Source organism: Gossypium raimondii, chromosome 12 (genome assembly GCF_025698545.1).
Source record: "Gossypium raimondii isolate GPD5lz chromosome 12, ASM2569854v1, whole genome shotgun sequence".
Classification (NCBI taxonomy): domain Eukaryota; kingdom Viridiplantae; phylum Streptophyta; class Magnoliopsida; order Malvales; family Malvaceae; genus Gossypium; species Gossypium raimondii.
The window spans coordinates 40,265,562-40,388,347 of record NC_068576.1 but is presented as its reverse complement, the minus strand read 5'-3'; the positions used below and the strand labels follow the sequence as shown (position 1 = coordinate 40,388,347).

At 32.3% G+C, this 122,786-nt stretch overlaps 11 protein-coding genes, 1 long non-coding RNA gene and 2 other non-coding genes across 16 annotated transcripts; 9 read left to right on the top strand and 5 right to left on the bottom strand.

Moving 5' to 3' along the window:
• Window positions 1-21,806: 21,806 nt before the first annotated feature.
• LOC105764120 (ABC transporter C family member 4) lies at window positions 21,807-27,978 on the top strand. Its single transcript, XM_012582591.2, has 11 exons — window positions 21,807-22,083; window positions 22,210-24,379; window positions 24,463-24,783; window positions 24,920-25,006; window positions 25,104-25,736; window positions 25,870-26,034; window positions 26,130-26,424; window positions 26,538-27,058; window positions 27,136-27,199; window positions 27,274-27,513; window positions 27,620-27,978. The coding sequence occupies exons 2-11, from the start codon at window positions 22,283-22,285 to the stop codon at window positions 27,718-27,720; spliced, it is 4,524 nt and encodes a 1,507-aa protein (XP_012438045.1). The 5' UTR covers window positions 21,807-22,083; window positions 22,210-22,282; the 3' UTR covers window positions 27,721-27,978.
• On the bottom strand, window positions 27,852-29,781 carry LOC105764121 (E3 ubiquitin-protein ligase BAH1). The gene is made up of 5 exons (XM_012582592.2): window positions 29,267-29,781; window positions 28,563-29,062; window positions 28,325-28,462; window positions 28,178-28,236; window positions 27,852-28,084 (listed from the first exon to the last, which is right to left on the bottom strand). Exons 1-5 carry the CDS (start codon window positions 29,436-29,438, stop codon window positions 27,979-27,981), a joined length of 975 nt encoding a protein of 324 aa, XP_012438046.1. The 5' UTR covers window positions 29,439-29,781; the 3' UTR covers window positions 27,852-27,978.
• A 10,440-nt stretch (window positions 29,782-40,221) lies between these two features.
• LOC105764119 (phytochrome A-associated F-box protein) lies at window positions 40,222-41,712 on the bottom strand. The gene has a single exon (XM_012582590.2). The coding sequence runs from the start codon at window positions 41,492-41,494 to the stop codon at window positions 40,511-40,513; it is 984 nt and encodes a 327-aa protein (XP_012438044.1). The 5' UTR covers window positions 41,495-41,712; the 3' UTR covers window positions 40,222-40,510.
• Window positions 41,713-45,551: 3,839 nt separating this feature from the next.
• Window positions 45,552-48,608, bottom strand: LOC105764118 (NADH dehydrogenase [ubiquinone] iron-sulfur protein 5-B). Its single transcript, XM_012582589.2, has 2 exons — window positions 48,373-48,608; window positions 45,552-45,887 (listed from the first exon to the last, which is right to left on the bottom strand). Exons 1-2 carry the CDS (start codon window positions 48,520-48,522, stop codon window positions 45,786-45,788), a joined length of 252 nt encoding a protein of 83 aa, XP_012438043.1. The 5' UTR covers window positions 48,523-48,608; the 3' UTR covers window positions 45,552-45,785.
• A 24,536-nt stretch (window positions 48,609-73,144) lies between these two features.
• Window positions 73,145-80,053, top strand: LOC105764116 (DExH-box ATP-dependent RNA helicase DExH8). Of its 2 annotated transcripts, none has more exons than XM_012582586.2 (14): window positions 73,145-73,478; window positions 74,310-74,487; window positions 74,985-75,158; window positions 75,309-75,456; window positions 75,857-76,171; window positions 76,506-76,652; window positions 76,725-76,905; window positions 77,232-77,512; window positions 77,598-77,720; window positions 77,807-77,951; window positions 78,057-78,325; window positions 78,403-78,597; window positions 78,978-79,505; window positions 79,673-80,053. In XM_012582586.2, the coding sequence occupies exons 1-14, from the start codon at window positions 73,331-73,333 to the stop codon at window positions 79,892-79,894; spliced, it is 3,054 nt and encodes a 1,017-aa protein (XP_012438040.1). In that variant the 5' UTR covers window positions 73,145-73,330; the 3' UTR covers window positions 79,895-80,053. The 2 variants fall into 2 exon arrangements, with proteins under 2 accessions (XP_012438040.1, XP_012438041.1); XM_012582587.2 differs by having other exon boundaries at window positions 73,330-73,478; window positions 74,315-74,487.
• A 104-nt stretch (window positions 80,054-80,157) lies between these two features.
• On the top strand, window positions 80,158-81,673 carry LOC105764117 (pectinesterase inhibitor 6). The gene has a single exon (XM_012582588.2). It carries the CDS (start codon window positions 80,976-80,978, stop codon window positions 81,564-81,566), a length of 591 nt encoding a protein of 196 aa, XP_012438042.1. The 5' UTR covers window positions 80,158-80,975; the 3' UTR covers window positions 81,567-81,673.
• A 4,536-nt stretch (window positions 81,674-86,209) lies between these two features.
• LOC105765968 (uncharacterized) lies at window positions 86,210-88,380 on the top strand. Its single transcript, XR_008192163.1, has 3 exons — window positions 86,210-86,289; window positions 86,762-86,847; window positions 88,132-88,380. It is a non-coding gene; the product is annotated as an uncharacterized LOC105765968 (long non-coding RNA).
• An 11,206-nt stretch (window positions 88,381-99,586) lies between these two features.
• LOC105764114 (UDP-glucuronic acid decarboxylase 2) lies at window positions 99,587-103,040 on the top strand. 2 transcript variants are annotated; one of them, XM_052625073.1, is made up of 7 exons: window positions 99,587-100,326; window positions 100,413-100,555; window positions 101,422-101,501; window positions 101,584-101,667; window positions 101,752-101,826; window positions 102,361-102,453; window positions 102,542-103,040. In XM_052625073.1, the coding sequence occupies exons 1-7, from the start codon at window positions 99,725-99,727 to the stop codon at window positions 102,764-102,766; spliced, it is 1,302 nt and encodes a 433-aa protein (XP_052481033.1). In that variant the 5' UTR covers window positions 99,587-99,724; the 3' UTR covers window positions 102,767-103,040. The 2 variants fall into 2 exon arrangements, with proteins under 2 accessions (XP_052481033.1, XP_052481032.1); XM_052625072.1 differs by having other exon boundaries at window positions 99,588-100,322; window positions 100,409-100,555.
• LOC105764115 (outer envelope pore protein 16-4, chloroplastic) lies at window positions 102,483-104,415 on the bottom strand. The gene is made up of 6 exons (XM_012582583.2): window positions 104,250-104,415; window positions 104,108-104,159; window positions 103,956-103,987; window positions 103,788-103,821; window positions 103,560-103,627; window positions 102,483-103,246 (listed from the first exon to the last, which is right to left on the bottom strand). Exons 1-6 carry the CDS (start codon window positions 104,319-104,321, stop codon window positions 103,109-103,111), a joined length of 396 nt encoding a protein of 131 aa, XP_012438037.1. The 5' UTR covers window positions 104,322-104,415; the 3' UTR covers window positions 102,483-103,108.
• A 2,893-nt stretch (window positions 104,416-107,308) lies between these two features.
• Window positions 107,309-108,781, top strand: LOC105764113 (60S ribosomal protein L22-2). The gene is made up of 3 exons (XM_012582581.2): window positions 107,309-107,476; window positions 107,560-107,804; window positions 108,456-108,781. Exons 2-3 carry the CDS (start codon window positions 107,575-107,577, stop codon window positions 108,598-108,600), a joined length of 375 nt encoding a protein of 124 aa, XP_012438035.1. The 5' UTR covers window positions 107,309-107,476; window positions 107,560-107,574; the 3' UTR covers window positions 108,601-108,781.
• Window positions 107,919-108,042, top strand: LOC128035697 (small nucleolar RNA SNORD14). The gene has a single exon (XR_008192248.1). It is a non-coding gene; the product is annotated as a small nucleolar RNA SNORD14 (small nucleolar RNA).
• Window positions 108,231-108,354, top strand: LOC128035708 (small nucleolar RNA SNORD14). Its single transcript, XR_008192259.1, has one exon. It is a non-coding gene; the product is annotated as a small nucleolar RNA SNORD14 (small nucleolar RNA).
• Window positions 108,782-109,830: 1,049 nt separating the features above from the next.
• Window positions 109,831-111,740, top strand: LOC105764112 (hypothetical protein). The gene is made up of 7 exons (XM_012582580.2): window positions 109,831-110,140; window positions 110,240-110,391; window positions 110,494-110,614; window positions 110,773-110,897; window positions 110,979-111,107; window positions 111,202-111,366; window positions 111,489-111,740. Exons 1-7 carry the CDS (start codon window positions 109,933-109,935, stop codon window positions 111,558-111,560), a joined length of 972 nt encoding a protein of 323 aa, XP_012438034.1. The 5' UTR covers window positions 109,831-109,932; the 3' UTR covers window positions 111,561-111,740.
• Window positions 111,741-112,538: 798 nt separating this feature from the next.
• On the bottom strand, window positions 112,539-118,615 carry LOC105764111 (U3 small nucleolar RNA-associated protein 14). Its single transcript, XM_012582579.2, has 12 exons — window positions 118,463-118,615; window positions 117,560-118,047; window positions 117,090-117,264; window positions 116,147-116,625; window positions 115,051-115,272; window positions 114,608-114,922; window positions 114,167-114,514; window positions 113,998-114,075; window positions 113,833-113,916; window positions 113,373-113,741; window positions 113,161-113,292; window positions 112,539-112,986 (listed from the first exon to the last, which is right to left on the bottom strand). The coding sequence occupies exons 2-12, from the start codon at window positions 117,890-117,892 to the stop codon at window positions 112,834-112,836; spliced, it is 2,688 nt and encodes an 895-aa protein (XP_012438033.1). The 5' UTR covers window positions 117,893-118,047; window positions 118,463-118,615; the 3' UTR covers window positions 112,539-112,833.
• Window positions 118,616-122,786: the final 4,171 nt, after the last annotated feature.

The following is a 122,786-nucleotide window of genomic DNA, read 5'->3' as shown; positions in this document are numbered from 1 at the left end:
GTACTGAGCGGAGCATAGTAAGGATATCAATTTCTATAACTAATTTCTACAATAATTTTTTATAACATAATCTAGGAATATAAAAGATGGTGTGAGATCAGAAAGAAACTTTTTTTCTATGTTTTTGGGTTGTCATGCAAATGAAACTTCACTCATATTTATAAGAGGCCTTATACATCTTCATAGGAATATAACTACCCAAATGTATAGTCATATATTTAGAATAAACATAATTATTCAATAGATATCTACTTGAATAATTATGACTATTTGTTATTAATTAAGTGACATAACTTTTGGTAACTTATAACTTTTAATTTGTAACTATTGGGACACTATATATATTTTAAAAATGTTCCAACAATCTCCTTCTATTTTCAAAATATTCTCAAATTTGATAATTTTGAAAATCAATTGCATAAATGAAGGTTTCTTACGATTGAACCTTCTCTTAGTGAAAACATGTTAAAATTAATCGAAATTGCATGGAAGACTATGCTTTGAACCAGCTATTCCATTTGATTAATCGAACAGATCTCACACAATGATTTCAACACCAGTCAATGCACAACATCCAAGGACACTGTTATAGCCATGTGCTTGTAACCTCTTTTCATGAGTGCTGTCAGAGTAAAGCCCTTGAGCTACTAGAAGTGATCATAGTTTTACTCACATAAGTAGATCCCATCAAGAGTGTTCCTGTAATTATAACATTCTAACATGTTTATGTTATGTATCTATTAAGAGTAGAATATTCATCATTCCCCTTATCATGACGAGTACCTAAGACTTTTTACCTAGGGATGATAAATTATTTTATAATGTTAACGGTCACATATTGATGATATGATTTGTCTCATTGAACTCAAAACTTGACTTTATATCAAGCGTTGAGTTGAGTTTCCATCATGGGTGACTCAAATATTATAGGCTTGTACCTCATCCCTCAATTTCTAAAATTTCAACATGGCTATGTTAATTATCCATACTACATGGTGAAACTTTATATTTATTTGTGCCTTGAAAATTCGCAAGATCAACATTCGCACCATGTTCAATTACTCATTCTTTCGCAAACGAATGCTATCAAGGATATTCTTTCTATTATGGTCAAATTACATTGATCACTTTATCTTTTCTTATCACGACGATTTCATTTTTGGCTACTTTATTTATTTCTTAATATCCAAGAAATTAATTTCACAATCACCAAATATATGAAACTATACATCATGTCTTTTTCACTAAATAAGTTGTTGTAAAGAGGCCTCGAATCCCTTGGTGAACTAGACAATATATTTGTTGTTTGTCATAACTTCTTTTCAAAGTTAGTACATGACTTTAAAACATTTCTTTTTTTTACATTCATGGCCAAATAATAATGTTTTTTTCTTAACACACCATATATTGTGCGCCAACTTAACATAACTTATACTAATCCATTTTCATGCTAGCCATGTACCCAGAATACAGAATCAGAAGCATATCTTTCAGACTTGTTCACATTCATTCACCCATTAACTCCTCATATCAGTTTCATTCAGAACACTATGTTTTATCCTGATCTGCCAACCCGGTTTGCAATATATCTGTCCTACTGAAGGCTACACAAACATATCTCCATTTCTCCTTCATCACATATCATATCGTATCAGTTCATACGTATCAAAAGCATATGGTAGTGGCTTAAGCATGAAAATTGGTGCTTACTTCATATCTCAATCAGACTACACTCATACTAAAAAATTTAGACAATCATTACTCATACAAATATTGTCACATCCCAAAAATCGAGTTAGTAGAAATTGGGTTAGTGAATCGAGAGTAGTCACGCCCAAATTTTTTTAGATGATCTTTTACTCATTTGATAATAAATAAGTATCAAGTATAATGATTGAGTAGTGGTGGAGCTGTCATTAATGATTTGTATTCGAATCCTCTCCCTCGCATTATTTTTTATATGGTGCAATTTTGCTTCAAACCTTAGCAAATGTCACACCATGTTTTTAAAATAAATGTTGTAGTTCATGATTAAATAAGTAAGTTGGCTTAGTGGTTAAGAGCTTAAATAGTTTCTCAAGGGTTTTAGGTTCAAGTCTCCACACTCTTTATATTTATTTAATTTTTTTGGCAACTTTTGTTTGGAAAAAAGCTTCCATAACCGTCCATCCCTAGTTACCATGCAAAGGAAGATTCTTTCATCTTTTAACTAGTCAACTTTCCCTTTTAAACCCCCCTTTCACTCCCACGATGCCCTTTTTGCTCCTTTGTCCCCTTAACATGCCTATTTTCTTCAACCTTACCTTGTGTGACATACATTAAACCTGGACAAGGTGAATTACACCTTTTGATGTTCATTTTTTTTCCTTCCTCTCCATTTTTGCCACCCCTCTTTTGCTCCTCCTTTCTCCTCTTTTTCCTCTTCATTTTTCTTCCATTTCACCTCCTCAACAAAGCCTTTTTCCTTAATTATTCCACATCTCTTCCATTTCTAGCCAATCGCACCACCACCTCACCACCACATCTCCACCGCCGGACCTTCACTGTCACCATCGTCACCACACCGCCGCAGTACCACTGCCATCGACCACCACTATTTTTCACCATTTTCTTCTTTTCTCCTCCTCTCTTTCGTAATCAACCTTTTATTATTCAACTTCATATCTCAATTTTATTGAAAGGTTTTATTGTTAATCTTTTCTAATCTATCATTTTTATCATTTTATTTTATTCGTTAGTTAAGAATCATCCTCTTTAATCGAATCACCACAAGGATTATTGAGTCCCCTTACTCTTGAGATTACATAAGTATTGGTAAATCCCCCGATTAGATTATTTCTTTATTTATTCTCATTTATGAAATATTCTAAAAAGGGTATTTCTTGTTCGTGCATGAAGCGTTTATTTGAAACCTCGGATCCATACTCCATCCTTTAGAGGTGTTTGTCATTGGGACCATTGATTAAGTAAGTGATTCAACTCAATCATTTATTCGAAAATATTATTAAAAATGTCAATATATTGACATGGTATTAAAATTTAACTAAGGATTCAAGGGTTGATCTCCTCTCTTAGCGTTGGGAAATGAAATTGTTATTATCGAGTCATACGAATTCAGGTGTGGGTCTAAACCGATACAAGTTGCGTATATATAACGTTAATAATGCCTAAACAAAATATTATTATTTTATTTGTGATTTATGTGAATACTTTAAGTATTCTAAAATGAGAGACTAAATCCGCCTAAACAAAATATTATTATTTGATTTGTGATTTATGTGAATACTTTAAGTATTCTAAAACGAGAGACTAAATCCGTCGAAATGGATTATACAAGTAAGTGAGTTCAAACCAATTAATTTTGTGAAAAGTATGTTGTGTGGTTATGATTTTCACTATTTGAAAAGTATGTTATTCTCATTCTCATGTTATGTGATATTATGACATAATTGATTTTTGCATGACAAATAAATGGTGATATTTTGATATCTTGAATAATACATGAAACGCATGTTAAAACATACCCTGCATGATATTATATGCTTCGATTTGCATGTTTCAACATACCCAATGTGATAAATGATATTTTAAAATGAAAAATATATATATATGTTCATTGTGGTCATATCACATGCATGGGGTGGGATATTGTCGGGAGGAAGAACTGGTGGCTTCATCCACAACCTACATGGCAGTTTGTCTGCGAATATTGGTTGCTTCGTCCACAACCTACATGCATGGTGATTTATCCACAACCTACATGGCAGCTTGTTTGGGAATATTGGTGGCTTCGTCCACATATTGGAGTGTTTGGATGGATTAGTTCCGGGGAACTCTTTTTGGAGTGCAGCAGTGATTAGTAGGATGTTTTATAAAAATTTGCATAATTGCTTTCCAAAAATTGCACTACCATGATCATATGCATAATATTGATTATGTTGTACGATATGTATGTGCTTATTGTTATTTAACTTGTTATAAGACTCACATTGAGCTTTATAGCTCACCGACCTTTAGTTTGTTTTTTTTTTTACAATTAACCTCGAGGTTAGGATGCGATGATGACATTTGGAGGAGTTTCTCTGAATTATTTTTAAATTAAAGTAATTAAATATTATTTTGATATTTTGATATTTTGGGTTTGTAATAAGTTTGATTATGGGATGTAGCATAGGACCTTACTTTGAGGATTTTTCATTTGGATTTGCATGAATTACTTGCATGACATTAAGTTTTAAAAACTGCATAAATAAGTATTTGATTTATATTTTGAATGAAACTTGGTTTTATTAAAACTTGACAAAATCACTCTTTTTCACTACAACAATGAAAACGAGTTTTAGACAAATATATGTCTTTTTTTTTGAGGTTTTAAATTCACTGTTGATGTTTTATCGAATGTACATGAAATATTGATTTTAGCAAAATATGGTTTTAGCAAAATGGTTTGTTGCGATTTTCGTAAAAATGCATCAATATTACATTTTTCCACTACAAATTTGAGAAATAAGTTCTTAATAAAATTAGACTTAATTTCAAAATTTATAGTGTTTACAAATGAGATTTCTAAAGATATTTAATTTTATGAATTTAACATGTTTTTTTAAATAGTTATGAATATTCAAGTTCTTTAGTTTTGAATAAATGATTTTGAAATGTGATTGAAATTACGAAAGTTTTGAACAACGATCAAACTTTTACAAATAAAATATTGAAGTCATCGATTTCTAAAATTTCTCAATTTCACTAGTTTGAAATTATTTATGCAAATGGTTTAACAAAGTACGTTCAAAAACTACGAAAGATTTTCTGGGCCATTTCGGTATAGCTTTCCGAATTTGGCCATAGCATCTAGGTCGGGTTTTGGGTGTTACAAATATTTTCCATCCATTACTCACTTACACACCTTTCATCCTTTACAAAGGAAGAATATTTATCTTACAGGAAATATAAAATAAAGAAACTACAATAAATGGAAGTAAGAAGGAACTCACCAGAAACTCTAACACAAATCTATAAAGCAGGTCCCTTGCCCTTATCACTTGGACCTCCGTTATCTTCTTAAGCTAAAATATAGATAATTAAACATAAATGACATCTATCAAATTTAATCATGCATGCAAAAATCACAACACTTATACCAGAATTAGAAAGTTTCCTTCCTCACACACCATTCTAACATTTATGCGTGCAAAACGAAGAACACGTAAATGACATAAACAAAAACCTAGAGTTCATCAATAATTACCAATAATTTGGTACTAACGTATAAGTTACCTGAATGTTGCAAACTGTACTTCAAAGAGATTTTTTGAACTTAAGTTTTCAAAGAGTTGCAGAGAAAAATCGAAAAAGAAGAAGAAAACGTAAAGGTGTTCAGTGAAACCATCGCTAACCTTATATACTTAAGCTCGGAGACAAGGATTAATGGAGAAATTAGATAATTCCACTAACTCTCTTGATTCACCTGATTAAGTGCTCTTATTTAATTTAGGTCTTATCATCTACAATAGTTCAATTCCATTCTAACTAAATCTCAATTCAACTAACTAAAGTATCATACTTAAATAATAAGCAAATCTAAACAGTTGTGAACTTATTGAGTTCACCAAAAACATCTGAGTTGGGCGGATACTAAACAAAAGAGTTTGTCAAACTACTTTTACACGCCAAAACAAAGAGTTCGCCAAACAATGCATACACACATAATCCTATACTTAGTCAAAACATGTTACTCACATCTATCCTTATTTTACCAAAAACATATCACACAGTAACCAGATACAGAGATTTCGCTGGGTAGGCTGTTACATCTAATCATATAATAAGAGTAAAATAATAAATTTGACATAAATTTTCTTGCAAGAAATATTTTTCTAAATTAAAATTTGACAAGATCATTGACCTTCATGCAACCACATTTGTTGATATTCACCCTCATAGTACCATGCTCGTAGTGGCTTGTGAATGAGTGGTGAACAGACAAGCCTTCTCTAATTTCTCATAAATTGCAAAAATAGAACCTTAAAATTGTTAGTGCAAAAACTTTGGTGAGGAAAAATCTCAAACACACGAACGAAACACAAATAACAACTCGAACAGAAAACAAGGAAACAGGACAAGACTCCAAGGCTTGTATCAATGTCACTTTCTTTAAGGTTTATTTGCCCTCACTTGTATTATGGTGTGTAAAAGAATTACTGTCAAATGAACCTCGAGGATACAATGAAGCCCAATGACTGTCTATGTTTTGCACTAATGGAAACAGTTCACTGAGCACTAAGCGGAGCATAGCAAGGATATCAATTTCTATAACTAATTTCTGCAGTAATACTTTATAGAACAATCTAGAAATATAGAAGATGGTGGGAGATCAGAAAGAAATTTTTTTTATGTTTTTGGGTTGTCATGCAAATGAAACTTCACTTCTATTTACAGGAGGTCATGTGTCTCTCCATAGGGATAGCTTATATTTAGCAATAAACATAATTATTCAATAGATACCTACTTGAATAATTATGAATAATTAACATAACTTTTGATAACTTATAACTTTCAATTTACAAATTGCAACTATTTAAACATTACACATATTTTAAAAATGTTCCAACACCATCAAGAGTTGTATTCCGACTCAGGATGTGCCTCGTATATAACCACGCTATTCCTCTTCTTCTGGCCCAAAACAAAACAAATTTGAGATCAAACACATCAAGTGAATAATAAATAGCATAAAGGTAAATACCCAATTCCTGCATCAATAGTTCCCAAAACTTTTTTCTTTCGGACTAACTCACTCACTTTTTCAATCAAAATACCTTGTTTCAATACAATACCAAAATAAAACTCAAATTGGTAAAACGCCTACTGTTTTTTCGATTTCCTGGTAGCTTCATGGCTAATGTACTTGTACTTGAGATCCAGGACGGATTGATGCCCGGTGAATAATCACCCTTCCAACAGCATAACCGACCATCCGAAAAGGCCTTGACTTTGAGCGGTTCCAATTTGCATGCTAGGCATAGGCAATATGCTCCAAACTACAATTTAATCGTCAAGTGATTTACTCGGCTGATAAGGTTTCAAATAGATATACCTTTTCATATTTTTACAAATCAAATTAATTTAAGTGGATTAAATGAACTCTATTTCATTAACTAATTTTTATGCATTAGCTACAAACTTTAATTCGTAATCCGTGATACAAAAAATATAATAAACAAACAAATACCGGTAATTTATCTCACTTCAATTCGAATAAAATCATATTTTAATAGAAAATAAATAAATAGACTCAAACAATATTTAATTGTAATGTTACGGTCATAAAAAGTAATTAAATAAAAAGTCAGAGTCAAACACTATCTATGCAAGAAAACTAGAAAACCGTGGTTAATAAAAAAAAAAAAGAAGTGTTGATTGTATCAATAAATAAAATTAAATAAAGATGCCACTACTCATTATTTGATGTTTAATGTTTTGCATCATCCAATATTCTTTCTGGAATTTATTAAATATTTTGGATATCATTTAATACCTATTTTTAAGTTAAAATTAGGAAATTTAGTTTTATATCTAAAAATTCACTTTAAGTTTTTTATTAATTTTTTTAATTTTATCATTAATATTATTAATAACTTTCGTCAAAACATGTTGATTAGAATGCACAATAATAATGATTGGATTAAAATTTTAAATCGTTTAATCTTTAACTTTTAAGACATAATTCTAGATACATATAATAACTAATATCACATTTTAACTTCCATTTTATGACAAATTTTGTAAAAGATGCGGAAAGATAGACCTCCAGGGAGTTTCTTTTGTAATATAAATGAAATTTTAGAATTAGATAAAGTGTCAAATCAAAATGTTGATAGACATTGATAGTGTTTTTGAGTAAAATTCTCATAAAAGCTTTTGTATTATTAGAAAATATTTTATTTATATGTATTATTAAATTTTGTGTGGTTGACGTAATAATTATATAATAATATGTGGCGTGTCACGTGTACTTTATGCTAACGTAAATGTATTGATTTTTAATAGTAAAATAGATGAAATTATTAACGAAATGATCAATTTGTTCTTTGATCTAATATGTAAGAACTAATTTGTTCATTTTTTAAATAAAGAGGATAAAATGCAATTCGACTATTAGTACAGAAACCTTCGTAATATTTTTACCATGAGTTTGGTTTTAAAAGCCCCATCTTTTATCAATCAATCAATAAACTTCACCACATGTAATTTAATTATATTTAGATAAACTTTACCTAATAATTAGATTTTGGTGTAATTGCTTGTAGTTACACAATGATAGCATGTTTAAGTAATCATTGTAATTGGTGGGTCTCATTAAATTGGGTGTAATTAGGAGAACCCAATTACAGTTTTCAATTTTAAGGAAGTGTGAGAATTTGGGTAATTACGAATGTAATTACACCTAAAACTATTTTTTCTAAAAATTATTTTTATACAAGTTATGAAAATTATATCATAAACATGAATACATATGAGTATTTGGGATGGTTATGGAAAAATTTTCTTATATTATAAATCCTAAAAAATTACATTATAATTTTATTTTATTTTATAAAGTTATAACAAAAAGTTATATTATTTAAATCCTAAAATTTCTAAAATTATGGAAAAAATATTTATTAAAGATTAATTTATATTTTATAAAAGTGGTATAATATCTTTATTTATAAAAATTTATGGTGAAAAAATATGGACATAAATTATTTATAAAATGATAAAGAAATATATTATTTATAAAAAAATGTTACAAAAGTTATTGGACATATAAAACCTTATTTATAAAGGTTATTGACTGTGCCCCGACGTGCGTGCACTGAGGCTATGAATCAATACTATTATACTACAACAAAAACAAAAGAAAGAAAAGAAGAGCAGAAAAAAAATGAAAACCTAAACTAAGAAATATGAAAAGTAAAGAACAAAATGATCAGCCAAAAATATATGTCTTCAAAAGCTTATACAGTAGTATTTATAGTCTACTAACATTTAATCCAACATTGACCATTCTGCCATTAAATGAAAAAAATACTTAAGCTTGTTTGGACACAAAATTTCCCATGTGGTTTTTCACCCGTCAGGCAGCGGTGTTGTGACACCCAGGCTCTGGTGTCGCAACACCCAAAACAGTGGCAAACTTATATATCTTGGGGGCCTCGGTGTCGCAACACCGAAGAGTAGGTGTCGCGACATCACTGGATTTGACCTCAATTTCTTCACTTCAACACCTTCAGGGGTATCACGACTTTGGAAGCTCGATGTTGCAACATCTATCCCTCAGTACTGTGACTCCCATGACAATAAGCTTCCATGTTGGTTTTTTTGTTGAATTTTTTTATCCTCAAGGTGAAAATTCTGGGTGTTGCGACTTCCTTAGCATCAGTGTCGCGACACCCACTCTGAATGATGTTTTCCTCGAGGTTGGGCCATTATCATCTCCCGACACAAACTCAATCACATAGTTAAGTTCCCCATGGTACCATTTGGCCAATTTGGGTCTCAAAAGGGACAAAACTAAGCAAAAACATTTATTAAGGTTTGAAACTAAAAATTGGTAAAAACATATAAAAAGACAATTAAATTGCTAGAGAATAAGCTCCTCAAGTGTAATGGAAAGTCTAATTTGATGTGTCAAATTACGACAGATCAATTATATATTAAAAATTTTATATTATTTTGTACTTAATTTACGTATTATAAAAAAAGATATAACTTAGAATAAGTTTTCTCCAAATTAAGTTTATATAAGTTTTTATAATTAAAGTTAGAGACTATTTGGATTATGAACCCAAATATTATAAGGTCAATGCTAATTATGCAAATATAAAAGGTTTTCTTACACTATATCATGGGGCATGATATTATTTAAGAGAATAGTGCCAAACACAAGCATCATAGGAGCCTGTGAGCTCTTTAATTTGAGACATTCAAGGCTTCAATGTAACGACCCGGTTTCTAGTTGTACCGAAAATTTTAATTTTGAAACCCTATTTCCGTAAACCGAGTCTGTAAATATTAAATAAATAATATTTACAAAGTTATTATATAAGTGAATTAAATTTTGGATGGTCAATTTGACTAAAATTATGGTTAATTAGGGCCTAAGGACTAAATTGTAAAGTTCAATCACTATAGATTTTTAATTAGAAAATGTCTTAGGGACTTAAATTGTAATTAACCAAAGGTCCAAAATAAAAATTAGACCATGCCAAAGTAAGTGTTAGTGGACAATATTATCATATGGTTATTAACTTAATTAATTAAGTATTATTTAACTAAATTAAGGTTAATTAACTAAACAAACAAATTAATTTCACTATATAAGTGAAATTTTTGTGCGGGAGAGAGAGAAAACTCATTTTTCCCAATCAAATTAAAAGAAAAGAAGAAGCATTGACACCATTGTTAAGGGTTGGAAGCTTTTAGCTTCAATTACAAGTCCCTAGCCATTTTTCTTTGATTTGTATAGATTTTTTATCTTGGAAGCTTGATTAGGATAACCTACGGATCAATTTGATCAATTAGTGAAGTTTTGATGAGATTCCATTGTTGAGAATTGAAAGTTTTAGGTGTTAAATTGATAGAAATTAAGCTTAGTTTAAGAAAAATGACTAAATTATAATGTTTAATTGATATTTTTGCACATTAGGGACTAAGTTGAAAAAATGTATAATTGACATGAAATTTTAGTAGGAATAAGAAATAGGAAGTCCTTACTAAGTAATTGTGAAATCGGATTTCATTCCGAAGCTTTGGATTAAAAGTTATGTTTGTCTCTAGTTTAGGGATTAAATTGCAAAATATGCTTGATTTTGTGATTGATTCTAATTTGAATGTAATTTGATAATGCAATATGTTTTATGATTTTATTTAGCTAACGTTGATACGAAATCGTTGAGCGGGAAAGAAAAATCGAAAGTCGATGACAAATAGCTCAGAATTTCGGTTTGTATTTCTATGACTCAAGACCTATTTAACCATTGCATATTTATGTTATTTTACATCATATATTATAGAGATGAGTCATTATTGGATTATTGAATCAAATTGCTACGGTTTAGATTGAATATCGAGACAATGACTAAATTAAATAGAATAGAAAGTTGTATGAATTGATTGATATGTGATAATTGGTATGAAATTGAGTTGTTATATATTGTATACACGATGAATTGATTTCGGGTTGAATTTGATATGAATGTATGCATATGTTTAATTTATTTATATTGTCTTGAATCATGGAACCATTGAGTGTATTTGCTCAGCATACAGTTTGTTTTCTTCGTGCGCAAGTATAGCAAATTCCGAACAGTTCAAACGGTTGATTCAACATCCAATAATGGATCCCTAACTCAGCAAAGTTTGTACAATTTCTAATTTTTTTCTAAGTTTGGCATGTACCTAGGTTGAGTCAAATTTGGTACCTAACTATGTATATATGCATTTTAGTTTAAAAGGGTTAATGTAGGATCTTGGTTAATTGAATATGAATTGTAAATGGATTTAAAATTTGCTTGAAATGGTGTGATTTGCTATAATGTTGATGACCTTGATTGAAATTGGTATGAATGTTAATGATTTGAATGAATTGCAATAAGTAGTTAGCTTATAGATATGTCACACCCAAAAGTATTAAAAGTTGTGTGCGGTCACTTTTGAAAAGAGGTTGCGGATTAAATAAATAAATTTCAGAATCTAATCCAACGAAAATCTTGGGTATCTAATTAGAAAAATTTTAGCTTCACCGGGCTTTAGTGTGATTATGTAGGTCTTGTGGACTGATTTGGGAGATAGTTGAATTTCAATTTTAGTTTTGTTGCATTAGAACTAAACATTACTGAGTGGGAAACATTATGATTATAAAAATTAAATGTTATGCTGACTGAATTGTCTTTAGTAATTATAAATGGGAGAGTTATATAAGGGAGAACTGACATTCTCTTTTGGGATCCTTTCATTCTAGCATTCATTTCTCTTATTCCATTTTCTTCTTTAATTCTTGGGTTCATCTTTCTTCTTCCATCTTTTTTGAACCGTTCAATGAGCGAGAAAAGAATGAGATAGAAAAAAGTAAGGAGCGATCTGTATGTGGGGAGGAATTAACATATTAGTTTGAGTAGTTGAGAATTTAGTAACCTGGTAATCTTTCTAACTATTCTGCACATTTTGATTCAAGAATAAGGAAGGAAAAACTTGTGGATTTTGGTATAATTCATTAATTTTAGACTATGATGATTTAAGTCACAATTAACCTTTAAAACTTCTCTGCACGTTAATGAATTATGGTTGTCTTACATTTAAATATCTTTGTTTTGATTTTTAATTAGTTGCTATGTTTAGCTAACCAAGAAGGAGAAGGCCCAAGCGATAAAGGAAAAGCTAAGCAGGTGTGAGTAATATTGTAACGACCCATTTTTAGTGAAATTGGAATAGTGGTTTCGGGACCACAAATCTGAGTCTAGAAAAAATTTATTTTAATATTATTTTATGATTTACATTATGACAGAAATATCGTATGAAAATTTTGATAAGAAATTTTACCGATTACATGTCTAATTTAATAAAGGACCAAATTGCATAAAATGAAAAGGTTGAGTTCTAGTAGCTATAAGTATCAAACAGCTATGAAATTCAAAATTTAAGGTCCTTATATGGTAATTAAACCATTAAAATGAGTTAGTAAATAATTATGATGATTCCTTGGAAAATTGATTAAAGAAAAGGACTAAATTGGAAAATGGAAATAATAAAGGATGATAAATAATTAAATAAAAAATATCATCTTTTCATCATCTTTCCCCAAATTATTTTCATGGAAACCCTAGCTAAGAGAAAAGAAGTCAAGTAAGCTTAATTGGGTAAGTAATCTTGTCTCGTTTTTAATAATTTTTATATTCTGAGATTGTAACAACCTAATCTAGCTATTTTAGGGATTACTTTGCAAATTTTTCAAAGTATTAAAGTTTTACCATGGATGAATATGCATGAATCATGAAGTTTTATGGTAGAAATGGAAAGGTTGTTGATAGATAAACAACTTTTGTAAAGGAAATTTCTATGAAATTGTGATTTAGGGACTAAATTGAAAAGATATAAAATTTATGGAAAATTTTGATTTTTTGAAATACATGGATTGTTATTGTTATATGTAAAAATCAGTTAGGCTTGGAATAATGTTTAAATTGCATGAATTTCATTTTTCGAGCCTAGGGACAAAATCGAAATTAATTAAAAGTATAGGGGTAAAATGGTACTTTTTCCTAAGATGTGAATTGGATTGAATTGAATATGAATTTGTATTAAATTGAGTTAAATTACTCATATAGATCCAAATAGACCTAGTATGAAATTGGATCGAGGAAAACAAAAAGTATCAGATTAGCAGCCTACGAACACGAACAAGTGTTGAGGTAAGTTCGTGTAACTAAATTGAGAATTTATATGTGTTAATTGAATTGTATGTATGTTTTTGTAATATTGTCATGTATATGAAATTGACTACATATCTGACAAAGCCCGATAAATGTCAAGTCCCGTTTGAATAAATGAAAATTTGATGGATACAGGATTTCCTGTATTGGTTGTGGTCTTGCATATGTTGCAAACACACCACAGCTTGAAAGAGCGTTCCGTTATTAGCCCTCTCGAGCTTCCTGTTATATGGTTCTTGCGAGCTTCTCAATAATAGCTCTTCGGAGCATCCAGATTGGTTGTGATTTTGCATGTGTTGTAGACACACCACAGCTCTTATGAACGTCCCAATATATGGCTCTTCGTGAGCTTCTCGATTAAAGGCTCTTTGTGAGCTTTCTGATTAATGGCTCTCCGAAGCTTCTGATATTGGCTCATTTGAATTTCCCAATATATGGCTATCCGAAACTCCCCGATTAATGGCTCTTTAGAGCTACCCGTTATTGGCTCACATGAGCTTCTCAATTATGGCTCTTATGAGCTTCTGTTATATATCCCGGATAAGTTTCCCTTATATGGCTCACATGAGCTTCCCATTATATGACTCGAGAGAAAGCTCCCCGATTATGTGCTTTAACGAGCACCCTAGAATATGAATTGACGGATTATAGATTTGTACACTTCGTGTGTACTACCCATGTATCCATCGATATTTTAAAAGATTCAACGGGTGAAACTTTGATATAAGTTAGGATAAATTTTGAATGAATTGTTACTCGTATTTAAATGGAAACATGATATTTGATGAGCTCATCCTTGCGCTTATTATTCATATGAAATACATGACTAACATGACTAGTGAAGTTGTGTATTTTAGGCTTTTAGCCAAATTGCTTGGATGTTATTTATATGTTTATTTTAAAGAAAATGAACGGTAAGTTAATTTCTCGTTATACGAACTTACTAAGCATTATATGCTTACTTTATTTTATTTCCTCTGTATCATAGTACTCGAAATCTCATAAAGGTCAGAAGCTGGTCAGAGCATCATCACACTATCCCTCGGCTCATTTTGGTATAACTAGAAAACTAATTTAAGTTATAATGGCATGTATAGGTTATTTAGCCAATGTTGGCATAATAATGTTTTGGTTGTAACTAGCCATTGGAATGGCTAGTGTTAAACATATTTTGTTGTAATTATATAAGGCCTTATCATGCTTGATGCGTGTTGAAATGGTTGAACGTGGAAGTTACATAAATATGTTAAGGGTTGCATGAATTGGTAAAATATACTTATATATCTATATGGCCAATTAGGTAAGATTGAATACTTGGAAATATGAGATGTTATGGCATGTATTGAGCATTAATCGGCTTGAATTGAAGGTCTTATTGTGACTTGTAATAGTGCAAAATTGGTTGGTTAGGTTGATGCCAAGCTGGGTGAGAAATGTGGCCTTAGAAATGGCTTATTTTTGTCTACACCGGCAGAGACACAGGCGTGTGTCTCAGCCATGTGTGACACACGGTCATGCACACGGGCGTGTGGTTTGGCCGTGTGTCCCTTACATCTTTTAAATTGAGAAACAAAATGCCCAGGTATTTTCACATGGGCAAAGACACGGGTGTGTGTCTCAGCCGTGTGACCGCTGTACCTCTAATTAATGTAAATTAAATTGTTCACACGGCCTAACACACGGGCGTGTGGCTTGGCCGTGTAACCCAAGTCAGTAAGCAACCTAAATTGGACACAGGCTGGGACACGATCGTGTGCCCCTATTTTGAATGTCCACACGACCTATGACACGGACGTGTCTCTTAGCCGTGTGAGCCACACGGCCTGGCCACACGGGCGTGTGTTCCCTGCACCTAGGAAAAATTTTGAAATTTTGCAAAAAATTCTCTGAGTTCCCGGTTTAGTCCTGACTTGTTTGAAATGCATTTTGAGGCCCATTTAAGGGACAATATGATTGATTTCGGATATGAATAGTATTTGATCTGTAAACTCTAGTAATACTCTGTAACCCTGACCCGGCGATGGATATGGGTTAGGGGTGTTACAAATATCAACTTCTAAGTATTTTGTTGGTGAGTTCCTACACTCATACTCATAGATGTCATTCATTATGTTACCTTGTTGTGTGGGCTGTTGTGGAACTTAATTGTGTTAAGATAATATGCGGGTGAGTACCTTGGTGAGAATATTTAGTTAGCAAATTGTATAGTTGTAAACATACACGTGTATGATGAATGTCGTCATGTTTAATGTGTCCTAGCAAGTAGAATAAATGGGTTGAATTATTGACGTTAATGTGATATATGTGAAGTAAGGAGGTATGTAGTGTAGAGAATGAAAGTTGAAGTAATGTATGCTATATCGCTTTACGGGGGTTCAGATTGATTGTACAAAGATATATGTGCACAAGTATATGATAACAAGTATACGATAACCCTACGAGGGTCCTTCTCAAGTTTAAGACTCTGTAGAGTCTAAGGCTTTAAGCCTCATGTATGTCAAGTCCCATGGCCATGAGCATATATACAAGTTAGGATAGTCCACTGAACTTGTCTTCAAGTTTTCATGTTAAAGCTTTACGTAGGACTCTGCCATATGAAAGTCCGCGGGGTAACTCATGTCTATGAATCCATATCTATAAATCCGCGTGAATGAATTAATGTCTATGAATCTGCATCTACACTAAGCCAGAGTCTTCAAGCCTAATGTGAGCCTGATACCTTTTCTTGTAACATGTATAGATATCAGGGCGCCTATTGGATTTAAAACCTTATATTGCACTTTGAGAAGAACTTTTATAATCTTAGTTCAATTGTTATTTTGAATGTATGAGGTTAAATCGCCTAGTTATATGTAAAGTCTTTGGTTTACTAGAAGGTTGTTGTGTGAGTTCATTCGATTTTTTTTTTTTTGGAATTTTGGATTTAAAATTTTTGCATGTACCTGATCCATTAATTGTGTAACTCCCTATAGCTTGGGTCCGACAACTGGACCGGGTGATGGGTGTTGCAAATAAGATGGCATTGGCACACCATTGTTCAATGTGTTTTGATTATGTTTGAGGCATAAAGATTGTATGCTTTAACTGGAATATTGCATATATTAGCTAGTCTTTAGGTGTGAGTATGTATTGTGTATGCTTGGAAAATCTATAGGTAATGTTCAATAGAAATTGCAGATTCAGTATGTGACGTCGCGACTTCAAACGAGTCTCGTCGCGACGAGATCGGTGACTCTAATTCACGATGCAACATCAATGAGGAACCCTTTGACGTCGCAACGTCAACTTGAAGTTTTGCCAACATTACAGTTTAGTCCTAATTCGATCTCAGGTTAACTTTAGAGCTTTTGTAAGCTCGTATAAGACCCCAAAATGATTATATGTCGTTTTATATACTTATATTGCTTGTATTTTTATGTTAATTAGCATTAATTGAATATAATTCGATCGTGGTTGCTTTGGCCATGAATGTGGCACCTTATAGCTCAGACTCGGCGATCGAGTCGAGTATGGGGTGTTACATTCAAAATGTGGTTGAGAAGACATTTGTTGTTCTAAATTTTTTTCCTATATTAACATCACCTTAGTATATCATAAAAAAAGATTGGATCGTACTAACATATTGCATATTTCATAACTTTAATCATAGGTGAAATTGAGATAATTCATACTTCGAAAAGTACGTGGAAGAAGGAGATTTTGTTAATCTTAATGATGCAGATTCAGATTTAGATAATGATGAACTCGATCAAGGACCAACATATGATGATAATGATCATATGTTAAATATTAAAAAGGGAATAACCCAACAAATATGTACTGGAGCAATTAGATAAAATTGCATATCATGTTTATTTTTCTTGTTAGTTTTATTAGTAATCATATTATCAACAACTTTTTTAGACTAATATAATACATATGATGATTTGATTTGAATTCTTTGTAATTATAAGGGAGTATAATTACTAGGTGACTAACCCCCTTGCCGCGGATGCTCTCTAAAGAAGTAAGCGACTTGCTATGAAATGTACTCTATTCCTATGGGCGAAGATCAAACCCTCGATCTCATTAGGAGATGAGGTGAGTAAGCACCACACCACACCTCATGGTTAAAAAGTAAAAATGATTAAAAATTTACTTTTACATTTACCTTTTCCTCCTCCTCCACCTCCTCTCCCGCCACTACCACCTTTGGATTTTTTTTATAAAAATAATATTTAAAAAATTAATTAATTATGAAAATGGAGTGTTTGGTACAGTAATTTTAGGTGCTGCTTGACACATTGAAAGCACCGGTGAACTTTTAAAAAAAAAGTCTAACAGGGAAAAAAAGCTGAAAAAGTGAAAAAAAAAAATTTGGTATCGCCAGACACATTAGTGGTACTGATGAATTTTAAAAAAAAAGAGTCTTGATAGGAAAAAGAAAGGCTGAAAAAGTGAAAAAAAAAAGTTTTTTGTGGTTTTAACACCAGACAAATAGCCTTTTCCATGCATTCAATCCATGAAACCAACTTTTTTATTTAATCAAGAGGGTGCCGCCTGAGATATTGGCGACACCAATTAAAATTTTCTTTTTCAGTTTTTTAGTGTTTTTTCCTATTAGATTTTTTTTAATAGTTCACCAGTGCCGTCAATGTGTCAGGCGACACCTAAAGTTACTGTAGCAAACACACAATTTTTGTAATTAATTTGTTCCCAACCTCATTTTTGTAATTAATTAAATTTTTAATATTGTTTTTATATAATAATAAAAAAGCCACCACCCTTGCCTCCACTCCAACCCCTACCTCCTCTTCCACCATTCCCACCACTTCCTACAAATTTCTTGAGAAATTCACCACCAAAACATGGCCAATTACATTTCTTTTTGGAATCCATCTATAGTAGTATCTCCCCTAGCTAATCATATTGTTAGGCGTTTTGGGTTTTTCCCCTAATTTCCAACAACAATTTTCGATTGAAGACCAAATTAGGTATATTAATTTCCCGCTTTTATTCAAGTAGTGTGTTAATCAAAACCTAGAAGGCCTAATATTATGATCAGTTAGGGGAGATACTACTACAGATGAATTCCAAAAAGAAATGTAATTGGTCATGTTTTGGTGGTAAATTTCTTAAGAATTTTATAAGAAGTGGTGAGAATGATCAACACCATCAATGACGCGGGAAAAAAAGGGACGCATAGTACGTTCTCATTGCTTGGATGTGCCAATTTTTTTGTACATCATTATTATTTTTTTGTCAAGAATTATTGTGGAGTAACATTCAAGCACAAAAAAAAAAGATATAGTTAAAAGAGTCAATTCAAAATATTAGCCAAGGAAAAATTATGAATAAACTCCCTCGTTAGTTACTCTAAATATGGGTTGTTCTTATTTTGGTCACAAGTTTTTTTTATTAATTTGGTCACCCAAAATAAAAATTAATTAAATTGGCCACCCCATCGTTAGTCACCCTAAAATTAAGGTAAATTACCCATCAATCACTCTAAATATGGATTGTTTCTATTTTGGTCATTCAAATTTTTTTTCATACAAGTGCAACGTTAATCTTTCATTACCATTTAATTGTGGAATGCTGAATTTATTTTTAAAATGATCAAATTAATAAAATAAAAATAGAATGATGAAAATAAAAACGAAAAATATTTTAATACGGAGGCTGAACTGTTTTTGGTGCATGGATTTCTGAATCAAATGGAAATTTCCCTTTTAAGTTGACATTGACAGCCCAATGATCCAACGGAAGATGTTCACATGTGAATGACCACAAAATGCGAGGTAAAATGTATTAATTTCACTACTTTATATACTCAAACTTTGAATTAATGCAATTTATTACCTATTTTGTACAAAAATACAAATCAAATTTGTTTTTCACTTTTTACTCAATTTTAAGTTATATATACACACGAGTCTTAACTCAATTGATATGAATATTGTTATCAATGTAAAAAATGTGAGTTCGAGTAGACATTTGAAACACATTATTTTCTTATTTATAAATTGAGGATGGGTTATGAGTAGTTCTAGATATTATGTAAAAAAAAAGATATAATCACACTATTGGTGTAATACCAATATGAATGAACAAAGTATATTTATTAAAAATAACACATTAAAACTTTTATTTAAATGATAAAATTCAAAATTTGATTATAAAATTATTATAAAATATAAAAATATTAGAATTAGAATTTTTAAAAGAAAAATCAAATTATCTAGTTTTCTAGTGTTATATTTTCCTTATTTGGTATGCTAAGTCATTACAGGATCTGATCATTTTTTTTACACAATGCTTAGAACTATTCATAACCCTTTTCAACCCATAGATATGAGGATAATGCGTTTTAACATATTAGCACATACGTCCACCTGCATTAGTAACAACATTCATTGAAATTGAACTAAGAGCCCTTTTGGATGAGCGGTACATAATGATAATAATAATAAAATTAAATATTATAGTGATACTATAACATAAAAAAAATTAAATATACCATACTTAAAATAAACACTCATCACAATTGGCGATAAGGTTTGATTTCTCTATTTTGGTAAAATAGATTAATATAGAAATGTGGCATTAATGATAGCACGTGGTAATTGTTGTTATATTCATAAATGGAGGACGGGTCTCCCTACATTTTGGCTGTACAAAAATCATATTGTTGTCAGACTAAGAAATTCTGTACTTTCAAGATTATTTTGATTATTTCTTTTTAGGAGCGACCCTAGAGGAGTAAGACACCGGAAGTAGTGAAGTTAGAAAATTTTTTTATAGATCAAAATTAAATTATAATTTTTATGATAGTTAAAATATAATTTTATGATTTAAATAATTTATATTTTAGAGAATTAAATTAAATTTTTATTATTTTTAAGAAATCAATATGCAATTCCATTTTTATTAATCTAAAATTTTAAAAAATTTAAATAAAAAATTTTCATTTTAATATGTCGGAGGGCCCTTCTAGTCCCCTCTTAGTTAAGCCCCTTGGTCTTGGTGACCCTAAAATGAAAAAAATACATCATCCTTCAAAGATAAAGAGATATAAGAGATCCATCGTATAACCCTCATTTCACTCAAATATATCACCTACGGTACAAAGCACTAATATTGTCAAATATCACTTCTTTTTAATATTTTAAAAGAATAATTAATTGCTAACATGACAATTTATATGTATGTCACGTTTCTATCTATTTTGAGAAAAATTTGATAAACAAAGTAAGTTTAAGGGCTAAAAGATGTAAAATTTTAAATAAATGGCTAAAATGATTTTTTTGTAAATTTGGAGGTCAAATAAATCATTATGCCTATTATATATTAGTATAATGAAAACTCACATTTTAGCTACTAAAAATTTATTTTTATTTTTAACCCAAAAAATCCCAAGCAAATGTACTTGAGAGGTCTTCTATTATAGGAATTGGGTCTGTCTTTACTATTAAATAAGGCTAAGTTAAAATAGAGTTAATATTTATTATTTAAAAATATCATAATATCTAATGAGTTAATATTTTTAAAGTTTATATAGTTACGTAAATGAATTTTTTGTCAAATCACACCAAAATGAATAGAAAAGTTAATGATAGTTGACTTTGTGGACAAAATATTTTAAAAAATAAAAATGATTAAATTATAAAAAATATAAAAATATAAACTTTTAAAATTTTAAAAAATAATTAATTGTTGATGTGGTATCCACGTGTATGTCATATTAGCAATGTTAACAAACCTTAATTTTTTCACCTAGTTTAGGATGATTTGACAAATAATGTAAGTATAAGGGTTTAAAAAGGTGAAAAATTAAATAGAAGGCTAAAATAACTTTGATAAAGTTGGAGGGCCAAATAAGTCATAATGCATTAATGAAATTGTGAACTTTCAACCAATGTTGTTTGACCCAGACTGTCCAATAGACTGATTGGATTAGGAATCCACAAGGGTATTAATTCGGAGAGTGATTTTGATCTGATTAGATCAGGAACATGTACGGATTAATTCAACAAGTTCAACTAGATTTTTAAAATTTTTAAAAATAATTTATTACTTTTTTTTAATTGGTAGGAATGGTTTTGGTTTTTGTCTTGGGTACTAAACAAGTTACATGACGTCTCTTGATCTCTCAGTACTGTTAAACTTTGGCCTTTTCTTCTTTCTTAAACCTCAATTACATTCCTGGTTCATTTCCACCATTGTTTTGCATGGTTCGTCTTTAGTGCATATATATATTTTGCGTGATTTTGGTTGCTTTATTCCTTTTTTTCATGAAAGTTACATCTCTTTTCTCCATTTCCAATGGGGTTTACCAACTATTTTTATTTTATATTAATTAATTTCTTTGGTTTTTTCCCCTAGCTTCTTCTTTGACAAATATATATATTGTTTTCCAACACGATTCTTTCTTTTACCAAGTTGGAAAAGCACCATTTTTGAACTCATCAGTCTATTTTTTAGTATTTAATGCTGTCATCAATGGTGGGACGTATTCACATTCATCATCATGTTTGTGGAAGATCCGGTGACACTTTCAGTCATTTTACACTAACTTCATGAGAGCCATCACATTGAAGACGATGACAGTTTGAAGCTTGCGCTTTATGAGGTACTTGACAATCTTCATAAAACCCCAAAAAAATCCTAGTTGACTTTGATGTTTTATATTTATGGATTATATAGATTCCGCCACTAACATAGTGATATGTTGGTTTTCTGTTTGTTTTTATTACAGGGCATGTATTGATTGGAACCAGCATCTGAAAAGGGTGATTTTTTGTGTTGTTTAACGCTTTTTTTGAGTGAATATGTCTTCAGCTACTTGGATTACTTCCCATTCATGTTCAAGCTCTGTGATTTTATCTTCCAAGGAGACATCGATTCCTGTCATGATCCAATGGTTGAGATTCATTTTCCTATCTCCATGTCCTCAGAGAGCTTTGTTTTTAGCCGTTGATCTACTGTTCTTGTTGACTCTCTTATGCTTTGCGTTTCATAAGCTCTACTCTAGATTATCAGGCAACATCCATGGCAGCTCAGACATCAACAAGCCACTCATAAGATGCAATAAAGCCCTTACCAGGACCACTATATGGTTCAAACTATCCTTGATTGTAACGCTTGTACTGGCATTTTCTTACACTATTATATGCATTATGGCATTTCGTAGTAATAACCAGGATCCAAGGAAACTGTTTGATGGGATGTTTTGGTTAGTTCAAGCTGGAACTCATGTGGTGATTGCTATATTAATCATCCATGAAAAGAGATTTGAGGTTATTAATCACCCTTTTTCGCTCCGAGCTTATTGGATTGCTAATTTTATCATCATTTCCTTGTTTACAGCTTCTGGGATCATTCGTATCGAAACAAATCAGGGTCAGTATTTGAGGTTGGATGATATAGTTTCCCTTGGTTCTTTTCCTTTATCAGTTCTTCTTCTTGTTGTTGCTATTAGAGGCTCAACAGGTATAGCAGTGAGCGGCGAACTCGGACCGGCAATGGAAGAAGAAGAAACCAAGTTGTATGAACCTCTTTTGAGCAAATCCAACATTACTGGCTTTGCTTCAGCTTCTATAGTATCAAAGGCCTTTTGGCTTTGGTTGAATCCTCTGTTGAAAAAAGGCTATGAGTCCCCTCTCAAAATGGATGATGTTCCAACTCTTTCACCCGAACATAGGGCTGAGAAGATGTTGAAGCTTTTCGAAGTAAATTGGCCTAAACCGGAGGAAAAATTAAAGCACCCTGTTCGAACTACGTTGCTACGGTGCTTTTGGAAGGAACTTGCTTTCACTGCATTCCTTGCAATCGTGCGGCTTTGCGTCACGTACGTCGGTCCACTTCTGATCCAAAGTTTTGTTGATTACACTGCGGGGAAAAGAAGTTCTCCTTATGAAGGATATTACCTTATATTGATTCTCCTTGCTGCTAAGTTTGTTGAAGTGTTGAGCAGTCACCAATTTAATTTCAACTCTCAGAAACTCGGGATGCTCATTCGCTGCACTCTTATCACTTCGTTATACAAGAAAGGTTTACGGTTAACCTGCTCTGCTCGTCAAGCTCATGGTGTCGGACAGATTGTGAATTACATGGCTGTTGATGCTCAACAGCTATCAGATATGATGCTACAGCTTCATTCTATTTGGTTGACTCCTTTGCAGGTTTCTGTTGCCTTGGTGCTCTTGTACATGTACCTCGGTGCCGCTGTGGTGACATCCTTGCTTGGACTTCTTGGTGCTTTTATATTTGCGATAATGGAAAGTAGGAGGAACAATCGTTTTCAATTCAATGTGATGAAGAATCGTGACTTGCGAATGAAGGCAACTAACCAGATGCTTAATTACATGCGGGTTATCAAGTTCCAATCATGGGAAGAACACTTCAATAAAAGAATCCAATCTTTCCGTGAAACCGAGTTTGGCTGGTTAAGCAATTTCCTGTATTCTATCGCTGGCCATGTGATAATAATGTGGTCAACGCCGTTACTGGTATCGACCCTAACATTCGGGACTGCACTTTTATTGGGAGTAAGACTTGATGCAGGGCTAGTGTTCACAGCAACAACTATCTTTAAGATCTTGCAAGAGCCCATCAGGTCATTCCCGCAGTCCATGATCTCACTTTCACAAGCTGTGATATCATTAGAGAGGTTAGATAGTTTCATGATGAGCAAGGAATTGGGCGATTCATCGGTGGAGAGACAGGAGGGTTGCGATGATAGAGTTGCGGTGGAAATTAAAAACGGGGCATTTAGCTGGGATGATGAAAAGGGAGAACAGGTTTTGAACAATATAAATTTAGAGATCAAGAAAGGGGAACTCACCGCCATCGTTGGGACTGTTGGATCCGGGAAGTCTTCTCTCCTGGCTTCGGTTCTTGGTGAGATGCACAAAATATCAGGAAAGGTAACACATTATTGATTAAAATGCTTGCATTCCATGCTAGTTGGTTGTTCGGCATAATGATGCAATAATGGATTGAATGACAGGTTAAGCTTTGTGGGACGACCGCATACGTAGCTCAGTCATCTTGGATTCAGAATGGGACGATTGAAGACAATATCCTATTCGGTTTGCCGATGAACCGGGAGAAATATAGGGAAGTTATAAGGGCTTGTTGTTTAGAGAAAGACTTGGAAATGATGGAGTTTGGTGATCAGACAGAAATCGGAGAACGCGGAATTAACCTCAGCGGTGGCCAGAAGCAACGGGTACAACTAGCCAGAGCTGTTTACCAAGATTGTGACATATATCTTCTAGATGACATCTTTAGCGCTGTTGATGCTCATACAGGATCAGACATATTTAAGGTGACATTGATGTCTGCTTATTGCAAGTTCTGTTATTGTTTGAAAAGAAATGATCCATCCTTTTGGTCTTAAAAGGAGAGAAAACGATAGATCAACATGCTGAATCTCAAGTTTATTGCTTCTGTTCTATATGCAGGAATGTGTGAGAGGAGTTCTCAAAGAGAAGACTATTTTGCTTGTAACCCATCAAGTGGACTTCTTGCATAATGTTGATCATATCTTGGTAAGTAGGCTTGTATGATCCGTTTCGTGGAAATAGACATGAGCACGTATGTGCATGAAATTCATGTTTCTAAAAGAATTCTTTGTGTAAATTGTAGGTGATGCGAGACGGGATGATAGTACAATCAGGAAAGTATAATGATTTACTAGACTCGCACATGGATTTTGGAGCTCTTGTAGCTGCACATGAATCGTCCATGGAACTTGTAGAAGAAGCAGGCAACACCATGCCTGGTGAGAATGCCCCCAGAACATCAAAATCAGCTCAGGATGCTTCTAACATCAGGGAAGTAAATGGTGAACGTAAGTCCCAAGACCCCCTGAAATCTGATAAGGGAGATTCTAGGCTAATCAAAGACGAGGAAAGGGAAACCGGTAAAGTCAGCTTGCATGTGTATAAAATGTACTGCACTGAAGCTTTTGGTTGGTGGGGTGTAGCAGCTGCGTTATTATTATCTCTGTTATGGCAAGCTTCTCTTATGGCCAGTGATTATTGGCTGTCATATGAAACTTCAGCTGAACGTGCTCTTCCGTTCGACCCTTTGCTATTCTTTTCTGTTTATGCTATCATAGCAGCCGTATCGGTGGTGTTGGTAACGTTTAGAGCCTATTTCGTTACGCTTATGGGGCTCAAAACAGCCCAAATATTTTTCAGGCAAATTCTTCAAAGCATCTTGCACGCCCCTATGTCCTTTTTCGATACCACACCTTCCGGAAGAATTTTAAGTCGGGTAATGAACCATGCTACTTTCTCATCACAGCTAATTCTTGCCCAAAAATGGGAGTCTTGTTTTCCAAGAAACAAATTATCAAAGTGGCTTGGTATCTTAAGACTGACAGATTCCTTCTATTTTTTATCCACAGGCGTCGACTGATCAGACCAACGTCGATATCTTCATTCCATTCATTATGGGGGTTACAATTGCTATGTACATTACACTACTAAGTATCTTCATAATCACATGTCAATATGCTTGGCCAACAATATTCTTGATAATTCCACTTGCTTGGCTGAATTTCTGGTATCGGGTATGGTTCTTGTTTCAATTCACTTTTGGCATTCGCTATTTCGTTTCCGTGTACGATATAGATCAAGCAGGAAGTCCATTTGATTTGAATTGCAGGGATACTACCTGGCATCATCACGCGAATTAACCCGCCTCGACTCAATCACTAAAGCTCCCGTCATCCATCACTTCTCGGAAAGCATCTCCGGGGTTATGACAATTCGCGCATTCGGAAAGGAGGACAGGTTTTGTCAGGAAAACGCTAACCGAGTTAATTCCAGTTTATGCATGGATTTCCACAACAACGGATCCAACGAGTGGTTGGGATTCCGTTTGGAATTTATTGGTAGTGTAGTTCTTTGCTTATCTACCATGTTTATGATCCTTTTACCTAGCAGCATTGTCAGGCCAGGTAAACTGTATGCCGCAATCTCAGTTCCACAAACCATTCTTTATGATTTTCATGTATAAACACAAATGGTCGTACTGGTATCAGATAAACAATACTTATTTTGCCTAATGCAGAAAATGTGGGGTTATCTCTCTCATATGGATTGTCCCTCAATGGTGTGTTGTTCATGTCCATATATTTCAGTTGTTACGTGGAAAATAGGATGGTTTCAGTTGAAAGAATAAAGCAATTTTCGAGTATTCAACCTGAAGCAGCATGGCATAACAAAAACCATCTTCCACCTCCAAATTGGCCTGCCCATGGCAATGTTGAGCTCAAAGACCTTCAGGTTCGATACCGCCCAAGCACGCCTCTTGTACTTAAAGGCATTACTCTGAGCATCAACGGTGGTGAAAAGATCGGTGTTGTTGGTCGGACCGGGAGTGGGAAGTCGACTTTAATCCAAGTTTTCTTCAGACTGGTTGAGCCAACTGCTGGGAAAATAATCATTGATGATATAGATATCTGCATGCTAGGACTACATGATCTCCGACCACGGTTCGGGATCATCCCTCAGGAACCTGTCCTTTTCGAAGGATCTGTGAGAAGCAACATTGATCCTGCAGGACAGTTTTCTGATGAAGAGATATGGAAGGTAACCATGTTATTATCCCATAATGAGAACATGTTCTCATTGTTTTCACTCGCTGTAAATTTCTGATTTTTTTGCAGAGTCTTGAGCGCTGCCAACTTAAAGATGTGGTGGCTTCAAAACCCGATAAACTTGATTCTTTAGGTAAGTGACTTTAACATGTTCCGGCATCTGAAATAGTGGCTGAGCATTACCTATAAATCCTTCAAATTTTTCAGTGGTTGATAATGGCGACAATTGGAGCATGGGGCAGAGACAACTTCTGTGTTTGGGGAGAGTTATGCTTAAACGAAGCAGGCTTTTGCTCATGGACGAAGCAACAGCATCTGTCGATTCACAAACAGATTCCATAATCCAAAAGATCATCAGAGAAGACTTTGCAGCCTGCACTATTATCAGCATTGCTCACAGAATACCCACAGTCATGGACTGTGATCGAGTTTTAGTCGTCGATGCAGGTGCATGCTTCTTTCTTACGTTACTCAAACTCGGCATATCATATACGGATAGATGTCCTACATGATTTTTCATATATTTAAAGAATCATACTCTCATTGATAACAGGAAAGGCAAAAGAATTTGACAAACCATCACAGTTGCTCGAGACGCCGACACTCTTTGCAGCACTGGTTCAAGAATATGCCAACCGCTCTTCCGGACTATGAAACCGTATCTTCTTTCGGGTGGATTTCCATCCACTGTCAAGATTGCAAAAAAGTTCAAAAAGAAATGCATGTGCTGAATTTAACAGGATTTGAATCCATCTGAAAATAATACTGAATTCTTGAACTTAGAATTGTTCAGAAGGGTTATGCTTTCGGTTTTTCCCAGTTTTATTCAGAAATGAACATTGTAGCAAGATTCATTTACAAATGAACTGTAATAAAAAAGGGTTTAATCTAGATTTACAGAACTTGGTATAATCAGACCCCGACAAACGCCTGACACTGGGATTCCCAGTGTTCCTTTGCCTGTCGAACTCGCTCGGCTCTTTCCATTTGAAGTCGCTGCTCCCAGTATTCACTACAACTGTTCCAAAAACAAATGTATGATACCAGTAAGAACATATCAGTATACATTCATTCATTCAAATGAAAAGAGGAAAACCTATTAGGATCATACCTTCTCCTTAACAAAATACTAAGCTCATCCAAATGTACAAAACCTTCATAAACTCCTGCCTGTAATTCCGAAAATACCAACACAAAACAAAGAATATTATGCTTACTTTCATAAGAGTAGAAGTTATTATCCGACCTAGACACTCACCTCTCGACATAAGGGACACTTTTCTTTTGGCTCAGCTGCTTTCAGTCCATTAACAATGCTAACCGATGCAGCCGAGCAAGCACACATGTAGCAGAATATATGCCCACAAGTGAGGGATACTGGATCAAATACTGTGTCCTGTTGCATTAGAAAATACGAAGCCTATATCAGTCAAGAACCCCTAGTAGCAGCTGAACTAATGGATAGCACTATCAGACCTGAAAAACTTGCAACTCACCAAGCATATAGAACAAGTCAAGTCAATATCAAGCTTGACAGAATCAAAGAGTTCACAAGAAAGGAATGGTTTCCCATCATTAAATGTGAGGTAACATCCTTCAAACGATGCAGGGGTCATCCCTGATTTCACCTTGGTTTCCCTCAAATTAATATGGAAAGCCATAAGCTCGCATAGCCACGGAGATTGAAGGATTTCGATGTGCATACTTTGTGCTTGTGACTTGAAAGCTTGCCCTTGTTTGGAGAAATGAACCTTATCGTATTTTTTCAGTATTTTACGAATCGCCACAGCATTAATCAATGCATAGTTAACCAGGTCCTTCCCTTCTTGAATCAAAGTAACATGGCTGCCTTGTAGCTTACCTTTGAACCAAATGAAGTATTTTCTAAAACCAGAAGCCAAATGTAGTTCAAGCAATTTCTGTGCACGCTCATTGAAGCAGCCTACTATATCAGACATTTCCTTTAAAAGGGAAGGGAAGAAGGTCCCATCGCAAACTGGACATTAATTTCCATCAAAAGTATAAGCAAATCATAATTTTATACACATTAGAACAAAGGTCTAAGATAAACCCAGAATCAGATTATAAATACATCAGATAAACCAAGAACTTATAGCTTTTCTTCAGGCCTAAAAGCCCTTTCTTTTTCTCAAGAAACCCAATTCATATAATCAATTTATATACATATATATGTATGTACCTGGACAATGCTGAGGACAAGTTTGGTTATGAAGAACACCATGGACGTCATTCTTGGACTGAAATTCTCTTCTACAGTTCTTCAAAATCTTCTTAAGCTTCTTGAAACCAACACCAGGTAGTTTCTTCTCTTGTCCCTGCATGTATTCTTGATATTTCTTGCAGAACTTCATCTCTTCTTAACAATAAATTATTATTATTAAAAAAATCCAAACCACACACGATATCAATACTTTGTTCCCGTTGGGTTGTTTCAATCAACCTACACAAACACACAATCGAAGAACAAAGGAAGAAACAGAGCAAGAGCAATTCAAGAAGACATGGAAACTGACGGTGGTGGTGTGTGGTTTTAGATTTGGTGTGATGACAGCAGGGATTGACGATGGAATGTTGATGGTGAATGAGGAAGATTGCGAGGGGAAAATGGCCAATTTTTCGGATTATCTTCTCTCTCTTGCCGATTGCTTCAAACTCACTCTTTTTATCTGTGTTACCGCTAATGGAAATTATATCTACACCTCGCCAAGACATATTATTTGGTTAACATAAAGGAATATTAAGATAAAGGGGTCAAACTACCTTCTTAGTCCCTGTATTCCGTGTAAGTTGTAAATTTAGTATATGTATTTTAATTCGAATTTTTGAATTTTAATCCAGAACAAAACGATAGTAGTTAAAACTATTTGGTTAAATTTTGCTACTAGTCTTGTATTCTTTAATTTAATCATTCTTAATCCTTATACTTTTCAGACACGAAATTTTAATCTTGATGTAAACGAGAGTAATATGTAAAAATAACAAACCGATATAGCATTGCACATGTGGTAATTTGTTTGTCACATCATATTTTAAAATAACATAAATTGGCTTAATGAAATTAACAACTATCATTTAGTCAAGACAAATTTTAACCTAAAAAGTCATAATTATGTATCCTTTAATTATATTTTAAAAATCAAGACATTTAAATAAAAAATTAAAACACATAACAGCATTATAATTTTTTTATGAATTTTGATCTGATATTATGTTATACACTAATTTTAATTTTTACTCAAGCTAATAATATTATCGAATTAACATCATTTTACGTTGATATATTACATAGACAAATAATTATATTAATCTAATATGAAAATGAATATATGTATTCGCTTTTTAAAAATATACAATTGAATCATAATTAAAATTTTACATATACATATAAATAATTACGCATAAAATTAAAAATTCATGTACTAAATTATACATTATATCAAAATTTACTTATAAATTTAATATTTAACTCATTTTATAATTAAAAAACCCACATAGAAACAAAATGGAAAAATATAATGTGAAATGATTTAATACTATTAGATACCGGCTGCTTTCATTTCATGTCAGTTCGGGAGAGTGGGGCCCAAATCAGACCTGTAATGTGTCTATCAATCTTTTAAAAAGGAGTACAAAGTAAAATGTTAAATTTTTAAATACAACAGTTTACATGATAATTTATGTGTACTCTGTACTAATTTTTTAAATTTTTTATAAATTGTTTTTTATTTTTATTTTAAATTCTAATTATTATTATTAATTTTTAAATTATTTATTAGCATAATATATAAAACAAATAATATTATGTTAATGCATGATTCCCAGGCTGTTGAAAACTATCACTTTAGTCATTGTTTGCTTGAGTTAGACTTCCTCGCCTAAAAGAAAGTAAAGAAGAGGCGGCACTTGTAGACCTTGATGCAATGAGTCTCTGGGTAATCCTTGCCTCTTGCAGTGGATGCATCTCTGACATGAAACAACATATGCAATAAAATATTAGTTAAAATTGAGTTGTCACGAAAACTAAATGGATTAAAAGTCATTTTTTAAATTATAAAATTTTAATCCTGAAATAAACAACAACTCTTAAATTCATTAACCAACTTTTTATAAGTATGCTGTTTATCGTGTATGATTTTAAAATAATGAAATTTAATAAATTTAATAATTACTATTTAATTAAGATCAAATTTTAAAATAAAAAATAAAATTAAAAATATCAAAATTAAAGTATAATGATGAAACCCATATTTTAGGCACAGTAGAAAGATAAGTAGCAATCATTCATTTTACTTAAACCGTGATAAGATAAAATATTTGAAAGAGACATTATATTAAATATAAGGATAATTGACTAAATTAGTAGTATTAAAGTATATATAAATATGTTATGAAAATTAATGTAAAAATTACTTTTTAAAATTTAAAACTATTTCATCTTAAAAATAACAAAAGCAAAGTTTTGAATAAGAAAAATATCTACACTACATGAAGGCCCTCGTGCTTTTTTGTTTGAATAGATTCGACTCGACTCGATCAAATACTCATTCTTAGTCCTAAGTGAATCTGTCATCATACATGTCCTTTTTTGTTTCTCTTTTTTTTTTTTTTTGCCCTGTAAGATAATGGTAAAATTTTAGTATTGAACCCTCTACTTTGCTAAAATTTAGGATTTAGTCTATATTTTGATTTGACATAATTTGATCATCCACTTTATTAATGACATTAGTTGGTCTAAATAATTAACATCCTTAATTATTTTGATTAAAATGTTGTCATGAATTTTTCTTAAAACACTTTTCTAAAACATACCAAAAAATCTATTTCGGTATAATAAGTACACCTTTCTAACACACAAAAAAATCTATTTCGATATGAAAAGTTTGGAATGGGTATTTTTAGGAGAAATTTCTGCCTAAACATTTTAATCAAAATAATAAACTATTTAGACTAACTAAAATAGAAGAACCAAATTATGTCAAATTATTTATATACTAAATTTAACGTGGTAGAGGGGCCATAATCATAAATTGATCTAGGACAATCATTTGTAATTTGATTCAATATAAAATTAAATTTTATAAAAATATGTTTAATTAAAATAAAAGAATTATAATAATATTTAAATTTATATATATTTCAAATTTAATAAGCATTTAATAAATAATATTATAATTATAATTATAATTAAAAATTGAATAGTTTTATTTAACAATAAGATTGAATAAGTAATGCATATTTGGGTTTTGATACTTAAACCATTTCATTTTACCTCTATTCTTTATTAAGGAAAAAAAATTACAATTAGTTACTCAATTATGCGTAAGTTTTGTTTTTGTCACCTAACTTTAAAAAATTACAATTAGGTCACTAAATTATTTGGAATTGTATTTTTTCTTTTCACCCAACCGTTAATGAAAAGATGAAATGATTGCTTTCTAAGGGTCAGTTTATCATTGCTTTTGAAAAGTACTTTTGAAAAGTATTGTGGAAAAGTGCTTTTGAAAAGTTTGGTTTAAAATTTGAGTGTTTAGCATTGCTGTCAAAAAATACTTTTGAGAAATAAAATATCCATTTTAGACATGTTATTATCAAGTAACAAATATGCATTTAAATAATATTTAAATTAGTTAATATTATTATATTTTAGTAATAATATAAAAAATTATTATAACTTGTTGTTAATATTTTAATATATAAAATATAAATTGTAAATATTTTAAGCATTAAATGTTAATTATTTATAAAATTTAATTAGAATATATAAACTATATTTTAAATATTTAAATATAACCATTAAATATTTGTAATTAGTATTTTAAAAATATTTTTATTTTTAATTAATGATTTTAATACAATTGTAATTAAACACCAAGAAAAAAAGAAAAATATTATGTTATTGGAGGGTAAAAGTAATTAAGCAAAAGTCTTTTGGGAGAGGAAAAGCTAAAATTTTAGTTTCATTTTCATTTTTTTTTCAAGTCTTTTCTTAAAAAGCTAAAATTTCAATAAAAGTTTTGTCTTCATAACTTTTCTTTTAAAAGTACTTTTGGAGTCAGAAGTACTTTTTTTAAGCAATGAAGAATTGGCCCTAAGTGGCATAAACCAAACTTTAGTCATCAACGTTTACGAATTATATCAATTTACTTTTAATTTCAAAAATTAAAATTTTAACTTTCACATATTATATCAATTTAATCTTGATTTTAAAATTCTCAAACCTTAAATTTTTAAAAAAATCATAAAAAATTTTAAAACTATAAAAGTTATTTTAAATATCGAATAATAACTCCACTAACTCAGATATTTTAAAAAAAAAATCAAACTTTTTGGACTGTCAAAAACAATATGATAAGCAAGCATTGGACAGCAGGACAATGTGTGTAATGCTCATCCCATTGTTTGCCACATTCAATGAGCGATGTAAACTCCTTTAAGGTGAAAGTCTCTTTTTGTAAGACACGGTGGGTGGTTGGGAGCTCCACTCACCAAGCACAAGGGGCCCACCGCCCACAGCTATAAAACTAAACCATCGAACGCCGCCGACGTAACAGGTGCAAGTAATTGTCAAATAAAAAACTGTATGAGCCCTTTAATTTGCTTAAAACAATTATTATTATTATTATTATTATTATTATTGTTATTATTAGGAATAGGATTAGCCTATTTGCCTTTTGACTTTACAGACATCACAGCAAAACTGCAGCCCCACGCCTTCGAATTTTCTTCCCATGTTTTTTTTGAGGTTATCTGTTTAACCGGGTTTTTTACAAAAATAATATAAAAAAATTACTAAAATGTTATAACTTTTTTTTATCAAAATATATAATTTTTTTATTTACCAAAATATATCAAAAAAACAAAAAAAAACAAAAAATAGAAAAGAAAAAAATCTGAACTGATTTGACAACTCCTTGGGTGGAGGGAAGTGGGTTGGCGGCACCAAATAAGAGAAGCAGGTTGGCGGCACCAGTGGAGGGAACCAGGTTGGCGGCACCAGTCCTGCCAACCAGATTGGCGGCACTACTCGTGTTATAAACACTAACTCATCCAAATTGAAACAAGAAAAATCAAGAAAAAAAAAAAGAAAGAAGAGGTGTCATGGAAAAAAGAGAAAAGAGATAAAGAGAAGAGAAAATAAGGTATTTTTTAAAATAATTGATTATATTATTGTTATTGTTTTGTATAATTTGTATTTTTTGTTTTAGTTTAGTTATTAAGATTAAAATCAATAAAACTCAAATTGATAGTTTTAGTTAGGGTTTTATTATCAAAATATTACAAAAAATAAAAATTTTATAGTATTATTATTATTATTATTATTATTATTATTATTATTATTATTATTGTTAGTAAAAACTAGTATTATTTTTATAGTTAGTTATTAATAATTTTAGTTAGTATTATTTTGTATATAAAAGTATTAATATTATTATTGTGTTAGTTATTAGGATTAGTGGTTAAATGGCTTTCATGTATAAAATTGAATATTGAAACATTAATTTTTTTATTTAAGTTATTTATTATCCGTACGAGATGTTTTACGAGATTTGTTTATTTTTTGACAGATTAAATATTGAAGATGGATGCTAAGTTTTTTGTATGCGTTTATTTCGACGGAGTCATCTTGACAACAAGTGTTGGATGTGTATTTGAATGTCAGCAACAAATAACAATGAGATTTAATAGAAATGTCTCGTTTGATGAAATGAAGGCAAGGATTAATGCAAAAATTTTAAGACGTTATGGGAGAAAGATAGTAAAAATTTTCTACAAGTTTCCAGTTTCGACAAATCCAGTCAAATTCGTCGAAATGGACCTTGTCGTTGCTTGCAATCAGGCATGATTTCTCCCCCTATGATATGCATAATGTACGCTCGAGCAGCGCACATCAACTCGCCTTCAGTGGGTGTCGTTGATAATTGTCCATACTTGGCTTTCAGCCATGTAAATTGTAAGCCCGAAAAATATGACTCACCGTCCCATGGTGAGTCTCCTAGAAGCTGATAGCAAAGTGCATCCGGATCGGTAAATGCAGATAATCCCGTTACTGGGACTCCCGTCAATTGAGAGCCCAAGCTGCAACGCTACATCCTCCAAGGTCACCGTGCACTCCCCGCACAGAAAATGAAAAGTGTGGGTCTCCGGGCGCCACCGCTCCACTAGCGCAAATAATAAATCAAAGCGCAAGACGGTGTACCGGATTTGTGCTATGGACCCAAATCCGGCTAGCTCTAAGTACGGCATCAACCGTGCATCCGGAGTATTCTTCAAAACACTCACACGGCCCCTTAAAACTCGGTACGAGTCCTGATAGTGTTAAATTACAGAAAAAATTTTACGATAACATTATTTCTTTGTAGTCTATCCTTTTTAAATAAATAGAACCCGTGATTAATAAATAATAAATCATACCGCGTTATTAACCGCATCAGATATGTGGCTTTTGGTGCTAATCAATGAAGCCATTGCGATGCCTGCAAGTTGAAAAAAAGTTAGTAAAAAACTCTTACTTCGGCCATTTGTTCGTATTTTTTTCTCCGCATTTTATTATTTTAAAAAATATCTTCATTTCTAATTTTATAATTTTACATAATGTTTTAAATTTATTAATTTAGTGTGTTTTTAAAATTAATTTAGTGTAAAAAACCATTATCCCTGCCATTTACTCGTATTATTTAGTGTATTTAGTGTAAAATTAATTTATTAATTTAGTGTGTTTTTTTTCTGTTTTTTTTTTTTTTTGTTTTTTACTTTTTTTGATATATTTTGGTAAATAAAAAATTATATATTTTTGGTAAATAAAAAGTTATAATATTTTGGTAATTTTTATTTTTTATATTATTTTTTATAAAACCCATAATAAAACATTACAAAAATAATAAAATATTAAAAAATACCAAAATATTATATATATTTTTATTTACCAAAATAAAAAATACTAAAACGGGTTTTTATTTGGTGTAAGAAAAAATCATTATCCCCGCCATTTGTTTGGTATTTTTCCGATTTTATTACTTTCAATAAAAAATTTTATTTTTTATTTTATTACTTTATATTATTTCATTACATTTTTTAAAATATTTGTATTAACTATTTCTCAATTTTTAAAAGTTAATAATACAATATTATTTTGGCCATTTGTTCGTATTTTCTCTCCCCATTTTATTATTTTAAAAATATCATCATTTTAAATTTTATAATTTTATACTTTTTCAGTGCATTATGTTTAAAATTTATTAAAGATATAATTTTTTCGCATTTTCTTATTTTTGGTGAATATATAATTTTCGCTTTTTTCTTTTCGTATTTTATGTTTTCTTAAATATATTTCTTTATCATTTTACTTTTAATGTTATTTTCTAACAAAATTAATTTCAACATCCTAAGTCAATTTCATAAAAAATTCTAATCAACATATAATGTACATACCATTAATTTTACATGCTAAATATATCTCAAAATTATATATCCTAAATAAATTAATAAAATACGAAATGTACTTAACATTACTTTTTAACACACAAATATTACAAAAATCTTAAATTAATAATAAAAATTACCTTATTTTCTTTTTTTTCCTTCCTTCCCTCTTCTTCTTCTTTCTTTTTTTTTTTCTCTTCTCATTTCCTTTTCTTTCCTTATTTTTCTTTCTTTCCTCCCCTTTCCTTTTCTTTCCTTCTTTTTCTTTCTTTCCTCTCCTTTCCTTTTCCTTCTTTTTCTTTCTTCCTTTCTTCTTCTTCTTCCCCTCTCCTTCTTCCCCCTACCAACCGACCACCCTTAAATTCAAGGGTGGTGCCGCCAACAGGGTTGCCTCAACTGGTGCCGCCAACCTGCTTCCCTTGTTTGGTGCCGCCAACCTGCTTCCCTCCACCTGTGAGTTGTCAAATCCGCCTCAGTTTTTTTTTTTTTTTTTTTTTCTGTTTTTGTTTTTTTATATATTTTGGTAAATAAAAAAATTATATATTTTTGGTAAATAAAAAGTTATAACATTTTGGTAATTTTTATTTTTTATATTATTTTGTAAAAACCCTGTTTAACCCTAATCTTCTCCATATGATGTATTTTTTAAAAAATTCTATTAATTTTTGTGCAGATTTAGTTTTATTTGGTATTTTTGGTTTTAATATTTATTTTAATTTTAAAATTTTAATCTTCAGTTATTAAATTATATTTGTCTCAGGTTACATTTTAGTCACTTATATTTGAAATGTTACGTCTTAGTACTTACGTTATCGTGTTGTAATATTTTAGTCACTGAGTCGTTGATTATCGTTAATGATGTAACGGTAAGCTGACGTGACACGTTTAAATCATAATTTCAAATGAAAATTTTAGATTAAATTCTACAATTGGTCCCTATATTTTTTCTTTTTGAGCTATTTAATTTTTTTTCTTTTATGTTCTTTTAACTTTCTTTTTTTCTTTATTTTCATTTTTCTACTTCTCCTCTGTTTTCCTTCTTTACTTCTTTTAACGTAGGTTTTCTATGTTTTCATTTATTTTTAAAATTTCAATTATCGGTTAATTCGATTTAAAATTGAGTAATTAACTGAATTAAATAATATATATTATATATAATATAATTTTCATATTATCAATGTATTTTTGAACTATTATATTTTATATTGATTGAAATAAATAATATACATTATATATAATATTTTTAAACTATTAAAAAGAAAATCATTAACAAATTATTAATCGACCTCCAACCGAGATAAATTCAACCACAAACTGATTTGATCAATTACTTCGATTTTAACCAAATTATGAACATCGTAAATATCAGATTATTTTAAGTTTTAAGTTAAAAAATAAATTATTCATATTTACTTTTAAGATTCAACGTACGAGATTTAAATTTGTACGAACTTCGCACCACTAAAATTCGCATCAGCAGCCAATTTTACTTATTTTAGTGTACAACTTCTCATATTCATTGAGGAAAAAAACATTTTCTCCCTAATAAGAAATGCAAACCTACAACATATTACGCATCTGTTATAGAAATCAACAATCTGGATTTGTAATTACAGTAAAACTTCTATAAAATAATATTTTGGGACCTGAAAAATTTATTATTTTACCGAAGTTATTAATTTATTGATGAATGAATACTTTATTAATTTATTGATAAATTTATTAATTTAGTGAATATTTTATACTTCATGCATGAGTTTTTTTTTATCAAAATTCAAAATGCATGTAAGTACAATGAATCAAAGTTAATTAGTTCATGTAACCAAAAAACAAATTAATTAATTGATTCATGTAACCAAAAAGAAAGAGCTAATGGTTTCAAAATCCAATACGTATATATTAATTGGATAGTTCAAAAATTTTATTATAAATAAACACATGTACATATCAAAATGTTGTAATTCATATAATCTTTTCCTCGATGGTTTCTCATTTGAAATGTGTAAAAAAGTCTATATTGACAAATGAGATAAGAAAAGCAATATGTGAGTACAAAAATAAGCATCCCTCTTCAAGTCAACAAGATTTGCAACAGTGGGTTCAACAAACATTTGATCTCTCGGTTAGCCAATCAACAATATCAAATACTCTTACAAGGTCATCTAAATATTTGTCAAAAGAGATAAGAGTATCAAAGTTAAAATACACAAATCAGCCAAATATCCTGAATTAGAGAATGCATTGTAAGAGTGGTTTCTCCAATATCAAGAGAAAGTAAACATGATTTGAGAAATAATTCAAACTAAAGCAAAAAAGTTTCTACAAAAATGTATGGTGATGCAAATTTTGAATTTAACTTCTTAATTGGTTGGCTAGAACAGCTCAAGGCAAGACATTGATGAAAGTGGTTCAGTTGTTATGGAGAATATTGAACATGTTTTACCTCAAATAAGAGCTAAATTGGAAAATTTTTATTGGAAGGATATCTATAATATGGATGAAACAGACTTGTTTTATCGATTGCAAGTAGATCATTCACTGGCTACAAAGCAATTAGAAGGACGAAAAAAGGACAAGGAAAGACTTACTATTGTGGTTTGTTGCAATGGGGATGGTTCAGATAAAGTGTCACTTTGGGTTATTGGTAAGTTTACCAATCCTAGATGCTTTAAACATGTGAATATTGATAATCTTAACTGCCATTATCAAGCCAAGAAAAAAGCATGGAATAAAAGCGAAGTTTTACTGGATGTTGCCTTCAGTGAAGCAGTTTATATCACCCATGCATAAAGGCTAGATTCCTCCATCGACATTCAGACTCATCACTTTTGTCTTCTACCCAATTTAGTTATAGCTACAGAACTTTTTAAGATGGTCCCTCCCAATATTTTTTAACAAATGATCAAATTGTAATACTTATGCTTTGCGAATTTTAAGATTTTAGTCGTGACCAACTAATAGCAATTAAATTTGTTTGATTAAATTATACTACTATCAGTTTTGTATTATGTGTGAAAATTGTAAATTTAATCCATGTTCAATTTAACCATTCTCAGCCCCCATACTTTCAAATTTGAAATTTTGGTCTTGACACAAATGATAATTGTGAAACCCATTAATTGACTTTCTTCTAATAATATATAAAAATAATAAGCTAACATGACATTGCAGATATGATAATATGTTTGTTAACAGAACTTAACCCAATGAATATAATAGTTACCATTCGGTCAAGACTGAAATTTCAATTTCAAATTCAAAAAGTACACTCACTTGAGGGACAAAATTCATAACTTAAGCATACTACAAAAATTAATAGCAGAATTTAACCATGATAACCGGTAAAGATTGCATGCATGCATAAACATGAAAACAGAAAACTCAACTATGACCAAGGCAAATGGTTGAGTGACTCTCAGTTGTAGTCAGCTGGATTGACAAGAAACAACCCCAAAAATGCATCAAAAATAATTATATAGTTGGTTGCAGTAACCTCTGCTGCCTGAATTTTTGGCAGAATGAAAAAAGCAAGCAACATAGATAGCAAACAACCAATAATGTAGTCTAAACACACAATGCTCTGATTTCAAGATTTCAACAAGCACTACAAAGCCCTTGTTTCAAGTTCATTTTAAAACCACAAATTTCATAGTGGAAAACAAACTGGAAAGTACCCTTTTAGTAGCAGAACAAACAAGGATTAAATCCAAAGAATTAATAGTTCAAAGATTGAAATTCAACTTCACTTGATAAACTAATAATCCAATGCCAAAAATCGCACTAGATAATCTAACAATCCAATGCTGGTATACAATGTAATAGACATAACCATAATGATAATCACTAGTCTCATCTTCTGAGAAAGCCAACAAAGAACATCATTTCTATCAATAAATCAAACCCAATACTAAATGCTGCTTACTAATCATCATCAAGTTGTAAATTCCACTTACTTTAACTGGAAACAACTTACTAGTAATGTTGATGTGATATGCTGTTTCCCTTAAGTGTACAAAGGCAAATCAGTCCAAGCACCAGAAACATGTCCGTTCTCACAAACATAAGCTCGAACAACTGGCTCCCCATCATCGTGGTACCCGAAAACCCGCCTCAAACAGAAAGCAGAATGCAAATCCCATGTTTGTTTACAAGAGCAAAAGGCGCAACTCAGATCGATCTTGCGCCTGTTCCCATCATTTATCGTCCTCCACACTCGGGATTTCTTGAAGTCGTTGAAAACCCCTCTGAAAAGCATGTAATTCCGCTTCTCCTCCATGTGAATGCATCCCGGCCAATCGCAAATGTATAAACAATCGCCTCGGAACCGGCTCGCTAACAACTTGTTGCCCTGTTCTCGGCTTAAGTTCCAAACGCCGTCTGCTAGATGGGATCTAAGCGGTCTAGATAGTTTCCTCCTTTTACAAACGAGAAATTCACGCCCGGTTTTTATGTCTCTGTTGTCAATTCTTTCTACTTTATAACCGTCTATCGACTCGGACGGGTTTGAAACGGTGTCGTAACATAGATCATCGAAAAGCGACCATGAACAATCGGACCCGGGAGCGTTATTTTCCGGATCCGGATTCGGATTCCCTTCCACTTTGCTGGACCAAGGCTCGGTGGGCGGCGGGGAGAATTGGGAATTAGCTAGCTTGGGATATTTCACCTCGGGGCCAATCTCACGTGCGAAGCCAAAATCGGAGTGGTCGAGAAGGACGCCAGCGTGATGGAGGCCAGGACAGCAGACGGAGAGCTTATGGAGGGAGGACCAACCGCCGGGAGGGACGGAGGAAGAGGAGAGGAGACCGGCGCAAACGGCGGGGATGGTTTTGAAGCATTTTTGTTTGAAGCAGGTGTTGTGAATGAGAGAAGAGAATTTGGTGCAGACACAAGCGAGACAAGCCCAGCTCTTGGGGTGATGTTCGAGCTTGGAGAAGATGTTAAGAACGACGTCGTCGGAGAGTTTTGAGAACGGCGTCTCCGTCATTTTGAATGTGGGGGGGGGGGGGGCTGGTGAACCTTGTAGTTTCTCAGGTAAAGACTATATATTAAAAGGAAAGGGGGAAAAAAAGTGGGTTTTTGAGCTAAAAATGATTGAATTCTGGGATTTCAGAGATGGGAAAAAATATATAAAAATTTTCCATTTTGCTTTTAAAATGATTTGGGGGGAAGATGAGGAAAGTGGTGGGCGGGTGCTGCATTTGCCAAAGAATCTGGTGGCGGTGAGACTGTGAGCTCAGCATATTGGACCACTTAGTTATGGGTAAATTTTCGTCAAAGGTCCCTTTATTAAATTAATCCTCATACTATTAAATGAATCAATTGAGTCATTATACTATTAAAAAGAATCAAATACGACCAATTTCAATAGAATTAACATTTATTGTTTAAAAATAATGTCAGATACTATTTAACAGAGTTAATATTTCAAAAGTTGTATAGATTTTGCAAATGAAAAGCTAATAAGTTTTATGTCATTTCTTAAACAGTTTATGTTAACTCTAATAGAATTTGGTCTTGTTTGATTTTTTTAATAGTACAAATACTAAATTGATTTATTTAATAATAGAAGGACTAATTTGATCGATCTCTATTATAGAGGGAGTTGGCAAGTAATTTCACCCTTAGTTCCCCTCCCCCTAAAGAAAATATAAAGGACCCATAGTAGTAGTATTTTATCATCCATCGAGATTTACAGGATCCCAATCGTTTGTTTCTTTCTTGTTTTATATATATATATATATATATATATATATATATATATATATATATATAAAATTTAGGCAATATATCAAGATTAGCCCTTAACATTAACATTATTTGTCAATTTGGTCCTTATTTTTGGGTTCAATTTGACCCACATAACAGTCCATGAGAATTTTATATTGATACGGTACTACTTGTCTTATATATCACGTTAACAAATAATTTAAAATTATAAAATATTTTAAAAATAAAAAATCACAAAATTTAGAAAAAAAATAAAGTACATAGGGCTTGCCATGTAAACTACCCGTGTTTAAAAAGGTTTTAGTCAACATTTAAGTTAAAAATAACAACTAGATTCCTTTTAAAAGATTGATGGTCAAATTCTACTCATTTTAAAAAGTTGAAGGTTTAATTTAGTTGAAAAATTATAAGAGCTAAATTGACAAATGATGTAAATGTCGAGGGTTAAATTTGACATTATACCTTCAATTATTAAATTTAGAGATAATGTCACATTTGGTACCTATACTTTCATAAAATATCCAATGTGGTATATGTACCTTAAAATGTCTAATGCCGTACTTGAACCATCAATTTGTATATTATTTGGTACTGTACTTTCATTACATGTCTAATGTGGTACTTGTACTTTGAAAATGTCTAATGTGGTACTTAAACTATCACTTTGTGTATTATTTAAGGTTTGTACTTTCATGAAATGTCCAACATGATACTTATACTTTGAAAATATTCAAGGTGGTACTTGAACTATCAATATGTGTATTATTATGGTATTTGGAGTTAACACCCTTAGTAAATGCTAAACCAACCAATGAAAATCTAACATGTGGATTTTTCCGAATCATTAATTCCACATGGATAATAAAGTATTATGTGAAAAGATAAATACAAAAAAATTTGAAATGATAATCGAAATCAAGTTATTCAACCTCCCATTCAAGCTCAATAAGTCAAGTAAGAGATATAAATTTGGGGAAATTTTGGAAATTTTAGGGTTTTTAAGAATTTGAATAAATTTATTTTTTATGTTAAATTCATGTTGTTTAGGTTTTAAAGTTAAATTTTAGGGTTTTAAGAATTTGAATCAAGTTTTTTAATTTAATTTAATTTACTTTTTATTTATTTATCTTTTCACATATTATTATATTATCAATGTGGAATTATTGATTTGAAAATAAATACACGTGTTGAATTTTCATTGATTAATTTTAGCGTTTACTATGAGTGTTAATTCCAAGTACCATAATAATACATGATTGATAGTTCAAATACCACATTAAACATTTTCCAAGTATAAATATCACATTGGACACTTTATGCAAGTACATGTACTAAATGATACATAAATTGATAGTTCAAGTGCCACATTGGATATTTTATGAAAGTAAAAGTACCAAATGATAATTTAGGTACCACATTGAATATTTTATAAAAGCTCATGCACCAAGTGTAACATTATCCCTTTTATTTATGGTTTAACGTGTAACCATGGATACAATTTTTGAAGGAAAACCCACCTCCTTCAGCGTCCAATCTTATTTCATTACTATCTTCTTTAATAAAGCGTCAATGAATTGGTTGATTAGTGTAATAATATAATATGAAGAAAAACCTATTTAGTACGACAATATTAAAATGCCTGTAACAATCATATCAATAACTAAACATTTCATTATTTTGGTAGATAATTTTTTTTAATTCAAAATATTACTTATGAAATTCATTTGTCTTTAACGGAAATTATTTTATGGACCCTTCCGACCACATCATTTATAGTTTCTTTTCAATTATTTAATGACATTTCAATAATTTTTTTCATGTCATTAATATATAATTTTGGTATTCTTTTACCCTGAATGCTAAACCTCGAACTCAAAACTCTAAACACGAACTCAACCCTCAAACCCCGAATCATAAACCACAAATTTGAGCCATTAAATCCAAACCTTAAACCCCCTTCGACGTTTAAGATTTTGGGTTTATAATTCGGGTTTGAGGTTTAGTGTTCAAGGTTCGAGGTTCAGGATTTAAGGTAAAAATATTACTAAAATTATATGTCGATGACATGGAAAAAAATTGTTGAAATATCATTAAATAATTAAAAAATGACCATGAATAATATGGTGGAATAGTCCATAAAATAATTTATGGGAAAAAATCTAATAACTCAATTTTTTTTTTCATAACTTAATAAATTATTTTCAAAGTTTATTTTAAAAATATAATCTTAATTTCCATTTTCTTGGGAAAAGAATATTAGTTTAATAGATTAATGCTAAAGTTTTAATTAAAAATAGAATGAATTTTTAAAGTATTTTTCCATACCCGTATTATGGTCCATGTTCAAGATTCGTGATTTTACTTCCCAACAACGTATTTTTCAAGATTTGAATCTTTGTTTTCTTCTTAGGAGTATAATGTATTTTATCACTACACTTACACTTGTTGGTATGAAAATATTTTATATGATAAAGCTCAAACAAAATTTGGCATATAATTTATCTATACTATGTGTAAAATAGATGACCGAGTTGATGTCACGAGTCAACTTGACATTAACTTAACTATGAAATTACTAAAATACACTTATTTTAAGGTGTAATTAATATTATTGTAAGAATATTTTCATATTTTCATAGTTTTGTATAATCTTCAAATAAAACAACTAAAAAATATTATTTAAAAATTAAACACAAGACCAACAAATTTCATATAAAAACTATTGTCATTCCATTAATAAGTATTTTATTAATATATTTTATAATTTTTAATATAAAATATTTTCGTTTACCATGATATAAAAGTAGTAAAATAATATATTTGAAAAAATTAGGATTTTTTTCAAAAAATATTTTACATATTTCATTTTCAAAATATATAATATAAAAGAAAAAATAAAACATAAAAGTTACAAACAATGCAGAGACAAGAGAAAACATAATCATTATTTTATTTTATTTTGAATAAAGACACTATCGAAAACATAAAACTTAAAAAGGAAATAAAAACGCTAAACCGAATAACTCTAATAATTATAATTAATTTACTTGATTAAATCCCAAACAATTATTGTTTTAATTTTTTATATTTAGTTTAGATTTTATAACATTTTAAAATTTCTATAATTTTTTAAAAATATAAATCTTATAAATACTTTGAATTTTAAAATTATTTAATTTTTTATAATTTTGTTAAAAATTAATTTACTCATTTTCAAAATTTATAAAACCAAATGTGTATTTACACTAATCTGCTATTTGAGTTATTTGAATTATTCAAATTGTAAAATTTAACTCGATTCAAACTCGAAAAAGTAAAATAATTCTATTCGATTAATTCAAAATTCAAAAATTTTTTGAGTAAAAAAGTTTCGCTCACCCCAATTTAACTTTGCTCCCACAGCCACAGGCTGAAAACAACAATGTCCACTCCAATGAAAGGGAAACCAAAAGGTAATTTAGCAAAGAGTTAAAATACCAATCCCAACATAAATACAACAATCTCCATGCATTATTATTATTGGAAAATTAAAGGATCACAAATTCTGACTATGCATGATGATGAACACCATTTTCGCCTTCCTTGTCTTTTCGTGCGGCAGCTCTTAATTTACGTTGCTCCTCCTTATAAATTCGATTCCTTCGTTGAAACTGCCATTGTTATCAAGATTGGCCACAATGAATGTCAGTATATGAAATGGATCCCAGCACCAATTAAATCAAACATCCATATGGATCATGGGATTAAAACAAAATATCTACATTCAAATTATAATGCTAAGTAATATGAAATTTTCTTTGCCATTGACCTAAGTTAACATCTAACTTGGTTTTTGGAGTAGAGAATGATAAAAGGTAAGATAAACTAAATAATCACAAGCTCATTTATCCTTCGTGATTATGCATTCAGACTAGTTGCTCCTGTAAAAACCATTAAAATACCATTTGATGGAGAATGTATTAGAGTTTTCCACAATAAATCACACACTTGAAATCGTTTTCATCTTGTGACTGTTTCGTAGGTTACAGAAAATTGACATCTTTTAAGCAAAACTGCAAGCAAATTCCAGTAAACTCGTAAAACTTTACGAATAAAAAGTTCCATTAAATTCCCTAAAACTGCCTCAATGTCACAGCTATATTGATTCAGATGCTTGGCATTGTAGCTTTAATACCTTTTGAATGACACACTCTATGTTTCTTGGATACCAGCGGCAGTATGAGTGGAAAAACTTGCATTATCAATTTACAACAACATACATACATTAGCAATTCAACAATCCAGAATTTATCATTCTACCATGTGCCACATCTTTGTATTAATCAAATTTTATTGAATGAAACAGTAATAAATAAGAATTCATTTATATAGAAAATTATGAAGTACGAACCAAATCTTGATGAGTACAATTCGAAATGGTCATCAACATGTTGACATTTAAATATCACATAAGTTTTCTTGCATAAAACAATTAAAATGGAATATTTGCTTATAAACAATAAAACTTTAGCCAGAAACATATCTGGTGGGTAAATTTTTCCTATAATTTCAAAGACCATAACCTCAGTGCAGTGGCTAGGAGATGATAATTTTCCCACTGCTTTTGATGGGATTCAGATCGACCATAAAGCATTGATCTTATCATCCTCGTGACATAAAGCTATCGTCATATAAGATCCCTAAGTTCCTAACAAACACAGTGAATAGGTCAACCTTAACTTCAAAGAGATAGCATGATACCAAACACCACCTAGAGGTAAAAGACTTCTCAAACTAATGAAGCTATCTATAACTGGATGATCTGGTCCCAGCAGCAGAACAAAGGGTGTGCTTGGTTGGGTGGAAAAGTGGAGGGATGGGAGGAGGAAGTGGAAAAGTGGGAAAAAAATGAATTTTGCATGTGCTTGATTGGAAAGGAAAGTGAGAGGAAAGAAAATAGAAGAGATGATCATTTTTCATCCTAATGCATTAAAATCAACCCTTCCAAATTGGAAAGATGAGAGGAGAAAATGAGGGAGAGGTGTATGCTAGTTCAAAATTATGCATTTTTCAAATGTTTTATTTTCTATCCTTTCATTTTTCAACTCTACCAAGCAATTGTTGACATTTCTTCCCATTTTTCCATCTTTCCTACCAAGCACACCTATGGAAAGGAAAATTATGTTTTCCATCCTTCAAATCAAAAGGTAATCTCTCACATTCTGCTAGAGAAGAAATTAGAAAAACGATAAACCCTATTGGCTGATGCCACAAATTCCATCCCCAAAAACCATATTTTGATTGCGCCTCAACTATATCAACTGTACTTTAACTGTTAGATAATTATAGTCGATGATAACATCTAGTTTTCTATCCCTTCAATTTTCTTTCTACTCTGCCAAAGCCTAAGGGCCAGTTTACTATTGATGTGGAAAAAAGCTTAGTAAAAGTGCTTTAATGAGGCTAAGAAAGTAATTTCAGCCAAAAGCACTTTTGCAAAAGCGAAAAGCTAAAATTCTTGACTTGTTAGCTTGGGTTAAAATCTCAATTCTAAAACATGGTATGGTTTGAAAAGCTCCTAGCATTGCTTTTAGCTTGAAATCATAGTTTGAGTTGAAAAACTCTTTTCAACCTCAATGGTAAACGGAGCCTAGAACATAAAAAAGCATTAATATTAATACTTGATTCATAAGCTGAAATGGGATCATCGAGATAAATCCAATTCTTTTTTTTTTCCAACTTAGAATCTAAGCATGCAACGGACAGCAGTGGCTTGGATGCGAAATTACGATTGGAAAAAATCAATGCAACGTTCTCATTTGCAAAAAATCCTCAAAAGAAACTAACTGAACCAATTCCAACCCCTTACGAGCTTGAGGACGACCGTCAAGTCGTGAAATTCAGTGAAGCCCAAGAACAAAGCACGAAATTCAATAAACAAAAAAAGAGAGTTAATCTATCTCATAAGAAACGCGTCAACTCCAGAATAATTATAGCTAAATGGATCAAGAACTAATTAGACACTTCATTGGCGAGAGTACAAAAAGAATTAGGGTTTTGGGAACATTTAAATGGGAAAAATAAAATAAAATCCATAAATCTGGAATCTAATCGAAAGGAAATAAAATTAAAACTTAAAGAAGGGGAAATAATTACCTCTTTAGAATGGTGGAGGCACTCGAGATAATCTTCACGGAGAAGTCCACAGTCCTTGGGCTCTCTGCAACGGGACATGCACTCGCTGAAGTCGACCCAGAAATCGTAGCACCTGCCTTTGTTACCGTTGATTCCCCACCCGGATGCCATCACACTATTTTTCTACCTCTCTTGTCCGCTCGATCAAAATGGATTATATACTGTAAAATTTCCAATTTAATTGTGCAGAGAAGTGATGAAAAGACTCTTTCAGTAGTTTCAATCTTGTAGCCGGGAATTACCAAAATACCAGACAATTGGGCTTACGGGGCGACGCATGGACAACCGGGCCTCATCCAGTTTTGCTGGGTCACTATCAATCCATTTACTCGATGTTGGGTTAGCTCTAATTGGAGATTAAAAATATAATAATTATTTGGGATAAATAGTAAAAGTACACGTGAACTTTAATTTAATGTGTAATTTGATATATAAATTTTGTTTTGGTGTCATTATATATCGGAATTTGTGGTTTTGTTTCAAAATGTATATGTGAAACTTTAATTTCAATTCAATTGTACACGTTTAAATAAATATATACATCCATTTATTTTTATTTTATATAAATATAAGTATTTGTGTATGTAATATGTAAAATTAAAATAATGATACATCGATAATTGTGTTAATAAATTTTTTGGATTAAATAAAATTTTATGTATAAAATTGCATAAAATCAAGGTTCATGTGTAACATTGCATATTAGACAAAAAAAATTATGTATAGTTTTGAGATTTGTAGCACCCCACACCCGACCCGGTTGTCGGATCCGAATGAAAAACACTACATTCGTTGTCGAAGCAACTAGGATTAACCTTTCTTTTAAATTCAACTCAAACATCAAGCATTAACCATATTATACAAAATAATTATTTCAAATATAGACAAGTTAAAACATTCAAATATTTTATAATTTCATGAAAACAAGTTCGAGGATATTAATTAAAACAAATAAAACTAGTTCCCATTCAACGTCAACATAGTGTGTACTTTTATCATAATTTACAAAACATTCATATAGATTAAAATCAAGTTCAAGTCAAATTAAACACCTTTAAAAGATTTTTAATCGAATTTTAGGTGTTCGGAAATGATCATGATTGAGTTCAGGTCTTTGGAGGTCAAAACAAGGGAGAGACCTCTATTTGGACCTGTTGTATTGGTACATAGGGTACTTTTAATGATGCTTTTGGGTGTTACTATTCTATTCAATTTTTTGCTGTTGATTTACTTGTATTGATACTTTTGACCACTTGTATCGGTAGAAGTTTGCCAGGACCCTAAAATGACCCAAAAATTCACTTAGTTTGATCCAAAACAACACCAATTCATTTCAACATACTATAGAACACTAAAAGCTAGTTTAAAACACCATTTCAAGCATATTCAACACTTAAAAATCACATATTCACAAACATGTACTCATTATTACTAAATTCATGCATCAAATCCATTTAATTGGCATGCAAACAACTTCTCAAACATGTATAAACATGGCAAATTAAACATGCATATCATCATATCCCTAATTATAACATATATTCACATCACCATACATGTATGATCACATTCAATATACAAGCCATTAACATGGTAAGCACCCAAAACATCAAAATAAGTTCAAAGACTAATTATGTTGTTAGGCACATACCATTTTGCTACAAGACATATTAAAAGTTATACAAATTTTGCTGAGTCGAGAATTGAGTTCTAAATGTTGTTGTACTTCTCAGGTCCTCGAGGTCTAACGTTACCTGTGCACATAAATAAACAAACCGTACACTAAGCAATAGAGCTCAGTGATGCTATCATGATTCGAACAAGTAATCAATTATAACCAAAATAAACATATGTACATTTAATATGAAAGTCAACAACAGCTTAAACCATATTTACATTTGTATCATGCTTTCATGCTTAGTTTCATGTTACATATCAACATTTGAAGTTAACTATAATGCTATATCAGTTACATATGAATTAAAGCATATCATATGAACAATTTCATTTTCTCATTTCATACTCAGATATATTAATTGCTTTTATGTCTGTGTAACATCCTAAAAACATTTTTAAAATTTAAAAAGACTTGTGTATTAAGAGAAATAAATCTAAAGTATCAACTAAATCGCAAGAATGCAAAAAGTATTGGGGAAAAGTGAGAAATTAAAAGTATAAAAGGATTAAATTGAAAAAAGTGGGAAAAAATCTACTCATTAATAACACGATTGGTTGATCAAAGTTACTGATGGATCCTCGAGGGAGTGATAGGTACCACTGTTGAGCAGTGTTGGAGAGGGTCATGGAAAAAGCTCTGCATTTTACTACATCGGAGGCTCCAAATATGTTCATATGGTTGCTGTAGTGGGCAAGGTGGTCTTCTGGGTCACTCACACCATTGTAGTACAACTTAGGGAACTTAAAAGAGGTAGAAAGGTTGTGGGTTAAGACAAATAGGGCTAAGGGTTCGTTGGCATAGCTCCAAGAAACTTTACTGGATTTAGAATCCTTGGTCTCTTGTAGCAACTCCAGCCTAAGGTTGCAATTTGCTCATCAGCGGAAGCAACTTTGTTCTGAACCCCTTGAGGCTCGTGCATAACTTCATCATTATGCTCCTTTCCATTCCTACGAACAGTGGATTGAGCTGAGCCTTCTAGATGTAGCAGAAGGGGTAAGTCGGCATCTTTAGTTATACGCAATTCTGCAATCAGTTGTGCATTATGAGTATTTTGCAGGTCCAATAGATGTTGGTGCTCTTGCTATTCCTAGAGCTGGTGTTGCTGAACCAGGAGTTGCTTTTCCATGAGACGCATTTTCTTTTACATCTTGGTGACTTAGGGCCTATTTAGTAGTGCTTAAAAAAAGCACTTTTGACTGAAATTTTTGACTTTTTAAAAGTGATTTTCAAAAGCACTTTTGAAAGGAAAAGCTGAAATTTTAACTTTTCCTCTCCCAAAAGCACTTTTGGTACCTAATTACTTTTTCACCCCTCCAGTAATATAGTATTTTTCCTTTTTTTTATGCTTAATTACAAATGTGTTAAAAATCATTAATTAAAAATAAAAATATTTTTAAAATATAAATTACAAATATTTAATAGTTATATTTAAATATTTAAAATATAGTTTATATATTCTAATTAAAATTTATAAATAATTAATATTTATTGCTTAAAAACATTTAAAATTTATATTTCATATTTTAAAATATTAACAACAAGTTATAATAATTTTTTATATTCTTACTAAAATATAATAATATTAACTAATTTAAATATTATTTAAATGTATATTTCTTACTTAATAATAACATGTCTAAAATGAACATTTTATTTCTCAAAAGCACTTTTTGACAGCAATGCTAAACACTCAACTTTTAAATCAAACTTTTCAAAAGTACTTCTCAAAAACATTGCTAAACTAGCCCTTAGCGTTGGGCTAGTGTCATGGGCCAAGATGCAAAGCCCATAACCATCGCACACAATGTATCCTATGGAAGTTTATCATTGAGATGGGGACCATTTAGCCCACAATAACTGACCCGATTCCAAGAACTAATAGAGAAGCCTGGGTGGCCCAAACAAACTGGCCCGTTGCTTGAAAAGATTGAAGGCTCATCTACAAAGTATGACAAATTCAAAGATATGCAATCTTAGAGATAACTTGTAGTCTTGGAAGATATGATAATGTAATATTAGATATTTGATTTGTAGATAGCTTTTAATCTTAGCCGTCGATGTAACTTAATATTGACCGTTGGTTTTGGGTGAGCTCAACTATAAATAGAGAACCTCTCCTTCACTTGTAAATTATCCATTGTATCTTGAATTCTTAAGAGAAATAGAATTCATGAGAGCATTCTCTCAAACTCTCTCTTGTGTTCTTAGCTTTTCTGTGGCTTTGTTCTTATGTTTCATATTCGTTCATCTTTGTTCTTCCTTGGTGCCTTAGAAGAATTCTGTTGAATTCTCAATTGTTGGTAGTTAGGCTTAGGGCTGTGCATTATTCGGTTAAAACCAAATTTTTTCGGTTAACCGACCGAGTTCGGTTAATTGGTCGGTTAACCGAAAAAATTTGGTCGGGGATCGGTTAAGTTTTTTTGGTTTGTTCGGTTAACGGTTAAATCGGTTCGGCACGGGTCGGTTAACCGAAAAAATTCGGGTAAACTGAATTTACACCCTAGGCCTACTCCCTCCCAATTTAAACCCAGCCCAATTTAAATCCAGCCCAATTTTCTCTTAGGCTTACCGAATAGGACAGCCCAAATTCAAGTATTCAATAGCCTTGGCCCTAGAACGGTAGAACCTGGCCCGCTGTCCATTACCATTTGGTCTATTTCTCAGCAGCAGATTTCACAACACCCCTCCAGCCCTCCTCCCTAATTTCACAATTTTCACTTTCACTTTCACTCTCACTCACACTGTCACAACTCACACACACAGTCCCAAGCAACACCCGTAGCCAGTAGCCCTAAATCTCGGTCTCAATCTCAGAAGGGAAGGGATTTGTTGGAAGTTTACCAACAAGCTGCTGCTGAAACTTATTGGCCTGCTTGTATTCCGATAGCTGGCATAATCCCATCAAATTAATATTTAGAATGGAATTAGTAATTCCAATTAAACTATGGTTGAACTTTGCGTAACCATATTTAATATTTAAGATGAGAAAGTCAGCAATGGAGCTATTATTTATAACTGTATTTGCCAAAGGCAGAAGCTGGTTTAAAATAAAGAGCAAATGGGTCCAAGAATGAAAAAGAGCTGTTTGAATGCAAATACCTGGAAAAATTTCCATTTCCCCCTCTTTAATGTTCAAAGTTCAAACATTTCCATGTCTTATTCTTACATGTAATTTTTAGTCTTTTAACGTAATAACTAAGTTCATTTTAATATTTCAATTTCATTGGCTTTAGTACTTAAATTAACAATTAGATTTATTTTTATCAACTTAAAATATGTAAAAGTTTAATAATGTGACATAATCTCAAAGTGTCAATTCGGGTAATTCGGGTAATTCGGGTAATTTTCGGTTAATTCGGGTAAGTCGGGTAAGTTGGGTAATTCGGGTAAGTCGGGTAATTCGGATAATTCGGGTAATTTTTAACCAAAAATGAACAACACATATTTTTCGGTTAATTCGGTTAACTGACCTTATTAACCGAAAAAAATTCGGTTCGGTTAATTTTTTTAAAAAAAATTCGATTCGATTAACGGTTAAAAATTTTGGGAGGTCGGTTAATTCAGTTATAATAATTTCGGGTTGGTTAATTGGTCGGTTAACCGAATGAACACCCCTAGTTAGGCTGACTTAGGCCTTTTTTTTTAGCGAAGAAACTGCCTTGGGAAAAATCTAAGTCTGTGACACCAGAAGCTTGTTGTTGTTGAGAGGCTTGATCTAGTGGCATAACAACTATGGTTGGCTTAGATGGAGAAACCAAACGAGAAAAGAATTGCCTGAGAAGGTCATCTCTAGGATATTGTGGAATGGCTGGAGGACGTTGGGTACCTAGGACAACTGGTGGGGAATGACGACCGAGTTGGCCAAAGAAGTAGAAAGGGAAATATTGAGGGTAACCATGAACTCAGAAAAAGCCTCGATAGGAGTAATAGTTGTGTGAGTTGGTGTTTGAGTGCTATGATTCGAGGTTCTGCATCTTCATGGTTATAATCAAGAGAAATGCTTTGGGTGTTATTTGTAAAGCAACTGGGCAGGGGCATAAAGACATCAATTATTTGTTAACGCCATTTCTTACTAATTATCACTATTATTAAGCGTAAAGTTTGATATGAGAACGAAATAAATTAATTGCATTTATGGATGATTGTATATTTTGCTCACTCCTATATTAAGTTAACAATATTTTTAATTGGTTAAAAAATGTCACATTAGTTATTGTAATAAAAAATAAATTACATAAATAGCCATTTAATTATAAAATTTTTGTTTTAAGCACCCAAAATAAAAAGTTTACAATTTAAATACGCATGTTATATAATTCGGTCATTTTGGTCACTCCTATTAAAATCACAAACAACGAGTGACATGGCAATTAAAAAATTGCTATAATAACAAATTTAACCCTCGGATTTTACATATTATATTGATTTAGTCATAATTTTAAAAATGAACTTTCAAAATTTACAAATGTTCTCAATTTGATCCTAACTTTAAAAATTCAAAGAAACATATAAAAATACATAAATATTTTATTTTTATTCAAACATATATTATTTTTAAAATTTTTATTGAAAACTGATGAATCAAAATAATCTAGTGAATTTGATTCAGGTCGATTTGATTACCTTCAATACAAATTCGAATTTTTAAAAATCATAATCTTCTCCTATTTTACAATATGAATTCTAACTGAAGTCTTCACTTACCCAATTACGAAAAATGAGAAACCATCAAAATGCCAAGTATGGATGATATCTAAATCACTCTTCAACACTAGCTCCATCCACCCATCATGGATGGATCCCTGATGCTACGAATACTCGATTCACTGCTCCAACTTTTGAAGAATTTGAGGGGAATTCGTCCAGCACGTAAACACCATTCATTCCATTGGCGAAGGCATTAACCAACTTTAATGGAGTTTCCGGTGTAACATAAGATACATTGTTGACGGTATAATGTGGTTCACCATCGATCTCTACAACCAAGCTTCGAAGAATAAAGGATTGTGATAATAATTTTGGTGGGTGGGAAAGGGAGGGGGATAAAGTAAGGGTAAAGACGGTGGTGGAGGAAGGGGAGAGGGATAGGTTGGGAGAGAATTTTTTATTTTATTTAATATTAGTAATAATATAAAATTTAAATTTATTATTATTTTAAAAATATTTATGTATTTTTATATGTTTCTTTTAATTTTCTAGAATTAGGATCAAATTGAGAATATTTGTAACATCCTATACTTGACCCGATTGCTAGGTCCAAGCTATGGGATGCCACATTCGTTGTCTGGGCAACTACAATCAAATACAATCCATTTTAATAGTAAAGACATATTATTAAGTTTAGTACATAATTACAACATGATATACAAACATTCTTGAGTCTCGTACGAGCTTACGGAAGCTCTTAAGATGACTCGAGGTCGAATAAGGACCAAAATATAAAATTTGGAAACTATCGAGTTAACATCGTGACTTCGGGGGTTCTAGATCGCGAAGCAATTCATTGTTGATTTCCTTGACGCGATGTGATCATTTGTTTCCAAAAAGGTCTAAATGGTATCAATTTGTACACTTAAACACAAAAACCAATTCCTCAATTCAGAGATACCATTTTTATATGTTCATTTCTAACCTTTAACATTGAATATACATATACATTACACAATATATCATTTCTACTTTCCTACCAATGATAATTTCCACGTTTTTATTCATTTGGTACCAATTCATTACATCCAATCTAATATCACATATGCATATCGAGTTCTCTTCAACTTCAACAATCACAAAACATACCATATGCAATAGCATTTGGTCATAGAGTTAACCCTTACTAGCCTAAATATCAACATGATCATATAATATACAAAACCAACTCAAAACCTAGGTACATGCCTTATATCAAAATGTAAAAGAAACTATAAAAACATTGCTAAGTTGAGGGCTACAAATTGGATACTGAGTTACTTCTCGAGATTTCGAAATCCATCTAAACTTGCGTATGGAATAAACAAACCATACATTGAACAATAAAGCTCAGTGGTACTTTCATGATTCAAGCCAATTAAACATATATGTAATACCCAATTTATGCCCGGCCCATATACATCACAAAAAATAATATATATATATATATATATATATATATATATATACATATACATATATAAAAACTAAATAAAACAAAATCAAAATTAAAAGTCCAATAGTCCAAAACTTAACCCAAACAATTAAGGTCCAAACCCGAAATAGACCCTAAACCCAAACCCGATTACAAAACCCGAAATACCTAAGCAGCCTAGAAAAACCCGAATAAACCCAATACCCAAAATAACCCACTAAAATCCAAACAACCCTAGCCCAATATTGGAGGCCCAAATTCAAGTTTCCAGAAACCCTAAGGGTTTCTGAAACTGTTTGCATTGTGGCCGAAACCAGGGGTTCTCCGCGCGCATCAACGACGTCTCTCTGACTTATGTCCACTCCGCTTGCACCGCAATGACGCAACAAACAAGCAGCAAATAGAAAGAGAAAAGGAAAATAACAAAATAGCAACAGAAAAGAAAATAGGAGAAAAATAAAAGGAAAAATGGATGTATTTCCGGGGTTATAAAACCCCATTTCTTTATCGTTTCGAGGAGGATTATTTTTTTCACGCATATTAAATACAGGAATCAAATAGAATATTCAAGAAAAAAAACAAAAAAAGCAAAATATTAAAGGTGATTTCAGTTTTTTTTCTTTTCTGGATTTTCTTTTCCCTTTTGCTTCATTTTTCTTCTGGGTTTTTAATTTGTACCGCATATTTAATTTTGTTTTCATTTGGGTCAGAGTTAAACGGCATCGTTCTCACTAATTAGATTTGAGCATCCAAATTTTGCGTTTAATTGCTATTTAGTCCCGTGGAGTTTAATCAGTCATCAATTTGGTCCGAATTTGTGTATTTTATCTTTTTTAATTTAGTATTTAATTAGTTTGCTTAGCACTTTTTTTTATTTAATATGATAAGTCTTATTTTGATGCATTATTTTTTGAAAAATAAATATTAATTCAATGTCTAAATTGGGTAGTTTTAAATCTACTATTATTATAGATTAAAATATAATAAATTATTATCCTAATCTATTATTAATATTTTTCATTCATCATACATTAATATTTTGAATCCACTACGTATTTTTTTAATTCAGATTACTCTTATTTTTTTTTTTTTAATTTTATTTAATTTATTTGTATATATCTTCCCAACCTATTTTATTTATAAGTAATTAACTTCTTTTAAAATTTTGTGATACACTTTGTTTTTTCCATATATTGGTATGTATGTATCATTATTTTTATATTTTTATATGTATTATCATGTCAAACTAGTAAAGGTTTATTCCTAATTCATTTCAAATACTATTCTTTTAATATTTTTCGAGTTTATTTTGAAATCATGTATGTAGTTTATCTTAAAATTTTATATATAGGATATATCAATTATTTTTCCTTTTTCATTGTCTCTAGGCATCTTTTAAAATTGATTATTAATTTATTGAATATTTATTTGTTAATATTGATGTTTGTACAATATGATTAAAACCATTATTGTTATTTGTATTTATTTATTGCTTGCTTGTTATTTATTAGTATGTGTTTGAATTACCATTTATCTTTTACATTATACATTAATTATGCTATTTTTGTTTTAAAAAGATGTGTTTTATTAAAGCATTACGATCATGCTATTTCATAATTTTCAAAAAAAAAGGGGGGCTTGGTGTTCATAGTTCTTGAGAGGATTGTGCCCTAACTTATTGGGCTTCAATTCTTTTCGATGAATTTAGATAGCCAAGTACTTATTGTATTAAAACCCTGCAATTTCGAAATAAAGCTTTTGAGACTTCAAAATGTTGGATCCTAACTTACTGGGTATGGCATTTTGTTATCTCGATTTTAAAATAAAGGCAATGTTTGATGTTTTGGAATTTCGAGAAATTGAACCCTAACTTACTGGATTCTAATTTCTTGTTTGACTTAAATGACCAAATAACCTTCTCAAAATCCATGAATTTTAAAATTTAAAAATTAAAAAGACATACTTAATTTTGACGATTGAATTGTTGCAACCTAACTCACTGAGTGTGACAATTTATTTCGTCAAAATAAGCGCGTCTTATTATTCAATTTGGTTTATTCAAAATTAAACTTCAAAGGATCGTATTTTAAAATCTTTTCAAAATTTCGACCCTAAGACATTAAACAATCAACTTGGTACCAATTTTGGGCGTTACGAGGGTGCTAATCCTTCCTCGTGCGTAACCGAATCCCGAACTTGTTTTCTCAAATTTTGCAGACCAAAATAATTTTTAATGGTGAACCGATCACACCTCGATAAAAGATCGATGGTGACTCCCATTTTCATTTTCAAAGTCGATCCCCATTTTCCAAAATAAAAAAATGGTTTCGACAGCTTGGCGACTCCGCTAGGGAAATTTAGAGAGTCAAGCCGCAAAATTGTTTTTGGTCTTATTGTCGAAAATTGAAAATTTGATTTGAAAAATTACGATCCTCTTTGCATTTGTTTGTATAATCACTGCAAATTAAACTTTATATCTTGGCATCATATTGCATAAAGACTGTTTAGTCTTATCCTTTTAAGTGAGAGTGAGAAGCTACTCCTTCGTGAGGTTTTCACCTCCGTGCAGGATAGTGGACCACTTTCGGAATACATCCGTACCTATGTCTTCGTGAGATATTCATCTCCGTGCAGCCATAGGAAAATGTATTCCCCTGAACCGAACTCGGTCTGTATGAGCCTATAATGGGTGAAGATCGAGGAATCTGCTGGTTCGGGTATATTGACTTAGAGCCAAACCACATGTAGAAGACCTTAGGACCCATCCTAGGTAGAGCTACTCCAAATCCTTAGTGGTTACCCGACTAGGTACTTTTGTTTTCCTTACTTGCTTCTATTTTGTACTAACCCCTCTTGTTGTGTTTTGATTACAGTTGCATTGCATTTGCACCCGAAGAAAGAGATATTGATTCAAATTCGATTACTGACTTAGAAAGCTTGTCATGGAATACGGATTCCTTGACAAAGTGGAAAATAATACGGCTGCCTGAATATATTCTGAGAAACACAAGGGTGATGAAAGAGTTCGTGACCTTTACTTCGTGGCCTGAGGGTTCGAGACGATTGTCCAAGGGCCTTCGACGTTTCAACTCCCTTGAAGAAGCTGACGAGCTTTATGATGGGCAGATGATGGATCACGACCAAGATCAAGAAAAGGAGCTAACAGTGGCATCTATTGGAATTGGCGAGATTATCTCAAACATGCGAATGAAGAAAATGATCGATGTTGTCTCTTGGAATATAAGGGCGAGGCCGTACATGCATCTGCTTTATGTAAAGGAATTTGTTTTCTAGAAAAGTTTTCTAAATGTAATTGAATTAGAATCAACGTCTCTTTAGGCATTCATTTCATGCATCTGCATTACATGACATCACATGTATTAAAATCCATTGAAATGGTCTAATTGAGTAAATTTATTTTAGCTAATCTGGAAAACCAACCAATCAAGCACCAATACGGTACTCGTCGTAAAGCCAAGGAAATGGATCAAAGATTAGAGAAACTAGAACAAATGCAAAAAGAAATACAAGATCAGTTACAGATGCAAATGAATGAGCAATTGGAAAAAATTCAACATGACATGACAGAAAAAATGAGGGAGTCTCAAAACGACATGATGACCAAGCTGACACAACTATTGACTAATGGGGTAAATAAGGGGAAAGGTCCTATGGTTAATGATGATGATGAAGACAAGGATGGACCTCTATATCCTCCAAGCTTTACGCCTCCACATGTGCAAACTCAAGCTAATGTGCATCCGCGCAGATCCTCTGTTTCAATTAGGCCCCAGCAGTTTCAAGCTGGTATTTCAATGCCGATGAACTTTCAGGCTGGATCAGGTTCTAATCCTAGAGATAACCCAGTGAATCTTGTTATTCCTGATTTCGATGAAATGGCTGAAAAAGAAAAGGCAAACGTCGAACTGTCAAAACAATGGGAATGTAGGTGTAAATGGTTGGAGAAAAAATTCAAAGCCCTGGAAAACGCCGATAGTCACCATGGAATCGATACTAAAGATCTGAGCTTGGTTCTAGACTTAGTACTCCCTCACAAGTTCAAGATGCCTGAATTTGAGAAATATAGTGGGACCAGTTGCCCTGAAGCCCATATCACCATGTTCTGTAGGAAAATGACTGGGTATATTAACAATGATCAGTTATTAATACATTGTTTTCAGGATAGCCTCAATGGAGCAGCGTCGAAATGGTACAATCAGTTGAGCCGTACCGAGATTGGTTCATGGAGGGATCTAGCACAGGTATTCATGAAACAATACGGGCATATAACGGAAATGACCCCCGATAGAATCACCTTGCAAAATTTGGAAAAGAAATCGAATGAAAGCTTTAGACAGTATGCACAGAGGTGGAGAGAGGTTGCAGTCCAAGTTCAGCCGTCACTCCTAGAGAAGGAAATGACGATGTTCTTCATAAATACATTGAAGGCCCATGTTCATCACACATATGTTAGGAAGTGCTACAAAAAGCTTTTCTGGCATAGTCATGAGCGGTGAAATGATTGAAAATGCCGTGAGAAGTGGAAAGATTGATGCTGGGGAGAATAATAGAAGGTCAGACTTAAAAAAGAAGGAAAACGAGGTGAGCAATTTGAACACTTACGACAAATCGATTACACTGCCAAGAAAGGTGATTGTTAGTCAGCAAGGTTCATCTAGACAAGAACTTGGTGTGAAACGAAGTACTGAGAACCTCCAGTTCATGCAAATCCCGATGTCGTATAAGGAGCGTATCAAAGGTTATTCGATGCGCACATTGTTTCCCCTTTCTACTCAAAACCCCCACAGCCTCCGTACCCCAAATGGTACGATGCGAATATCATGCGGGAAATACGGGGCATTCCATAGAAAATTGCATTGCCTTTAAAAAAGCATGTGAAAGGCTTATCAGTAGGGGCGTCGTCAAATTTGATTCCTCCAGTACAGAAAATCCATTACCCAATCATAATTGATAATGAAGTGAATACAATACATGAAGAAGAGTGGGAAATGTTCACATCGACGAAAAAATAAATGAAAAGGGACCTCGCTAGATGTCCGCTCTTTTAAATTGGGGAGCGTTCTAAGCAATCAGACTGCAGAAGAAATCCCTGTAGTTTTTAGAGCTTATGTAGAGTAATCTTCAGAACATTTTTGTTGTTTTAGCCTAAAAGTGATAGAAATTCCTTTGTGAAATAGGCTAATGTCTGAACGTCATTATTCTAATAAAATACATCTTTGTATTCATTTTTGAGCCAATATTCTTTCATTCTTTTTGAATAATTACTCATTTATTCTTTTAAATTGTCTTCCACATCATTCTTTCATTCATAATTATATTGTACAAATAATTATTCACAAATTCACGCATTCTTTTATATATTCTTTGGTACTTACTAGGGGTCATCATATATCAATGACATGAGTGACACTGCTGCAAGCTTTGAATCTCCTTTTGAGTGTGATATCTTTTTAAAGGGATCTCATGACTTTGAAAATGACATAGATCGTAGCTTATCTCCGTACTTGTTGACGATGGTAGAACAAGAGGATAGACAGATCCTACTTCATGAAGAACCATTAGAAATTGTGAGCTAGGTGAAGATTGAAATTGACATGACCACAAAGATGAAGTGAGACCTCATTAAGTTATTCTAGAGTTCAACGATGTCTTTGTATGGTCCTACCAGGATATGCCCAGGTTAACTGCTGATAATGAAATCTGCACAACAGCATAATGTCAGAAATTTGCAGTATGAACGATGGAATTCTTTGTTGGGGCAATGTCTTTCTCGTTGACTCAGCATAGCTTTGCCAATTTGAAGTCAAGTTTTTATCTCTTCAAGTTTTGTTGGATCTTATCCTGATCGAAGAGAAAGATCAAAAGTTTTCAGTCGTAGTGTCGCCCCAAAAGGCTCTATGAAGGAAATCCGATATCAAAGAAGATTCTTCGAAAGGGATAACGAGGACTTGCCTAACCTCATGAGTTCAAAGTCAAAAACAAAAAAAAAGAAGAAAAATGATCAAAGTCAAAATAAACAGTCAACCAAATCATAAATGAAAAAAGAAAAAAAGAAAAATAAAATGAGAGGCCAAGGCGAAAACCCACAAAGGGCGCTTTGCGACCAAATGTGGATTTGAGTTGAAAACCGAAAAAGACGACTCAAATTTTAGAGCAAAATAGGGCATGGACATCACCATTATCAAATACTTCTAATGGGCATTGCTTCATGTTTGAGATCATTTTGTCAAACGGGTAGAGGTTGTTTCATGCGTCAATGTCATCATATGCCGGTATAAAATTTTAGAGAAGATGATATCAGGGATGATAGCACGATAGTTAAGGTCTGTGATCAATTCAAAATCATACACCACAGTTCATCACTGTATCACCCAAAAATGAATTGTAAAAAAATGTCTGAGACTTACAAGGGCTGGCATGAGATTACCATTTGCCTTCCTTACTTATCGAACATCTTCACTAGGGTAACACCTTTTTTTTTAGTTTTCGGGATTGAGGTAGTTTTACCTATTGAAATCCCCTCTCTCCGGGTATTAGTTGAGCTAGAATTGGATGAAGCAGAATGGATCTAATCGTGATGTGATCAGTTGAACCTGATAGAGGAAAAAGCTAAAAGCTATTCAATACGGTCAAAGGTTTCAAAGGTGAATGATGTAAGCCTACTATCAAAAGGTTCGTCTCAGAGAATTCTATGAAGGGAACCTAATGTTGCGAATGATCCTTCCTACACAAAAGGATTTTAGAGGGAAATCAATGCCAAACCGGGAATGTCCCTATTTTGTAAAGAAGACATTTTCAGAGGAGCACTGATCCTGAGTGAGATTGTTAATCCTATAAACTCGGATCCAGTCAAGAAATACTTCATTTAAAGGAAGTACCAAGGTGAAAACCCGCAAAGGGCACTTTGAGTAAAAAAAATGAAAATGAAAAATGAAAAATGAAAAAATGAACAAGTAAAAATGGAGAGGCTAAGGGAAAAACCTGCAAAGGGCACCTTAGGCCAAAGGGGATTTGATTTGAAAACACGAAAATGTCGACTCAAATATTGATCAGAATGGGGCATGAGGTAATCAAGTAACTCAAATCTTGATTAGATCGGGGCATGTGGTGATCTTGTATACCTGAATCAACAGGAAAGGGTACGCGACATCTTGGGGCATCAGCAAAGCACTGTAAATCTCCTAAACACATGTCAAACTCAGAATGGTCTTCAGAAAGTTTGTGCAGAGAAGTTCAAGCTGTGATATCTGGGGCACCCAATTTTCATACTATTGAATTTGTTGTTCTTGGAATACTTCATTTTTTCCAAGATACACATTCCCAATCAATTTCTTTGTTATCTTTCTTTACTATTTTTGATGATTTATTCCTTTCGAGCTATGCTCAGAACCAACTTTATTCTTATCCATTGTTATGACCCTTTTTGCAAACTTGTTGCATTGGAATAATGATTAATGGACTAATAAAAATTTCACAAAGGAAGTTTTGCATATTACTCTAGAAGTTTCTAAATAATATAGGAACATGAAACAAGACTATTGTTTAGAACACACCAAATTTAAAGGTCAGAAATTTGAGAAGGAAGAGTCTAAATTTGGACTTTTTCTTTGGATTTTGTTGTCAAATGCATTTATTGAATAAAATGACAAGATTTCGTGTCAATGACAAAGCTTAAATAAACAAGCAAGCAATGATCATCAAGCAATAGGAAGAGGTTTCCTCGGAGAAGAAAGCCTTCATTTGTGCATGAGCCTTTGGTACGACACCTTAGGAATGGTGTAAGAGACCAGAGAGATTTAGATCCTGTATCCTTGAATTGTGATAGAAGAGGACCGAGAAAAGCCATATATTTCTACCCTTGGGTTACAATGGGAGAATGATGGTACAAATTTTACGTCCCAGTAGATTGAACTTTGAGGTTTACAGTGGGGGACAACCTGGCCAAATGTTTCTCCAGAAAAGGTCAGTCAAGAAGGGAGGTGTTATAGCACGTCAATCACAAAGCCTTTATAAATTTCGATTAATGACAACCTAAGCGGGATCATTATCGGAAAAATAAAATTTTGCATTCATGCAAACACCATTCACACATGTCTAGTTAGGAGCATTTGATTCATTTTGATCATGTCGTCCTAATCATTCGGCATAATTAGGTTCATTATACAGGTCATGTTCCCCAGAGAACAGATCAGTGAAGATAGCAGATCTTGCCTTCCTGCATCGACAACGAAGCAAATCGAAAACAAAGTCTTGCCTCCATCGGTTACAGTGGAGCGGGTTAAAGACAACAGATCTTGCCTTCCTGTACTGACAACGAAACAGATCGAAGATACCAGCCTTGCCTCCATCGGTTGCAGTGGAGCAGGTTAAAGATAGCAGATCTTGCATTCCTGCATCGACAGCGAAGCAGATCGAAGATACCAGCCTTGCCTCCTTCGGTTACAGTAGAGCAGGTTAAAGATAGCAGATCTTGCCTTCCTGTATCGACAGCGAAGCAGATCAAAGATACAAGCCTTGCCTCCCACAGTTGTAGTGGATTAGGTTAAAGATAAAAGATCTTGCCTTCCTGCATCGACAGCGAAGCAGATCGAAGATACAAGTCTTGCCTCCCTCGGTTGTAGTGGAGCAGGTTGAAGACAGCAGATCTTGCCTTCTTGTATCGACAGCGAAGCAGATCGAAGACACAAGCCTTGCCTCCCTCGTTTGCAGCGAAACAGGTTGATAGCGGATTTTACCTCCCTATGGTTACAGCGGAGTACATTGAAGCCAGTAATTCTATCTCCCTAGGTAGTAGTGGAATATATTGAAGATTACAGATCTTATCTCCCTCAGCAGTGGTGGAGCGGATCAAAGATGATGGATTTTACCTCCTTGAGGTTACAATGGAGTACATTGAAGCCAGTAGTCCTATCTCCCTGATCAGCAGTGGAATAGGTTAGAAATTATAGATCTTGTCTCCCTAAGTAGTAGCGGAGCAGATCGAAGATGGTGAATCTTATCTTCAAGAGTAGGGAAGCAGATTTAAGCCACAAGTCCTATCTCCCAGTCAAGATGGAATAGGTTAAAATTGCGATCTTGTCTCCTAAGCGAGAGGAGCGATCGAAGACGGCGAATCTTATCTTCAAGAGTAGGGAAGCAGATTTAAGCCACAAGTCCTATCTCCCTGGTCAACATGTGGAATATGTTAGAAATTATAGATCTTGTCTCCCTAAGCAGCAGCGGAGCAAATCGAAGACGGCGAATCTTATATTCAGGAGTAGGGAAGCAGATTTAAGCCACAAGTCCTATCTCTCTGGTCAGCAGTGGAATAGGTTAGGAATTACAAATCTTATCTCCCTAAGTAGTAGTGGAATAGATTGAAGATTGTGAATCCTATCTCCCTGGTCAGCAGTGGAATAAGTTGAAGAAGAAAGTCTTATCTCCCTGAAGTTGCAGTGGAGCAGATAAAAGAAACCAATCCTATCTCCCTGAAGTTGCAGTGGAGTGGATTAAAACCACGGATTTTATCTCTCTGAAATTGCAGAAGAGCAGATCGCATCAAGTCTTGCCGACTAGAGATAGCAAATTTTGTTCTTTTCAGAAGCTACAAGCTACGAAGCCTATCTCTCTGATATTGCAGTGGAGTGGATCGAAGCACCAATTCCTATACCTTTGAAGATGCAGTAGGATGGAATGAGGCAACTCGAAGAAGAGCAGCACCAAGGTCCAACACGACCGGGAGAAATTGGCTATTTTTAGAGTCTTTGCTCCGTTTTTATTACACAACAACGAGCAAAGAGGGGCAGCTGTAATACTCAATTTATGCCCGGCCCATATACATCAAAAAAATAAAATAAATATATATAAACTAAATAAAACAAAATCAAAATTAAAAGTCCAATAGTCCAAAAATTAACCCAAACAATTAAGGTCCAAACCCGAAACAGACCCTAAACCCAAACCCGATTACAAAACCCGAAATACCTAAGTAGCCTAGAAAAACCCGAATAAACACAATACCCAAAATAACCCACTAAAATCCAAACAACCCTAGCCCAATATTGGAGGCCCAAATACAAGTTTCCAGAAACCCTAAGGGTTTCTGGAACTGTTTGCATTGTGGCCGAAACCAGGGGTTCTCCGCTCGCATCAACGACGTCTCTGCACGTGCGTCCACTCCAGTTGTACCTGCAACAGACGCAACAAACAAACAGCAAACAAAAAGAGAAAAGGAAAATAACAAAATAGCAACAGAAAATAAAATAGGAGAAAAATAGAAGGAAAAATGGATGTATTTTCAGGGCTATAAAACCCAATTTCTGTATCGTTTCGAGGAAGATTATTTTTTTTCACGCATATTAAATACAGGAATCAAAGAGAATATTCAAGAAAAAAAACAAAAAAAAGCAGAATATTAAAGGTGATTTCAGATTTTTTTTCTTTTCTGGATTTTCTTTTCCCTTTCGCTTCATTTTTGTGCTCGAGATAAAATCAAAATGAGAGGATAGAGGGCTGAGAGTTACCTGTCATCTAAAAGATGTTTACTCCGCTGCAATCGGAGCCAGACGAACATTCGGAGAGCTCTTGAACAGCCAGTCTTCGAAGCGGCGCATGAAGTTTCTTTTTCATTTGCTTTAGGTTTTAATAAAATATGAATTGGCTGCTAGATTTTAGGTTTTGTTTTAGCTTATAACCATCATAGGAAACGTCGCCATTTGATGCCAAGACGATGGTTTCAAAACGGCGTCGTTTGAAGGCTCAGATCCGCGCGGTGACCCGACCCGGGGTAGGATCCGCGCCTCTTTGTTCAATGGTTTATTTTCATAATTAGTCCCTCTACATTAGATTTTATTTCAAATCAGTTTTTCTTCAGGGTTTTTAATTTGTACCGCATATTTAATTTTGTTTTCATTTGGGTCAGAGTTAAACGGCATCGTTCTCACTAAGTAGATTTGAGCATCCAAATTTTGCGTTTAATTGCTATTTTAGTCCCGTGGAGTTTAATCAGTCATCAATTTGGTCCGAATTTGTGTATTTTATCTTTTTTAATTTAGTATTTAATTAGTTTGCTTAGCACTTTTTTTATTTAATATGATAAGTCTTATTTTGATGCATTATTTTTTGAAAAATAAATATTAATTCAATGTCTAAATTGGGTAGTTTTAAATCTACTATTATTATAGATTAAAATATAATAAATTATTATCCTAATCTATTATTAATATTTTTCATTCATCATACATTAATATTTTGAATCCACTACGTATTTTTTAATTTAGATTACTCTTATTTTCTTTTTCTTTTATTTTTAATTTTATTTAATTTATTTGTATATATCTTCCAAACCTATTTTATTTATAAGTAATTAACTCCTTTTAAAATTTTGTGATACACTTTGTTTTTTCCATATATTGGTATGTATGTATCATTATTTTTATATTTTTATATGTATTATCATGTCAAACTAGTAAATGTTTATTCCTAATTCATTTCAAATACTATTCTTTTAATATTTTTCGAGTTTATTTTGAAATCATGTATGTAGTTTATCTTAAAATTTTTATATATAGGATATATCAATTATTTTTCCTTTTCATTGTCTTTAGGCATCTTTTAAAAATTGATTATTAATTTATTGAATATTTATTTGTTAATATTGATGTTTGTACAATATGATTAAAACCATTATTGTTATTTGTATTTATTTATTGCTTGCTTGTTATTTCTTAGTATGTGTTTGAATTACCATTTATCTTTTACATTATACATTAATTATGCTATATTTGTTTTAAAAAAATGTGTTTTATTAAAGCATTACGATCATGCTACTTCATAATTTTCAAAAAAAAAAGGTGGGGGCTTGGTGTTCATAGTTCTTGAGAGTATTGTGTCCTAACTTACTGGGCTTCAATTCTTTTCGATGAATTTAGATGGCCAAAGTACTTATTGTATTAAAACCCTACAATTTCGAAATAAAGCTTTTGAGACTTCAAAATGTTGGATCCTAACTTACTGGATATGTCATTTTGTTATCTCAATTTTAAAATAAAGGCAATGTTTGATATTTTAGAATTTCGAGAAATTAAACCCTAACTTACTGGATTCTAATTTCTCGTTTGACTTAAATGACCAAATAACCTTTTCAAAATCCATGAATTTTAAAATTTAAAAATTAAAAAGACATACTTAATTTTGACGATTGAATTGTTGCACCCTAACTCACTGAGTGTGGCAATTTATTTCGTCAAAATAAGCGCATCTTATTATTCAATTTGGTTTATTCAAACTTAAACTTCAAATGATCGTATTTTAAAATCTTTTCAAAATTTCGACCCTAAGACATTAAACAATCAATTTGGTACCAATTTTGGGCGTTACGAGGGTGCTAATCCTTCCTCGTGCGTAACCGACTCCCGAACTTGTTTTCTCAAATTTCGCAGACCAAAATCAAATTTTAATGGTGAACAGATCACACCTCGATAAAAGATCGGTGGCGACTCCCATTTTCATTTTCAAAGTCTATCCCCATTTTTCAAAATAAAAAAATGGTTTCGAGAATATATACCATCATTTATAACACATTCCATAAAACATCTAGTTCCAACCAAAACCATTAACATTCATATATCATATATCGAGATTATGTATAATCACATTTAACCAATTCTATATATTATCACCATTAACCATCAATATACATATCATACCTTATTTTCTATTTGACAAGAATACATTCTATTTCATTTCAATTCAAACCATTTATACGTATCATTATCCTATTACCGTATTGAATCTATTGATTTGCTATTTTCTATATTGACATTCCGAGCTCGTATAAACCAACTCGCATGGTCTTTCACATGTTATTATTATTTGCATTTCACATATAAGCTTATATAATATCAATTCATATCATCAATTCAATTCAAACATCAAATTTCCAATTTATCCATTATGTTCCTTATTAACTGGACTTGGACTCGGGATTGATACACAAATCATCCAACCAACACACCAACATGACACTCAGTACCTCATTGGAACGTCCGAAGTAAATATTGTGCTCCACGCCTCATCGGTATAACCGAAGTAATGCCCCGCACCTCATCGGATGTCCGAAGTAATAATGCGCTTCGCGCCTCATCAGTAAAATTGAAGTATAAACTCGTAGACAAATCTAATCCTGTGGCATGCCAACTATATCCTATTCTTCTCGAACAATTAATAGGGTATCAATAATCCAATTTCATTTTACAAGCAATTTACACATCAATTCATATTCAAATTCATAATATCATTTCAAATTCATCTTCGCTTCATATATGTTTTATATCACATAACATGATTCCTATCATATGCATATCACATATCATATATCGATTACGTCATACTATTTTATACTATATTCAATTCAGTCCTAATTCTCAATATTCAACATCATTCTATATGAATCAATTCATATGACAATATCAGTTTACCTTGATAGTAAATCATGCAGTTAACATATAAATACGTGGTTTTTTATCCTCTTTGGAAGGATTTTTCCACGTTAAATTTGTGTGTTCAATTTCTCAATTTCTTTCACTATTTTTACTTGTTCATTACTTAATCAGGTCGATCCCCAACAAGTTGTATCAAAGCTAGTTCAATTTTCATAGATCAGCCCATTCAAAGATGGCAGCAACAAGGTTTGAAATTGAGAAGTTCTATGGTGAGACAAATTTCAATTTGTGGCAAGTTCGAATGATCACAATTCTAGTTCAAACCGGCTTGAAAAAGGTTGTTACCGGGAAAAAGCCTGAGAATCTAAATCAAACAGAATGGGAAGAGCTTGATGAAAAGGCATTGTCTGCAATCTAGTTGTGCTTCATGAATACAGTATTGCAGGAGGTATTGATGGAGAAGACCTCATCCGCCTTGTGGAAAAAGGTTAGAAACTCTTTATGCGACTAAGTCTCTGGTTAACCATTTAGTGTTGAAACAGCGTCTATTTACATTTCGCATGAACGAATAGGAGCTTCTTAGAGATCACATCAGTCAATTCATTACTCTTTTAAATGAATTAAAGAACGTTGAGGTTCATATTGACGATGAAGATCAGGCTATGCTATTATTTTGCTCTTTACCCCCTTCATACAAGTCTTTCAGGGAGACCCTGATTTATGACAGAGACAAACTCTTATTCAAAGATGTGAAGGGTCATTTTTTTGAGTAGAGACAAACTCAACAATGAGTTTGGTTTGAATAGTAAGGTAGATAGGCAAGCTTCCGTTTTTGTAGCATCAAAGAAACGAGACAAAATATGTCGCTATTGTAAAAAGTTAGGTCACGTCAAAGCAGATTGTTATAAACTGCGAAATAAAAGAGCCGTTGAGAGTAACGAGAAAGATGTAGCTGGTGCTAATTTGGCCGATGAAAGCGGTGATGATTTCTTGTTAGTGCCAACGAGTGATAACTCTAAGCTCACGTCTGAGTGGATCTTAGATTCGGGATGTTCTTTCCACATGTGTCCCAATAGAGAACGGTTCTCTACATACAATTCAGTTGAAGGTGGAGTTGTCCCAATAGAGAATGGTTCTCTACATACAATTCATCTAGTAAGGTAATTGGTATTGGTATTGTTAAAATTAGGATACACGATGGGACGATTAGGACACTTTCAGATGTCAGGTATATACTTGATTTACGAAAGAATCTAATCTCCTTGAGTATTTTAAACTTGAAATGATGCAAAATCAACATCGAGTCGAGCGACATTAAAGTATCTCATGGAGCTCTTGTTTTGTTAAAAAGTAAAAGAATATGCAGTCTTTATATAATGGAAGGTTCTATAGTGACCTGTGTAATCGGACGTCCCTCGTCCGTTACGGAGTTGAAGTCAACTCGTTTGGAGCAGAGGCAACTTGGTCATAGGAGGGAAAAATGTATGACCGTTTTGTTGAAGAGAGGTTCTCTTTTGGATGCGGGTTTTGAAAAGTTAAGGTATTGTGTTCGTGAAAATCAGACTCGGGTTAGTTTTAATTTGGCAGTGTACAAGTCGAAGGTCAGATTCGACTCAATTAATTCCCTACATAGTTCAAGATAGGCCCGTGATGAGCTTTGACAAAGATGATATTATGGAAATATAAGTCAAGGTGGAAATTTATTGAGTATGACTCCTATTTCAGTCAAATTTGAGAAATAACCTTTCAATTAAACTCTATTTATTTGTTTTAATCAAACTTTGATTAGTCTATGTTATTTTATTATTATTTGACGTATGAGTTTAGCCTATAAATAGGTTCTTTTACAACCCTAGAAAATACACACCCATTATAGATTAGAACTAATAATGCATTTAGAGAATTTTGTGTTTACGTTTTGAGGGTTATTTGTTTTCGAATTTTTGGGGTTTAGTTTTTATCTCCATCTTTTGTACTATTCGTTCTTTTACCATTATAGTAAAATTATCTTTGCCCGTGATTTTTTATCCTCTTTGGAGGGGTTTTTCCACGTTAAATTTGTGTGTTCAATTTCTCAATTTCTTTTGCTATTTTTACTTGTTCATTGCTTAATCGGGTCGATCCCCAACAATTTTACTAATATATATTAAAGTGTAATGGTCTTCAACATTTCCAAAAACTTATTCTTATTTAAACATTGCATCAAAATTTACAAATTCATTAGTATTTTCTTTCATAATCCTTATCATTTAATGGTTGATATGCATTATTAATTAACTTTACATATCATCTTCTACAAATTGTTGAATTAAAACAGTAATATATTTATAACTTATTTAAAATAAATTTAATGTCTCTAGTAATATAATACCATTTGACAAAGGTATTAAAAAATCAAATAATTTCTATAAAAAATCAAATAATTATATAATAACATTTTAAATTATATCTTCACTCACATGTAAAATTGTAGTATATAGTTGATTGAGTCTTAATTTAATTGGTATGGACATTGTTATCAATGCAGGAAGACATGGGTTCAAATGCGCTGAAATGCATTATCCTCCTATTTATGGGTTAGGGAGGGGTTATGAGTAGTTTTAGGCATTGTGTAAAAAAAACATATATGATTAGAATCTATAATGAGATTGTTCAAAAAAATTTATAGCATATGTGCTGATTGAGTCTTAGTTCAATTGATATAGGCATTGTTGCCAATGCAGGAAGACGTCGGTTCGAGTGCACTGAATCGCATTATCCTCCTATTTATGGGTTGGGGAGAGGGGCTATGCCTAGTTCTAGACTTTATGTCAAAAAAGCAGATATGATCAGAACCTATAATGAAGTTGTTAAAAAAATGAGCATATATCTAATGATAAAAAAATTGGATAAAGCAACACTTACTTCTTAAACTTGGCAAAATTTTCAATTTAGTCTTTAAACTTTTTTGTTGCTTTATATTTAGTCCATGTGATGTTGTGATACTTTGATATTGTGTCATGTTATCACCTAAAAAATTATATTAGGTGATGGCATGGCATACAATCTTATCTTGCATTAGTATCACATGGAATAAATTGGAAAAACTTGTCAAGTCCAAAAACTAATGTGGATCAGAAAAATTCATGGATCAAATTGGAAAATATTTTCAAGTTTAGGGATTAGATCTTGCATTATCCCTAAGAAATTTTAAAGTCATCAGCTTTAGGTCATCGGTTCGGTCCCACAACCCGTGTTTTTTACAAAACCGCGCGACCCCACTTCCATCCTAACGTGAGCGCCAAGGAGTCGAACTTCCTTCGATGACATTTCCCCGCACACTTCTCAACCCTCCATTGGCCAGATCAAGAACCCCTCAACGATCCAAGGGACAAAACGTTGACTTACAGTCAATGTCCGTACACACCCTCACGATCTCATCTACATACAACCGTCTCTGATCCCCGTTCCCGCTTGAAAACGAAGTGTACTGATATCGCCACAGAGCGGGAGGGAGAGTCGGACTTCGGCCCGAAGGCAAGCTAAAAATCTCTATATATTTTCCACTTTCTTTCTTCGTTTAAAATAATAATAATAACAGGCAAAATAGAAAAAAGAAAAGAAAAGAAGCAGTAGTACGAGCAGAAGAAGTAGATACAAAACAGAAAAGGAGAGAGGGATTTTCAAAAGCTTGAAACAATGGCGTCACCATCGTCTCCGTCGGCGCATTCTTCATCATTTCCGCCTTCCGAGTTCTCGTCTCTACCTGTAATGGCGCTCAGGGAGAGAATCGTTGAGAAAATTTTCGAGAATCGCGTCACTCTCATCGTCGGCGAGACCGGCTGTGGTATTACCTCCGTTTACTATGTTTTTACTCTGATTTCGAAGTTTTAGTTACTTAATGGGTCGCGTTTGGTTGCTGCTGGCCAAGTTGATGGAAAGAGTGAAGTTCTTTCATGTTTATACAGTGATTGAATAAATTTTTTATTGCCTTCTTACTTTCTTCATACTGGTTTTATCATGTTTGTGCTTTGATCGCTTTGAGTGTGGTAAAAAACGATTGATCTGAATGCCTTTTTCCTGCTTCGTTTAATGCTTTGTTTGGTCGATGGTGAGTTTAAGATAACTGTCCGTATTAGATTATTATTCTTCATGGCGATCATAAGTAGAAATAGGAAAGTGAAATTCAAGCTCTATTTGGATGTCAATGTTACAGTATTACTTAAAGTAGCGCATGATGATGATAATAAAATGAAAATTGTAAGGGAGCAAGTTACTTCAACTAAGTCAAAGCCCTATCTGTTTGGTTCGGTCTAATGGAGGTTTTAATAGTCTAGAATCTTGATTAATTACAATTCTGACTATTTTGTTTAGGCTATCTTTCACTTAGTTTTGCTACAGATACAGTTAGGAGTGTCCACAAAATGGAATTACAAGAAATTTGAATGTAACGTACTTGATTTTTATACTTATACCTCATTATATTGTTTAGTGGTTGATCTGTAATTTACTAATACTAGGGAAAGTAAAGATAGCTTGTTCTTTCCCTAATTGTACTAGTCTATCTCTACAAACTATAATTATAAATGCCTTATGTTTGACTAGGATTTAACTATATTCCTTTTAGTTGCAATTTGCTGATGGCCTTTTTGGTTTTTTCATTTTCTTCTACTATAAGGGAAGAGCTCTCAAGTTCCGCAATTCCTGTTGGAGGAAAACATGGCTCCTGTTTTATGCACACAGCCAAGGAGATTTGCTGTTGTGGCAGTGGCCAAAATGGTTGCAAAAGCTCGGAATTGTGAGCTGGGTGATGAGGTTGGATACCATATAGGTCATTCAAAACATCTATCATCTAGGTAATTTGTAATCTGTGAACTGATTATGTGTGCTAACAAACATATTGTGACCATTCATCTAGCAAGAGAACCTTTATTGGTTTTCTTTTTTCTCTGAAGCACACATAGGACTTATTTTTTAACCTTAATCTGCCAAGATGTCATAGAAATATGAGAAAGCATTTGCAATGTTGAAAGATATTATCTCCTTTGATGTTTCTTCAATGATTTTCATTCTCATCAATGGAAGTAATGGCTTTCAGAGTTAGCATCTGCCAACTTCACTTTATCGTTCTGATAGCATCTATCAACTTCACTTTATCGTTCTGACTAGTATTGATAAGAACGTCATGCATTCTCTTGTACCATCCTGTTTACTTTTTCCTTGCTGCATGAAAGCACTAAAGATTTTTGCTGTACAAGCAACCTGCTTCAATTTCTGCAGCTACTTCTCGGCAATTTCTTTTACTTCTAATAGGATCTATTTTAGATTTTATGTTAAATTTTTTTTTTTGCAGAACAAAGATTGTTTTCAAAACCGCTGGAGTTTTATTGGATGAAATGCGAGATAAGGGGTTCCAGGCACTTAAATACAAGGTTATCATTCTTGATGAAGTGCATGAAAGATCTATTGAGTCTGATCTTGTTCTTGTTTGTGTGAAGCAATTTCTGCTGAAGAACAAAGACCTGAGGTTAACAATTAACATATCCTTTCAGTTTCATGTGTTATTTCATGTTTTCAAATTCATTTAATTTGTTATTTTTTAAAGCCAGCATGGAGTTGGCGAATGCTTTTCTGTCATTCAACAGCTATCTTAATGATAAATCTGTAAATTCGCCAGGGTGGTATTGATGTCTGCAACTGCTGATATTGGGAGGTACAGGGATTACTTCAGGGACCTTGGTAGAGGTGAAAGAGTTGAGGTTCTGGGAATTCCCAGCTCTAACCGGAAAGAAAATTTCCAGCGACAAGTTTCATACCTTGAGCAGGTCAGCTGAACTTTTAAGATTTTTGGGGGACTATAAATCTGTTCGTTGAGAGACACATGGCTCATGATGTATCTTTGAGAATCCTACAAAGAAAATTTACTTTTCACGAAGAATTAGAGACAATATGATGTTAATCGCATGTTTAAGGAAAACAACTTTACTGTTAAATAGCTTTAATTTTATCATGAAAAGTTGAGTTTATTGTTATCTTTATTTGGTCTATGATAATACTTGGCCATTCAAGGGGCATTCAAGGGCATACAAGTGAGATTTGGAATTTTTAGATAGGTTACAGAGGCATTCAAGGGGTTTGAAGTGCATATGGACTTATGAATCATGATATTGGAGCCATAGGCCATTCTTTTCATAGATATCTTGATTGTGCTACCTTTTTTACCAGGTGACTGGTTTTCTTGGAATCAGTTCAGAATTAATAACTTCAAGATATTGTTCTGGTCCATGCCCTTCCATGGCAGATGCTGAAATCAAGCCTGAAGTGCACAAACTTATACATGAATTAGTGTTGTACATCCATGAAAATGAGCCTGATATTGAGAAGAGCATTTTGGTTTTTCTTCCCACGTATTACGCCCTCGAGCAGCAATGGTACCTTTTGAAGCCATTTAGTTCATCCTTTAAGGTTCACATTTTACATGGTAGTGTTGACACCGAACAAGCTCTTATGGCTATGAAAATCTGGAAATCTCATCGTAAGGTATACCTTTTAACCCTAATTATGAGTTTTGACTGCCTGAGTATTATTAAGGTTGAACGTGCAAGACATTATGCATATGCATCTTTTAGCATGCTAGATGTAAACTTGAATGACTTTCTGATTAAACTGAGCAGGTTGTCCAAATAATATGATCATTTGCAGTTATATAGCATTGTTAGTTTGATGTAAGTTATGCATGAAGTTTTTATAAATTTTTGCTTCCATCAATAGCAACCATCATGGTGATTTTCTTCTTCAAGTTTTATATCTTGTGTTGTGGTTATTAATGTTCCAAAGATATATATATATATATATATATATATATTTTACACAGGTAATATTGGCGACAAATATTGCAGAATCATCTGTGACAATACCCAAAGTGGCATTTGTTATTGATTCATGCCGGTCTTTACAAGTCTTTTGGGATTCTGCTCGAAGAAAGGATTCAACAGAGCTTGTTTGGGTTTCTAAGTCTCAGGTATTGAAAGAATCTTTTATGGTTAATGTTTTTTTGTTTATTTAGTTCCTCCTTTTCACCTAAATGTTATAGGCTGAGCAACGGAGAGGTAGAACTGGTCGTACATGTGATGGTCATGTATATCGGTTGGTTACACAATCATTTTTCAGCAATCTTGAGGATTTCGAGTGTCCAGCTATACTGAAGTTGTCATTGAGGCAGCAAGTGCTTCAGATATGTTGTGCTGAATCCAGAGCCATTAATGATCCCAAAGGTGTGGTTTATGTTTCAATTGTAAATGAAAGGTTCTTCTATTAATTATGATGTAGGTATAAAAGTCCTTTTGTGATTTTGAATGGTCAAGAGACACATAATATATATTTTAAGTCATAGAGAATGACTTGAGTCTCATAGTTTTGAGCCTGCATTGTGAATATTTGTAGTATCAATGTCAACTTCAGTCTACCTAGAAAGTTGAAATGGGATATGCAAAGTAACTTGCTTGCAAAAGGCCTATGCTTATGCATGTACTGATTCATATTGCTCATTTACATTTTAAAAGGTCAAATGGGGTCTAATTTCTGGTAAATTGGGGGTTAGCTTTGTTGCAGAAGGCTTTGGACCCTCCAGATGCAGAAGTTGTTGAAGATGCATTGAATTTGCTACTTCATGTGAAGGCACTTGAAAAACCATCTTCAAGGGGCCGGTATGAGCCTACATTTTATGGAAGGCTTCTTGCCAGTTTCGCACTGTCTTTTGATGCATCTGTACTTGTAGTCAAATTTGGAGAAGCTGGGATGTTGCGTGAAGGCATTCTTCTGGGCATATTGATGGATACTCAACCCCTGCCTATTCTTCATCCTTTTGGGGATGATCATTTGGTACTGCCCATTAAGTCATTAACTTGTGTGTATTGGGTACCCTTATTTGAAATTTCTCTTTCTGATAATGATTTTTCTACTTCAGTTTACAGAATACATAAACTGCTATTTTTCCGCTGATAGTGATAAAATTGTCCTAACTGGTCGAAAGGAGGTTGCATTCTTAGGAAATTTATGTGCATTTCAGTTCTGGCAACGTGTTTTTAAGGTACTCTATCTTCTAAATTGGCTGAGGTTTCATCCTTCGGAATTGGTTTTGAAATTATGATGCATATGTGTTGCCTTGCACTGAAGGATAAGCACCGTCTTGAACATTTGAAACAAGTGCTGAAGTTTGAAGAAATGGAACCTGCAACATTATTGCTGCCGAAGCTTGAAGAAGAATGGTGCTTTTTCCATCATCTTCTGCAGTCATCACTGCACCATGTCTCTGAAATGTGTATGAATTGATAAAATATTATTTTTTTTTCCAAAACAATCTTGTGTTATTGCGTAATATTATCTTTAGAAGTTTCTTCTATAACTTGAACATCTTTCTTTTCAGATGAAGATATATTAAATTCCATGCACCGCTTCCGGCCCAATTTTCTGCCTGCATCTAATGGCATTCCAACTTACTATTCTCCTTATGAGTTTGGACATACTTGCCTTCTTGAATGTCAGCAACAGGGAGAAATAGATGCACTTTCTTCAAGTGATGAACAGCTTGAGCAATCGAATGAGACAAGGAAATGTGTTGCTGTACCATTTGTTGCTTCTGGTCACTTTCAGACCAATGATGTGGCTAAAAATTTGGTGAATACTATTAAGGAGGTACTATTTTTTGTATATCATGTTTGCATCGGCTTTGTTCTTTGGGCACATTAATAATGTGTTGTTGTTTTCAACAGATAAGAGTTCAATGTGCAGGAGACACTTCTAGTAATTACCCGGCAATTATTAATGACTATGATTCGCATATGAATGGGGGGGCTCCTCTGTGTGTCTATTTTGTAAATGGATGTTGCAACAGGGGTAGTCTGTGCAGATTTTCTCATTCACTCCAAGCAAAAAAACCAGCCTGCAAGTTCTTTTTCTCTCTGCAGGTATCTTTTGCTCTAGTTCTTGAACATGATAATTTGGGTCCTATACATGTCCAAATATTTTGTTACTTTTTTACCACTCCGGCAAAGCTCAAACCTACTGGATCCCTTTTACCTTGTGGTGCTATGTGTGATTATGTACATCATATTGTAAGGTCATTATGGAACATCAAATATTACAAATTTTAACCCATTTACAACATGGTTGCATTTAAATGATTTTAGTCTGATCACTGAACACATTGGATGCGGTAAGGAAGAATTAATCCTTGTCCCATTTCTCAACTGTTTTGGTATTTTCTTATCTTGATAGATGCAGCATCATTAGCTCTTTGATAATTTCTCTAGCTTTGTTTGTTAATGCTGTGTAAATGGGCTTGCAGGGTTGTAGGAATGGAGATTTATGTTCCTTCTCTCATGATTCGTATCAGCCAATCTCATCATATGGCTCAAATGTATGTCAGCCAGAAGCTGATCATGCTGATGCCTCATCACTTCTACGACTATTTGGAACCTCTTCCGTTGGATACATCCTTTTGTTGGATGATGCTAATATGCATTTCACCTCAAATCTTGCTAACCACTGCAAGCCATCTAGGATCATCTCTACAACAAGTTTGACGGAAACATCCATATGTGACCCATTATTGACAGATGTAAGAATCCTATGGGGCCTCCATCATCCCTACCAGACCATCATTTCAAACAAAGGGGAGAACCCAATACCATGGAATGAAGTCAAAATCGTGCTGTGGTTTCCTTATCTCGATAGTCATAGTGATAATTTGGACGTGCAGAAAATTCTTGTGCAGAACTTTTTTGAGTATCTGGCCATCCGAATATTAGGTGATACCCTGTTTGAGGTTAAAATAATTCTTGCCATGAACAACATCAAATTTTCACAATTAGAGGTAAATCATCAAAGCCATACCAACCTTATGCTCTTAACATTGGCCTTAGTGATTATGAAGTTAAAAATACCTCAAGATTTTCTTTATAAAGGTAGCTTTGCACAGTTGTGTATTATCGACTTAGGTTTTTATTCTCTGAGATGTTTTAAGGCGTGGTATTGTTTCAGGTGGAAAAGTTGGCAAGAGAGAGCTTCTTCTTCCTTACAGAGTCATTTCCATTTGATGAAGCAAGCTTTGGGGAGCTACTCGATACAGTAACAGTTAACAAGCCAATGTTGATGCCAAGGTCTGTATCATATGTGTTTGACATGCAGCCTCCTAGTGATATCCAGTTTGGTGACTACGCTTCTGTTTTTCAGAAACATCTGCATGACCGGGAAACGTCTTGAAAATTCATTAGTTATGTCTGCATTAAGTTAACTAAGCCTTTTTTTAAAAAAAAAATTGCTTGTACATATTGCAAATTGTATATGCTTTTCAAATTGCCTTAATCCTAGAATTAGCATAATATATATATATATACATGTATTGGCAATTGGTTATTTTCAGATTATTTTTGCAACAGCTACAAGATGCAGCAATGCACCCGCAATTTGCCTTCAAAACATCAGAACTGGAGGTACCACTCAATAAAGGTAAATGCCTTAGCAGACATGATCATCACATTCATGTGAACTGCACCATTGATTTGATAGAATCATGTGAATCGAACTAAATAGGATATTGATCCTCTCCCCTCCTTTTAGGTAAAGCAATCAAGTTTTAAATACCCCAAAAGCTTCAATGGCTGCTAAAAAGTAACTGCAATTAACTGAAAACCGCCCTTATTTGGCACGCCATTAACTTTCTTTCACACACACTGCTCAAGTCTTTACCATTATACAACTCAATGATAAGTACTATCTGAAACCTATATATGGGATTAATTTCATGCCGATTTGAACTCTAGAGACCTATTGAATGTGACCTTTTTACAATACCAGAATTTGGTTGAAACCCTAAAAATTAATTGTGATAAAAGGAGTGATGGTTTACAAATGTTATGTTAATTACTTTTGCTGTATGCGCAACGATTTGATCCTCTACAGGCATGAACATATTTTCATCATCATCATAAAAAAGAAAAAAAAAGAAAAGAAGAAGATAACCTAACAGATCTAATCTGAATCTAAATTCATGAGCAACTCACCTGTCCTTTCACATGTTCTTCACCCTTTATCTTTGACAACCCTATTCTAATCCCTTCTTAAATTTATTGCATTCACCATTCTCTTGCCTTTCCCTTTTCCCTTTTCAAAAGGAGTACCATCAGTCAGTATAAAAAATGCCCTTTATAAACCTATTCTCTGTATATCAAAGTTCATAAAACAAAGGGCTCTCCCAGCCTTTACATGAAATCTATTCAGCTTCTTTTTCAACCTTGTGTTCTGTTTCTTTTCTTTTCCCGTAAGTAATCCCTAGGTTACTTTAATGCTAATGGCAAACACCAATGTTTACCTTACACTTTTGCTTCTCTTAAGCGTCCTAAAATGGGTTCAATCAACACCACACTCATCAACCAACTACGTTCAAGATGCATGCAGTGTAACCCGATACCGTGCCCTTTGCATCAACACACTAGCACCCTTTTCCAGCACTGCGAAAACAAGTCCAAGCAAATGGGCACGGGCTGGGGTTTCAATCACCATTGGAGAAACCAAGAAAGTCACTCAATACTTAATGAAAGTGAAGAATTACAGAACGATGAAAGGGAGTTACAAAATCCCACTCTCGGATTGCATCGAGTGTTTACAAGATGCTATCGACCAACTACACGGCTCACTTGGGGTTCTCAGGAAGCTTAATGCCAGAAATTTTTACGCACAAATGGGGGACATAACCACATGGTTGAGTGCAGTTCTTACTGATCACGAAACTTGCTTAGATGGTTTCGAGAATCCGAGAGGAAAACAAGCCAAAATGGTGCGGAATCGGGTTTTGAGGTCCTCGTATTTTACTAGTAATGCATTGGCTTTGGTCAATAAACTTGCTACCTCTGGGTTGGACAATACGGTAGCATGATATGTATTCAGTATAGTAATAAGAGCCACCAGGCATCAACTAGTCTTTTGTTTCCATGCAGCCATGTATGAATTGAATATTAATAGCTTGTTCATGTGATTCGTAAAGCTCTTGCTTTTAAAGCTTTGTTTTGTTTTAGGGTCACTCTTTGTTTCAGCTAAAATGGCTAAAACGGGGTTTAATTGAAATCTACCATTCCAAAGCACAAGCAATCTTGTAGGAAATGTAAGTTAGAATTCGAGGGAAATTAGTCACCTTAAGCTTTGTCTGTTTTCTTCTTATACAGCTGGCTAACTAAAGTACAAATTATTCTTTTATTTAGTGCTTGAAACAATTTGGTTAAATTGTTGTTTTGGTCCTTTTATTATGCATGAATTTGGACTTAGTTCTTGCACTTAAATTTGACATAATTTTTTTTTATGTCAGTCCAAACAGTTACAATTAAGATATTTGAAGTGGGTTTTTTAAAAACAAAACAGAAATTCCAACTCATCATGTTGGTATGGATTTTTTAATAATGGAAGTGTTCTTAAGCAAAAAACCACATCAGAATTTTAACAAGAATAATTAGCAATGTTGTCTATTTGGACTAGTTATATAAAGTAAAACATGACTACTTAAAATCACAAATTTGAGTATAATAGAGATGGCCAAAATCATATATTAACCAAACAATTCACTTAAAAAGCTGAGATTTCTCATTTCATAGTAAAATAATAGAAAAAAAATTTGCCAAGAAAGGATATTCAGAAAGATGGCCTATTTTATCAAGATAGGTAGGTAGCAGTAAAACTACGAGAGAAGTCCTTGTACTTAGGGGTGGATTGTATTTGGTCTCTCTACTGAAAAAAAATAAGCAAATCAACTCTTATACATTTCAACACATGCAAATTAGCTCTTTCGTTAAATTTTATCTGCTAAATGGTGTGAAACGATAAATCAATGCTGAAAATCATTTTTTATGGGTAAACTATTATGATCACCCAATTATTAAATTTTTTTGATTTAATCACTAAACTTTTTAATCAATGTGGGCTTTTTTATTAGTCTAGTAAAAAATTAGCGCTCTAATGTTTACACATTTTATCAATTTGGTCATAAAATATAAAAATTCAATAAAATTAGCCTTCAATATTTACAAAATTTGTCATTGTAGTTCTAATTCTAAAAATGTAATAAATTTGGTTCTCAATATTTACAAAATCTATCAATTTAGTTCTAACTCTAAAAATTAAAAATATTTTTTAAAAATATCATTTTAGCCCTTTATAACCTATTAGCTAATCCATGTGAGATTTTGAAATAAGAAAAATAGCACCCTCTTTCAAGTTAATTGTAGCAAATTTTTTACTATAATTTAGGCTTCACATTGGACCAACCAATTTATTTGGAACCTGTCAAGAATAATTGGTTGCCTTACTACCCCAATAGATAACATTTTAATGCATTTATTTTCTTTTGGATTTTAATGTTTTTGTGTTTTATCTCAATTTTTAGGGTTCTTTTGCAAGTAACTTGAAAGAGAGTATTCTTTTTCTTTTTAAATATTTCACATGGGTTATAAAGGGTGGAAAATAATTTTTAAAATTTATTTATTTATTTATTAGAGTTAGGACTAAATTGACAGATTTTCTAAATATTGAGGCCAGATTTATTAATTTTTTAGAATTAGAACTAAAATGATGAATTTTGTATACGTTGAGAGCTAAATTTGTTGAATTATTTATATATAGGATAAAATGATAGAATTTGTAAACATTAGAGGGCTAATTTTGTTATTGGACCAATAAAAAAGCCCACATCAAATATTTAATTTAAAAAAGTTTAATGACTAAATCGAAAAAAATAATAGTTGGGTGACTATTTTTATAGTTTACCCATAAAAATATTTTTTATAGTTCCACATCATCATTTAACAAATAAAATTTAGCGAATGAGCTAATTTGTACGTATTAATTTACCTATTTCTCAATAAATGGGTCGAAATACAATCCATCCCTAAATACAAGGGCTTTTGTGATACTTTTAAGGGTAGATAGCTCATTGTGATATTATGGTTTTCATGTAATAATTAAATGCTATTGTTTCAAGAAGCCCAAGCCTGTCAATGTGGGACTTACTAGTCCATATAAACTAATCCAACCAACACTCCCTTTCAAGGGATTTTAGCCCATTGCGACCGCCACCGCGACCGCCACCATTGGCCTGTGTTTGTTTTTGGCACAGCACCAAACAACTCGGATCACAACTCACAAACTCAACCCACTCAACACAGACGAACATTGGTTATGTGTGTCTTGTTATATTTATGGTATTATTTAATTTTCGCTTAAATTCCGTTCTTAATTTTTGTATTAGATGAAGGTTGAGAATTCAGTTTTCATATTTTAATTTTGATTATTTTTAATGCTTGTATTTTTTAAATATTAAAATTTTAGTTGTAGTGTTAAATTTATTAATTAAGTTTCATTATTTTTAAAATTTAATACGACAAATATTTTTATTAATTTTTGTATTATATGAAGGTGTTTAAAATTTATTTTTATATAAAAATAATAAAAAATATTTTAATACGGGTAGGTCGGGATCAGGTTTTAGTAATTTTATCCAGGTCGAGTTTGAGCAACATTTTAGGTCTATTTTTTTGGGTTGCATTGGGCCCAATCATAGAAAACGAGCCTACATTTTTACTTGGCCCGACCCGGCCCATAGACAACTCTAGTGCAATACTAATAGTAAAATTTAACCAAATAAAGTTAACTATTACTGTTTGAATCAGAACTAAAATTCCAAAATTAAACATATGCATAAGTTAAAATTCATCAATTCAAAATGTATAAAAATTAAAATTGAACAAATTAAAAGTAGATAATTTAATAACATAATTTTATCTTTTTAATTTTTGGTTTATTGGAGGAAAAGTATACACTTTTTGTTTTTAAGAGTATCACCCATTTTTCAAGAAAAATTACTGGTAGTCGGTGGAGTTTCAGCAACGATAGGTACCGCCGTCATTTGCCCATCATAACTTATGAAGACAATAAAAATACCCACAAAATAGATCTACAAATTGAAAAACGAAAGACACAGAGAATGAACGAAAAAAAAAAGCGATAATCCGCTCGAAAACTAACACCACCACTAAAAACAAAAAGTAAATTGCTTACAGAAAAAAGAGAGAAAATTTTAAGATTTCTATAAAATCTTATCAAGCCAACACAGGTTGACTTGAACCTTTTGTTTTCAAGATAAAAATATTTCCTTTAGAATTTTAATCACTAGATGTCTCTCTTAATCTAAGCTTATTATAATAAAAAGTTCATAAATCTAATTAATTAAATTATTAAACACAATAAAGTCCTCAAAGGGTAAAATGAATATACTCAATTAATAAGATTAAGTACAATATTTTCCACAATTTAAATTTTCATTAAAATGTTAGGCCAAAACTAAATTATTCATTTATTTCCATTAACAAACCAACCCATCTTTCTCACTCACCTTCCCCTTTTAGCTACATGCCTACTTATACCAATTTTAAAACTAAAACCCTTTTAAGTTGCAATTAATTAATCTGAATTCAGAATGATTTAAACATGAAATAGCTCAAACAAATAATTCAAATGACCTGAACACGTAATAACCAAACCCAAAACAATCAAAATCTAAACGATTCAAACCCCAAACCTTAAACTGATCAAAACCCAAAATGAAAGTGATTAGATTAAAAGAATTATAACCCAAATTTGGTGGATCAAAGTTAATTGCCGTTATTTATGTTCAAGATAACAGTAAAATTTAACCAAATAAATTTATCTAGAATTGAAATTTCAAAATTAAACATATACGTAAGTTAAAATTCATCAATTCAAAATGTATAAGAATTAAAATTGAGCAAATTAAAAGTAGATAATCTAATAACATATGTCGAAACCATTTTTTATCTTTTGAAAAAAAAAAATTAGTTGTCGATGAAAATTTGGAGTCGCCACCAATCTTTTATTAAGGTGTGATTGAGTCACCTAAAAACGACTTTGGTCTACGAATTTTAAAAAAACGGGTCCGGGAGTCGGTTATGTATGAGGAAGGATTAGCACCCTCATAACACCCAAAAATTGGTACCTAGTTAATTAATTAATGTCTTAATGTCAAAAATTTAAAAAAATATAATCCTTAGCAAAAACTTAAAAAACGTTACGTAGTAAGACCCTTATCATTTCAGAGAAAGAATGTAACAGCTCGATTTCGACTCTAATTGGACATAGTGGTTTCGGGACCACAAGTCCGAGTCAAAAAAATATTTTAATATTATTTTTGTGTGTTTATTATGTGTGAATTTAATTGTGTGAAATTTTCGTGTTTTAATTTCGTCATTTGAGTGTTCGATTAAATAAAAGGATTAAATCGCGTAAAATAAAAATTTAATGGTTAAATATGAAAGTGTCTATTTGTTGTTGTCTTTTTAAGTGAGAGGTCTAAAGGTGTAATTAGACCAAAATATAGTTAGTGGGTGACATATGACAACATTGTCCTTTATATATATGTTTTATATATTTATTATATAAGGTTAATTTAGTAATTTATTAAATTATGTCATATAATTAAAATAAGTAAAGAAAGCATAAGAAAAAACAACAAAACATTCTTACCTTGGCCGAATGTTAAGCTTGGGAGAATTCATCAATGGCTTTTAGGGTTTCGGCAATTCCCATTGAAAATTAAGGTGTGTTTTGGTTTCGGTTTTTGATAATTTTTATGTTTTTGAGATCGTTGCTTTGTATACTACAAGACCCATGCTTGAATTTTTGAAATTGTTGATTATTTTGTGTTTTTCCATTGATGATAACTTGTGATATGTGATGTTAGTTGATGAAATATGAAATATAGGTGTTAGATTAAAATATTTTGTCTTTGAATTTTTAGTGAAATTGAGTAAATAGGGCTAAATTGTGAAATTAAATTTTTGGGGGACTAAAATGTGAAATAAATGAAATGTGTGGATTTGTATGAGAACCATGAATATTCGGCCCTTGTGTGGTATGGGCAAATTTTGTGTAATTTGTGTTTTATGCAATAGGGAGTAAATTGCAAAAAGTGTAAATATTAGGGGCAAAATAGTAATTTGCCAAATTGTGTGTTTTTGGACTAAATTGAATGTGTTAACAAATAAATTATCTCATTTTGAATATATTTAGATTGAGAACTAAAGAAATCGGAGTTAGATCGGGGAAAAGTCAAAATAGTCGAATAATCGTCTAACTTCGATTTTCCATCGTCCGAGGTAAGTCTATTAGCTTATAAATAGAACTAAATTAGTATATAAATGTGTGTACGAATCTATATTGAATTATTATTGATTTATAATCAAGTATACTTTGGTTGAATAGATTTGAAATATGGATAGAAATTGTGTATAAGCTATGTTCTACTAAATGGATATATGCCTATATAAGTTTTGGAATTTAATATAGTTCTGAATGGTATATAGATAAATATATATATATATACATTGTTTGAATATTTAAATACATATCTATATGTTTATGTTTTTATTTGAAAATATTTGATGATATGAGAAATGTAAATGTAAACATAAGATTCAACATATACATGCACATTCATGTATAACTTTTGGGATGGATTAAAAGTGTGTATATTGCATATGCATAGGTAAATTTCGAATAAGTGTTTAAATGTGAGTTGAAACATATATGTATACATTCGAATAGGTCTTAAACATATCTCAAGATATGGATGTTAAGTTTACATATATATATATATGGGTAGTATTGAATACGTATAAATATATATATGTATAGTTAGTTTCTAATAGGTGAATATATATATGTAAAATTCTTGTATCGAAATTAGTTAAGTAGCAAGGTATATGAATATATGTGTGCGCATACAATTTATAGAAATTTGAATTGAATTGAAGATAGGATTTTATAAATTCTCTTAGGTTTGAATATGATCTGTTACAATTATGTGTTTTATTTAATGAATTACTTGAGGAGTATTTTGTATATGTGAAATTGAAATTTTCAGGTTTAAAACCTAGTAGGCTTAAGGCCGGTGAAATAATTCAGACTTTAAGTCTAGCAGGCTAAGTGCCGGTGATCTGAATCAGGTTATAAACCTAGCAGGCTAAGTGCCGGTGATCTGAATCAGGTTATAAACCAAGCAGGCTAAGTGCCGGTGATTGGAATCAGGCTATAAGCCTAGCAGGCTAAGTGCCGGTGAATATGTTAAATTAAGTGATTATATGCATTTGATATATATATATATATATATATATATATATAAATGATTATGGGATATATATAATGAATAATTACATGAGCATTTGTCTATATGTGTTTGAAGGATCATATATATGCATTCGATGAAATGCAAATGATAAGTATATTAGAAATCAGTATATGCAATTAATGATTATGTCTGTAATTTGATTATAAGCATATAATGTTTATACGTATGTTCGTTTATATGTATTTTAGATATGTTGTAAACTTATTAAGCTATAAAAGCTTACTTCGATTGTTTTTATCCATTTGTTTTATAGATAAAAAACCAAGCTGCAGACTCGAGGATCGTTAGCGAAGATCATCACTCTATCTACTATCTCGGTATTAAAACGTTTAAATTTTAACTTATGGCATGTATAGGCTAGATAATATTTTGGGAGTCGTACTTTAATATGCTGTATATATATATATATAATTAATAGCCATACGAAATTAGCTTATTTTTCTTATGGTTTAACTGAACTGAAATGTTATGTTTTGTTATAAAAAAAATTAAAATTATTAAAGTAGAATTTATAATTATACTTACTTCATATTTGACTAAATTTGACTAATTTAACATAGATGTAAAATTTTTGAATTCTACTGAATGTCTGTGTTAAGTTGCGTTTTGTCCGATAACGCCTCGTAACCCTAATTTATTTATGTATACGGGTTAGGGGTGTTACAAAGAAAATGTCACACCCAATGCGTTAGGGCACGACATTCTAATTTCCTCAAAAATGAATTAGGCCAGAATACTCGTGTTAATAAAAATTTAAAAGAATATCCTTTTATTCAAGATTTAAGAAATCACGGCCCAATACGTTAGGGCACAATTCCTCCAAAATTCCAAACTCGGAATATTTCCTTTATTATTTTTTAGAAAAATCTTCATTTCGAGAAATCAATGCGTCACATCCAATACGTTAGGACACAACGTGTTGAATTCCCAATAATAAGTTCTTATTTTTTTGATTAAAGAGAAATGCTCGATTGTTAGATTTAACGAAGAAAATCGGAACCCAATACGTTAGGGCTCAATTTCCTTGAAAAATCCTAAATACAAGCATTATCTCAATTTTGAAAAGTTTGAAATCGAGTAAAAAAATGATGTGATGCTACATTAAATATACAATGCAATAATAAATATTACAATGGCATAGAAATAATGTAAACATATAAATAAATGAAACTAACATACACAAAAGAAATAACCATTGACGTGCAAGAATATCAAATAAATGAACAAAATATAAATGAAAAAACATAAGTCAATAAACAAATGAAAGAAACAATAAAGAATAAAGAATAAAAGGTACATAATATATATATTGAACCCTTTTTTAAAAAAAATAAGTGGATTTACACATAAAATCTAGACTTATAAAATTTACATATAGCAAAATCTATAATGCATTTATGAAAATAAAGAAAAACATAATTATACTTATATATAATAATAATAATAATAATAATAATAAGTAAATATTTAAACATTTTAAAAACATAAATATATACGTATAAATATAAAAATATTCATATATAGAAAAATATTCATTAAAAAAACAAAATATATATATACATATATAGATAAAAATAATTACATATATATATAACAAAAAAATTTTACATTATCAATTAATTAAAAAAATGAAGAAAATAAAAAAAACTAAATTGAACTATAGACAAGAATCTGGGGCAAATCCGCAAATAATTGAAGTCTGGAGGACCAAATCGAACGCGCCAAGAATACAGAGGGGCTGGAAAGGAAATTATCCCTTCTCCTCTAAAACGGCGCCGTTGCAAATTGGACCAAATTGAAATTGAAATAAATAAAAGGGTAAATCTAAAAAAAAAAACTTAATTGGAAATATGTTAAAAGGCAGAGGGGCTAAAAGCGCCATTTGCCCATCCGCTAAAAAAACGAGGATCCTAGGCCGGGTTGGGTCGGAGTCGGGTCGGCCTCCCCAAAACGACGTCGTTTTGGCATCTAGGGAGGCCTGGTGAAACAACGTCGTTTCACTAGGCTATTTAAGCCAAAAATTTGTTCAAAAAAATCATTTTCCATCCCATTTTTAAAAAACTTTCAAAAACTTCAAAAAAAGCTCTCCTCCCTTTCCAGTCGTCCGGTCATCGGCTGGTCACCGGCCATCGCGCCGGCCGTCGATCTCCGGCGTCAGCGTCGCCACCTGCGGTGGCCGAAAAAGGGGAAAATTCCCCGTTCAGTTCATTCGGCCTTTCTAAACCCAAATCTGAGTTTGGAGCTTTCAAAATATCGACGAAAACCGTAAGGATATCAAGGAAACGCTACGGTTTCTGGCCACCGATCCTCGGCGTGGCTCCCTCAAACGCTTCAGCGCCGTTTCGGAGTTCAAAGAAAGGTGGTTTCTTTCTTTTTATATTGTTTTATTTATATACAGATTAAAAAAATAAAAATAAAAACAACAGTAGATTAAAATAATGCGAATAAAAAATATAAATGTAAACCTTTGGACTGATTCTTGCTCTGTATTGTATTCTCTGTTTCGTTGTGAATATAATCGTGCCCTTTTTTATTGATTTCGAATCCCCATTTTTACAACGTTACAATGGCTTTTTATAGTCGAATGAAATAGATCTAAAGAAGAAACAAATCATGTTTCTTTATTTGATTTACAAATCTTTGATTCGCTTTCCATATTTGCTATTTGTTGCTTGTCGCAGTGAAGGTCGAAATCAAGGCGCGAACGTGAAGATCCTGGTTGCGGCGCGAGGCTCCCCCTAGAAACCCTAGGGTTTCTGCCACCGTTTTTGGGCCACTACACTTGAGCCTTTGTTTTGCTTCAATTTGGGCCATGTATTCTGGGCCGATTATTTGTTTTGGATTTGGTTTTGTAAAGACAAACTGGGACTTTATTATTTATTTTTATTTATTAAGGACCGGGCTAAATTTAGGCATTACAACATAATTTCACCTTTTTAACTTTTGGTTTATTGGAGGAAAAATACACACTTTTTTTTTTTAGGTTTATAATCTATATACACATTAGCTAATCATTTAAATATTTAGTCTTTTATTTATTTATTTAGAAGTATGAGAGAAAATCAAAGGTTAAAATGCTTGGGAGGTCCCTATATCATAGGGATTAGATCAAATTAATCCTCTATTATTAAATGAATCAATTTAGTCTTTATTACAAAAATATTATTTTAAATTCCAAACAAAAGATTTCATTTACGAACCATACAAACTTTAAAGATATTAACTCGTGAACCAATAAATGTTAATAATATTTTAATTTGACCTTATCTGATTTTTTAATAATACATAGACTAAATTAATCCATTTAATAGTAAAAGACTAATTTAATCTAATCTCTATAATAAAAATACATCTACATTCGCTCAAAAATAAATGTTATGTGAAGTAATAAAAGTAAAATATAATATCTCTGAGTTTTTAGATAAAAAAATGTTGAAAGACTTCAACAGTAATAAAAGGCTATTAGCTCCCACATGACTAATATTAGAGCAATAATCAACAATTTATATATATTTTTTTAAAATACTATAGTATGAACTAGACCTGATCATGAGTTAAGTCGGTGTAAAATTTTATATATGCTTTCTAGGTTCGGGCTCATCCCGGCTTAAAATGGATCTAAAATTCTGTTTAAGCTCTACCCAAATTAAAAATGATAAACCTGAGCTCAACCGGATCTGTCCGTATTATTTTTTTAGAATTTTTTATATAAAAATAAATTTTAAAAATATAATACATTAAATACACTAAAAACATTAAAATAAATATTTCTCAACAAATTGAAAATAGTATTATTTTAATGTATAATTTTTTTTACCAACAATAAAACAATGGCAGCTAACCCACAATAAAATAAAAGTTATACAATATACAATCCATAATAATAAAATAGTAGTAATATAATAGCAAAATAAAAGTAAAACAACAACGGAGCAACTGATTCAAACCGGGTCAAGTCCGGATAAAAATCCTATCTGAGGTCCGACCCATTTAAAAAAAACAAGCCTTACTTTTTGTCCAGATCCATTTTTCGTAAAAATAAATATAGAAACAAAATTACAGATAAGAGTTTGGAATTTGATTGAAAGATGTAAAATTGAAATAACACCTACTCTCGTATTATTTTATGTGTATCCCACCCACCATGAATTTCCAACAACTACTACTGTGTGTGTGTGGGTGGGTGCTTGATTGAAGCTGCAATTTATTTTATTTCATAAAACTACTTAAATTAAATTCTAAGTTGTTAATTTTTATGAAATTAATCATAAACATGTGATTCGTGTATGAATATATTAAAAATAATTTATAAAAGAAAGTGCAAACTTGGGGGTCATTTTGGGTGGTCAAGGATCATCTTCAGTTTCTAACATACATCAACTCATAATATAACCCGATAAAACTATATACCAACCTCGTTTGTAATGTGTCCTTATTAGTCTTTTAGTTAATCTCGACCCAACTTTTTTAAAAAATCGAATTATGGTTTTACTAATGGGAATATTAATTAAAATTTTAAAATTTTAAATATGGATATCCGTATGATAATTCATATGACATATAAAATTAATAGTAGGACTGACACATGAATTATCATATCAATATTATTAAAAAAATTAATATTTTAATTAATTTTTCGTAAAAAAAGTAACGATTCGATTTAACTAAAAAATGTACTAATTAACAAAAAAATGCCAAAGAAACAAAGTTGTTAATAATACGCTATTAATTAGCTAAATCATTTTCAATCATTGATGCCTGCCGACAGAAAACTATAATAAAAAAAAACCCATTTTTCTAAGTTATAATTTATTATTATTATTAACCAACAATTATATAGAATGATAAGGTGGTTACATTGACAGCCATTTATGAGGGCTTTGAGTATATATATGGTAATGGTGAAGGTAAATCTGGGTGAATGAGTTGAGATTCCAGTCACAGTGAGTGAATGAGTGGATAAAACGTGGAATGCTTGGGAGAGTCAACATTGCTTATTGCTTAAGATGTGAATGCATGCCTCCAACCACGTGCCATGCAAGTGTTGTGTTTTAACCCCTATACACATGCATTTTACATATATACACACATGTTATTACCAACAATAATCAGGTCATCGTCTATTTGAATTAAGGAATAGATTGCTTGTATAAGGGTATGCTTGTCAGGTGGACCGTCACTGGATCACGTTTATTCTATAATTCTTAAATCGAATTGTTTAACTATCATAAACTTTGATTAAGTAACACAGGTCACATTTTATCATATATTAATAAAAATTAATAATATTATTACCAATTTGACCTAATCATGGGTCGGATCGAGTCAATATAAAAGTTTTATACTTATTTTTTAAGTTCGAACTAGGCCTAAAAAATAAACTTAAAATTTTGCCCAAGCCTGATCCATATAAAAAATGTTAAACTCGAACTCGACCCAACTTGTATTAAAAAAATTTACATCTTTTTATATAAAAATAAATTTAAAAAATATAACACATCAATTACACTAAAAACATTAAAATAAAGGTTTCTCAAATACATTAAAAAATGTTTTTTATATTTAAATAACATTAAAATAGCTGCAACATAAATACCTAAATAATAACAAAATGACAGCAAGCATCAACAAAACAATAGCAAAACAGTAATGAAAAAATTTTTAGACAAATTCAAACTAGACCGCCCAAATCAAAAAATCTTATCTGAAACCTAACTCATTTAGAAAATGAATTTTATGTTTTGACTAAAATCTAAACCCTCCCTTGTAAAGTCTACTGCCAACCCAACACTGATAGCAAGAGGTCTCTCAAGCTACACTAAGCTCCCCTTTATATAAACTCACTCCACCGCCAGAAAGATGCCAAACTTTCTACTCTACTATAACTCTGACCAAACACTTAGGACGATAGGTAGCATAATTGAATTATAAATATTTAGAGGGAGTTAAAATGTAAAATTACCATTATATTAATTTATAATTAAAAATTTTAATGCAATTTTATGATTTTTGGGACTAAAATCATAACCTGCCCTCATGAAAAGGAATTAGAAAACTATCATATACAATGGAAATTATATAATCTAACATTTTTAACATCAAAATATAAAAGATAAGTTGATTCAATTTAGTACAATAGGCCCTTTGGAATTGGTATCAAAAGCTGATGCTGGAAATCAGTAGATTAAAGTTAATATTATGATCCCATATGAAATTGGAATGAGTCTTAATTGTAATTAACAACCCTTAATTAGAAATTAAATATTGTGAGAGAATTGTTCCAACCTCCATTTTTTAAGAGTAATGATAATTTAATTAAATTCATGCAATTCCAAGTAGCCGCATGTTGTTCATACAATTTATGTATTAGGGTCTCTCTTACCTTAATTAGTGGTTGAGAGTTCGATCCTCGTTTTAGGTATGAAACAGTTTTAAAATTCGTGACTAGCATCTACTCAAAATTAATTACTGGGTTCGCTCTGATAGATATCTTAAAATTAATCTTTTTATTTTATTTATTAGAAATTAGCTCATATACTTTCCAGATTTCAAATTTCAAGTACAATTGGTAATGCCGTTAAATTCACTGGTGTGACATTTTAAAATTAAAAAAAACTAATTTGATAGCCATTTAATAAAAAAATTGACTTTATAATGTTTTGCATCATTAAGTTGAATAAGACAGACTAAATTAAAATTAATAAAGATAATGAGATAAATTTTTTTCTACTAATTTTTTTGTGGTAATTCATGGTACAACTAAACCCATACTAAACGGGGACGAAGTCAAGGGCAAGCAGGGCTTTATATTTTTTTTGGTTTAATGGAAAAATTTTACTTCTAATCCCTCCTAAAAATTGATAATATAATTTAAGCCCCTTTAGTCTCATAATTATACAAAAATTTGTATTCTTGACTCTTAAAAAGAAATAATTTAACTTCGTAACTTTATTTCAACCCCTAACAAAAACATTTCTTGATTTAGTCCCGATAAAAAACACCTATCAGAAAAACGCAAGTTAGCTTTCAAGCCGATTGAGTCTTAGTTTGTTGATACCATTGTTATTGCAACAATGAATAGAACGTGAATTCGAGTGCATCTAAGCATGTAGTTTCTTTAAATTTAAGGGTTAATAATATTCAATACAGGCTTTGATTAGAAAGAAAATGTATGTGCTTTTTATCTCACACTTTTTGATCTAAAAGAACGTGAAGATCCCTTGTGGTTTAAGGTATTAAAAGAAATTGAGATCCTAAATTAACGTTTCTAAATATTAGCCCAACAATAGAAGTTAGAAGGAAGAATGTGAAGATGCCCAATTTCATTAAAGTTTGGTTCACATTACATAAAGTGAGTTTTGCTTTAAAACAACGATCATATTAAAGAAACCAATCCAAAAAAAAAAGGGACTACAAATGTAATAACTTGTTCTATTAAATTACTTAATCTCATGTAAAGTTAACTTAAAAAAAAAACAAATAAAAATGGAGACCGTCCTGATCACTGCAATTAACTTTGATCCACCAAATTTGGGTTGTAATACTTTTAATCTAATCACTTTCATTTCGGGTTTTGATCAGTTTAAGGTTTAGGGTTTGAATCGTTTAGTTTTTGATTGTTTTGGGTTTGGTTATTACATGTTCGGATCATTTCAATTATTTGTTTAAACTATTTCATGTTTAAATCATTCTAAATTTGGAGTAATTAACTGCAACTTAAAGGATTTTTATTTTTAAAATGGGTATAAGTAGGCAGGTAGCTAAAAGGGGAAGGTGAGTGAGAAAGATGGGTTGGTTTGTTAATGGAAATAAATGAATAATTTAGTTTTGGCCCAACATTTTAATCAAAATTTAAATTGTGGAAAATATTGTACTTAATCTTATTAATTGAGTATATCCATTTTACCCATTGAGGACTTTATTGTGTTTAATAAATTAATTAATTAGATTTATGAACTTTTTATTATAATAAGCTTATTAGAGTAAGAGAGACATCTAGTGATTAAAATTCTAAAGGAAATATTTTTTATCTTGAAAAACAAAAGGTTTAAGTCAACCATAGTAATGTCAACCTGTGTTGGCTTGATAAGATTTTATGGAAATCTTTATTTTCTCTCTCTTTTTTCTGTAAGCAATTTACTTTCTTTAGTGGCGGTATTAGTTTTCCACGTCCCTTTTTTTTTTTTTTTTTTCTTCGTTCACTCTATGTTTCTTTCTTTTTTTCAGTTTTTAAATTTATTTTGGAGGTATCTTTACTGTCTTCATAAGAAACTCCACTGACTACCAGCAATTTCTCTTGAAATGTAGGTGGTTCTTCGTCGGCTTCTTAATCTATTTCTATTTTGAGAACATTTTAGAATAAAAAATGATTTCATGAGTCGGCTTGGTCCCGTACTATCTTAAGTTTTATATGAATTTTTTTGTTTGTTTTCTATTGTTTAATAATTCTTCATTTTTGAAGTTTTGTCTGCTCTTGTGGCACGTATTTTAGCTTGCTTTTGCAAGTGATTTTAGGGATGGTTTTTGTTGTCGTCCTCTCTAATTTGGTGATGTTTGGTTCTCTTGTCGGTTTTTGTCTGTCACTTTGGACCATCTGGGTTGATTTTTTTATTGTATTAAGTGCTTGCATTCACTCCAAATATGTCGTGCTTGAGTTGTAACAGAGTCAATTCACTCCAAATAGGCCTAAGGAATTGTTCTCATTTTGGGGCTTAAACTTTTTTTGTCCAAGTTAGTCTTGAAATTTGACAATTGTTCTCACGTTGGGACTTTAATTTTAGGGTTTTCAATGAAATATCAATGACTAACTTAGACGAAAAAAGTTCAAGATGTGGGAACAATTGTCAAGTTTAAGGCTTAAATTGAACAAAAAAAAGTTCAAGCCCCAAATAGTGATTTAACCCTAAAATAAATGTTCAGCATGATTAGTAGGAAAGTAAAGTGAGGAAAGAAAAAAAGAGCAATGGTATTTTTCATCTTAAAGCATAAAAAATACAAATTGAAATAATAAGAGGAGAGAAGATATTCAAAATTATACATTTTCAAAAGCTTCAGTTTATTTTCTTTTATTTTTCAAATTTTTCCAACAATGGATGGAAAAATATATATTTTCTCTCAATTTCTTTGGCCTTCCTACCAAGCACACCAATAAAATGAAAAAAATATTTTTTGTTAAAAATGTTATAAATTCCTATACTCTTTGCAAATTTGAACTTTAGTCCTTGTACATTCATTTCCATGAGTTAAAATTGTTAACTTTTTTGGATAAATTTGTTGGTATGACATCTTTTCTCACTTAATAGCCATGTAACTAAAAAAAATTATAATAAACTTGAATTTAACAAAAGAATTTTATTGGTGTTAACTCTTGAACTCGCATTTTAAATTTGAAAGCAGAGGATTAAATTCCAAATGTAAAAAAGTATAGTGACTTAGAGAATATTTTAACATCATATTTTTCATCTTTCATTTTTTTCATCCTACCAATCAAAACCTAACTTTTTTAAGTTTATAATTATAAATATAATATAACCACATCTATAACACAATTATAAATACACGTTGGATCAATTAGAAAGTAGAATAAAACCAATATAAAGCATAAACAGACAAGGAATCGAAGCATAATCAAATAAAACGCATCAATAACAACTACATGGTGAGATTAGAAACCTGCATATGACATCGTATGATAAAACTCAAATTTAAACACTCAAAGGCCTTAAACCTAAATATATAGTAACAATACCAAAACTTCATTCATCAATTCCAATGGGTGACCAATCAAATAATATGATATATATTTGAATAAATAATTTATTCAATTTTATTATTTAAATATATAATTGATATCGATTTAATACTTAATTAATTCTTACTCTTACTTTTATCCAAAAAATAAATGTAATTAAGTAATTTTTTTTGTTCAAAAAGAAAACATCAAAGTAAAATAGAAATTTATTCATTTTGCTATGTCATGGAGTTGAAAGTCTCAGCCACTACAATATCATAAACTGTCAAATAAAGTTCATCAAAAACTTTTCATTCAACATTTATTCTCATGGTAAGGCTGGTCATACTGTCTACTATTCTACTCTTCTGCCATGATGCATGTATCACTAGAAATTCTTGGGTGCATTCCAATAAATCCTTTACTCTTTTAATTTTATTTAACATTTTTCTTTTATTTTTATTTTACATGTGATTGCGCAAGTAGATATTTAAGGTCTTGTGGTACAAAGTAAAACGCTTCACTACAACTAAAAAGTTGTGGCTGTCCGAAATAACTGCTTATGTACTGTTTTAACGTCTAACAAACAAAACACCCAAACATCTTTTCAAACACTTTCATACATCACATGGTTCTTCATAATTTTTTTTAATCTTAACAAACTTTTTTATTATAACCATTACATTCCTAATCATAATTAGTTTAAGCATTTGTCTTGTTTTCATGGTTAGGTTTATATATATATATATATATATATATATATATAAAACGAAACCGTAAATTGGAAATAATAAAAATGATGTTACGGTTATGATTGAATTTTGTATTCACATAAAATATTATGAATTTTTTTAATGTATTGATGATATAATTTTAGGTATTATCAATAAATAAGACAATAACATGTCATTTAAAATGAAATTAACTGTCGATTGAGTTTTAACTCGATTGACATCGATATTGTTGTTAGTGCAAGGGGATGTGGTTCGAGTGCATTAAAGCGCGTTATTCTCCTATTTAAGAGTTGGGAAGGGAATATGAATAGTTCTGAACATTGTATAAAAAAAAAGAAATGAGATCAATGTTAAAAAAAATGAAATCAACTAACCAAAAAGAACCGTACAAAATCCATCTATAAACACACACATATGGTTACTCTTCATATCGCAATTGCGCATGGTAAAATCTGAACTTGGATATTAAAAAGCTAAAGACCTTTGCTTTAGCCAACAATGCCAAGGTGTTAACTTGTTTCGTATTTGTTTTGAAATGGTATATTTAAGCATCAATTATATATATCGAAAGAGAAACAAGCAAAATTTAATGATCCAGTCGTCATATTTTATATTTTATTCATATAGACTATTCATGTCAAATTCGATGAAAATTAAAATTTTCTAACTATTTGTTTTATGTAATACTTTTAATCATTCAATAAATATTAATATATACTATATTTTAGATCGATATGATAAGGATATTAGATCAGTTTAAAATTTACATATATGACAAGTACAAGTATATCGATAAATTCAACGGTTGACTTGTTGAAATATTAATCTTGTGAAAAGATATAAAAGATGTAAAATCGTTTTAATTTTATACTAAGTGTAAATAGAATTCGAGTCTTTAAAATTAAAACTTGGGCCTATATGAAAGCCCATTGAACAGAATTTCTTTTAAAAAAATCTTGAAAAGGCAATGTAGTAATTAAAAGTAAACAGAAAAACCCAATTAAACAACTTTCCAAAAATAAAAATAAAATTATAAATAAAAATAAAAAATAGAAAGAGGGTTGATTTATATAGAATGCAATTGAATTTTAAAATGTAAAAAAATTCAAATTTCACCATAATTTTGAAAAAAACAAAATAGTTGAGAGAAGAAAAAAACTGGAAATAATAAATAAAAAACAAATAAAGAAATTCAGTCCTCCCTCCACCTAATGGCGATCGTTTACTTTTCAAAGTAGAAGACCCGTTTATAAAAGACCAAAAGCCACCGCTCCCTTTCCTCGGCCCTTCTTTATATTGAACAATCTCCTCTTCTCCTGAGCCGGCCTCTAACTCGCTGGCGACTCAGTCTTCACAATTTCTTTTTTGAATTTATTCTCGCGATGGGGTCATCGGAGCTGATATTCAGAGGCCATGAAACTCAGCCTGTTTCCGATTCCTATTCACCCAAACCCGACAAACCATGGGCTTCCGTTACCCGCCCGATTCGTTACATGCTCCGAGAGCAACGCCTTCTCTTCGTCTTCCTCGGCATTGCTATTGCCACTCTCATTTTCACCCTCTTCCCGGCCTCACGTGCTCCGCAACACAACTTCGCCGATTCCATAACCTACTTCCCCATCGACACACAGAGCAAGTTCTCCAACCCGCACCGACTCGGATTCGGATCGTCTAACCCGACGGGCAAGATCCCGTTGGGGTTAAAACGTAAAGGCCTGAGGATCGTGGTAACGGGTGGAGCCGGGTTCGTTGGGTCTCACCTCGTGGACCGGTTAATAGCAAGGGGAGATAGCGTGATGGTGGTGGATAACTTCTTTACCGGCAGGAAAGAAAACGTGATGCACCATTTCGGTAACCCCAATTTCGAGCTTATAAGACACGACGTGGTGGAGCCTTTGCTATTGGAAGTTGACCAGATCTACCATTTAGCGTGCCCTGCTTCACCAGTTCATTACAAATTCAACCCAGTCAAAACTATCATATCCTTTTTTCTTTTTTTGTTTACCATTTACTTGATTTTGCTGTATAAGGTGGTGGTTGTTTTCCTTAATGGTGGTTTTGTTACAAGACAAATGTGGTGGGGACATTGAACATGTTAGGACTGGCGAAAAGAGTAGGTGCAAGGTTCTTATTAACCAGTACCAGCGAAGTATACGGAGATCCTCTTCAACATCCTCAGAAGGAAACTTATTGGGGCAACGTTAATCCCATTGGTTAGACCCCCTTCCTTTCTCCACTCTTCTTATCTCCTCCCTCTTCGCTCACCGGAAAATCTCGAAACCGGTTTTTTTTTCATTTATATTGGTCTAATTAGACCTATAGTCCTTAAACTCTTCAGAGTTTTAAAATTAGGCCTCTCTTTTTATTATCGTAAATGACGTGTAAACTATTAATTCCTCTCATTTTACATAAAGCCGGTTAATGAAAATGTGGCATGTGGCATGTGGCATGTTTTTATTAGATTGAGAGTTTGAGTAGGGATCAGGTTTGAAATTAGAAGTGAAGGGGGAGGATTAGATTATAGAAGTTTTAGAATACAGGAAGCGGAGGCAGAATTAAACCTTCAAATTTCTGGTTCTATTCTCGAAAATTGGGCAGACACAATTTCTGCAGAAATGACAGTCTAGAAATTTTTAGATCTGTCGAAAATTTTAACAATTTTCAGAAAAAATCCGTGATTAGCGCCAAGAGGGGTCCCTTGAAAATCGTACTGACAACAAATGATTTTCTTGAGACACTTACACGTAGCACATATTTATTACATGTTCAGAATCAGACAGGTAATTTTACAAAATAAAATAAAATTAAAGGAATTTCGGTTTTGTAACGCTGAGAAATAGAAACGGCTACAGTATGATGATGATGGTGGGGGCATTTTTGGGAAACTTATTCCTTTTACTGCAAGTTTAGGCTTAGGGTTTTTTTTTTTGCTATTTGGCTCCCCTATCTGCTTACCTTCTGGAAAAAGCAAAGCAGCTTATGGCATTTTTTTCCTTCATATATATATTTCCTAGAAAAAAAAATCAGTTTAGCTTCTTTTTCTATTTTTTTTAATACCGGTTTGAATGTATGCCGACAGGTGTCCGAAGCTGTTACGACGAGGGGAAACGTACAGCCGAAACCCTGACAATGGACTATCACAGAGGAGCTGGAGTTGAGGTTAGATCATTTTAAGAAATTTACTGTAACAATCCAATTTTAACACCGAACTCTTAAAATCTTGTATATGTCACGTTTTCAGGTTAGGATTGCCCGGATTTTCAATACTTACGGACCTCGTATGTGCATCGATGACGGTCGTGTGGTTAGCAACTTTGTTGCTCAGGTGCCTCCCTTCAATCTTATTTATTGTTCCACAACTTTATTTGGTAGTGTCAGTATGGTTGTTAATGTCGATAATTGAATGCAGGCATTAAGGAAGGAGCCTTTGACTGTGTATGGTGATGGGAAACAGACAAGGAGTTTCCAATATGTTTCTGATCTGGTAAAACTCATATTTATTATTATTATTTACATTTTTACTGCATGTACATGTTCGCATTGCATGGTGAAAAAGAATGATATTTTCTGCATAGGAAATGTTAGGAAGTACATATTGTGAAATAAAGAAGCTCTTTTTTAAGTTTTTAACTGAAAAAGGTTCGTCTTCCTCTGTGGTTCTGAAATTCTGTTTTGGTGAGTGTAAAAATTAATTGAAGAAACATACACCATGTGACTGGTACCAAATGGGACCGTTAAACTTTAATTGCCTCATGGTTTGGTCTCAAGCATGCATCAGCTGTCATTGGAACTAATATATATATTTGCATGTATGTTCAAACAAATTGTACTTGTATAAAATGATAGTATCCTTCAGCTTTTCTTAATCAACTCTAAAGTGACCTTTTTGGGTTTTTTTAAATGTATTATATTTTAGAATAAACAGCTTGCTTATGGATATTTGGGTTTAATTGGGGTAGGTTTTAGGGTTAAGATTCCTTTCAAAATAATGCTTGTTCAAAATGACCTGTTAAAACAGGTGGAGGGGCTAATGCGCTTGATGGAAGGAGAACATGTTGGACCTTTTAACCTTGGAAATCCGGGTGAATTCACCATGCTTGAGCTTGCTGAGGTAATATTACCGGATAAAAACAATTGTGATTATACCAAAAAGAAATACTATAAAGATACGTGTTTTGACAGTGGTTACTCATTTACAGGTGGTACAAGAAACAATTGATCCAAATGCAAAGATAGAATTCAGACCCAACACAGAAGATGACCCACACAAGAGGAAGCCTGATATCTCGAGAGCCAAGGAGCTACTCGGTTGGGAACCCAAAGTCTCTCTCCGAAAGGGTCTCCCTCTGATGGTTTCGGATTTCCGGCAACGTATATTTGGTGATCATAAGGAGGGCAGCAGCAACAATGAAGCATCATCTTAAGGTGGCAATGGCAAAAGGCCAATCAAATATTATTTCACTGGAAAAGAACTCCCAACATATATAGTTAGCAGCAGCAGCAGTTTCAGTTTAAGTCCCCTTTAGAGGTTTTTTTTCCCTTTTTTGACATGTATTTGCCATCTTTTGTAATTTCCCATGTCTGTTGTAAGCTTTGATTGACAGTGAGCTTTGCAAAGCTTAAAAAAAACATTTTACCCTATTCTATTTAATGCAATAGCAGCAATAATATGATTATACGAGGTTTACTCCTGCAAAATCCAAACTCCTTCGATCATGCCCTCATTGCCTTTTAATGACAATTTTGGAATTGGGTCACTAGATATTTCAATTTGCTCTGGAAATATGATCAGCAGCGACACTGAAAGCTGAAACAAGGCATGCTACCCCAATGATATTGTTCCAGTTTCTAGTCTGAGCAGCAACGGCAGCACCGGCAACAGCACCCGCTATTAAAGTGTTTAACTGAAATGAAAATAAACAAGCTTGATAAAGCTATTTCATGCACTGTTATTCACTTCCCTTTTATAAACATAGGAAAACACTGTTATGAACCCGAATCTATCTATATATAATATAAGTGAAATGTTCATGTTTTCCCATATCAAGGGTAAGCTACTTTACCCCTTCACAGGAGGCAAACCAAATGGAAAATGTGCTCGGAATCCGCCTTTTAACTTACTAATATTATGATGCATATGTTCTCTATCACTTTTCGAAGTTGTTCCTAGATGAGCACAAATAAAGGAAAACTAATTTCTGAAGTCTATTAACTAACCGGGTCGTTCCGCTTCCGGTATTTCTGAAGCCCACAGCGAGTTGTGGCGAATACACCAGCAACGAGTCCTGAAAATAAACAAAAAGTGGCTTAAAATCTAGGGGATGATGCTTCATAATCAAGCTACAAAATAGGTTTGAAAGACACCCTTAAAGCAAAATCACATTCTTGAATCACTGATCAGTTCAGGCAGAGGATTGATGAGAGGTATATAGTAAGTTCAATTACCACTTTGGAAGCCGAATTTTCCAACAGACTTTGCCTGCAATTTGAGTTTAAGAGAGAAAAGAAATAACCATTTATCAAAAGCACCAATCAAACCAATATTAAAAACAAACAAATCCCTAATATATATATATATGAAATAATTAACCTAAATGTGTAAGTTCCCTTTACCACAAATGAAGCTTGAGCAATACCAGTTAAACCTGAACAACCATATCACCCGAAAATTAAAACAAGATTCAAGCTTTAGGTGGTTGGGTTTTGGCTAATTGGAAAGGTGGGTACTTTAATTTTAAAAGAAATGGAAAATTGAATATGGGTACCTCTTTTACGAGCATCATAAGGGGCAGAACAGAATCCCCAGAATACACCTGCCTGAAAAAATAGATTTTCAAATTGCTTGGGCTTTTAGTAAGAGAAGAAAGGAAAACGTTAGGTCAATAATTAGAAGTATGGAGTGTTTACCATAGCGAATCGGAGGACGGAATCGACGGCTAGGGAAGAGCAGGGAACAACGGCGGTGAACTCTTCTTCCATCTTCTCATTTAATTTTCAATGTCCAAGATCCGGTTTAATCCTTGGTTATCCGTACGTTGTCGAATTAAAATTTTAAAATTTGTTTAATTCATTTTTTATTATGTATTTTTATTATCAATATTCTTTTTTATTTTTAAGATCATAAGTGCGCTAAATTAGCCATATATATGCACACAAAAAAAATAATGATTAAATAGTTCAGATATTTTTGAAGATTTACAGAAATAGGCCATTTTGGAAGAGAGTGCATGAAAGCACATCCAGCTAGGCTTCCCACTTTCTCTCTTTTCGACCATAGAAGGTTTTTAGGGTTTTGTTATTTTTTTGGGATTAGTGTTGGTTTTTAGGTTTAGAGTTCTTTTAGGTTTAGGTATTTAAGGTTTTTAATCTTTAGAGTTTTGAAGATGACACCGTGGAAGCTTATAGGTAGATTTGAGGGGCTGGCAATACGATAACGCGTCTTAAAACACATACATTTCATATGTCGTGTCGAGATGGAACTATTACTTTAGAAACCCATCATGTGGAAGTTGGGTTCTGGGGTGACAGTGCTTTTTGCGGTCACGAGTCGAAGTCTAAGTAGATGTCCTAGTCGCCGGTTGTTATGCGGTCACGACTTGCTTCCATTTTGCTTTGCGTGCAAAAATCATGTAAGGACAATTATACAAAGTATATTAATGTAATCAATGAATTTTTTTTATTAACCAATTTGTTCAAAAAAATTACAAGTTTACAAATGAATATATTACACTTAAAGCACCAGATCTAACACCATTAACCTACATGGGTTGGTAATCTAGTGTAGATTTTGACTGTAACATCGGGTATTGAAGAACTGATGATTTACTCCCTACGTTCGAGTCCGAAGAAGGTACATCGAACCCTTTGGTTGAAGATGATAATGAAGATACAAGTGTGGACAAAGGGGTAGTGGATGTTTTTCACGAATCTAAATCCGAACCCGATGCAATTCAACAGTCCAGGCCAGATGTTTCAGAAGTAGCAGTTTTTTATGAACCAGAGTAGGTTCCAATTGAGCCAGAACCTTGCGGTTTCTGATGATGATAGTTTGGACAATGCTTCTGACCCAGATATGGGATTCAGGTTAAATAAAACTCTGTCCCACATGCATAACGTCAACCTTTCCACTAAGGGTGGGTTAGAGTTCCCACAGCTCTCGTACAGAAGACTTGGCCATGCAAGTTCTTCGTTAAATGTCAGGGAATTAGAAGTTGGCATAAACTATTCCTCAAAATATTCTTTTCTTACTACACTGAAGCGGTTCAACTTCAAGAATAATGTGAACTATTATATCACAAAATCTCATTCAGAGAAATTCAGGGCAAAGTGCGCAATGCACAACGGGAGGTGCCAATAAAAAATCATGACATATTTTTGGAAGAAGACGAGCTTATGGACAAGAAAGAAGTATACTGGTCTACAATGCCCCTGATTAACCTCAAGATGAATTCTAAGGTGTATTGTTCTTTGATGATGTCAGTCGCGTCCAGAGGAAGTTCTTTGAAATTATCTTGCAATCATTTCATCTCTATCCGACTACCTTGAAACTTGTTCGACACCTTCCCTAAAAATGCCTCGCAAAGGTTCTCCTTATCGAGAATGACCACTGCCCCCATAATGATTGGCTCATCCACAAGTAAACCGAGTTGTAAAGCTATGCCCATGCCCTCGAGTGTGATTATACACTCACCGCATGGAAGATGGAAGTGCCTCAAGTCTCCATCTTTCCACCAACGCGCTGATAAGTGTGAGATCCAATTTACAACCCTCGAGCATATGAGATGCATGTAAGAATCCCGTATCTTGCAAATAACAACGAATTTCCCTTGGTGCACTCTTAGATAAATTGTGTAGGAACCTCTTCAAAACCCGATCATCCGCCTATTTATATACAAAATAATTTAAAAAATTTAAGAAATTTAAAATTAACTCAATTGAAGTTAAAGAAAATTAAAAAATTTCCTTACCATTACCGATTGTGCAGCGGAATGACCTTGTCGTCTAAACAAACAACAGAACTTACCATTTGTGAAAAAATTAATCGAAATAAACAATTTACGAAATAATAAAGTAAACTAGAATATTTTTATGACAAATTTATTGCAAATTTTTGAACTAATCTTGTGAGAATAGCGAGAATGGGGAGAGTTAGATTTGAGTGAAAATAATGGAAAATGGCCTGGGTATTTCTAAGATAAAAAGTTATTGTTGGGCTTGTTTGAAATTTTATCGTTGACGTGTTTGGTTTTACCATTGGGGGAAAGCATCGGACGCGCTTTCACACACTCTCTCCAAAAACGACCTATTTCCCTACATCTTCAAAAAAAAAAAACCTATTTAGCCAATAATATTTTTTTACAATTATTTTGATTTTTTTATAGGAGTAATAATAAAGAAATATATATTACGAAATGTCATAATTCAGATATTTTTTGGTTAAATTTTGGTATTAATTTTTTTAAAAATAGTCAAATAACTTATTTTAATAAAATATAGATCAAAACATTAAAATTTTAATGATATTAGAGCGGTAACTCGTATGATAGACCATATGTACTTCATACTAACATAATATTTGTCTTATTTGATACATCAATAAATAATTTAAATTTTATAAAAATATTAAAAATAAAATGTAAATAATATATAAAAATTAAAAAAGTATTAAGTACACATGGATTCTCGTGTTTAAAAATTTATAAATTTTAGTCAATATTTTTGTTTGAAAAACAATGATTCTACCTTTTTTTTTAAGGTTGGTGGTCAAATTGAACTCTTTAAAAAATTGAGAGCGAAATTGATAAAAAAATATAAACATTAGAAACTAAATTTTTCATTATATTTTAATATTGGATCAACATTATAATTAGGGTTAAAATTGTAGCAAAAAAACATATTATGCCGTAATCCTTTTTGGGCTAAATTAGGGTTAATATGGGTTTGGACAAAAACAACAATTCATTTCTTTGCTGTTCATTTCCTATCTATTTAGCATTTTAGCCCAAATTTTACACACTTAAATAAGAATCCTTGAAAACCCTAGACTCGGGAATCAATATATAGACTCCGCCATAAGCATTCGTAACTTCGCCGCCGTTGATTATTATCTTCAAAAATACGCTGCGGCAACTAAGGTAATTTCTCCCTCTAAACCTAGCTTCCTCCTTTATTTTTTCTGTTCTTTTTTTTTTTATGATTTGACTCGGTGGAAACGCAGTGAGTTGGTGCGAAGATGAGTCGTGGTGCAGCAGCGGGACCCAAGGGGAAGAAGAAAGGAGCGACCTTTACTATCGACTGTGCTAAGCCGGTTGAAGATAAGATCATGGACATTGCCTCACTCGAAAAGTTCCTCCAGGAACGGATCAAGGTAGGCGGCAAAGCCGGTGCTCTTGGCGACTCCGTCACCGTCACCCGCGACAAGACCAAAATCACCGTCACGTCCGACTCCAACTTCTCCAAGCGGTACTTTCCTCATTTCTCTTCTCATCTTTTAGTTGTGATTTGGGGTTTAGGGTTTGCATCTATGAATTTTAGATCTTGAAAATGGCTTTGAATTTTAGGCAAAAATGCAGTTAAGGCCTATGATGATAACTTTTAAGGCTTGTTTCTCTAAACATTCGCAGTGGCCGCCTAAGAGCTTTCGCCTTCGCCGGGCTTGAGAGCTATTGCTGCTTTAATCCTTCCTTGGATGTCTGAGGCCTTGATAATATTGCCTTTTAATTTCCCTCTTGTTGCAGTTTCTCTTCCAGAGTGTATATAAATTGAATTGAATCTTATAAGGAAATGGGTTTTTGTTTGCTATATAAATTGAATTGATTTTGTGTTGAGAATTTGATAATTTTAAAAGCTTAGTGTTATGGATAGGATCAATGGAACTTTTAGTGTTGAGGTCAATGATGACAATTCTTAAGGCTTGTTTCTCAAAACATTCGCAGTGGCCGCCTGAGAGCTTTCGCCTTTGCCAGGCTTGAGAGCTTCTGCTGCTTTGATCCTTCCTTGGATGTCTGAGACCTCATTTTGGTTGTTGTTTGTTAGAAAGAAAAGAACTAGCTTTTGATTTTGAACATTCAATTAAGTCTTAGTTTGATTAATTGTTAGACTTTTTATTTCCAGTTATCTTAAGTACTTGACCAAGAAGTACTTGAAGAAGCACAATGTCCGGGATTGGCTTCGAGTGATTGCTTCCAACAAGGACAGATCTGTTTACGAACTCCGCTACTTCAATATTGCCGAGAATGAAGGGGAGGAGGAAGAATGAAGAATCAGTTCCACATTTTTTTTCTAGTTTACTGCTTTATTATTTCTTAGGAACCTCTTTTATCTATTTAAGGTGTCATGTTCTGCTTTTTTCCTTCAGACCTTACTCTAATTTGCAATGAAATTTTGATTGCTGATAGTAAAATTTGCTATAAAAAAGATGCATTTTTCTTTTGAGTTAACTAGTAAGCTCCTAATTGATCTTCAACCTTACAATTTCCAATTATCAGTGGCCTCCTTTTTTGCTTACATTACCATGGCTGGCAACTGGTGTTGGTATCTTCTTTTTGGGATCGACACGTAGTTACTTTGTTGAATTGGCAACGATGAAATGCTAGCTTGGATCAAAACCCCTTTGAGTCGTAATAGTTTTTTTTTCAAGTTTCATTAATACAAGTATAAAACATGTACAAATTTTTAGTACAAATCTATGTAATCAAGCAATGCAGTGCACAAGAAACGAAGAAAACTGAATTCCACATTGCAATTGTTTGTCTGGAACATGTTTATCGGGAGCTTGGATATCACTTCTTCAGTGAACCTCTATAGAAGCTAAGTCGAATTTACACGCTGATGGTGTGAGAATCACTTCCACAAGGATAATTTCCTCTATTATGTATAGTAAAAAAATAGTAAGATTTAGGGTGAGTTTGGATGGGTCACATTATTTAATTTCACTATCACCGCTGTTTTTACTCTAATCGTAAGTAAACACGCCATCCATCCAAACCTACCCTTAAACCTAAGTCCAAACTTACCCTTAAACCTAAGTTTTCAAGATCCAAGAGTTATTTAGTTATTTGTCAGGTCATTTTTCATTCGTGACTGGTTTTGTTTGATTTTTTAAAATAGAAAATTTTCAGATTTTGTTATTCATGTTTGATATTTGAGTTCGAATCATTTTAAGTTATTTGTTTATATTATTTTCATGTAATTTGATAATTAAATTAGATTGAACTGGATTTAAATTTATTTTTGGATGAAAAATAGAGAGGAAATGATGTAATCAAAAGAACGTGGTGCGAGAAGCCTATGCCTTCGGGTTTAGTTGAAGTTATTATAAGTTGTAATGTTCTTTGATAACTTTGAGGATTTATTTTCATTTTTTCCAATAAGAAAAATAATTTTGTGATTAAAAATTTATTAAAAATAATTATTAATTAATAAGTAAATAATAATAATAATAGCGAAGTATAAGGAAGGAGAGATTTTATAGATGGACGGTTACGCTGACCGTTGAGTGATATATGATGCAAAAGCTTACCAAAATCCCTGCCATTCAACCTCTCTATGTGAGTAAATTACAATACCATCTCCACCGGCAAACCCAATTATGCAATGTGCACTGAAATTCGCATGTTCGGCGGCGCCACCGTCGTCCGCTTCAATTGCGCCACTGCTCTTCTCCAATACCCACAACAAGAAGAAGAAGCTTAGAAATGGATGTTCAATCAGAGCTGAACTCAGCGATGACAATGACCCATTACTCCAAGCAGCAATCAATTCAGCTTCTCTTCGTTTTCACGAAACCCATCGACAAGGCAAGCAAAAAAAAAAAAATCCTCCCAATTCTCTATGTTACAGTATCTTTTCAAATTTCAGCTAACCTTTAATAGTGAAATTATAAATTGAACATGCAGACCCTCTTTTTATTGATCCATATGCTGGGTGCTTCGTTTCAACCCATACTCAAATGGATATGGAAACCAAGGCGAAACAATATTGCATTGCAACCAAGTTCATTGATGATAAGCTGCTTAGTACCGTAAACCACATGGATGGGCTTAAACAGGTTCTTCTTTTTAACTAACCCCATGGTTCAATTAACCTTTTCTTTTTTTTTTTTTTTTTGTGGTAAAATATTTGACTCTTTTTTTCAATATAAAATTTTCAGGTTGTGCTTTTATCAGATGGAATGGATACTCGGCCATATAGGCTTAATTGGCCAAGCTCTACCATTATGTTTGATATATCCCCTCTAAGGGTATTCCAGAAGGCGGCTGAGAAGCTTGATGGTGCCTAACTGTTGAACTTTTAGGAAAATTAGCAATTCATTTTTCTGTATATGTCTTGAATTTTTACAATCTAGTATTTTTATTGTATATGGTTTGGTTTTAGATTAGACAATGTAGTTGAATATGTTCTGAGAGAGATTGTTGTTGAACGATATTAGGTGTCGGGGCTAAGATCCCACAGCGATGTTTGTTTCTTCATGTTCCATTGGAAACCCCTAACATTCAAGAAACTTTGGTTACAAAAGGCTTTAATGGTACTCGCCCGAGCGTATGGGCTATACAGGTGAAAAATGGTTATCCCGATGCTTGTTAGCTGAAACTTTCGGCCCGAATTTATGATTCTTTCAATGTTGTTTTTGGATAGGGACTACCTTTGATGACTTTGGTAAGTTTCGAAGAGATCTTACTCACGGTAAGTGGAATGGCCATGAAGGGTTGCCTTTTCTTCGGTGAGTTGCCTGCATGGTTGGCAGAGACTGGAATCGGTAACAAGGTCTGTTATGTTATTTTTTTCATAGCTGTACTTGTTCTATAATGTACATTGCTTGTTCTTCATATGCCCTGTTGTTTGGTTTTCCCTGTTGCAGTCTAGTATGAAGAAATGGATTAACAATATTTTTATGAGCTACGGTTTCAAGGTGGACATGATTAGCTACAACGAAGTAGCTAAAAGATTAGGTAAGGTGGTAAAACCGGGAGACTACGAGAAGATACTATTTGTTGCGGAACAATTGCGGTGTTCGGATGATCAGGTACAATTGACTTGTTTCTGGTTTAAACTGTGAAACCATCAGAGTTCATTAGTTTACATATACATGTTATAAATGTTCATCTTATTGTTAATTATGGTGAGTTTTTTGTTTTTCTTGCAAAGATGGAAACTTGGAGGAAAGAGTTGCAAAGGGTGGACGAAGATGGAGATGAGGAAGGGTTTGAGGACCTTTAAATGGACAAAGAATTGCTTTCTTTCTTTTTTTGGGTGTGGCCTGTAATGGAATTATCCTTTCTGTTTCTGTAATTTCTTGCCAAGTTTCCTGGTTACACGTACCTAAAAGGCTTGAGAGAGAGTTTCCCTTTGTTTTTAAATCGTTTTTTTGGTAAATGGAATACATAAAAAGGCTTTCCACCCAGAGTATACTTATTACTTACATAGCAGTATATAAACAAATAAATGGTCAAATTTTGTTATTAGTCCCTATATTTCTCTCAAGTTGCAAACTTAGTTTATGTACGCTAACTTAATCATTTCTACTACTGTTCACATATATCATTTCCTGCTTATTCTTTTCATATGATACCCATCAGTTTAATAGCTACATCGAAATTAAAAAAGGATAAATTTCAAAACCAACTTTAATATGATGTGTTATTGGGATATATCTCAAAACCATACATGAATTATGGTTTAACGCGTAATTGTGTATATAAATTTTTATTTTATTAAATTCTTGTAAATTATTAACATAATTATTTATATAATATCATTTTATATTTATATATTGTATATATAAATTATTATATGTATCCAATTTAGAAATAAATTGATATATTTATGTCTTTAAATGTAAATGATTAAATGAAAATTAAAATTTCAGGTATACATTTTAACCATAATTAGAATTTTGTGTATAATTATACCAAATTAAAATTAATGTATACTACTACATATTAAATCAAAATTCATGTATAATTTTGATATTTATCCCATTATACAAAATTTTTATAGTAATACAAATGTATACATAATTTTAATGATTTAATTGTATGCACTTAAAAGAATTATATATAATATATTTTATAATAGAGTTTGTAATTTATAAATTAAAATAATATTTCATGTATAAAATTACACAATTAAAATTCATTAGAATCAAAATTCATACGTAAATTTAAAATTGATCTCAAATAAAATGACAAACAAAGATTAAATCCACAAAGCTTGACTATTATTTGAATCAAAATTGATATTTCAAAATTTTAGAATACAAAAACTAAGATCAAATTGAATAAACTAATAGCAAAATATAACTTACATAAATATAAACTCGCATCGTAAAATTGCCTCCAAAAGTGTAGGAACGTTTGCCGGCTCACCTCGCAACAGCAATAGACAATATTAAAACTGTTACTGCCTTTCTCCATTACCTTTGCCTGGAAAAGCAGTTTGTTTTGCTTCCTTACACCACTTAACAAGATGGTACAGCCAAAATTTATGAGATTTAGTTGCTCTGTTTCTTGTTCTTGCCACTGGCACCTTTGCTTTTATTTTTCTTCTGTTTCTGCCCACTCCGTTTGTTATCCTCGGATTTTTCGTGATGATGCATCTCCACAAACTTTATTGGTTTTATAATTACCCCAGGTTTCTTCACTACCTGTATGGAAAACAAGCAAGGTGAGTACATAAAAAAGTGGGAGACATGCAAGCAACGAATATACAGACAAGGAACATCGGAAATAGTTTCCCAGATTTTACGAATCTCTATTTTTGTCGATCACCGAAGAAATGTGTCAAGTTCTGAGGTTGATTTTGAAAAGATACAACTTACTTCTGGTCGATTAAGACTTCTGATTGCTGTCTCCGGGTTAGATTCTGATCCAATAGGCATTCGCATACTTTGTTCAAAAAGTTCCTTGGATGTGAACGGGTAGGGCAAAGATTTTGTCTGCAATTTCTCAGCCTATCCAATACAGTTGAGAGTGAAATTTAGACACACCTCAACTTGAGATAAAAATTGAAGAATAAAACTAAACCACTTACTTTTTTATCCACCTTTTCGGAGATAATGACATGCTTGAGCTGTGCATCCTTCCTTTTCTTAAGACTTTCTTCCCTCTTTCGCTTAGCGTCTTCGTGTTCCTTAAGCATCCACCAAGGCAAACCTTTTTTTTGCTGTACATGAGTCCATTGGCCCCAACCGGGGAGCAAAACAGGTTTATCCGGTTCAGGGTTTTCCTCATTCAGGATTTCCTGTTTATCCTTTTCAAATTCTTCTTCCACATCGTCCCCAGCAAAAGCATGTCGAATGAGTTCTGACTGAGAAGGGAGTTCATATGATTCCTTGGGGGCTGAGGACAAAATCCCATCCACCATTTGTTCGCTCTCCGAATCACTATCCTCTTCTCCCTCCTTCAGAGTTTGCAAAGAAAAAACAGAACAATAAGGAGTTGCCAAACCACATAAACGTGTAGCAAAATTAAAAGTATCAGAGAGATCAAACCTCCATGTCTTTATTATGCACAATAGCTTCCTTCACTTGTTGCAACTTTTTCGCATTTTTATCAACTCCATTCTCACTTTTCATCTGTGATTGTATACAGACCAGTTAGCATAAATCCAGCTTAAACTGGATTTAAGAATATTTGAAGTGATAGCAAAGGATAACCTTTCTCCACGAGTCAGAAGCAAAAATAGCAACTTCATATGTTGTTTTTGAACCGGGGTCTCCATTGTCATCAAAATTCTGTGATTCGAAACAGTACAATATCTATCATCCTTGCAGACTAAAGGAATTGAAAAAGAGAAGGCTACAAGAAAATCATAAGCGTTATTACCTTGAATATGGAAACATCAGCTGCTTCTTTACGATCATAATTAGGGCCAACATCCTTCTCAACATCATTTCTTTTGCCGCCCTCAATGTTAACATTCGCTTTGGCTTCCAAATCGCCTTCACTATCACTATTACCATAATAATTATCCATTTTCATCTTATTATCAGTTTTGGTCTTCTTGTTAGAATCTGGAACTTCATTATTTGCCCTGCCAAAGACCCTTCTACCACTTGCAGTGGCTGGTTTTGAATTTTCTGCATCATTTGTACCCTCCAATTGCTCATACTCTTGAAGAGCAAGCTTAGCTTCTTCAATCGCTTCTTCCCTTCTTTTCTTCAGTCCACGAACCTAACACAGAACGGAGGCAGAAAATATCAGGATAAAATAAAAACAACTCATTGGTATCTTTGACGGTCCAAATGAAAATACAGCAATAAATACCATGAAAGGTAAGGAAAGAACTCCAGAATTAGGCAATTCTTCATCGTCTTCTAATACTTTCAGCGTTTTCTCTTTTGCTTTTTCTAGCAACTCAGATGCCCTATCCTCGTTTGAACCCTCGTCATCATCGTCACTACTACTATCACTGCTACTACTACTGTCCTTAACAGTGTTAATTTTTCTTGTCAAAAGAGCATGTTGGTGAAGCTGTTCAGCCATAGCCGCTCGAGTGCCTTCGTCCTGGGCATTCAAACCTCGTTCTAAGATACGCCTTGCCCACTTTGACTTATTTTTGTGCTTCAAAGTCATTCGCTCCTGCATCATCAAGAAATAAAGAGAAAAATCAAGATTCAACATTTGTTATTTATTTTTTGGTAAACCACAGATGAAAGAATACTGTTTGAGAATTGAATTTATGACAATCAAGGAAAATGATTGGTCACCTCAGCCCGTTTGAACTCTTGCTTCCTAGCCTGCTCTTTGGCAGCCTCTGGATCCATCAGCATTTCTGCAGATTCCACTTTCAGTTTATCTTTATTCTTTAAACGATGATAGGTTTTGGACTTGATCTTTTTTATGCGCTTCTGCTTCATTTCATGGCGGAAAAGCAGGCTGCGCATTTTAGCAACATGATCCCGGTGCTTCATATAATCTTCCTCAGATATCTGCCAAGCAGTGATGAAGACCAAAAACACTTGAAAAATCTTCAAGAAATTAACAACTAAATTTTAAGCAGTACAAACAAACATTTTCACATAAAATTTGCAACAGAACAAAGACCATGAAAAAAGGATCGAGTCCATCCAAATACTGAGCAAATGACAGCCATCAAAAGGCCATTGCATAAGCACACCCAACTGCTTTTCTCTTTATTCAGAAAAATGTTCAAAAGTACAATAAGTTCCAAAATACAAATATTCAAAAATCAAGATGCAACCTATTTTTGCTCCTAATATGAAAACTCCTTTCATTCACATAGAACATCATGGTCTCAGTAAATTTCAACAATTCTTCAACAACATAGTCAGCACTTGTCAGAACCAAATAACTTGGAAAGACCTTTAAGCTCTCCATTAGAAAAACCAAAATATCAGCCCAAATATTTCCAGAAGTTCTATTAAGCAAAAAAGCAGGCCAACAGTAAGAATTAAAAAAAAAAAGTTGAGTCCAAAATCCATAGAAAAAATACTTACTATATCTGCATTTAGACATTAAACACCAATGTGCGCTATGTTAGATAAAAGATGGGTAAAAGCACTCAAGAGTTTAAAGTGCACTCTAGAATCTCAAAAAAAAAACTCTAAACATGGTTGTACAGCAATATGCTATACCTTAATTATGACAGGCAAAGCTTTAGCATGGTCTATGTTCTTTTAATTAAAATATCAAGATGAAAATCATCACAAACGTTTAGGAAAAGTTACTCAGGAAGAAGAAATTTGTTATAAAAAGTCCATGATTAGGAGAGGCAGACATGTTACAGAACTTATGAAATCAACCAACTCCAGACATAATGAACACAATCAAAATGGCCCATACCTTATTTAACTCCAGAAGTTTGGAACCATCTGCTTTGTGAGCTTCCATAACTTTGTCATCATAAACCAAAGAAGCAATTTTCTTCTCAAACTCAGTTCTAGGCTCAAATTCAGAAGCTATTGCCCCTACAGTTGAAAACCCCAAGTCTACATCTCCACCAAAAAAAACAGTAGGAGCTTCTCTATTCCTTTTGACCAGATGCTCCCACTTAGTAATATCTTTCTTTGAATGTTCATAAACTGCCATCCTCTCCAATTTCTCTCTATCTACCTTCGGCAATGGAGCTTGAACAGATGTAGACTTTCTGTCCATGTGTTGCACTCTTTTTCTAAGTTTGCTATACCCCGCTTTTCCTTGAATAGGATCCAAAAGATCTTGAAGTGTAATGTGGCTGTCACCCTCAAGAACATCACGAGTAGGGTTGTCTTCTGACTCAGGATGTGCCTCGGATATAACCACACTATTCCTCTTCTTCTTGCCTACAACAATACAATTTTGAGATCAAACATTTCAACTGAATAATAAATAGTATAAAGGTAACCACCTAATGCCTGCATGAATAGTTCTCAAAACTTATTCTTCCGGACTAAGTCACACACTTTTTCAATCAAGGTGCAATTCAATCAAAATACCTCGTTTCAATACAATACAAAAATAAAGTTCAAATTGGTAAAAATGATGACTAGACAGATTTTTACATAGGCCGTCCACCGTTAGACAGATAGCAAACATGTTCTGAGGACATTCATTACATTTCTCAAATAACAAACCAGTAGCAACTTTTAATTGACAATAAAAAATAGTATAATTAATTGATAACCTGACTGAGATTTAAAATCTGCCAATTAAAGTCAATGACCATCAAAAACATATATAGGTCATTGACTTGGTTGATCAGTAAAATCCATACTTATCAAACTATACAAATTTGACAAATTCTTACCTCCAAAGGCATCAGTTGACATTCCAGTGACCCCTTGCAACATCCTCAAGTGCCTTTCATCATCTTCCTCTTCGTCCCCATCACTCGCATCAACATCATCATTTCGACTACCCTTGTTCCCACCAACACCAAAGTCGCCATCATCATCTTCGTCATCTGATGGTACATTCTCATCCTACATGAGAAAAAGAAAACACTGATAAACATACAACAAATAAAAATAGGAACAATAGGTTAGTATGCAATCTAAAAAGATTTCCTACAACACAAAAGCTCAGAAGCACTGCAGAACGTGGTTGATCATATGTGCCTAATTGCGAAGTATAGGAATTGGATCTCACTTTGGAAAGTATAGAATTCCCTAGTAGGGGTTATATGACTTAGGCTATTCATATTCCATACCAAAATAAAATTATACTGAAATAAAATTCAATTATGCACTTCAACGAGCTAACAATAGAGAAACGAACCTCAAAATCCTCAGGTAGCTCGTAATCATAGTTCTCGACAGGATCAAAACGGCGGTTCTTCCGGGACTCTTCTTGTGGAACTTCTTCCTCATACTCATAAACATCGTTTCCAACATCTAAATCGATACCGTCATCGCTATCGGAAGCTATTTTAGGGTCCAGGCGATCAAGCTCCGTTCGTAGCGCAGAAGGCAAGCGAGGACCTTTCCCCTTCTTTCTCGTATCGTTCTTGTTTTTCTTCATCGGTCCTTTGGAGTTGGAATACTTTTTGAACTTCTTGCTGTTTCCGGATTCACCGCCAACGGCTCTCTCTTTCCGCTTTTTAACTGCCATCGTATTGGCAGTGTTTCAAATATCGATGCCGCGGGTCGCTATTTTGCAATATCGGCACCGTCCGCCGCTATAAAGATCTCAATAGGCGGTGTAACGGAAAATAGCGGCGATAACGTTATCTATTTCCGCTAAACGGATAGCTTTAAAACAAATATCTGCTTCTCACCAAAGTAAACAGAGAGAGAAAAGATGAGATGATACGACGTAATAAGTAACGAGCAGTAGGATCAAAAGCTGAAAATCAAAAATAGCAGAGTGATGCAGATGCAGAGGCAGAGAGCAGATATTGGACTCTTTAAGTTTAGGGTTGAAGGAAGATGAGGGCGGGTCCGGAAAAAAAATGATACGACTTTTTATTAAAATCATTCGATTTTGAGCTCAGTTGGGTCGGATTCAGACTGGGCCGATACAAAATTTTAAGCTATTTTTAGGCTGGGCCCGGGCATGGGCTTAATACGAAAGAGTCGTATTAAAGCTAAATCATGCCATTTAAGTACACATTTTAATTCGTTCAAGATTTTTACTGGTTTAATAATTTATTAGATCATATCCAATTAAGCAGGCTCTTACCGAAGACAGTTGGTAATCCGATCAAGAAAGTAAGATGATCAGCTTCTAGTTTTGTTCGTTGAGTAATATCGTCGAACACTTGGTGACCTGAAAAAAACGAACTGGAGAAAAAGAACTTAATAGAAAGGGCCTTGAATCCAAAATCAAATCGAATCGAAGATTTTGAAAAAGGAGAAATAGAGGGGCAACTTAAAATGGGTTAACAGTTGGAGACAACCCTTGACGACGATTTGATGGCGATGAAAGCTCACGGCGGCTAGGGTTTCAAAACAAAACAGAAGGCTCCTTTTCTTGGTTAGCTTTGCAGAAGGCTCAGTTCGACAGAGAAGTGAAAGGTTTTGTTGGTGAATAAAACAGTAGAAAAGGGAAAGACCAAGACTCTAGAGGGCTCAAGAGCGGCCCAAATCTTGTAGTTTCTAATCAACGCCATTTCCAGGCTGTGGGTATTATTTTCTTGCTTTAACTTCATTGCCTTCATTCTTTTTGGTGGAGCTAACATAACATAAGCCGACCATCCAACCGTAAATGCTCCACGATTGTTTTTAGGATTCTTGGAACACTATCGAATTATAAGAAAAACTTCCATCATTTCAACCAACATACGTGTAACTACATTAATTTCTCTTGAAATCTGCTTTATTAATTTGCTTTAGTTATTAATATTCTTGCCATTATTATTAATATTTTTGCGAGAGATATAAATGGACAGTGACTCTTTGGTTTCAATCGATATCTTGGAAAGTGTATAATTTTCGATGCTGAACTTTGGAACATTTTTGAAGGGTTTAATGAAGAGGTCATGATAGTGTAATAATTCTTTCGGATAGTCTGGACGTTGTTCGAGCCATTCAAGGAAGTGTTTCAGCCACACCGAACTCTGCTTTGATTTAGCTAATTCAGAGTATTCTATCTCAGGAGAAATTATGGTTATTGCATTACATTCCCACGGAACAAAATGGAGTTGCTGATTGTATGGCAAAAGAAACTTTATCCTCTAGAGTTGATTTGCAATTTTTTGAATTTCTCCCTATTATGGTCTAGAATTTCTTAGATTTGAACTAGTCTAAGAGTTTTTTTCTCAAACATTTCGGATGTAATTAATTAGTTATTCATGTTTATTTTCACCCAAAAAGATGAATTTAAAATTTTGTCTAAAATTAATCTAAATTAAAAATACTAAACTCGAGTCTGACCTAATCCGTCTATATTAATTTTTTAAATTATTTTTATATAAAAATAAATTTAAAAAATTAATGGAAATTCCAGGAGAGCATAAATAAGGAGAATAAAAACATGAGCAAAGAAACCAGCTAAGAATAAAAACAGCTTGAACTTGTTAATCAAAGTAATTTTCAATTTCATATTGAACTAAGAATAGCTGCTTGACATAAAAATATACCATCAACTTAGCGAAATATGGTAATCAACCCATCACTATAATTCCTTCTAGATGTTATCCACATGTAACCAATGACCACATCCGTCTACTACATTTAGTTCATCTAAAAATCATGAGCCGGATTGGGTTAAGTAATATATCTAGATCAATTTTTTAAGTTCAAGTTTGACCCTATTTGAAAAATGAACTTATTTTCTTTTACCTAATCTCAACTAGATTAAGAAAGATAAATTCAGACTTGGTCTGACCCACTCATATTTGATTTCTTATATTAGTTTTTATTTTTAAATTTTTTTAAATAATATAATATAATAAATGCATTTAGAAAATATTAAAATAAAAATTTTCTAAAATATTAAAAATATTTATATTAAAAAGCACTAACATAAATATAATAAATGTTTTATTGTATTAAATATGATTTTTAAAATTTTATATTTTGGGTTGAATTATTTAGTTGGGTAATCTATTTTTAGGTTTTAGGTAATGAGTTTAATTGTTATTGAGTTAGTAGTTTAATATAATTATTTTACATATATAATTAATATGATTATTTTTTATAACATAATATATTCAGGTTGGGCTCGGGACAAAAAATCTTATCCAAGGTCCTACCCATATAGAAAATGGGTTTTAAATTTTATCCAATCCCATTTTTTAGACATCGTATCTTTTTTCCAACTTTCTCATTTTTCGAGCAAATCTTTAGATTAACATAGTAATAAATCTCCGATTATGTTTTCATTTTTGATGTGGCTCGACATAGTAATAATTTATTTTCTTTCTGAAACTATACAAAAAAATTTAATAAGAGTAAAATTGGAAAAAATAGTATTATATATAAATTAATCAAAACATGTTTAACAATGATGGATAAGAAAATAAAAGATATAGCCATTGAAATCATATTAGTTTTGTTATCTTATCATCAATTAATATAAATTTTATCATCTTTTGGTGCAGATATTGTTTGAATATGATTCAATTTTTTTCTTTAAAGAATTATTATTTTTCAATGTTTTATTTTTTTGAAAATATTTAACTTAACAATTTTCGTTCTATTTTTCTAGCGATCTTACTTAGATGTTATTTAATTAAAATATCGGATGACATTTGTAGAAATAAATTTTAATTTTAATTGCTACATAACTCTAAGATTAACTAAGCAGTGGTAATCTAAACCAATTGTATTTTTCTGTTGTTTGTTTAATCATCAATTATATTTTTACTAAACTATTAGTTTTATGCAAAGACTTTTTAGGCAAAATTGCTTATTTGGTCCCTAATTTTATAAAAAAAGGTTATTTTAGCTCTTTATTTAATTTTTTATATTTTTTAGCCTTAAACTTACGTTTTTTGTCAAATCATCCTAAAGTAGATGGAAAAGTTAACATTTGTTAACTTTACTGATGTGGCGTACACGTGGATTGCCATGTGGACGACACATAAGCATTTAATTAAATTTTTAAAATTTTCAAATTTTCAAAAAAAAAACATTTTTAAAAATTAAAAATCATTAAAATTATTAAAAATTATAAAAATTATTTTAAATATTTTTAAATTTTAAAAAATTAATTGAATGCTTACATATCATCCACGTAGCAATCCACGTGTATGTCACATCAAGAAGTTACTAAACATTAACTTTTCTATCGATTTTGGAGTAATTTGACAAAACAATATAAATTTAAAGGCCAAAAGAAACGGAAAAATTAAATGAATAACTAAAATAATTTTTTTGTAGAATTGGAAGATGAAAAAATCATTATTCCTATTTTCCAATTATCTGTCAATGTTAATTTCATGCTATTCAAACTTCTTGCGTCTGAAAAATATAATTGTCAAAAACTATATTAATCTATTATTCCCTAATTTTCTCTAATTTTTTACCCTTTTCGTCATTTATTTAATATCACTACAACAATCTATTCCCTAAATTATATTTTAATTATAACAATGTTATGAAATAAATAATAAAGAAGATAAAATATAAAATAAAAATAGAACAACAAAGAGAAGTATGAATTTTATTAATTAAATGGCTATATCTTTTGATTGTTAACTTTAACTCGATTTCATTGTCAAAAATCCTAATCGATTCAATTTTCAAGTTGGAAAGTTTAGTTTGGTGCTTTTTTCGAATGAGCTTGATTTTTTTTAACAAGTTCAAGGTTTTTTTTTAATTTTAAGTATTTTTAAATCCCTAACTTCAGTTAGTTTAAATAATAACTTAAAATAATAAATAATTTAAATAGTTTACTTTAATATGAATATAAACTATAATTCGATATTTATCAGATTTTATTTATTCTAATTTTTATTCCGTTTGAATATATACACACTATATATTAAGTATTTAACTGAGTTGATGTTATAATTTATAAGTCAATTGGATTATGATGAAAATATCCTTATTTTACAAAATAAATTTTATTATTCGAGAAATATTTTATCATTTTATATATTTTCTATATAAAAAATATACACAAAATAAGATTTGAACTCAAGCCACGATAATTTTCAACATTTATATTTTACTATCTCAACTAAAGTCTAATTTGCTATTTATATAAACTTTTTATAATTATATTTATTACGTAATTCTATCTTTCACCCACATTGTAGGTATCCCATATTTTCTTATGTTAGGATTAGTTAAAGGTTTAATTCACTATTTGACCCCTGAAGTATACTCATTTTCTCACTTTGGTATCTAAATCTTTTTGGCCCAATTTGATACCTAAAGTACACTAACTTCCCAATTTGGTATCTAAAGTATGTTCCCGCTATATTTTTTTAGTCCATTTTTTTAACAAACGTTTAAAAAAGTTGAAAACTAATCACAAAGCGTCACGTGACATCTTTATGTAAAAAAACAAATATTTTATTTTATTACATGTATATACACATTTAAAAAATATAAAA

Excerpts from the sequence above, each read along its gene's own strand:
- LOC105764114 (XM_052625073.1), top strand. The coding sequence starts at position 99,725 with ATGGGGTCATCGGAGCTGATATTCAGAGGCCATGAAACTCAGCCTGTT. Across the intron at positions 100,556-101,421 it reads GGGCAACGTTAATCCCATTG|GTGTCCGAAGCTGTTACGAC; the intron begins GTTAGACCCCCT and ends GTATGCCGACAG. Across the intron at positions 102,454-102,541 it reads CCATGCTTGAGCTTGCTGAG|GTGGTACAAGAAACAATTGA; the intron begins GTAATATTACCG and ends ACTCATTTACAG.
- LOC105764116 (XM_012582586.2), top strand. The coding sequence starts at position 73,331 with ATGGCGTCACCATCGTCTCCGTCGGCGCATTCTTCATCATTTCCGCCT. Across the intron at positions 76,906-77,231 it reads AGCCATTAATGATCCCAAAG|CTTTGTTGCAGAAGGCTTTG; the intron begins GTGTGGTTTATG and ends ATTGGGGGTTAG. Across the intron at positions 79,506-79,672 it reads TCAAATTTTCACAATTAGAG|GTGGAAAAGTTGGCAAGAGA; the intron begins GTAAATCATCAA and ends GTATTGTTTCAG.
- LOC105764117 (XM_012582588.2), top strand. The coding sequence starts at position 80,976 with ATGCTAATGGCAAACACCAATGTTTACCTTACACTTTTGCTTCTCTTA.
- LOC105764111 (XM_012582579.2), bottom strand. The coding sequence starts at position 117,892 with ATGGCAGTTAAAAAGCGGAAAGAGAGAGCCGTTGGCGGTGAATCCGGA. Across the intron at positions 114,515-114,607 it reads TTCTTTCCTTACCTTTCATG|GTTCGTGGACTGAAGAAAAG; the intron begins GTATTTATTGCT and ends GTTCTGTGTTAG. Across the intron at positions 113,917-113,997 it reads CTTCTGACTCGTGGAGAAAG|ATGAAAAGTGAGAATGGAGT; the intron begins GTTATCCTTTGC and ends ATACAATCACAG.
- LOC105764120 (XM_012582591.2), top strand. The coding sequence starts at position 22,283 with ATGTCTTCAGCTACTTGGATTACTTCCCATTCATGTTCAAGCTCTGTG. Across the intron at positions 24,784-24,919 it reads CAGGATCAGACATATTTAAG|GAATGTGTGAGAGGAGTTCT; the intron begins GTGACATTGATG and ends TTCTATATGCAG. Across the intron at positions 25,737-25,869 it reads CCGGAAGAATTTTAAGTCGG|GCGTCGACTGATCAGACCAA; the intron begins GTAATGAACCAT and ends TTTTATCCACAG.
- LOC105764118 (XM_012582589.2), bottom strand. The coding sequence starts at position 48,522 with ATGGCATCCGGGTGGGGAATCAACGGTAACAAAGGCAGGTGCTACGAT. Across the intron at positions 45,888-48,372 it reads GCCTCCACCATTCTAAAGAG|TTTCAACGAAGGAATCGAAT; the intron begins GTAATTATTTCC and ends TAACAATGGCAG.
- LOC105764119 (XM_012582590.2), bottom strand. The coding sequence starts at position 41,494 with ATGACGGAGACGCCGTTCTCAAAACTCTCCGACGACGTCGTTCTTAAC.
- LOC105764121 (XM_012582592.2), bottom strand. The coding sequence starts at position 29,438 with ATGAAGTTCTGCAAGAAATATCAAGAATACATGCAGGGACAAGAGAAG. Across the intron at positions 29,063-29,266 it reads TTGTCCTCAGCATTGTCCAG|TTTGCGATGGGACCTTCTTC; the intron begins GTACATACATAT and ends ATTAATGTCCAG. Across the intron at positions 28,463-28,562 it reads TGACTTGTTCTATATGCTTG|GACACAGTATTTGATCCAGT; the intron begins GTGAGTTGCAAG and ends CTAATGCAACAG.
- LOC105764113 (XM_012582581.2), top strand. The coding sequence starts at position 107,575 with ATGAGTCGTGGTGCAGCAGCGGGACCCAAGGGGAAGAAGAAAGGAGCG. Across the intron at positions 107,805-108,455 it reads GACTCCAACTTCTCCAAGCG|TTATCTTAAGTACTTGACCA; the intron begins GTACTTTCCTCA and ends TTTTATTTCCAG.
- LOC105764115 (XM_012582583.2), bottom strand. The coding sequence starts at position 104,321 with ATGGAAGAAGAGTTCACCGCCGTTGTTCCCTGCTCTTCCCTAGCCGTC. Across the intron at positions 103,822-103,955 it reads TTGCTCAAGCTTCATTTGTG|GCAAAGTCTGTTGGAAAATT; the intron begins GTAAAGGGAACT and ends CTCAAATTGCAG. Across the intron at positions 103,628-103,787 it reads AAAATTCGGCTTCCAAAGTG|GACTCGTTGCTGGTGTATTC; the intron begins GTAATTGAACTT and ends GTTTATTTTCAG.
- LOC105764112 (XM_012582580.2), top strand. The coding sequence starts at position 109,933 with ATGCAATGTGCACTGAAATTCGCATGTTCGGCGGCGCCACCGTCGTCC. Across the intron at positions 110,141-110,239 it reads TCACGAAACCCATCGACAAG|ACCCTCTTTTTATTGATCCA; the intron begins GCAAGCAAAAAA and ends TTGAACATGCAG. Across the intron at positions 111,367-111,488 it reads TGCGGTGTTCGGATGATCAG|ATGGAAACTTGGAGGAAAGA; the intron begins GTACAATTGACT and ends TTTCTTGCAAAG.